This window comes from Vulpes lagopus, chromosome 18, assembly GCF_018345385.1.
Source record: "Vulpes lagopus strain Blue_001 chromosome 18, ASM1834538v1, whole genome shotgun sequence".
NCBI classification, from domain to species: domain Eukaryota; kingdom Metazoa; phylum Chordata; class Mammalia; order Carnivora; family Canidae; genus Vulpes; species Vulpes lagopus.
In genome coordinates, this window is record NC_054841.1 from 31,719,789 (window position 1) to 31,863,967 (window position 144,179).

Consider the following 144,179-nt stretch of genomic DNA (forward strand, 5'->3'; position numbering starts at 1 on the left):
ACCCCTAGGCCTAAAGGGTAATAGGCAGTCGCAGCTATAGTTAAAGAGAGTGGGAGCCTCTTGGGAGAAGCTCTGGCTTTCAGCAGAAAAATTCAGCCAATCCACAGCCATCAGTGTGGAGGACTTCAGGAAAGTAAGTTCTCCAATCTTCCTCTCCCTCGGTCATTACTCTGCTTGGCTGAATCCAAAGGGAAGCCAGAGGAAGGGACCCATTGAAGCAGTCCACAAAGACTTCTAGCAGCTTTCTAGGGCACAGGACAGAGAAGAGAAAGGTAGAGATTGGTTGGAATCAGAGGGACAAATGTAAGATACCCTGTACATCGTTCTGTACATCCAATTGAGGGCAACACTCCTAGGCTGGAACAGAAGGAGGACAGTGAGGACCGTTGGAGGAGAGGTGGCTGGTAAAGTCTAAGCATGGGCTTCCAGTCCTGGCTCTGAACACCCCTTTCCATCTCCCTTCTCCCAGGGGAACCATGTTATCAGATGGAAGCCGGAGGAATCAACTGGGATCATGCAAACAAGATTGGGAAATCCACAACCCAGTAGACTCCCAATAGACTAGGCTATGACAACACTATCTATTTCATATCCTAGAGATTCATTCAGAGTCTCTTAAACTCAGCACTATTGGCATTTTTGGCCAGATAATTATTTGTAGGGGGCTATCACGTGCATTGTAGGATGCTTAGCAGTACCTTTGGCCTCTACCCTCAAGGTCCTAGTAGCAATACTCTATCCAGTTGTAACAACCAAAAGTGTCTCCAGACCTTTCCAATTGTCCTCTTGGGGCAAAATCACCTTTGGGTAAGAATCACTGCATTCATCCATTCAAGAAATATTTGAGGAGATATTCATCATACGGTAGACATCATGCCTCTCCTCCTGGGGTAGGGAGACACTGTGTACCAGTGGATGTGGCCCTTGCTTTCTCAAACTTCGTAGTCTAGTGAGGGAGGCCAACATTAAATACACACAGTTATACAAATGACTCACTTTTGGGGAAAGTTATATTTAATAGAAAATCTGAATGACCTTCAAGCAGGTGCCAGTTCTAGAATAAAATCCATAGACATAGAAATACCATGCTATAGGGGCAATTATTTTTATTGACCTTTAACTTTTTAAAAAGTTTTTCTTATACCTTGAATCTCCAAATACCACACACCTTGAAGCTGAAATTTAAATAACATCTGTTCAAATCCAAAAGTTATTGTGGTAGGTTGAAACGGCTGCAATTTCTTTGCCACTCTTTTTTTATTTTTAAGCAATCTCTATATCCAATGTGGGACTCAAACTTACAATCTGGAGATCAAGAGTTGCATGCTCTACTGATCAAGAGTCACTCCTCTTTTCTCTCATCACCAAGAAGTGAGAATCTAATTTCCTCTCCTGGAAACCAGAATGACTTTGTGCCTGGCTTGACCAATGGAGTGCAGTGGAAGTGATGCTGTGTGGCTTCCAAGCCTGGGTCACAAGAAATTTAATCTTTGAGAAAATTCTTGGGCAGCCCCGAGCCACCATGTAACTAGTCTAGCTATCCTGCTGGAAAGAGAAAACCTGTGGCCAAGCTGTGGATAGTGTGGAGATAGTGTGTAAGTTAGAAGCCGTTTTGGATGTTCCAACTAACGGAGACTTTAGCCTTCAGGTGGCTCTGCCCCAACAACCATCTGACTATAGCCACATGAAAGTCCTCAAATGAAACCAGCAGAAGAACCACCCAGTTGATCCTAGTCAATCAACAGATCCATGAGTGGTGATAAAATCATCATTGTTTTCAGCTGCTAATTTGGGTGTGTCTTGTTATATAGCAGTAGATAACCAAGACATGGGACACCTGGGTGGCTCAGCGGTTGAGCATCTGTCTTTGGCTCAGGGCCTGATCCCAGGGTCCAGGATCAAGTCCCATGTCGGGCTCCTTGCAGGTAACTTGCTTTTCCCTCTGCCTATGTCTCTGCCTCTTTCTGTGTCTGTCATGAATAAACAAATAAAATCTTTAAAAAATAAACTATCACTTCATCCTTTTAAAAAAAGAAAAAAAAGAAACTCAAGAAAGAGTTAACTTATCCAACTGCAGGAGTATTGGGAATGATATTTATTTTTTATTTATATCTTTTTAAAGATTTTATTTATTCATGAGAGACACAGAAAGGCAGAGACATAGGCAGAGGGAGAAGCAGGCTCCCTGTGGAGAGCCCAATGTGGGACTTGATATCAGGACCCCGGGATCATGACCTGAGCCAAAGGCAGACACTCAACAACTGAGCCACCTAGGTGCCCCAGGAATGATGTTTAAGTATGGAAATGCCACCAAGGAATTTTCTCACCATCCCTCATTTCTACTTCTTTCTGTTGGCTTTATTCCTATCTACTGTGGACTAGCATTGTCTACCTAGTAGGAAACAGAGTTATGAACAAATCCCCAGTTTTACATCTTACAAATGACACTCCTGGAAAGAGACTACTTTTTTCATATGTGTTGTTTGAAAAATCTCAGGGATGAAATCCATTTGGCCAAACTTAGGTCCATCACCATTTCTAAGCCAATCAATGGTGGCTTAGTGAAGAAAGGGAGGGAGGAAGGGAGAACCATGAAAGAAAAAGCACGTTCCCACATAGCCATGTGGGAAGGTAAGGATGTGTGTCAGTCAATTTTGTTATAAGCCACTTCCAAACAGCAATCATTTTAGCTGCTCACATTTTTCTAGTAAAATTGACATTTTGCCTGCTGAGCCTGGGCTGGATGGCCTAGGATTGCCTTACTTAATTATCTGGTGGTTGAGAGGCTGTTTGATTTGGGAGTGGGGGAGTAGGGAGAGGCAGTTCACTCACATGTCTGGTACTTGGTTTGAGATCAGCTGGAGTGACAGGATGAACTGGCCACATGTCACTCATCATCTAACAGGCTAACCTGGGCTTGTTCACATGACAGCATAAGAGCCCCCAGCAATGAGTTAAGCCCCAATGTGATGTATTTTTCAAGCCTCTGTTTATATCCCATTTGCCAGCACCTTAATGGCTAAAGCAAGTTACATAGCCAAGTCCAGATTTGAGTCACACAAAACCTCCATCTATCTCTCTTTTTAAAGATTTATTTTTAAGTAATCTCTACACCCAGCCTGGTGCTTGAATTTATAATCCTGAGATCAAGATTTACATGCTCTACTGACTGAGCCAGCCAGGGACCCCTCTCCCACACCTCCCTTCAAGCCCTCTACCCCTTGATGGGAGAAATTGCAAAATATTGAGGCCTTTTCTTCCCCAAATCTATGACATTGTGTGTGTGTGTGTGTGTGTGTGTGTGTGTGTGTGTGTGTGTAGGAGGGAGGAGGGTGGTGAGGGTGAGGTGAAGGTGAAGATTTTCACTGGAAGTGCTATAGACAAGGCAATTAATGTTGACAATATACATGAACTGAATTTACCCTATAATTATCTTGAACCTCCCACTTGGCCTTAGCAATAAATGTACAATCACAAAGATGGTGTTATGTAAATTTGTGAAAAGAGATATGATGGAATGATATAACTGATCAATTAAGCCCTACCAGTTTGCCTCAGATGTTTGTGAGAAGTTAGCCATTTCCTGCCCTCTACATATTTCTGGTATGAACATTGCCCCAGGTTTTGTTTCAGAAGCCTTGGCAGCTTCTGAAAACAGACTGTGTCACTGGAAAATGTTGTGCAAACCAGATCCTGCTGTCTGCTAATCATAAACATGTCCTTTCCAAGAACGGATTCTCCAAAACAATATGTCCTAATGTTCTTTGGGTCAAAATTAACTACAAACGATTAGAATTACTGCTTCTGACTATTGATTAGCACATTAGGTGAGCCTAGAACAAAGACTAATTGATTATGCATCAAGCATCAGCAATTCGGACTCTTAGAATTTTTGTTGTGTAGTTCTTTTTACAATATATATAAATATTTTATTTATTTATTTGAGAAAGCAAGCACAAGCAGGCAGAGGGACAGAGGTACTCCAGCTGAGCAGGGAGCCCAACTCAGGGCTCACTTCTAGGACCCCAGGAGTATGACCTGAGCTGAAGGTAGATACTTAACCAACTAAGCCACCCAGGTGCTCCTTGTTTTTTTTTTTTTAAATAAAGAGGGATACAAACTCTCAATAGCATCACTGTGTAATGGCTAAGAGCGTGGACTCTGGAATCAGAATTCAGCCTTCAAATCCTGCCTTTCCCACTCATGATGACCTTGGGCAAGTTACTCAGCCTATATGTGCCTCAGTTTCTTTGTCTATTAAAATGGGGTGTTGTACTAGTATTGACCCTTAATAATTGTTACAAGGACTAAGTGGATGAATAATTCTGAAGTTCTGATCCCCGCTTGGGGTAGAACGAATGAGATACAATCTTAGAAATGTCAGTGTGTCATGAGGATATTATTCATATCCCTAGTCATCATCAGAAAGGCCATCACCTTTTTCTTGCTAAATTACAGCAGCTGCAGCAGCTCAGGGAGAAGAGGGCAGTCACATAGCAATGAGACTATTTGCAAATTGCATTTGCAGTGCAAGGCTCAGGGAATGAGTGGGTCAATGTCAATACTGAGGTTTAGAGAATGTCAGAAGATTTCAATCATTCGTGCTTTCTTAGCCTCCTCTTTCCATAAGTTGTGTTTTTAAGTGAAGTCAAGTGTTAACAAACTGTTATGAAAATCACAGTCTATATCTGTCAATCCACACATGCCAGCCAGCCTTGGCGTTCTTGAGCTATTCACCACAGAAAGCAGTGACATTCAAAGAATAGCTGATGTTAAAGAATAAGTACCTGATGTAATTATTCAAGAGGCATGAAATAAGCCAATTTTCTCCTTCCCATTCTTTGAAAGAATTTCAAAGTACACAGGATACAGAGGAATAAGCAAATTGTTGTTGGCATTGGAGCACTTAATTAAATTACACGAGCTTTATTTTTAGGTTCATGAAAATATGTGTATGCCCCACCCCAAATGCCCATCTTAACCATCATTTCATCATATTATCCCTCTTATCCACAGAGCCAACACAAATAATTGTTGAGTGAAATAATGAATAGCTTCCTCCTTACAGCTGATCTCACAAAACACTTTATCAGGAAACAATTACTCTCTAAACTCTGGGTCTACAGAAATTTCTGAAGGGTGGGCAGATATTTGAGGGGGACTGACCCTATCAAAAATGACCCTGAAAAAGGCTCCATGTGAGTAGATCTAGGTTTGCTAATATTCTAAGAATGAAGAAACCACAAATAACTAAGAAATCGGATTTTTTTCCTGATTGGATATCATTGTTTGCAACTTCATGCTCACCCTTTGTCATCTGATTCTGCCCTTCTTCCCTTAATCCCATGCCACCTTCACCTCTCAAGAAAAGGGGTTTCCTCCCTGCTTTGTTGCCTTATTGATCATATTTTATAAAAATTAATTTTAAGAACAAGGTCGGTCTATCCTTTCAAATGGAATTTGTTTCTGCCTTCTATGAGGCCTCATGAAATATCTAAAGCACTGAGTTCTGATCACATGAATAGTTTGGAAAAGATGAATTGCATTGGAGGAAGAAAAAAGGCCAGTTCTGGATTAGATTAATGCGGTTGACACATTTGTTTTTCTTCAGAAACAAGCTAGGGAAACATGGTAAGATTCAGGCATCTTATTAAGGTTATAGGGTTTGCTGGCAAGAATGCCTGTGTCCTTTGACATTTGTACCAACCCAAATATTCCAGTTACTCTTGCTGTGACATAGGCTGTGCCAAGCTTGGCATAAAACAACCATTATTTTATCAGGAATCAGAAAGGGCACAGTGAAGACATCTTGTCTCTGCTCCTCGACAACTGAGGCCTCATTTGGGAAATCTCAAATAGCAGGGAGTGACTTGAGACTTGATGCTGACATCATCTGAAGGTCTGCTCACTCACACATCTGGCAGTCCTTGCTGGCTGTTGGCTGGGAACTCAGCTAGGCTGTTGGCTGGAATGTCAAAATTTGGCCTCTCCATGTCTCTGTTTGAGCTTCCTCACAGCAAGGTGGCTGCGTTCTAAGAGTGAGCATCCCAAGACAATGTGGGTGAACCTGTGCCATGATTTATGATCAAGCCTTGGAAGTCACACAGTGTCAATTCCACAATAGTCATAAACCCACCCAGATTAAAGGGGAGGGACTATAGGCTACATCTTTCTATGTCAGTTATACTGAGTATCAGTTAAGAAGAGAGGGAAGGGAAATGTGGCCATCTTTGGTAAATACAAGGTGCCACGCTGGGCATAAAATATATTTTAACTTTTCTTATATTGTAGTGTGGAGGATAAAAATATCTCTAACCCTTGAATCTCTCTTAGCTTGAAAATAATTATTTAGTATCTTTTTTTCTGTAGACCACTGAGGGGGAAAAATAACACAGACCAAGATAGAGAAAGTGGGAATAATTGGTAAATATACAAACTTCGATAATAACAAGTCCTCCTTGAAGTCTGAGAATATGCTAAAACTAAACAAAGAGGGTTAGAGTGAGTGGGAGAAAATGCTCCATCAGATCAACAGCACCCTCTGGGAGAAGCTGGAAAAAAGCCAAACTTGGTAAAGTCAAGTATCAATGAATCAAGACATCTTTCTGGAGAATCAGCCGCAAGCTAATAAACAAAACCTTAGGTTTAATGTGGTGCTTATGCCTAACATCCTTTCTTCTCTTCCAGAACCAAATTTTGTGTTTCGAAGTCTCAAAGCAGACACTCTGCATCTAGGCCAAAGAAGTTTCTCTGCCCCAATTTCTCCTCCATATTTTTCTTCTTCTGCTTTCTCTGGCACCCAGTGTTATCCCAAGTTCAGCTTCAACTCCCCAAAGGCACATACTTCTGGTGAGTTGCTGGGAGAGAATGCTTTTCCACTCCATTGCAGTTCTGTATTATAAATTTCTGCTGTATACTTGAGATTCTCCCCTGAGCACCAGGAGGTTCTTACCATCACTTGAAAATGTGTAAAGTTAAAAAAAAAAAAAGTGTAGAGTGATCCTCCTTCTTAATTAGATTGGGGTATTTATAAATTGTGGTACCAAGGGAATGACCCTAATAGCAGTAGTAAGCAGAATAATGGTTCCTCAAAGATATCTATGTCCTTAACCTTGAGACCTCTGAGTATGTTACCTTACATGGCAAAAGGGACTCTGTAGAAGAGATTAAGTGAAAGATCTGGAAATGGAGAGATTATCCTGGATTACCTGGGTGGGACTGATGTAATCATAAGGGTACTTAGAAGAGTGAGGCAGGAGGGTCAGATTCTGGGGGGATGTGATGATGGATGAAGAAGTCAAAGAGAGAGAGAGAGAGAGACAGAGACAGAGACAGAGAGAAAGACAAGAGACAGAGAGAGACAGAGAGAAGGAGACAGAGAGAGAAAGAGAGAGAAAGTTGAAGATGCTAAACTGCCAGCTTTGAAGATGTAGGAAGGGGTCACAAAGGAATGCAGGCAGCCTCTTGAAACTAAAAAAAGCAAGGAAACTTATTCTTTCCTACAACCTTCAGAAGGAATCCAATCCTGTTGATCCATTTTGGATTTCTGACATCCAAAACTTAAAGACAATAAATATGTTTGTTTTAAACCACTAAATTTTTTTGTAATTTGTTACAGAAGTAGTAGGAAATTAATACAAACAACTTATTTTTCTTGTGGTTGCTTGTTTCAGAAATGACATGAGGCTTTTGGTTAAAGCTGCTTGGTAAAGAAAAGTTTCTACAAATCTGTATGGATTGAGTTTGAATCAATACGAATGAAGTTTAAATGAAGCCCTGGACAGTGACTTCTGAAAGCTATAGATGAAGATGTGGAGAAGAACAAAATCTGATATCACTGTTCTAAAAACAACTAACTTTCCTCTTGCTTAGGACATAACTACTCATGTGGAGCATAACATAAACATTATATTTGACACTTGAACTGATTAAGTTTGTTACAACAGGCCGGGTTCATATTTATGTAAATGAAAATATGTTTGAAATTTGTCCAGAAAATTATTTTTTTCTTTTTTTTTTTCTTTTTTAATTTATGATAGTCACAGAGAGAGAGAGAGAGAGGCAGAGACACCGGCAGAGGGAGAAGCAGGCTCCATGCACCGGGAGCCCGACATGGGATTCGATCCCGGGTCTCCAGGATCGCGCCCTGGGCCAAAGGCAGGCGCTAAACCGCTGCGCCACCCAGGGATCCCTGTCCAGAAAATTATTGACACTTCCAACCCTAGGTTGTATGAAACAATGAGAAATGTCAAGTGTCAACAGACTATTCAAATCTCACAAGTAATACTATGAAATTAGACATGGCTACATGCTGCAGTTACTTATGACTAAAGAATGGAATTTTTTACTTTTTCATATCTGTGTTAGGGTATAGAAATAACACAATTCTTTTGAGAAACATCCAAATCATGTCTCCATTTGCCTCTTCGGATTTAACTTGGTTGCCTTCTCCACCCTGCTCTGTGCCCTGGAAGGCTGGCTTAACATGGTCCAATTCAATAGACTTTCTGGCCTTCCCTGCCTTCTGGCTTGAGACTTTGGCAGAGATTTCCAGCAGGTAGCCGAAGGGAATAAGAAGGGTGAGGTGGAAGTATATGTTCTTCCAATATCCTCCTAAATAGAGTAGTACTCAAATCCTTGATTCAGAGTCTGCTTTTGGAGATACAATCTAAGACAGCATGATATCTGGGAACTACCTCCTCCTTCAGGATGGACCCCTGGCAATCTTGCTTATATTTCCCACAGCTGGAAAGCTGCACCCATCAAATTCTCTCTCCCTGGAATCTTTTTTTTTTTTTTTTTTTTTTTTTTTATTATTTATGATAGTCACAGAGAGAGAGAGAGAGAGAGAGGCAGAGACACAGGCAGAGGGAGAAGCAGGCTCCATGCACCGGGAGCCCGACGTGGGATTCGATCCGGGGTCTCCGGGATCGCGCCCTGGGCCAAAGGCAGGCGCCAAACCGCTGCGCCACCCAGGGATCCCTCTCCCTGGAATCTTATACTAGAATAGAGAGGATATTGGTCAGTGTCTGCAGAGACTGCGGCTCTCACTTATGAACTCAGGAGCCTTTCAAGTGTACCAAAGGGTAAGAGCAGCAGAGAAAGCCAGTCTGCAAGACAGGGCGGGGGGGTGGTACAAGGAGGCATGGGAGACAGAAAGAGAGAGAGAAAGAGAGGGAGAGAGAAGAGGAAAATGGCTCAGAGAAGAGACATGGCTTCTTGTTCCAGGCTCCCTCCTGTCCTAAAGTTCTCCTACACCCAGCTCTTGCTCTGTGAAGTATGCCAAATTAAGTACAATCTAGGTATAAATTCTCCATTGCCTCTCAAATAACTTCTATAACATGCCATCAAAGAATCAATTAACCCAGAAAATCATCTTAAAATTACACTCACACTCTCAGTGAGTCAGAAAGTTCTGCTCCACTACATTCCCTGTGAGAATTTCCTTCTTGAAGGTTTGAAAGCACAATGATTGCTAATTTCCCCACAGGTGAATGAACAATTCTTCTACTACCCTCCGGCATTCACAAATCTGGCCTAAAGACCTGGTTGGCACATACAGGAAAGTGTTTGTGGTCCAAGGCAACCCAGAGTGGAACAATTTATGCCCTAATGACCTAGCTGGAGCAGCACGAGCTCACCAAACCACCCAGATGTAGAGATAGGTGGCAGTAGGAGGAAGTCAGAGAAAGTCAAATAAGCTTGAGCAGGAACAGACCATGTCAAGCTCCCCAGCTCCTCCTTACTGCCTGTCAGAGTTCTGAATCCCCAGCCTCCTGCGTTTACTACTGGGCCACTCGAATGTGTGGGTGGCATAGGCAGCTGCCCCCATAATGCTGCTACTGGGGAGCAGCAGTACCCTGACCAAAAGTATCGTCTTCCTATCCGCCTGGCAAAATTCATAAATTCTCATTATTGAGTTGTTCTTTCGGTTAAGATATTATTTCCAGAATGTCACTGCTACGGCACAGATGTACTATGAAAGTGCAGATAAAAGACTGGAAACATCACCATTACCTTGCTGTTCAGAGATACCAGAAAGGGATTGGAAAAGGAAGCATTAAAGGACCTTAAGCTCTGTTGGAACTAGATTCATTTATTGAACAAATATCTGTTGAGTGGCTATACTATGCATTGGGAATATAAACAAATAGACTCCTGCTTTTATGAAACATAGAGATTGAGGAAAAGGATGGAGATCAAATTGTCACTCCAAGGTAGTGGTTCCCAACTAGGGGCCATCTGAGAATTTCTGGAAACATTTTTTATCACAACTGGAGGAGTTGCTCCGGGCATCTATTGAGTAGAGGCCAGAGATGCTGCTAAACATCTGTGCTAATGCACAGAACGACCTCTCCATGGTAAAGAATTATCTGATCCAAGATGTCAATAGAGCCTTAGTTGATAAACCCTGTACTAAGACAGTGGTTCTCAGAGTATGGTCCCTGAGAGGCAGCATCAATGGCATTAAATGGGAACTCATTATAGATGCAAATTTTTAGGCCCTACCCTAATCCTGATAAATCAGAAACTCTGGTGGTAAAAGGCAGTGTTCTGTGCTTTATTTAACAGGCCCTCCAGGGGACTTTGATGCACACTAATGTTTGAGAACTGCTGAATTAAGGAGTCTATCATTGCAAGTGAAGACAAATACTCTGAAGGAAAAGAACTCTGTACCAATGCTACTCAAAAACTGGTTTACCCACTATTGGGAGCATCATCATAGGAGAGGTTGTTAATACAAATTCCCAGGTCCCACCCTCGACCTGCTGAATCACGGAGAGATGTGTAGGGGCTAAATTGAGAAAAGCACTGGGGGCTATTCTAAGTAATTAAGACTTTCACATGACAGGAAATTGGAAATCTCTTGGTCCTGAGTGAGCCAAGTTGGACAATAAGCAGGATTTGGTTGGAGAAAAGATTAGCGGGAAACCAGAGGGAAGGTTGTCAAGGTAGCTCCACGGGAGTGTGAATGAAGGCAGAGGCAGCAGAGATAGAATGAAGGAAGTACACGTGGGAAAACCTCAGAAGAAAGAGGGTATGGGATGTGATGACTGATTGGATTAGGGGATGAAGGTGTGCCAGGAATTCTTTTGACCAGAAATAACAAAAAAAATGAAATTCCTATTTATTTATGTATTTATTTATTTTAAAATTCTTTTTTAAAATTTAAATTCAAGTAATTAACATATACTGTATTACTAGTTTCAGAGGTAGATATCAGTGATTCATCAGTCTTATATAACACCCAGGGCTCATTACATCATGTGCCCTCCTTAATGTCCATCACCCAGTTACCCTGTTCCCTCACCCTCCTCCCCTCCAGCAACCCTTGGTTATTTCCTATGGTTAAGATTCTCTTATGGCTTGTTTCCCTCTCTGATTTCATCTTGTTTTATTTCTCCCTCTCTTCCCTTATGATCCTCTATTTTGTTTCTTAAATTCCACATACGAGTGAGATCATGTGATAATTGTCTTTCTCTGACTTATTTCACTTAGCATAATATCCTCTAGTTCCATCTACATCATTGCAAATGGCAAGATTTCATTTTTTGATGGCTCAGTAGAATTCCATTGTGCATTGTGTGTGTATGTGTGTGTGTGTGTGTGTGTGTGTATATACATATATATATATATTTATACTCACATCTTCTTTATTCATTCATCTGTTGATGGATAGCTCTTTTCATAGTTTTTTTCTCTTTTCATAGTAGAATTCCATTGTCCATTGTGTGTGTATGTGTGTGTGTGTGTGTATATATATATATATATACATATATATACATACTCACATCTTCTTTATTCATTCATCTGTTGATGGATAGCTCTTTTCATAGTTTTTTTTCTCTTTTCATAGTAGAATTCCATTGTCCATTGTGTGTGTATGTGTGTGTGTGTATATATATATATATTTATACATATATATACATACTCACATCTTCTTTATTCATTCATCTGTTGATGGATAGCTCTTTTCATAGTTTGGCTATTGTGGTCATTGCTGCTATAAACATTGGGGTAATCCCAATTTAGAGTGGCTTGAACAGAGATAAATTTATTTTTCCCCATAGCAAGAAGTCTTAGATGGAGGCAACTGCTGCCTTTGTTTCATGATTAAACAATATCAAGGCTGGTTTCTGATTCTCTTGGCCTTTTCTTAATACTTGTCACCACATGGTCACATGGTAACCACTGCAGCTCCAGATGCCTTGTTTGTGTTCAGTGATGGAAGGACAAAATAAGAAAGAGAGGATCTATTCCTTCCTTCCTTCCTTTTCTCTTTTTTTCTAACTTTTGTTCTTTTTTAAGTAGACTCCACACCCAGCATAAAGCCCAATGTGGGGCTTGAACTCACAACCCTGAGATCAAGACCTGAGCTGAGATCAAGAGTCTGACACTTAACCCACAGAGCTACTCAGGCCCGTAGGGTCTGTTCCTTTCAATAAAAAAGCATTTTTTGTAAAATCACTCACAGACTTCTACTTATTGACCAGAACCACATCACATGACCACTTATAGTTACAAAGTAATGTGAGAAAGTGTTTATCATTGGCATCTCCATGGTGGAGAAATAGATTAGAAATTGGTGTTAAGCCCTCCAATCTATAGCATCCACAGGGGAGGAAGGAGTAAACTAGACTTGCTCCAGCTTGAGCTAATAGGGGAACACTGGCACTATTTCTTAGGATGGGAAAGACACAGGAAGAAACAAGTTTGGAATGGGAAGAACATTATGGTAGATTGTCTACTGCAATAATTTCATCTACTATTGTATACATAACCCTTTGCTGTGAGACTGCTACTTCTACTAACAAGAAGTAGAATTTATTTTTCCACCCTTTGCATTGGGGCTTTGCTGTGTGACTTGCTTTGGCGAATGGGGCATTAGCAAGGGTAATATAAGCAGAGCCCTAAAAAGCCCTTGCACACGGAGGCTTGCTCTCCTTCAGCCAGAGTTGGAACACTGAGACAATGAGGTGGTTACGTAAGCCTGGTGAGCTCGATACGGGAGAACTGAAGTGCCCCAGCCAGGAGCCAGCACCAACCACCAGATACGTGAGTGAGCCCATTTTAGACCATGGAGGCCAAGATGAATTACAAGATGACTGCAGCTGCATGATTGAACTCTACTGAGATCAATTAAACTGCCTAGTTGAGTCCAGCCCAAATGTTCCTCCCAGAAATGTAAGCAAACCAATATGCTTGAAAATGTCCCAGAAGCTGAACTTTTTGATCTGAAGCTGGAGTTAGAGATGTGGGAGTTATCAAGCTCATACGGAGCACATATTTGAAGTGCTGAAAAGGGATGAGGTAGCCTTGGGGCAATCTTAGGAGCACCAGTGAGAGACTGAAAGAAAAATGGAAAAGAAATGGGCATAGAGCTCATAAGAGGCTGTAAGAGGAATTTCTAGAAGAAGTAAAGTATCAACAGTGCCATGGACCAAGGAAGTGTTAGGAAAGATGAAACCTGAAAAGAGAACATTGGATTTGACAATTAGTAGGTCATCAGAGATCTTGACCAGAGCAGTTTCGAGAGACAGTAGGGGCCAGAGGTCAGGCTGCAAGAGGATTACAATGAATTGAAGAGTGTCAGGTGGGAAGTAAACTGTTTATCCTGGGAGTTTGGGCTATGTAGGCAAATAGAGAAGGGGGAGGTAGCTTGATGGAAGCACACAGGCAAAGGAGGCCTGAACCTTGCTTTTGTCTTTTAAGATAGGGGAGGCTTGAAAATGTTTACAAAGTGTTGGGACAGGGAAGATAGAAAGAAAAGCCATAATATCCACTGGGGCTTGTTTCCTGAGAGGAAAGATTTATCTTAATAAGGAGAAAAGGTGCCACAAAACAGAGAATGAAAGAAAACAAACACACAACTAGAAGGTAGGCAATTGTGGTGAATGAGAGAGATAGGTTGTAGATTTGGGGATGGGAAACTAAGTCACATGTTTGACAGCATACATTTCCTCTGGGTTGTCAGAGATCAGAGAGGCTATAGAAGAGTGGGGAAGCTCTGGAACAGCCTCTACTTATGGGGAGGAGGGAGCTGCCAGGCACCAGCACTGGATTCACCCAGATGCCAGATCCACCTGAGGCTTGATCACTCAGCTGGCCACTATTATGCAAAGCATGTAGCCTTGGCAGTCTGTGTGTAGGAACTAGAAATGTAAATACTGGTTCAATCCATGGATTTCCTCCTAACTTCATTCCCTACAACACAAACTCTTCTTTCCATTCTTCTGATTATTAGGTTTTACTGGGCACATGGCTTTTCTCATCAAAGATTACATTTCTGGGGACTTGGCTAGCTCATTCGGTAATGTGGCTCTTAATCTTAGGGTTTTGAGTTTGAGCCCTGCATTGGGTATGGAGATTATTTAAAAATAAAATCTAAAAAAAAGATTGTATTTCCGAGCTTCCCTTGCAGGTAGTTGTGGCCACGTGACTAAATACTGACCAGTGGAATAAGAGTGCCAACAAGGGTCCTTAACTGGCCATCTTTCTCTCTTCCTGTTCCTTCCTGGCTGCAATGCAGATACAATGGCTTGAACCTGAGCAACTATTTTGGATTATGAGAGAGAAGTCACATATTTAAATGGCAAAGCAACAAGGTAGAAGGGATACTGGTACCAATGATCATGGAGCCAATATATCAGCACTGGACCAGCTACCACCGGAAGTCATTTACATGAAGAAAAATATTCTATTATGTTTAAGTCAATTTTCCTTTTTATATAAGTGAAGCTAATTCTAAACTTCCATATTTACTACTCTCTTGGAGACCCTCACCTACATTGATAGTCTGTCAATTCCAGATGCCAATGTATTCCTCAACTTCCTGTTTATGCTTCCTGTAAGATCTTTTTGAACACCTACGTCATGGTTTGACCTGGCATCAGCCCTGCTTATTCAAATCTCTGGCCAAAGGCTTATCATATTTGGGACACTTCTGTTTATATTTTACTTCTGATTAAATTGAAGTGGAAATACCCTCAATTCTTCCTCGGCTATTTTTAGTATTGTATTATTTTCATTGTGCTATTGAAAATCATGCCATCAATAAAGAGGGCAGGTGATGTAATGAACATTGTGTGTAGTATGCAACTGATGAATAACTGAAATCTACATCTGAAACTAATGATATGTTATATGCTAATTAACTAAATTAATTAATTTATTTTTAAATATTTTATTTATCTATTCATGAGAGACACAGAGAGAGAGACAGAGACATAGGCAAAGGGAGAAGCAGACTCCCTGCGGGGAGCCCCATGTAGGACTCGATTCCTGGACCTGGGATCACGCCCTGAGCCAAAGGCAGACACTCAACCACTGAGCCACCCAGGTGTCCCTAATTAATTGAATTTAAATAAAACAATAAAAAAAGAAAAAATCATGCCATCGTATATTACAGATTTGTTAATTCATTTATTCAACTTTGATCACTTTCTGTGTGCTTTGAAGTGATGGACACTGTGGAGACACAAAAATCAGTAAGATATGGGGTATTCCATCAAGAACCTGATAATTCAGTGGAAGAGAAGAATATGAAAGCAACTGACATAATGAAAATAGAAGCGAGGCAGTCATATTCAACATGTTTTGGGGAAGTATGCAATATTTAACTCTTTTGCATTTACTGCTGCAGTTTATAAGACTGAATTAGAACTAGGGTTTCCTGATCCCCACTATTCTGGCCATAGTATCAGACTCCACCCTAAGCCATCAACCCATGTTTCATAAAAACCTCTTCTTGAGGGATGCCTGGGTGGCTCAGCAGTTGAGTATCTGCCTTTGGCTCAGGGCGTGATCCCGGTCCTGGGATTGAGACCCACATCGGGCTCCCTGTGAGGAGCCTGCTTCTCCCTCTGTCTATGTCTCTGCCTCTCTCTCTGTGTCTTTCATGAATAAATAAATAAAATTTTAAAAGGCCCTCTTCTTGAAAAACAAAATCTTATTTATTTAAAAGTTTGAAACAAGGACCATGGAAGAAATAGAGGTTGACTTAAGTTTATTCATCTGTTTACCATTGCCAGCCCCAGAGGTAGATGTTGGGATAAAATTGAAACAAATGATTGATGTGGTCTTGTCCTCATGGATAGTAAAAATAAATCTCCCATGTAAACATTAAATGCTAACTGTGATGACAACATTTCTGAGGGGAGATACATGGGACCCAGAGAAGATATAATGAGAGTGTTGGTCTTTGTTAAAAACAGCATGGCAGGGGCTGGGCTGGGGAGAGGAGGTGGAAGGGGAGCCTAGCAAAGGGAGCACGGTATAGGGAGATGGATGGGAGAGATAAGTAAGTACCAGACTACAGAGGTCTTGAGGAGACATTACAACTTTGGCTTATTTTAAGAGCAACAGGAGGCAAGTGAAGTGATTTCAAATCGATCCCTCTGAATATAGGGATGAGGAAGAATAGGAAGCAGGGAGACCAGTTTGGTGGCCACAGTAGGAATGCAGCTGTGAGTTGAGAATAGCCTGGATGACGTGTGTTGTGGGGAGAAATAGGAGAAGTCATCAGGAGGACTTAGTACTTGTTTGAATCTGGGATGTGGGAGAAGAGGTGGCAAGGAGGACACTTGGGTTCTTGGGTTTCTTCACCTGATGGATGATGATATTATTTAGTGAGATGGGAAGAAGACAAACAAGATTTGGGGATGAGAGTAACATGAAATGGGTCTTTCTTGAGTCCAGTTTTGAACATGCTGACTTTAAGATGCCTTTGAAATATCCAAGTGAAAATGTCATCTAGATTCACTTAGAAGTTGGAACTGGGGGGGGGGGGGTGCAGAGAGGGGTGGGTTTACCTGTGGATTGGTTTGAATGGAAGCTGCAGGCAGGAATGAGACCACTCAGCACCTAGGTGGTGTATGCAGAGGTGGGCGGGGGGCAGTGAGTGGGAGAACCACATGCCTGGGTGGCCAGTAGGGCAGCAGGACCCTGCATAGGAAACAGGGTCAGACTGGCTAAGGAAGAGGGAGGAAAAGCAGGAGATGGTCAAGACTTGCAGGCCAATCAGAATAGCATTGCAAGGAGTGTTCGACAATGTCAAAGGCTGCTAAGGGAACAAAACAGCCATGTGGAAATTCTAAAATTGGATGCAAATAATTCTGGAAGAAAACACATGAATTCCTTGATACCTAGAGGGTGGGGAAAAGTTTTTGTTTTTGGTAGGGTTTTTTTATTTTTATTTTTTTTGTAACCTCTACACCAAATGTGGAGCTTGAACTCACAATCCTGGAATCAAGAGTTGCATGCTCTTCTGACTGAGCCAGCCAGCCAGGCCTTTTATATATGTATGTATGTATGTATGTATGTATGTATGTATGTATGTATGTATTTAAGTAGTTAGTAAGGGAAAGGTATTTTTAACTCAAAATCCAGATGCAGTAAAAGAAAAGATTGACAAATGTTATTATTTAGAAACCTTTGCTTGCCCCCCCCCCCAAAAAAAGCACAATAAGGAAGCAAACAAAAAACCATTATACAAAGTTAAAAGACAAATGACAAACTTAGAGGAAACATTTGTGGCATTTATAATATATATTATGCATGTTACAGGTAAAGGAATGGATATATAGATATAGATATGGAGAACCAGTAGAGAGGGAACAATTGGGTAGAGAAGGGAGGGGAAAGGGAAGGAGGGGGAAGGAAGGAAAGGAGCAGAGATCAATAGTGTAAGTGTCCCGTGAACAGGCCAGGACAGATGATAGGGCATAGAAAAACACCAAGGGACTATCAGCAACTTCTGTGTTAAATGGACAGAAAAAGGGTCTGATTTGGGTTGGGTGTTTAATAGCATTAGGAAGCAAGGTAGCAGCTGAGAGGGAAAGGAAGAAAATGTAAAATAATCTTGGTGGAGGGAAGGAACCAGCACTGACCAGAGACTGTTGAGTGAGTGTAGGTGGTGAGGGCGAACTTACAAAAGACCATTGTGCCCCACGAGGGACTTTTCCCTGGCAGTCCTTGAGAGTGGAGTTATTTGACTCTTTATTGTCCTCTTGGGGGGAAGGAGTTCCTTCTAATTTGACTCTATCATCCTGGGAACTTTTTCCCTACAAATCCAGGAAGTGGGAGGAAATGAAGGGATGGTCAGCAAGAAACAGTTGAATTTATATTAAAAATAGTATGACTGGAACACCTGGGTAGCTCAGTGGTTGTGTGTCTGCCTTTGGCTCAGGTCATGATCCCGGGGTCCTGGGATCGAGTCCCGTATCGGGGTCCCCACAGGAAGCCTGCTTCTCCCTCTGCCTATGTCTCCGCCTCTCTCTCTGTGTCTCTCATGAATAAGTAAATAAAATCTTAAAAAAAAAAAAAACCATTATGACCAACTCATTAAGTTTGTCAGGAAACATAGGTGAACAATGTCAGACATGGAGAGAGCAGAAAAATCCCAAAGGTTCTGAGAGAAACATTAGGGATAGGTACTAGGAGAGGTTTAGGGGTTAAGTTTATCTTACCACCGTAATCCAGAGCTTGCTCTCACTGCATTTTGTTATGTGATTGAATGAGTCAACCCTTGCTCATGGCTCAAAGTCCTAACGCTTCCTAATGTTGTTAATCTTTGAGATGGTTCTCTGAAGGGGTTGGTACAACGGGTGTATCTGTCTCCTGACTGACTGGATGTGCCACAGACATGTCAACATTTGTCTTTTGTTAGTTTCTTCTTCCTTGCCTGCCGCTTCCTCTCCTTCCCTCACTCCAGTTCCATTCAGTCTGCAAATTAAATATACATTAATAGTTTTCAGTCATGAAAACCTCTTCATAGCCAGGGCTGGTGGGACTGACCCTTAGCTTATTTTTATTTTTTTAAAGATTTTATCTATTTATTTATTCATGAGAGACACAGAGAGAGCCAGAGACATAGGCAGAGGGAGAGGCAGATTCCCCACGGGGTGCACGATGTGGGACTCCATCCCAGGACCCTGGGATCACCACCCAAACCTAAGGCAGATGCTCAACCACTAAGCCACCCAGGTGCCCCTGACCCTTAGTTTAGTGTCGCTGGTGCTCAGGGGATGGTAGGTTATACACTAAGAGAAAGAATGTGACTGGAGTGAGTTTCTTTTGCTGAGGGGATGTGGTATTCCTGTTTAGGACCTTGAGATCCTTAATCAGAGCAGAATATGGACTCATTCTCCATGGAAAGGATTAGAAAAATCTGTGATGACAGTATCATTTAAAAGCAAAAACAAACAAGCCAATCTCCTGCGGGTCAGGTGTCCTGCTTGGAAAGACACGTTAGCATCTAGGCACTGCCAGAGTCCAGCTCTGTGTCTGTAGGGCCTCAAAGCAGAAGAGGGAAAGAATACCAGTTTGTCACCAAGCACCAAGTCCAGCTACTTGCTGGAAAATTGCTGTTCCCAGGTGGAGAGGGAGGTGACGTCAGAGGGAACCCAGCCAAAGTTTGACATATTTGTGCAGTTGGAGAGTAGATGACCAGCCAGGCTTTGTTTATGTGGGACATATTGACCTGGGAAAGACTAGAGCTCTTGGAGTCTTGGGGTTCGTCCAAAAGCTGGGAATAGTAACTCTGATTCCTTTTAGAATCATCGAGTTCTTTGCAGTTTATTTATTTTAACATCTTTTTGTGTCTTTCTCCTGGGCAGGCTCCTCATACCTCCTAACTCGAGGACTGATGGGCTTTCCAGGGGTTACTTCCAATGACCCAACTTTGAACTAACTGCCTATGTGGAAAGCTGATGTGAAGATATTTTCATTCTGAAGAACGACTCTAACAATTCAAAGGAATTAATTTGTAACAGTGGGACTTCAAGTACCTAACGTGACCAAAGATGTTTTGGGGACAGGAGGTTCTACCCTGTGCTGTTCAAAGACTAAGTGGCCTCCTACTTTGCCCTCTTGAGACGTTGGCTCTGCCCTTTGGAACTTCAGAAACATCCAACTCATTGTCATTCAGAGGCTAGTGGATTTCAGTCCACTCCACGGACCAACTGATAATGGGTATTTATAACTTGATATTATCAGTAAAAACAGTAGGTAAGTGCTTTTCTCATCACTTTGATAGCAAAGGGAGAGTAGGCTTCACACATTGCCTTCATGTACTGAGGGGAGGTAGATTTTATTGCCTCCTTTTTATAGAACAGGAACATTAGGAACCCCAGGAGCTAAAAGTGCTGACTCTTGGAGTGTCACTACAGACGTGAAGTGAGCACTCAGCCTCTCTCACGAGTCTGTCTGGCTATCCACAACAAAGGAGGTAGCCAATTTAAGATAATAAGCCCATTGAACAGGATGTCTTCACATTTTTATTTTCTACATCAATCAGTTTGGAGCATCTGAGCTTTGTAATTACACATTTCTCCTTGTTTATGCTCTTTTGCTAAGTGCTTTTCCCTCTCTTGGCCATTAAACAAGCCAGTTTAGCAACAAGGCTCTCTGACATGGGGTTTTTATAGTACACACAAGGGATATTTCTAAAGCACACAAAGGACTTATGTCACAGATATCCAGCATGAGGCTATGTCTGCTCTACTGTAATAATGTTTTCTAAAATAATTTATGTGGGGGCACCTGGGTGGCTCAGCCGGTTAATCTGCCTTTGGCTCAGGTCATGATCCTGGGGTCCTGGGATGGAGCCCTACTTTGGGCTCCCTGCTCAGCGGGGAGCCTGCTTCTCCTTCTCCCTCTGCTCCTCCCCCCTGCTTGTGCTCTCTCTCTCAAATAAATAAATGAAGTCTTTAAAGAAGAAGAAGAAGAATCATGAGTTCCATGTGCTCCAATTCACCTTTTAAAATTAAAATTTAAGTCATTTTCTAAATTATAAATTATTTTTAAATTATTTTCGGGAGCTAGGAATAGTGCCACTGATTCCTTTTAGGATAATCATATTCTTTGCAGTTTATATATATTTCAATATCATCTTAGCCAGCCATTTATGAGCTCTGTCACAGGTTACCTGCATTCTGTGTGTCTCTGTTTTCTCATCTGTGAAAAACAGACATAAAAATAGTAACTTACTCACAGCTTTGTTCCAAAGACTATATGAAAAAAATCCATGTCATTAATGCCCTTAGCACAGTCTAGAGTGCTGTACTAAACTTGGCTATTGTTAGCATATTATAACTGTTTTGAATTACAAAAGTAATATGTACTCGCTTTAAAAAAAATCCAAATAATGTAGAGGTTTATAAAGTAAAAAATGATAGTGTCCACTCTTCACTTAGCCCCATCCAGTCCTACTTTCTAGAGATAGCCACTGTATATTGACTGCAATTTCTCTTTTCTTTTTTTTTTTTTTAAAGATTTTATTTATTTATTTGAAAGAGAGAATGAGCATGAGCAAGGGAGAGGGGCAGAGCGAGAAGGAGAAGCAGACTCCCCACTGAGCAGCAAGCCTGATGTGGGGCTTGATCCCAGGATCTTCGATCATGACCTGAGCCCAAGGCAGACCTTTAACCAACTAAGCCATCCAGGTACCCCTTGATTGCGATTTTACTATGCACATTCATGCAACCACCTTAGAACTTTGCTTGTCCCATCTAACAACTGATCATGGACATTCTTCCTGAGTAGGTCCCTGGAGCCCCCTTTTTATGCAGCGTGGGCATTAGCTCCTCGTCTAATTCATCCGTGGCTCCAGTGTGTGTTTAGAGCAGCTTTTCACATTTCTGTGCAGTCAAATCCTTGCTCTTTTCCTTACACCTCTTGGGATATGTACAATGCATAGGAAGACCTTCTCAGGGACCCGCATTTAGAAACACCCTTCCCAGGAATGGGAAATAAAGACTTGCACAATTCAAGGGAAATTTTGGAACATTCGTTAAAATCTGTGATTCATTAGCATGAGTGTATTTTACTTTTTACTGGAGAAGTTCAAAGACTGAAATACTTTTAGGTGTCGAGGGGAATGCTACCTTCAGTTAAAGACAAGAAAAGCAGGAGTGAAGACACCCCACAATCTACATAGGCCTCTTCATGGCACCCACAGACTTTTTATAGGTCATGGTGTGGAGTGAGTGGGGAGTAGAAGTCAATAATCTAGTGCTCAAAGTTGAACCTGCAATTTAACCAGCGTGGAGTCTAAGAAGGTGGCTTTTTTTTTTTTTTTAAGATTTTATTTATTTATTCATGAGAGACACAGAGACAGTGAGGCACAGACATAAGCAGAGGGAGAAGCAGGCTCCATACAGGGAGCCTGATGTGGGACTCCATCCTGGGACTCCAGGATCATGCCCTGAGCTGAAGGCAGGCGCTTAACCACTGAGCCACCCAGGCATCCCAAAGTGGCTTTACCTTATCTAATTTCAGGAGGCCATTGTCAAAGATTGTGACAGCAAAATCATGTAGAGAGATTGAAAAATTACCAACAAAACAAGCTGAAGCCAGTAGTTCTTGACAAGTTCCATCAGGTCCTCTGCATACTTGCTCACACGTGGGCATTGAGACACTATCTTTGAGAATGTCACTCAAAGGTATTTGCCAAAAAGACAAGTAGATATTTAAAAAGAAAAAGATTGAGTGATTTTTATATCCTTGACAGTGAGGTATTTCTATAAACATCTTACTACTTATGCTTTTCCCTATACTTTTCTTTTTTCTCAGTAAACGCATACTATGTCTATATAAAATCAACACAACTGGCTGAAAAATAAATAATTAAAAAATCTTTTATATTTGACTTACAGAATGCCAAATAAGCAGATCAAATAAAAAAAGAAGGCCTATTTTGAGGCTTTATAGACACTACTATATATAGAGTATACTATCTATATATTTATATACACTTTTAAATATAAATATTATATATAACATGCAATATATAATTATAAATTTTAATTATAAGTTTACTTTAAAATTTTAAATGTAATTACAAATTTATATGTACAAAAAAAAAACAAACAAATTATATGTACAATTATAATTATAATTTTATATATATAAATATTTATATCTATTTAATTCAACAAACCTTTACTTAATACCCACTATGTCACAATAATTTTGTTAGGAGTTGTGAGATTTTTGAAGATAAAAAAGATAGTCTCTACTCACAATATAGTTGTTTATATTCTATTTTCTAGACCTTTCAGGGAATAATTTAGAAGAACACCAAGCAATTAGGAGCAGAATATTTTATATTTTATGGCAAGGACAATTCTGTGTGGTCTATCACGTTAATCAATTAGTATGCTCCTCAGACATATTATTTTTAAAGGCATGTGTAGCAGTCAGCCACCAGAATGTCCTCTGATGATCCCTACCTCTGGCTTAGCCCTCAAACCCTTGGGTAGTCCTTTCCTGAAATGAATCATCCCTAACTGACCAGTAGAATACAATGGAGGGGATAGTGCGCCACTTGGCAGGCTAGGACTTTAAAGATATGGCAGCTTCCATCTTGGTCTCTTGGGTTGCTTACTCTAGGAGAAGGACTGGAATTTGGGTTAATGGGCAAAATCCAGCCTGCAGATTATTTTGTCTGTGGGCTAAGGTTGGTTTTCCTATTTTTAAAATATGTTGTTGTTGTTGTCGTTGCTGTTTTTAAAGAAGAAGAATATGTGACAGAGAGACTGGAGGTGGTCCACAAGGCTTAAAATATTTACTATCTAATCCTTTCAGAAAGAGTTTGCCACCCCTGCTCTCAGCAATGCAGGTACCTTGCTGTGAGAACATGTATACGGAGTGTCCTGGGCTTCAGCTGGCCCTGTGGAGAGACTAGTATGGAGAGAAACTGAGGCCTCCCACCCAGAGCCAACATAAACTTGCTAGTCATGAGTGAATCAGCAGGAAAGTGGAGTCTCCAACTCCAGTGAAGCCTTCAGAAGATCGAAGCCTTACCTGCCATCAGCCCAAGTCCTCATGAGAGACACTGAGCCAGAACTATCTAGCCAAAGTAATAACTGAAGCACAGAAACCATAAGAGATAATAAATGATAATTGCTATTTGAAGCCTCAAAGTTTTGGGGTAATTTATTATGCAGCCATTGTAAATGGAATATATTATATATTGTCTAAAGTCCCCAAATATGGATGCCTGGGTGGCTTAGTGGTTGAGCGTCTGCCTTTGGCTCAGGTCATGATCCCGGGGTCCTGGGATAGAATCCTGCACTGGGCTCCCTGTGGGGAGCCTGCTTCTCCCCCGCCTATGTCTCTGCCTCTGTGTGTGTGTGTGTGTGTGTGTGTGTGTGTGTGTGTCTCATGAACGAAGAAATAAAATCTTTTTATTTATTTTTTTTTGAAATAAAATCTGTTTAAAAAGTTCCCAAATAAGGGATCCCTGGGTGGCGCAGCGGTTTGGCGCCTGCCTTTGGCCCGGGGCGCAATCCTGGAGACCCGGGATCGAATCCCACGTCGGGCTCCCGGTGCATGGAGCCTGCTTCTCCCTCTGCCTATGTCTCTGCTTCTCTCTCTCTCACTGTGTGCCTATCATAAATAAATAAAATTAAAAAAAATTTTAAAAAAAAAAAATAAAAAAAAAAAAATAAAAAAAAATAAAAAAAAAAAAGTTCCCAAATAAAATGCTCATTTACTTCCTTTAATAATTCTTGGAGATGGGCAGAACATAAACACAACAATCTTCATCACCATATTGTATCTGATGATTTGCAGGCTTTGCAGTAACTACTAAGACCTCAGACATCACATCCCAATAAATGTGTAAGAATCAAATTATTTTGGGGTACCTGGGTGGGTTAGTCGGCTGAGCATTCTACTCTTGATTTTGGCTCATGTCATGATCTCAGGGTCCTGAGATCAAGCCCCACCTCAGGCTTTGCACTCAGCAGGGAGTCTGCTTGAGGATTCTCTTTCCCTATGTCCCTCTTATTGTGTGTGCTCCCTCTCTTAAATAAATGAATAAATAAATAAATAAATAAATAAATAAATAAATAAATAAATCTTTTAATAAAAGAATCAAATTATTTCTTAAGTATTCATAAGCATCATCAATGTTTAAATCTACAGCCTCTATAAGCCCCATTTGTTTTCTGCTGACACAATACTTTTATTATACCTGGCATTGTTCAAATCATTTATTTGAGAGGAAAGTGAATTTAGAATTGCTGGCCATCAGTCTGTCAATTATTCCATCAAACAGTTGCTTTTAGAATTTTTTATGTTTTTATTTAATTTTTATTTATTTTCAAGTAGGCTGGAAGGCAGTTATTGTTCCCTCTGTACAGATAAGAAAATTAAGGCTTCCAAAGAGTAAATGACTACAGTCACATAATTGGTTAATATGAGGGCTAAGACTAAAGCTCAGCCTCCTGACTCTACACTAAGGGCACTTGTTTCTTCACCTGTGAATGTGGCTAGTCCAGAGTGGCTCTGAATTATAGATTAAGATGTGTCTGTCCCTATCATGAAATGGCATGTCATTTGTTAAGCCCTCACTGGTGTGGGGTGCCAGGAAGTGGATCCTTTTCCCTAGTGTCATGTGATGTCCATCAAGCAATATTTTTTTAAATCTTTACCATTGCACTGATACTGAATTTAGAAACTAAAGTCCAAGCTCATGTTCATTATAAATATACAATGTCCAAATGCTGGGTATCCATTGGCACAGAAAATCCATACCTTCATTTTCATGGATCTTCCAGTCTAGTCTGGGAGCTTATAGTCTATCTGACACTTTTTTCCTTGGTTATCTACTTATTGCTTAATTATGGTTTTATAATATTGTATGAATGAAAAGCAATAAGATGCTTTGAGACTCATCAGCTACTTAACCCTTGAACTTTCGTAAGATTTTCTTTCTTTTTTCTTAAAGCTAAATCCCCAGATGGGTGAGTAATTAGGTCAAGGTTCAGAATGACAAAGACAGATAAGGTAACTGCAAACAACATCATCCCACTTTGAAAGAGCTATTTTGGTCTTTCACCTAAAGTGACTTCTTTCTGCTGAAAGAGATTTGGCAGCAGTAGCAGCTAGCTTAGCTGATGGCAGAAAAATCAACCACGAAATATAAAGGTTTCATAAGATTGTGACATGACCTAGATTTCACAGCCATTATATAATCAATCAAAACAGCAGGGGAACAAAAATAACTTATACCTTACTTTTGGAATGCGATAAAATCTCTATTTTTCTAAAGTCTAAAGTCTCTATTTTGTCTTGATCATGACTTCAATTAGTTTTCATCTCTTATGCACTAACCAATTGAAAGTGGTAAGAAAGGATGGTCAGAGGCATGCTCTGTGGCAAAGAAAAGTCACTTGAGACTTCAGAAAGTTGCTCCAGGAAGCCCATCAGAAAGATAAAACTTCTCAGGGAAAGGCCACAGTATTCTCCTAATAAAAATTAGTTTGTAAGCAAATGGTTTTTCAGGGAAAGGGTGACAATGGCAAAAGGTTTCAAGGTTTGTCTCACTGATTAACAGGTCAGAAGAAGTTATTTTTTTTAAGTTTTTATTTATTTATTTGAGAGAGAGAGCACGCACATGAGCATAAGCTGGAAGAGGGGCACAGGGAGAAGGAGAGAATCTCAAGCAGACTCCCCCTGAGCGCGGAGTCCTTTACCCCAGCTTGATCCCTTGAACCTAAGATCATGGCCTATGCCAAAATCAAGAGTCAGCCACTTAACTGACTGAGCCACACAGGTGCCCCAAGAAGTTATGTTTTTGAGACTTCTTGAATGGACTGAATTGGATAGGAGTGGTGAATGGGGGATACCTGGGAAATAACTTAACCATTCATGCATATAAAAATGCGTCCTGGGGTACCTGGCTGGCTCTGTTGTGATGAAGTTCTGGAATATAAGTGACGTTTGGTGGGGTGAGGTTTGGAGCTGATGGCCAAGAAAGAATTCTTGAGATGTCTTTGGTGCAAAATGGTGGTTTTATTAAAGCACAGGGACAGGACTTGTGGGCAGGAACAACTGCTGCCTGGGGTTTGTGAGGAGTGGCTGATTATATACCTGGGAGTTGGGGGAGGTAAGGAAAAGTGAGATTTCAAAAGGATTTTCACATGCTAAGGAGAACCTACAAGATATTGGAGGCCTTGCCATTGACAAGTTAGATCGTTTTTTCCCTCTAGCAAGGCATTAACAGGAAGACAACTGGAAGCTTCCTGAGGAAAGCCACACATATCCCACTGTGAGCGGGGGGATCATTTTGTGGGATATCAGCCCGTGCTTTGTCCTCAGCTAGACCTCTGTTCCTAATCAGTTGGAAGGGCATGCAACTCTTAATCTTGGGGCCATGAGTACGAGCCCCACATTGGGGGTAGAGATTACTTAATTAAATAAAACTTTTTTGAAAGTAAAAAAAATTTTAAATCCTTTCTGAGCACTTGCTTATGTGTGAGTAACTGGGCTGAGATCTGGACTACAAGTAAGTGTGAGATAGACATGGTCCTTGCCCTCAGAGCAGTTACAGTTAGTGAGAAACAGAAAAGGCAAAGGAATTTTTAAAAAAAATTATTTATTTATTCATGAGAGACACAGAGACAGGCAGAGACATAGGCAGAGGGAGAAGCAGTCTCCGTGCAAGGAGCCCGATGTGGGACTTGACCCCAGGATCCCAGGATCACACCCTGAGCAGAAGGCAGACGCTCAACCACTGAGCCACCCAGGCATCCCAAGGCAAAGGAATTTAATCAGGGTAAATAGAGGAATGCAGGGATTCCTAACTCACATTTGAAAAGTCAAGACACCTCCTGGAAGAATTCCTCAAAGCTGAGATCTGACAGCTAAGAAAGACCAAAGAAGAGTGTCCCTAAGGAAGGAAATTCCTGGTAATTCCAGGTAAAAAGCTCAGAGGCAAAAGAGAGCAAGCACAGAGTATTTAGGGAAAGAAAATCCTGTATAGGTGGAAGGTTGGGGGACAGTGATAAGAGATAAGGCATAGGGGTCCTCTAAGTCTTGTTAAGAAGTTTGAGATTTAGCCTGAAATTCAGGGAGTGGTGTACTTAATCTTCATAACAAACAAACAAACGAACAAATAAAACAAAGCAAAAAACCCCCCCAAAACCCCACCTGGTTGCAAGTGAGTTGGAAAGATGTTGTCATCCGGGTGGCAGGTAATGGTGAGCTATACTCAGAAAGTTGCTGCGAGGATGGAGAGGATGAATAGTTTAGTGGATAGTTCTTTAAGTGAAAGAATCAGCAGGGGAGGATTCGATTATGGATGGATACAGGACATGCTGACAAAAGAAGAGAAAAAGTTCCTGGCTTTGGCAACTAAATAGTCCAACTCAACTGGGACAGGAGACTGTTCCTGGGGTAGGAGCAGGTTGATTGAGACACGGAGGAAGGTTGAGTTAAAGGTGGCTGGAGGATATGTTGATTTGACTCTCGGCAGGACACTAGACTTGGTGGTTTGGGAATCATCTGCATAGATAGGAGAAGAGAAGATTTAAGACAGAATCCTGAGAAAAGGCCCACAATGGAGAGAAAGAAAAGCTTGTAAAGGAAATTTGGATGAATTTTTGAGAGAGGAAAGAGAAAAACCAGAAGGTAATATTAGGGAACACAAGGACAAGAATTTTCCAGAGGGAGAGAGTGACCAACAGTATTCAATGTCATTGAAAACCCAGTAGAAACATCAGACAAATTAAATTTGCATCAGACATTTTAAAATGTCAACAGCAAGAAAAACAGAGAAAAGGTGAGAAATGGAGATTAAAGGAGACCAAAGGAACATGAAAACTGAGAATGCAGTGCAGGATCTAGGATTTTCTTCTGCTGTATCTTCTATCAATTTTAATGATTATATAATAATCCAGATGATTAAGTTCATTCAATTAAATTTGAGTTTATCATGTTATGAAACAAACAGGAAAGTAACTTAGTATTGTTCCAGGCTTTCTCTGCTCACAATCTATGTTAGTTTAGAAGAATGTTTTTGTGAGATACATTACACGAAAAAAGGTGAAAAGTGCATCTATACACTTTAATTACCAATGCTGGAAGACAAACTGAAATTTACAGTTGTTGGGTTAGACTTTTCTGAATATGTTTTTACTTCTGATTGTATCTTTAAATTCGCCTTCAAATTTGGCATATGGTTTGACCAAACCTCAGCTAGCATTATTTAAAATATTCATGTCAAGTGAAGGATTCCCTAAATTTATGGGGTTCTATCCTAAGATAGGCATCCGTAGAAGATGTGAATGTACAGGATTCTTTCAAGATCGTGAAATGGGACAATAACCTTCAATCTCCTTTGTGTGGTCATGCAATTCTGTCAGTTGTGCACAGCTAAACTGCATGCAACCTACTAAAATACTTGCGTTGTCTTTGTTAATTTCTCTCTACTCTTCATGTTTTTTAAAACGTAGACATTTAAAATTTAAATTTTTAAAAATTTAAATGTTTTCCCGTTTCCTTTAGCGTCCACCAAGAGCATTTATCAGTAAGCCTTCAGAAATTGCCCGAACTGTTTGTCAAGGGCGCAAAACTTCACTGGCTGGGCGAATGCCCTCAGTCAAGATGGCCGCGACTACGTTCCATTGCCCTTCCTTGCCCTCAACAAACGTGGCTACAATGACTTCCTTTCAAACTGGCTTTTCCCATAACAAATATGGCGCCTCTGCTTCCGGATTTCGATGCGCTGTTCTTGAGGGTCGGTGAGTGTTAATGGGGACTTTGCAGTTTTTCTCAATTAACTTGTCTCGGTGGGCTGAGGCGTGACCTGGGATCCGGAGTAGGCAGAAGGTCTGGGCCACGCATCAGATCGTTCTCTCATAATTGGGAAGTTATGGCGGCTTCTCTTGGCACGGCTCCAATTTCCTGGTGTCCCACCTCCCTCCTTAACCCAACAACACGTGGCCTCTGCGGCCAGCCCTTTGGGGGACATCACCTAAATTTGCAGGCAGTGTGACCGGATGCCCTTCCGTTCTTATTCTCCCTTTTAAAAAACCAGCTTGTTATTTTTACATATTTATTTATTTTAAAAAACAGCCTTTTAAAGATATAATTCACATTCCATAAAACTCATCTGTTTAAAATGTAAAATTCAGTGGCTTTTCAAATACTCCCAGGATTGTGCGGCCATCGCCACAGCGTAATTTTAGAGAACATTTCCATCACCCCAAGGAAGTATCCTGCCCCCGTTCGTGGGTCCCATTCACCGTGATCTTCCAGTCTTAGACTTACTAAGTAGTAGACTAGTCTACTTTCTATAAATCGGTCAATTTGGAATTTGATATAAATAGACTCATACAACATGTGGTCAACAGATAAACGGAAGCATATTTAAAGTTCTGAGTAAGTAATTCGAGCCAGAAGCGATTCAAATTGGGCCGTAGCCAGTCTAGCAGGTAGGAAGGCCTCTCGGGAGCCGGGAGCCGAGCAAGACCAAGGACTTAGGGCCGCAGGGAGCAGGAACAAGGAAGCTACACTAGGCCAAAAAAGCAAGTTGGTTATCACAAGGTTACTCCTCTGTAGGGGACGGCAAGGATCTATCTGGCAGATTACCTGAGGAGGGCTGATCAGGCGATTCCTGATTGGTTGTGGAGTTTAGCACAAGTGACACCATTTTGGATCTGTTGCCTGTTTTCTAACACTAGCTTCTTATCGCTAAGTATCATGTTTTCAAAGTTTGTCCTTGTGGCATGTTTTAGAACTTAATATTTTTAGAAAGCTGAGAAATATTCTGTGTGGGCATATATCCCATTTTATTCATCTACTCGTGTTGAGGGACATTTGGATCGTTTCTACTTCTTGCCTGTTATGGATAAAGCTGCTCCGAACACTTGTGTAAAGTTTGTGTGGACATGTATTTTTATTTCTCTTGAGCATATGCATAGGAGTGGAATTGCCAGGTTAAAGTGTAACCCCATTTAAGCTTTTGAAGCACTACTGAACTGTTTTTCTAAGTGCCAACGACTTTCTCTGTGTGGATATCCAGTTGTCCCGGTGTTGAAAAGACCGTCCTTTCCTTTTCCTGCATGATTGTTTTGGCACCCTGTGGAAAATCAATTGACCGTAACTGTAAGATTTTACTTCTGGACTCTCAGTTCTAGTCTGTTGGCCTATATGTCCATCCTTATGCCAGGACTGCACAGTCTTGAGTATTGTGACTTTTTAGTAAGTTTTGAAAGAAAAAACTTTGTTCTTTTATCAAGATTGTTTTGGCTATTCTGGATCCCGTGTATTTCTGTATGAATTTTTTAAGCACTTTTGTCAATGTCTGCAAAAAAGAAAAAAAAGCCAACCGGGATGCAGCTAAGAATTACATTGATCTGTAGATCAATTTGAGCCATGTTGACATCTTAAAATATTGTCTTCCGATCCGTAAATGTAGGATATATTTTCATTCGTTTAGATTTTTCATTTCTTTCAACATGTTTAAAAAGATTTTATTTTTAAGTAATCTCTACACCCAACATGGGACTTGGTTTTTTAACCCCAAGATCAAGAGTCATATGCTCTACTGGCTGAACTAGCCAGGCACCTCCTTTCAATATATATATATATTTTTTTTGTTTTGTTTTTTATTGTACATGCCTTACTCATTTTTATTAATTATATTTTAAGTATTTTATTCTTTTTGATGCTATTGTAAATGGAATTATGTTCTCAATTGTAGGATTGTTTATTGCTAGTATATGTAAATATTTACATAATATTTTTACACATTTTTTTGCTAGTGTAAAATCATTTGCATATACTTTTACTATATTGATCTTATATCCAATAGTCTTGTTTTTTTTTTTTTTTAAGATTTTATTTATGTATTCATGAGAGACACAGAGGCAGAGACATAGGCAGAGGGAGTGGGACTTGATCCAGGACCCCAGGATCACAACTTGAGCCAAAGGCAGACACTCAACCACTGAACCACCCAGGTACCTCTCCAACAATCTTGTTTAAGTTGTTTAATGGTTCTACTGGTTTCTAAAGAGGATGCCTTAGAATTTCCTATCCACAAGATCGCATCTTCTGCTAATAGAAATAGTTTTACTTCTCTCTTGTATGAAAATCTTTATGGAAGACTTTTATCTGATTTTCTTGCCTAATTGTGCTGGCTAAAACTGCCAGTATAATGTTGAATAGAAGTGATTAGAGCAGACATCATTATCTTGTTCCTGAACTCAGAGGGAAAACATTTAGTCTTTTACCATGAAGTATGATGCTAGCTCTGCATTTTTTTTTTTTTTTTCAAAAAAATGCTCTTTATCAGATGGAGGAAGTTCCTTTCTATTTCTGGTTTGTTGGGTATTTTGATCATGAAAAAGTATTTGACTTTATCAAATGCTGTGTGTTGTGGTTTTTGTCTTTTATTCTAATATGGTGTATTACATTGATTGACTTTCAGACATTAAATCAACTTGAATTCCTAGGATAAGTTCCACTTGGTTATGGAGTAAAATCCTTTTTATGTTTTGCTGAGTTTGGTTTGCTGTATTCTGTCAAGGATTTTTGTTTCATAATATTGATCTGTAGTTTTTTGTGATATCTTTATCCTGGACTTAAATTGGGACATGTTCCCTCCTCTTCCGTTTTTTAGTAGAGTTATCTAGGCGTGGGAAGGATAAGTGCAGTGGGAGGAAATGGGGCTTGTTGGAGAACCTGAAGGAAAGCCATAATGCTTGAAGCCTGGAAAGCAGTGGAGTATCCGGGCTAGAGAGAAATTTCTGGATGGTGATTAATGTCTTAGAGGAGGAAAGAAGAGAGAGCCTTGGACTAAACATGGAGGAAGTCCAGTTGGGGAAGGAGGATGAGCCACAGAGCAGGCAGGAAGGAAAAAAGGCAAACAGATGGGAGGACAGTCAGGAGAGGGGCTCCCTGAAAAGCAAACAAAGGATGGCAGAGTTTCTAGAAGTTATATGCAAGAGTGATTGAGTTGGTGGAGCTCAGAAAATGAGCCAATTTAGATTCTTGAGAAGTTTGTGGAAGGGAGAGGAGACTTGCTGTGGGGAGGGCAGGTGCCAAAGATTTTCTTTTCACTTTTTTTCTTTCTTAGCAACTTTTAATGTTGATGTGATTTTATACCTTCAAAAAATTGCAAGATTAGTATAGAGAACTCCCAAATAATATTTTCCAGGTCTACCAATTGTCTCTACTTGCCCCATCCATTTATTTTATCATTCTCTTTCTCTTTCACACACAAACTTAGAACTATTTTAGAGTATGTTGCACACATCATGTCCCCCTACCAATGAATATTTGAGTGGCATTTTCAAAGAACAAGGACATTCTCCTATGTACCAGGTTTTGTTGAAAATGGGAGTGATTTGGGCATATTGAAAAATTTAAGTGTAGGTCCAGTGGAGCAGAAGTGGGAGAGGGGGGTCATTACTGAAGGCTTGATGAAGGGTCCAGAGAGTGTGATTTAAGGAGTAGGTGGAAGCATTGGACTCTGCCCCAGGAGGGACAGCTCTCCATGGTGAAGAGAACTGAAGTAGTGGACAAAAGTGGGAGTCTTGGCTGTGTTTGATAGGGGAGTGGAGGAGGTTCCTCTGCAGGATTCTGTTTCCTTTGTCAGGAAGTGAGCAGATCTACTGAAAAGAGCAGAAAGGTATGTGAGAGATGGTAAGGGTCTGACTTGAAGAAGACTGGAGAAAACATGAGAGTCAAGGGTTATGAGATAAATACCTCAAGGTTCATGTGGCCAGACAGCCCATTTCAAGCTGATGCTCATTCATTTTAGGGTGAGCCAGCTTGTTCTATGTAGTGACTCAGGGCTAGCGCCTGAGAGTGGGTAGGTAAGTTGAGTTCATCTAGGCTGGTGTTTTGTCAAAGGAGTGTGATAAAAGGACAGAATGGCTAGGGAAGGGAAGTTTAGGGTACTAACCAGATAATGAACTATAGAATACACTGGATAAGGATGAAAGAAGTAATATGGATGCTGAATGGGAAATAGAAGGGCAAATAGATGGTGAGGGTAGGCTGGGAAGATAGGAGCCTGTAAATTGTTTTTTAATTATTACTATTTCACTTATTGGAGCTAGACATTACTGAGCATGCATTCTGTACTGAGTATTTTACATGCATTAATTTCATATAATTCCTATGACAACTATATGAGGTAAGCATAGTCATCAAGCCATTATTTTAAAAGGTTGTATTTATTTATTTATGTATTTAAAGAGAGGGCACATGCATGAGTGTGAGTGGCAAGGGGAGGGGCAGAGGAGAGGGAGAGAGAGAGAATCTTAAGCAGACTCCACGCTGGTTGGGGCTTGACCTTAGGTCCTTGAGATCATGACTTGAGCTGAAATCAAGAGTCAGGCATCACCCTAGGTCATTGTTATATATGAGGAAACTGAGAGTGACTTGCCCAAGGTGACACAGCTAAAAAGTGACAGCAGGGGTGCAAACCCGAGTCTCTCACTTCAAAGGCACTACGCATCTCTGGACCTTTCTGCAGAGCTCCCCAGTTGTGTTCCCTGCTTCACTTATACCCTCTTCCAACCCATGCTTCATTTAGCTGACAGCGTGAGCATTGGAAACACAGATTGATCATACCACACACTAACTCAGAAGCTTTCAGTACATTTAAACAGAAATATATACACAAAGATGAACTGACAGGTGAATAGAGAGTTGGGTAGATGGATAGTTTTGTGTTAAGGAAAATCATAGTAGTATGATAATAGTATGAATGTTAATTGTAAATTCTAGACAGCAGGTATGGAGATGTTCATTGGATGATTCTTTCCACTTTTCTTCATGTTCGGACATTTTCATGTAAAATGTTGGGAAGGAAGAGCCGTGATTGAGAAAAAAGTTGAAGTTAAATGGTTTTTTAGATGGGACCTTGACTGACTAGGATTTGTATAGGTCTGTAAGGGTCTGTAGTCACGGAAAAATGGCTGTCTTTGCTCAGTAAGCAGCTTGTAACGTACTGAGAGACTTTTTGTGCCTCTACCTCTCCAGTATTGGAAAAGAATGCTTACATTGTGTAATTAAAGTACTTTTAAGAGAGGATAATAAGCTCTTCTGGAGAAGGAAGTAGAACCACCCATTAAAAGTTGTAGCGCAAAGATAATCATTGCATTCTATTTGTCAGCTTAGGTGTTTGCAGACCATTGAAAGGGTCTCATCTGTCCCTAGTACTTGGCTTTCTCCTGTGCAAACTCAGACTTCCAGGTATTTGGCATTCACAGGCTCTGACTTTGTAATAAACAGGATTCTGCCTTTCAGTAGGCTTTCTTTTCTTTTCTTTTCTTTTCTTTTCTTTTCTTTTCTTTTCTTTTCTTTTCTTTTCTTTTCTTTTCTTTTTCTTTCTTTCTTTCATTCTTTTCAAATGCCCAGTTTGGAACATATTTGGCGTTTAATACCAAATGCTTCTAAAAGAAAAGATGGGTGTCACATCACCGTGCTACTTGTTTTCAAGAGGGATTTTTTCCATTTGTATCACTAACAACACTCTTGCTTGAGGGTCAATATCAAAGTCTTCTTTTCAGACAGGCAGGATATACTGCTGTCCTTCACTGACCTGTTTTTTCCCTCCCAGGAGCTTCCAGAGCAGTGTTTGGTCACATGACGGGAGAAGGAAGAGACACCAATGCCTGTGGCAGAGGTGTTTGCTGATACTTCAGGCTTGATTGGCTGATATAACATGTGTGAAGAGACAGGATGTTCTTGCTTCTTTGGGAACCTTGATCCCTCTGCTTCTTTCAGAAGCAATCAGCTGCTATCTTGGCTCACTCTCTGCCTAAGTGAATGTTCACAGCAGCATGTGACCGGGTGTCCTCAAACAAGAAGAATCTTGCCAGGCCTCGCTGTTGATTTGTTTTTATACACCCCTGCCTTTGCCTGATCAGGTGGTACTTTGGGCTGTGCAGACGCAAGAGCCTGGGAGGTCTTGGAGCTGGGTTCATCCTAGGTTGGTACTTCTTAGATGAATTTCCTTTGGGCAAATTACCCTACCTCCCTCTGGGTCTGACTGTCTGCTTGTGGTCATAGGGTAATAGTGGGATGACATGCTTCATAGGGCTCTTAGCACAATGCTTGGCATCCAACAAACACTGGATAAATGTTATCTAGTCTTATTATTATACTATTCATGTTTTCTGAAATTGCTTGTTTCATTCAAACATGTGTCTTTGAGATCTTTCAAGTTCCAGATGTCATTTTTCACAGCTCCTCAGTGTTCCATAGTTTGGATTACTGCCTCCTCCCAAAACCGTTCCTCCTCTAGTTTTCTCTAACTGTAGATAAAACAAACCCAGCTGTCGAAGCTCTCACTCCTTGTTGACTCTCACTTTCTCTTTAGCTCCTTTATCCATTCAGTTATTAAGTTCTATTCTCATTTTAGTTCCTAAATACGTTACTTAATCTGTCCCCTGCTCTTGTGTACCTTGCCCTCGTACACAGGCTCCTCCTCTCTTACCAGGACCATGGCAAGTGAAGGAATTCCTGTTGCTTCTCAGATTGCCTGCCACTGGACTGAAGCCCTGCAAATGCATCTCCTATCCAGCTGCCAGATCTGTAGATCTGACCGTGTAGCTCCTCTGCATGGTGCATGATGGCCCATGGCAGGCAAAATGCATAGTGTTGGCTCTAACATGATTTGTTGATGACAGTAATTTATGAAACAGAGAGTTGCAGAGGGCTTAGGATCTCCCTAGGCCCATAGTTATTTGATAGAGGTGGGCAGGGCTGAGTTCATTGTAAAGAACCCTCCAGCAGAGAAACCAGCATCCACAAGTAAACGTGAACAGGGGAGGGAGGGTCAGGAACACCTAATTTTATTTTATTTTATTCTTTTAGGAGCACCTAATATATTTTTTAAAGATTTTATTTATTTATTTATGAGAGACACAGAGAGAGAGAGAGGCAGAGACACAGGCAGAGGGAGAAGCAGGCTCCCTGTGGGGAACTTGATGTGGGACTCAATCTCAGGACTCCGAGATCATGACCTGAGCCAAAGGCAGATGCTCAACCATTGAGCCACCCAGGTGCCCCGGGGAACACTTAATTTTTTTTAAAAGATTTTATTTATTTATTCATGAGAGACCAGAGAGAGAGAGAGAGAGGCAGAGACACAGGCAGAGGGAGAAGCAGGCCCCATGCAGGGAGCACTACGTGGAACTCGATCCCGGGTTCCCAGGATCATGCCCTGGGCCAAAGGCAGGCACTAGACCGCTGAGCCACCTGGGCTGCCCTACTTAATTTTTAACAAGGAATGTCCAAATGTGAACCCAGTAAGCCACCTTTGTAGTCTCTACAACTCAGCTGGAGAGTGTGTATATGCACGTTGCTGACAGCAGCCAGACCATGCTGCCTTCCCAGAGCTGGGGTAGGAATAGGGGAGGGCCCCATAGTCATCTAGCTGAAACTACAGGGTTGCCCTTCCCCAGTTGCCCACACACAACTGTTCTTTGACTCTCACTTTAAACTCCTGACACCCATGCCACTTGTGGTTGCCCAAGCTGGTTCTACTGGTATTTATGCTGTTTGCTGGTCATGGTCTGGCCTGCCCCTTGCTTGGGGATAACCCCGTCTAGAAAGCTCACCGTCTCTTTCTGGGTTCTTCATTGTCTTGTCCTTCTGTTTACATGGTATGTCTCTGTTTTGGATTGGCCCAAACTGTGAGCAACTTGAAGAAGGGTCTATTATATTCACCTTTGTATATCCAGGACCTGGCATGTTAAATAATTGACTGAATGCATGTTTCAGTAGGCCACAGATAAAAATACAAGTCACCTATAATCTCAGTGTTCAGAAATTAAACCCCTGGGTAGCCTGGGTGGTTCAGTGGTTTAGTGCCGCCTTCGGCCCAGGGTGTGATCCTGGAGACCTGGGATCGAGTCCCACGTCGGGCTACCTGCATGGAGCCTGCTTCTCCCTCTGTCTGTGTCTCTGTCTCTCTCTGTGTGTGTCTCTCATAAATAAATAAATAGAATCTTAAAAAAAAAAAAAAGAAAAGAAAAAATTAAATCCCCGAATTAATTACCATTGAAATTAATTTGGAATATACCCCTCCAGATGCTTTTTTTTAAAGCTATAGATCTGTGGATCTCTCTCTCTCTCTTGCTCTCTCTCTCTCTTTCTCACACATAAACACACACACGATATTGTATTTCATAAAATCTGGATCAAATTCTACCTATTGTTTAGAAATCTTTTTCCACATGATATGTCATAAACAGTTTCTTTTCTCATTAAGTATTCTTGTAGTTCTTGGATTATAGTGCCACACAGTGTTTCATCGTTATCAGACATGGAGCTTATTCTCCAGCTGAAATTATTTTATATATTTTTAAGATTTGTTTATTTTGGAGAGAGAGAGAGTGCATGAGCGGGAGGGGCAGAGGGAGAGGGAGAGAGAATCTGCAAATAGACCTCACAGTCTCAGGACCCTGAGATCATGGCCTGAGCTGAAACTAAGAGTCTGATGCTTAACCCACTGAGCCACCCAGACGCCCCTCCAACTGAAATTATCAATGGTTTCTTTCTGTGCCGAGAGCATTTGTTTTTCCTGATGAAGAAACGTGGTAAGCACATACTAGGTCTGAAGTAGGACAGGGAAGACTATTATTAACAGGAAGTAAAGCCTTCTGGGACTTTAAGTGGCAGAAGCTGGAACTTTTGCCCTTCAAGCTGTGGCCAAAATGGCGGCTCCTCTTGCGCCATATGCCTTTTGTATGAAATTGTTTTTTTCCGTAGCAGGACTATGGCGACCCAGGAAGCCACTCCAGGCAGCCAGTCAGAGGAGAGCAGTGTGTTGGACTTGCCATCGGTTTATGACATAAGAGATTACATTCTGCAGAGACCCCAGCAGGAGGCCGGCAGCGAGGCTTTCAGCTCAGAGGAAGCCCTTTCTATTCCTTGCTCTTCTGATGTGGATTCAGGTAAGAAGCAGAGTTTAAAACAAGCTAACATTGACACACACACACAGAAACACCCTGATAAATACGGGTATGTTGTTCGTTTGTCTCTCTCCCTTCCGACAGCACCTCTCTGAGGAACATTCATTGTCTTGGGTGGAAAACATCTTATCTAGCACAGCTGTGGGGAGAGATTTTGCAGGACAAACTCTCTGGTATAACTAGGACAAGGAACTGTTTTCTGGAGGCCTATTTATTTATTTATTTATGACACACAGAGAGAGGCACAGACATAGGCAGAGGGAGAAGGAGGCTCCATGCAGGAAGCCCGATGCAGAACTTTTTTTTTTTTTTTTTTTTTAATTTTTATTTATTTATGATAGTCACAGAGAGAGAGAGAGAGAGGCAGAGACATAGACAGAGGGAGAAGCAGGCTCCATGCACCGGGAGCCCGACGTGGGATTCGATCCCGGGTCTCCAGAATCGCGCCCTGGGCCAAAGGCAGGCGCTAAACCGCTGCGCCACCCAGGGATCCCTTTTTTTTTTTTTAATTTTTTATTTATTTATGATAGTCACAGAGAGAGACCGATGCAGAACTTAATCCTGGGACCCTGGGATCATGCCTTGAGCTGAAGGCAGATGCCCAACCACTGAGCCACCCACGTGCCCCTCTGGAGGCCTTTTGTGTCTGAGTCCCTTTCTAATCTCTGTCCGGCTGCATTCAGAGACTCAACAGGGAGAAGGTGGAATTGTTTTTTGTTTTGTTCTTTTGAAACTTGAGATCAAGTAGCAATGTGAGCCTGTTACATGTTACAGAGGATGTAATGGGGACTTTAGTCTTCCTTGCATGGAAGTATACTCTGTATTTGGGAACAACTTTTCTACAAATTTCCCTGACTGAATTGCTAAAAAGCCTATTGTTTAAGCTTAATGATGATTTCTTGACATAGTTAGTGACCATCTCTGGTTGCAAAGCCCTTGTCTTCTTCCCCATTCATTGCCCAGCCCAGACCCTGAGGTCCACAGACCTGGACTCAAAGCCCTGCCACTTACTGGCTGTGGGACTTGGGGCACGTTTCCTAACAGCTCTGAGCTCTGTGTATTTGACATCATCTCTTAGATTTCTGTTAGACTTCTTAAGTTTGATATATCCCAAACCAAATTGCTAATTCCTCTACCTGTCCCCAGTTCCTCCCCACCTTGTATATGCACACCTATTCCTCAAGGCTTTCTCATCCCAAAAAGCACTTTTATCCATCTGTTCACTTAGGTCCAAACCTAGGAGTCATTCTCAACCTCTCTCACATCCAGCCCATCACTGTCAGCTCCACTGAATAAATCTAGAACCTAAACAGTTTGTTCGTCTCTATGGCCACCACACTAGTCTGGGCCACTCTTGTGTGTCTTCTGGATTATGGTTACAGTCTCCTAACCAGCTCTTTCCATACCCACCCTTCTCCTTCTACAGTCTCTTCTCAACACAGCCACCAGAAGATCCTTCTAAAATATAAATCAGTTCATGTTAGTCCTTGGTACAGAACTCCCTTGGCTTCTCATCTGTCTCAGAGCAAAAGCTGAAGTCTTTACCTGGCACTCATGCTGTCTGGGCCCTGGGCCTGCTGCCTCTCTAACCTCACCTTCTACCATTCTCCTTGCCTTCATTGTGCTGGGCCTCTGTCATACCAAGTGTGCATTCACCCTTCACAAGGTCCATCCTTACCTCCCAAGTCTAAGAGCCAGCCACCCTCACCCTTACCTTCGAGTCTAAGAGCCAGCCATCCTCCCTCCTGCTGAGGATTTTTGCCATACTCTTCCCAGGCTCTATTCTTCTCCACAGCACGAGTGCCATTGGGCACCAGGTATGACTCTTAATTTGTCTCCCCTCACTGAAACATCAACTCCAAGATAGCAGGTACTCAATAAATACTTGTATGAGGAATGAATGATAAATGTTAATTGCTATTACTATTTCATTATAGATATACCTAGATGGATTTAGGGCTGAACTTGATCCCAACATAAAACATCTCTCTTCCCCCACCCCCTACACCCCCACACGTAGCTTAAGGCTGATGATGAGCAGTTTTGGAAAGTTCCATGTATAAGGAGTGGGAGTCATAGTCATAGTCACTGAATTAAGTGAAGCCTGAATTTAGCCCCATAGCACCATCAGTGTTGGAGGAGATTGTCCAACTGTATGTAACTGATGGAGACGTGGCCAAACTGTCAGCCATTAATGTGTGCGTAGTGAGTTATCAAGTCATGTGCAATGGTATAAATCCTGTGCTGTTTCTGTCAAGATAGAACACAAGAGGTGTGTAATGTGCACCCCACACCCAGGTGAGTCCCTCTAGGTCCGTGCCCTTCAGGGTCCCAGCTCTCATTTCTCCTCCCTGCTTGAGCCTCTGCCCCAACCCTGGGTGCCCAGGGCCCCCACATGTCACCCATCAAAGCCTCCCAAAAAATAGTTTGAAACTTGGACTGAAAGATAAATGACTAATTGTGGCTTCAAGTGTTAGCTTTTCCAAGAGGGTCTTTGTTTAAGAGTACCTAGCCCTAAAAGAAGGGTTTAATTTCAGGAATCAAGGACAGGTAGAAGGGAGATTTGGAGGCTCTGTCTCTCTTATGCTCCTAAAATACATCCTATTCATGTTTTCTTTACCTACACATTCTCACACACACCTCCTCCCCCATGTACCCCAACTTGACCTTTCCAAACGAAACCCTTCCTAGCATCCAGTTTTATCTCCTGTTCTTCCCCAGGGCTATGTCTCATCATCATCTACAGCTTGTGTTTAAAACGCTCACATTGGTTTGCATGTACTACCCCAAGGAAGGTTCTACAATTACTTTTCTCTGTATAGCTAGATGCTGGAATGTCTTAGAATATATGGATAATGATCACTCCCATTTATGGTGAGCTTGCTCCCTGTCAGATTTTGTGTCATTGGGCTCCATGCTAAGTGTTTCACAAAGATTGCTACATTTAATTCTTACCACAAACCTGAGAAGTAGAAAGCAACCCTATTTTATAAATAAGGAAATGTAGGGGTGCCCTGGGTAGCTCAGTTGGTTAAGTGTCTGCCTTCAGCTCAGGTCATGATCCCAGGGTCCTGGGATCAAGTCTCGCATCGGACTTCCTACTCCACGGGGAGCTTGCTTCTACCTCTCCCTCTGCCTGCCCCTCCTCCTGCTTGTGCTCATGTATTCCCCTCTGTCAAATAAATAAATAAAACCTATAAATAAATAAATAAATAAATAAATAAATAAATAAATAAGGAAATGTAGACTTGGAGACTTTAGGAAGCTTGCCAGTGTCACTTAGTAAATGGGGTAGCTGGGCTGAACCCCAAAGGCACTGTTCTAAATCACATTTTTATTAGAAAAAAGTTGCTTTTTTTTTCTTCTTAAAGATTTTATTTATTTATGAGAGAAACAAAGAGAGAGGCAGAGACACGGGTAGAGGGAGAAACAGGATCCCCATAGGGAACCGGATATGGGACTCGATCCTGGGACTTGGGGTTGTGCCCTGAGCCCAAGGCAGATGCTCAACCACTGAGCCACCCAGGTGTCCCAAAAGTTGCTTTTTCTAACAAAAGTAACCAAGTAGAGGATATCACTGCGATAAGGAGCTGCCCAGAAATAAATTTAGGCAAGTTTGTTAGCTTGATATAGCAAACAACTCATTTTGGGAGGGGGTAATTTTAGGGAGGAATGTTAAATTTTTGGTACTATTTTATTCAGACTTAAATATTTATTTATTTTTAAAGATTTTATTTATTTATTTGAAAGAGTAGGGGGAAGAGCAGAGAGGGAGGGAGAGGGAGGGGGAAAGAATCTCAAGCAGACTTAGCACTGACTGAGTGAGCAGCCTAACATGGGGCTCGATCTTATGACCCCAAGATTATGACCTGAGACAAATCAAGAGCACCGACTCTTAACCAACTGAACTTAATGGATTGAGCCAGGTGCTCAGAATTAAATATTTAAAAGTAATTTTTTTTTTGCTATGCAGTCCATCATTCTGCAATACCTTTATATGCTATGCCATCTATTACTCAACAGTACTTCTTATGATTACTTAAAATTGGACCAGATCCACCTAAAGCTTCCTAAGAACTAGTGAAAATTATATCTTTCAGCCATGATAGGAGCGGGGTTTATGCTAGGATCAAATGGAAGGCAGCCACCTTTGTATTTAGTAGCTTCATAGCTGATAGTTTATGGTAAGCGGAAATAAATCCACTCAGCTTTCGCCACCAAAAGGGAACTTCATTCTGATATCACTAGGTAAAGTTTACACAGCTTGGAAGACTGTTTATTTTGTTGTAATATTTTTTGAGTTGTGAGAAAGATTTTTTAAAAAGATTTTATTTATTTGACAGAGAGTGCGAGCACAAGCAGGGGGATCAGCAGGGAGAGGGAGAGGGAGAAGTAGACTCCCCACTGAGCAGGGAGCCTGATGCGGGGCTTGATCCCAGGACCCCAGGATCATGACCGAGCTGAAGGCAGATGCTTAACCAACTGAGCCACCCAGGTGCTCCAGAAAGAGATGTTTTACAAAGTAAATTGAGGAAGGGTTGTCACTGGTAATCTGGCCATTACCAACCAATGAAATGGTTCAGGTGGACAATCCTAAACTCTGGGAGAAGTCACTGCCCTAACTGCCTAAACTGATTTGCTCTGGGCTGATCATCTTCCACCTCCATGTTCTCAAAACTGTCCAGGGTCTTTAGTTTTAATTTTCTGTTTGTAAGTAGGATCCACCTTCCTTCCCTTTATCGTGTTCATGGGTGGTTTTAGTTGTAGGTTCCCTCCCCAACGCCTTTCAGCAGATTTTGCCCACAGTTTGATCTAGTTCTGATAACATTGGATCTATTTGCTCAGAGACAGAGCCTACGTTTACATTAGTCTCTCTTGGTGCTCTGGTGGCTACCATTCTGTCTCAGACTTTTCACATATCTAGCTCCCAAGCCTACTTGCATTTTTGGTTTGCTCGTTTGCTGTTGTGTGTTATTAGGAAGTTGATCTTCTAGAGATTGGTAAATACAGTCAAAGGTTTCCAGCTGATAGTCACCATTGGGCTGTACCCACCCTAGTACTCTCTTGCTGTTGGCTACTCTCATGTAGCTTGTGCTTGGCTCACAATATGATTGACTAAGAACTGGTAGAGTATGGCAGGTTTACTTACAGTGGAATGGAGGTCTGAAGGTGAACCCAGGACCTGGAGCTCTAGCTGCTGGGTGAAATAGGAGCCAGGAGCTGACCACTAAGACTCAGTCAAATTAGCCCAGTTGTCAAAATCTGCGGTCAAAATTCAGACACACAGTTAACAAGGGAGTGGAGCCACTGTGGTAGTATAGGGTACCCACTGGTAGCAGAGCACAGCCCTCCAAGGGGTAATGCAGCAAGAGTACCCAGAAATCCCAGGCAGGTGGCAGGCAGTGTGCAGGTGGCTTATCAATGAGTGGCAAGGTCCCAACTTCAAGGTTGAAGTCAGCATCACAGTTGTAACACCTTGAAGAAGAGCAGGTAAGGGACAAGTGGCCTTAGCTTTGGGAGATGGCAGGGACCACTGGAAAAGCCAGGTTGTAAGGATATGGACCCGAGCTTAAGCCTCACTTTTGTAAAGCATCCCCCATTTCACTGTGCGGCTGCCTCTGGGTTTGGCTTATCACTGACCTGCTCTTCCTGGTGAGGCTTTTTGAAAGGGTTGCCTATATTCCATCCCATGTTCCTCTTAACGATTGTTCCTCACTCCTGAGCACATGTCCTCTACCCCCATAACTCACTAGACCAAACCTGCCCTTGCTCAGATGCCAGTGATCTTCCCTAGGAGTTAAATCTAATGAATACTTCTTTCTCTCTCTCTTTTTTTTTTAATTTAAAGGTTTATTTATTTATTTTAGAGAAAGAGCATGCATGTGCCCGTGAGTGGGTGGGGAGGGGCAGAAGGAGAGAATCTCAAGCAGACTTCCTGATGAGTGTGGAGGCCAAGGAGGGGCTCAGTCCCAGGACCCTGAGATCATGACCTGAGCCATAATCAAGAATCAGACACTTAACTGACTGAGCCACCAAGGCACCTCCCCTTAATGGATATTTCTCTGCTCTTATCTTGTATACCCAACTGCCATATCACTGTTCATGCCCTGGAGGAGGATATTAGTGGCAAGGGACATGAGACTTAAGAGCACTTTCTAGAAAATAATGAGTTGATAGCAATCTGAGATATTAGTCAGAAAAACCTCAAAGCCTTGGTCATTTCAGCCTGGATACCCAAAGGCAGGAGAGGCTGAACTCTGTCCAAATAAACACAGCTCATCTGTCTTGAACTGGTGTCTTGAGCAAGTGTCGTCTAGCCACTCTTTATGAAGTGATGGTAGAACAAGCCACTTGTCACCTAAGCCAGGTACAAGAGTAGGAAACTGCCCCCCTCTGCCCTTCCTGGTGAGATCCAGCAGAAGACCACACTGCTAAAAAGGTCTTCTTGAAACTGCATATCCATCATATTCCTTTGAGTCCCTTTGAGATGTCATTGTATATACTTTCCTTCCAATTCTAATCAAAGCTCCTGTGCCTCATTTTCAGAGCCATGTGTAATCGCATGCCCAGGGCATTTGTTCAAAATATTTAATGACCAATTCAGCAGTATTTTGCAATATTTTAATAACTGGCAAGGTACCAGGCAACATACAGGGGCATGCCAGCTGAATACAGGCTCCTGTTCATGGGTGTCTAACTACTCATTAGCATAGGCCTGCCACTCCTGTTGGGCTTGCTTTTATGCTGAGTCAGGCCGTAGTGTCTCAGCTGCGTTGTTCCCATCCTTGAAATGTGCTTTTTCCTCTCTGGCCAACTCCAGGCCACTTAAGAGACTGCTGAATTAAGTCTGTCAGTTAATCTGTAGTACACATTTATTGATAGGCTTAGACTCCCTGCCTTTTAGATACTTGCTTCCTTTCTCTCGTTTTTAATTGGGCTTAAGAAAAGTGTAGAGTGGGGATCCCTGGGTGGCGCAGCGGTTTGGCGCCTGCCTTTGGCCCAGGGCGCGATCTCTGCCTGTGTCTCTGCCTCTCTCTCTCTCTCTCTGTGTGACTATCATAAATAAATAAAAATTTTTTAAAAAAAGTGTAAACAGAAGTACCAAGTGAGGTGGTTATTGGTCTTGGATAAACCCTTCAATAGCAAAGTCACCAAGGTTTCCTGGCGGTGAAGTCCTGTGTGTACTACTATAGCGTGAGAAAGTCTGCATAGTTTGTGTTGGTGATCTCATCAGGGCTCTCTGCAACCTTTGTTCTGGAGAGCACCCCAGATACATTCCAATACAGGACAAAGAGCTCCTCTGAAGTTTTTGCTTACACATTGCAGTATGGAGGTGGTAAATCTTTCTTTTTGAGCCCTTTCCTTAAACTTTAACTTCTAAGAGCATCTGTTGAGAAATTGGTTGAATGTATACAGCAAATTGAATGCTAAGTGTAATAATTCTTTGATGACTAAAATCCCTAGCTGACAGCCCTAGCTATATGTCTAAAGTTAAATAGTGGTTTAATGTCCTCTTATTTTTCTTTTGGAATCTGTCAACATCCCAATCTTCAAAGGCCATTTTGTAACCTGGAAATTTAGGCATTTCATCCACGGAAGTTGCTATTTAAGAATAGATAAAAATGTCTTTTTTCCTTTCTATGATTCATATACCTATTTGTAAGTCTGGAAAATTTTATTTCCATAAGAAATTTTAAGCTCTTAAACCTAAAATCTCAAAATAGAGTTTATGTAATAATTATAGAATTCCCAATGTGGTGGTGTCATTTTATATAGGAGTCAGGATTTATTTTAGACATGTAAATAATGTTAAAGATGTTTTCCTTATAGTGCATTAAATGATACCCAACCTAGTGGCTAGTGACCCAGCGACCTCTAAACTGGACCTAAGGTATAGGGAGGAAGGGAAAGAAGGAGACTGATGAACTAATTCTCTGAGAAATCTCAGAACAAAATCTTGTGCTTACTATCCCCTGTCCAGTTGATAGGTTTTATTTGGAAAGTTTGAGTGTGCCGTCTGGCAGAGCTCCCTCAGGTGGCATCTGCAGATTTAGCCACTTAGGCTTCATTTTAGGATCCTAAACAGGATTTTGAACTCTTTGCTTGCTACTGTTGGAAGGCGGCAGTGTGTTCTCATTGTTATGACCCAAGTAGTGAAGCATAGTAAGTGCAGAGGACGAAGGCCCACAGAGTAAGAGAAAACCACTGGGACAGTGGTTTTCTTTCTTTCTTGCCTTCTTTATTCCTTCTTCCTTCCTTACTTCCTTCTAAGATTTTATTTATTTATTCATGACAGAGACATGGCAAAGACGTAGGCAGAGGGAGAAGCAGGCTTCCTGTGGGAAGCCTGATGCAGCACTTGATCCCAGGACCCTGGGATCACGACTTGAGCCAAAGGCAGATGCTCAAACACTGAGCCACCCAGGTGCCCCTGGCCAGTGGTTTTCAAACTCAGCTCCAGGCCACCCTTCAGGAGCTGTAAGGTCAGGTTTGAATGTCTGGGGGCCCTGGCCTCTCCACTCTTGCTCCCCATATCAACTTATTTGTGTTATAGGCTTCCAGATGAGTAGTCATTGAAAGAAAGGATGTCAGGGCCAAAAAGAGTTTGAAAACCCCCCAGCTCACCTTGATATGTCATTTTCTGCAAGGGACAGTGGGGTTTGATGATGAAGAAGGTCACCCAAGGTCACATAGCAACCTGGCAACTCTATCTCTTCAGTGACTCTCTGTACAGATTACTTTTAACTGTGACTTTTCCATCCCTTTTCTAAAAAGAGAAGAATACAGCTCTCTATTTTAGACTGCTAAAGTGTAGGTAACACTAAATAGTCATTAGAAGTACTAGTTTAAGAGGAGAATTGTTTTCAAAGGCTCAAGTATGCCAGTTGCCATCTGCAACATCTCTCATTGCTCCTCTCTTTTGAGTTTCAAAGACATCTGCTATGGGAGAAGCTTGTTTGCTTCTGTGTACTTTGCCTGCACTTAAAGTTTTAAAAAGAAATCCCCACTGATTTGAAAAACAGGTTGTGTTCCTGTTGAGAGCCACGCCTACGGGCATTTATCTTTGCAGTTCAGGTGTACAGGGTCTGACCTGAGAGCTCTCTCTCCAGGCTTCTACAAGTAAGCATTCAGTCATGACTTGTCACTCAGCTGTGTCTTCTTAAAATATCAGAAAACAACTTGATTGAAATAGTCAAATGTCACCGTCATCAGTACCATTCACTTTTATGTATTTGTAGGACAAAGGAGACTATATTGAATTGAGAAGACAGAAAGATTAATAGTTTATCCTTTATTGTACACTTACATTCCAGACGCTGTGCTGTGCTATGCATGTTTTATCCACCATTTTTTCTGATTCTCACATCTGCCCCCGAGAAACAAGTACTATCATGATCTCCATGTTTCCCAGGAGGAAATAGTCTTATAGAGGTTCCATATTGATATGTTTCCCAAAGAATAGTGGAAAGCCAAGACTCAAATCTGGGTCAGGCTGACTTCAAAGGCATAACTTTATAAAGAAATGCAAACATTCAGGTATGAGTAAGTGCTAAGTAGTAAGTTTTAAGTATTTCTCCTTCAGTCTCTGCTAGCTTCTTCCTGCTAACCCTGCTAATCCTGAGTATATCTTCAGTATCAGCACCATCCTAGGAGTGACTAGAACTCTGGATCATTTTGACCAGCGTTATGTCCACTGCTCCCTGAGCTTGCCTTTCAACCTCTCCTCTTCCTTCCACTGAAGAAGCTCTAACCATTGGCAGGCTATTCTCAACACGAGGTAGGATCCAACTTCTTATGTTAAACCCGAGGGAAGAAAATGAGTCTTCTCACTTTGCTTGCTGGAGTGAGTACAACCCTTGATAACTTTTCTGTCCAGAAGAAATTTTCTCATCTGGCCCAGGAACTATTCTTAAACTTGGCTCTTTGCCCATTGAAGTTATAAATCATGCTGTTTGCCAAGTGGGTGCCCTTTATTTACCTCCAGGCTCCCTAGAGTTTTTTGTGGAGCTGGGTTTTGCTAACATGCTTGAAGTTACAGAAACCCAGCTTATTGGAACATATCTTTTAAGGGTAAGCACTTTATCCATTTCTGGGTCACCCATGCTAGCCTTTCGAGATTCACATTTTGTTCTCTGATTGTCTCATCACACAGTGTTTGCAGCTACTGCCTTTTAAACCTAGACCCTGACATGTGAGCAGAGAATAAGGGCATATAGTGCCTGGCACATAGTAGGTGCTCAGTAAAGGCTGGTTGAATGAATGCCTGAAAAACATATATGAGTGTAATTTTGATAAGGTATGAAAATGATATAAAGTCTCACAGTCCCTTGATTGCCTCATTAGAGCTTTGTCATCAAATTTAGCTTGTGATTAATCTTATGTGGACTCTAGGATGAGAAAGCTTCTAAGTTGAATAGCATCTACTCTTACCTAATCCCTGCAGATTTGCCTGACTCTCATTTGGGAAGTCTTCAGACTAGCCCATACTGGCCTCTCTAAAGCCCTCGGCTTTTCTCCTGATGAGACTACAGCAGAGAAAAGAACATCTGTGAGGAGATAACGTGCTTCTGAGAGCAGAAAATTATCATTCCATTTCGAAGAAAGTATGTTCCAAGCAGAGTTGTTTCTTTAACTCATTTTTCTAGGGAATATTTCTCTAATTATAGTGCATGTGGCTGTGGCTTTAAGGATATCTCTAACGACTGCTTTTTATTTGATTTTAATTTTTTTGAAGGTTTCACATGTACTTTATTTCTTCAGTCGTGCCATATTTTAATAGGTGCACAGTGCTTTCACTTGGCATCAATCAGGAGTCGTTCCTGAGACAATACAGTATTACACCAGCTGGGACAATTACTGATCTCTCCATTCCTTTGGGGTAACTCTGCCAACAGGGAATAGGTCCCCTTCTATTCCAGTTTGTGTTGCTGTATATGCAACACAGAAAATGGTTTCTTTAGCTAATACAGCATTACCATATGTGTCATGGAAATCAGGTGTCCGTTTCTGGTGCCTCCATCTTGCTATTGTTTGCTGAATCCTTTGAACTTGGAGATGACTTAGAGCATTTTTTGTTTTGTTTTGTTTTGTTTTGGCCATGGGAACATGGGAAGCTGCAGATAGAACAGAAAGGTGGTAACTCCAGCTGCTGTCTTGCTACAACTTCATGCCAAGTTCCTTTGCAAAGCACCCTCTAAAGACTGCGTTTTAAACTGTTTTCTTTTTTTTTTAAGTTTATTTACTTAAGTAATTTGTACACCCAACATGGGACTTGAACTCATGACCTCAAGATCAAGAGCCACACACACTCTTCCTGGCACCCCAAGAAAACTGTATTCTTATTACATCCTATAGCATTGTGAATTTGTTCCTGCTCACAAAATAATGCACTTGAGTGGAAAATTTAAATAAATTCTAAAAACAGACAAACAGGCCAAGAGATTTAGCTCCATTTCTTTACAATATATTCAGTTGATAGATCCAGAATTTTCTTCTATGAAGAACTCTTGGAAAATACGGGGAATATTGAAAATGCTGGGAATATTGGGCACAGTATAAGTAAAAGAATGAGGAAGTTACCCATGAGCCAGTGCCATTTTAGAAGTCAAGTTTGAGGAAGAATGGGTTAAAATAATATTCCATGTTTTTAGCCAGTAAGAACCTAAGCAGCTGCTCTCAGTCTACAATCTGGAGATGGTGCCTGGCAATTGCTTGCTATGGGGCAGTGTTTGAGTCTGCTGCCCTCTAGTGACGACTTTTTACAGATTCCTGAACCTTCCCAAGAACAAGAATTTAAGCCTTTATAATTCATTCTTTGCGGTTTTTGTGCCTACTAGAGATAAAGCTTCCAAATTATTAGAGATTATTTTCTCAGAATCTGAGAAGCTAACTTGTCTTAAGGCTACCAATGTTAATTCTAGTCACCGTACGTGTGTGTGTAATTTGTGGACACGTTTACATTTATCTTGCTTGATTGATAGGAGGCTAGAAAACAAAGGTAGAGAGCAGGACTCATTTCTCCCCAGGACTGACCGGTTGGTCATCCTACATCACCAGGAGAGCCCAGCAACCAACGAGAGGGAATCTGTAGAAAATCTGTAAGAGTAGGTGGACAGAGGAAGCCCTCTCCTCTCAGGCCTCTGCTAAGACAGGCCCAGGTGGCCAGGGCGTGAGCAGCGGGATTCTGTTAACACAGTAAGTGACCTGACTGGAGAAGCCCCTTTGTCTCTGTGGACCTGAGACTCCCCTTGCTCCCTGTCCTCTTACATTCACTGGGCCAGCTGGGCAGCAGCTAGTGGCACTGGAAAAGGGGGCCTGAGATCAGCCACCCCCAAAAGACACCCACAGGCTGGGCTAGTCCCTCGGGCAGCGCTAGCGGGGGCCTGTGGGAGCCTTAACTGTACCCAATAAATCAAGGAGACCAAGGAAACAGCAAAGGCTCTGAAAATTAAACTGTCCTTAGAACCACAACCCATAAAAGCAGCCCGTGACCTGTGTGCTAAACCTAAACAGGATGGCTCTATGCTAAAATAAAGGGTTTAAATAGGACCAAGATCACTCGTCTGACCAAGAGCCAAAAGTCACGAGTTGAATGAGTCAAGTCACTGAGACAAAGTAGGCATTGGAATTAACTGCTAAGAATTTAAAAGCAATCACCATAAAAGCTCTTCAACAATCAATTACAAGTTCTGTTGAAACAAATGAAAAAATAGAAAATTTCAGTGAGGAAATCCAAGTTATAAAAAAAAGCAAATGGAAATGATTGAAATGAAATCTACAATAGCCAAAAATTTGATAAATTGGACCTCCTCAAAATTAAAAACTTTCTCACTCTCTGCAAGCCCACATTAAGAGGTTGAAAGGGCAAGGTACAGACCAGGAGAAAATATTTGCATATCTGCTAACAAAGGACTAGTGTCTCCAGTATATAAAAAACTGTCAAAACCCAACTGTATAGGGGCACCTCGGTGGCTCAGTCGGTGAAGTGTCTGCCTGCAGCTCAGGTCATGATCCCAGGGGTGGGATCAAGGCCCCATAGGAGCTCCCTGCTCAGGAGGAGCCTGCCTCTCCCTCTGCCCCTCCCTCTGCCCCATCCTCTTGCTTGTGCTTTCTTTCTTGCTCTTTCAGATAAATAAATCTTTCTTTTTTTTAATCTGTTGGGCATCAAAAAAAATCCTGGCCCTTTTTTCTTTTCTTTATTTTTTTTTTAAGTTTATTTAGCTTTTGCTTTTTCTTTCTTTTTTTTTTTTTTTTTTAAATAATCTTTACACCCAATGTGGGGCCTGAACTCATGACCCTGAAATCAAGAGTCACACGCTCCTCCAACCCAGCCAGCCAGGCACCCCAGGCCCTTTTTCTTTTAAGTGCTTGTGAGATCACCTTTTCCTTGTTTTCCTCTGCTTCCTTAGGTTTCTCTGAAATAATTGTGTTTTTTTTTTCTCCTGAAACAACTTTAGAAATCATTATACAAATAAACAGTTGCCTATGTTTGATCATTTTCATTGTTTCTGAGGTTTTGCTTTTATAAAGGGCTGTGTTCAACATCCTTCTGGGTAAGCCCTTATATTTATCTTAAATTATTCTTCAAGCTAAATTTCTGTAAGAAAAATTGCTCTAGTTTGTCCTCTAGAAAAGGGATGCAAATCATTTTTTCCAAGACTCTTTTCAACACTAATATTATAATTTCTTGAAACCTTGCTAATTATAGGGGGGAAAAATTTCATGTTTTAATTTGCATTTCTATGATTATAGTGTAAAGAAATACTGTATTTTCTTGGACATTTTATTTTCTATAGAATGCCTGTTTTCTATTGGAATTGTTGTCACCTTACTAATTCATAAGGGTACTTTATACATCAAGAATACTAAATCTTTAGTGTTTTTTGCCATAATTTTCCCAGTTTTGCCTTTTAATTTTTATACAATCTGATTAAAATGTTTTCTCTAAAATGACCAAATTAATGTGTACTTTATTTTTAAAATTTATTATTTATTTATTTATTTATTTATTAAAGATTTTATTTATTTATTCATAAGAGACAGAGAGAGAGAGAGAGAGAGAGAGGCAGAGACACAGGCAGAGGGAGAAGCAGGCTTCATGCAGGGAGCCCAATGTCAGACTTGATCCCGGGTCTCCAGGATCAGGCCCTGGGCTGAAGACAGACGCTAAACCGCTGAGCCACCCGGGCTGCCCTAATGTGTACTTGAAAAAAAAGTAGGGATCCCTGGCTGGCGCAGCGGTTTGCGCCTGCCTTTGGCCCAGGGCGCGATCCTGGAGACCCAGGATCGAATCCCACGTCGGGCTCCCAGTGCATGGAGCCTGCTTCTCCCTCTGCCTGTGTGTCTCTGCCTCTCTCTCTCTCTCTCTCTCTCTGTGACTATCATAAATTAAAAAAATTTAAAAAATTAAAAAAATTTTAAAAAAAAGTAAAATATCAAAAGGAAGCAAAAGAGAATATTTTCTCTTCACACCCTCCCTTTCTCCTTCCTAGTGGTAACCAGTAGTGTTGTGTATATTCTTAGGGGAGTATACTATAAATATATCTATCTCCATGTTGATGAACCATATATGTAAATATATGTATTTTAGTACAGTTGATTATGCATAGCTTTTAACCTGTCAAAAATTCAGAAAAATACAACAAAACAAGTAAAACTAATGAATCCCTGAAGTAGTAATTAGTAAAAGTTTATAGTATGCAGAATAAAAAGACAGTTTGCAAAAACTGAGAGTGCTCAAACCAAAATATGGAATGAGGCTCAGAAGTATATTGTTATAAAGCAGTGTATGTAATGTGGAGACTGGGACTATTCATTGCAATAATTGGTTACAGTGTTAGAATTTTCTTAAATGTAAAGGAATTGGATAGTGGTTACCACCTGTCAGTTGCAGGGAACAATTTAAGTTTTGCTCATGATTTTCAGAGGCATAAGCAAGAAGTGACCCAGGTCACGTTAGCCTTTCTCATCTTGTAAAATAAATTAAGCTTTGCTTGTATGATTAACTGGCTGTGTCAGCTCAGGGAATTTTCAAGTCTGGTCACTGCTTGTGTTTGATTTTAGCAAACCAGAAATCTCCAACAAAAACATATTGTTCTGCAACTTGCTTTTTAAAATTCCACATTCTATCACAACCATTCTTTAGCTGTTAATACCTCAGCCAGTTTAAGGTTTGCGTAGTATTTTGGAGTACAAATACACTACAATCTTTTTAACTTTCTCCCTATTAATGGTCATTAGTCTGTCTCCCATTTTTGGCTACTATAAGTAAATGTGGGTTTTTTTGTTGTTGTACAGAGATTCTAGATTTTTATGTAGTAATTTTATCAATCAATGCCTCTGCTTTGGTGCAATGTTTAGAAAATCATTCTAATTCCCAACATTATATAAATAGGTATCTCCTGGTAATTTTACAGTTAAAAATTTTTTTTAACTTTAAAATTTATATCTTGGTATAAGGTGTGAGGCAGGGTGATAGCTTTATTATTTTCCCAATGGGAGCCAATTATCTTAATGCTATTTATTTATTTATTTTAAAGTTTTATTTACTTGAGGGGGAGAAAGAGAGTGCAAGTATGTGGGGGGGAGGGACAGAGGGAGAGGGTCTCAAACAGACACGCCAAGGAGCAGAAAACCCCACCTGAGACTTGATTCCTATGACCTATGAGATCATGAACCTGAGCTGAAACCAAGAGTCAGAGGCTCAAACAATGCAGCCACCCAGGCATCCTTTAATGCTATTTATTAGCGTAGAAGCACCCCTCTGGTTTTAAGTGTTGCCCTTCTCTCAAAAAACAGAAATCATATTCTGTATTCTTATTTTTGACTTTAGAGCCAGACTAGTTTGGATTTGACCTTGACTGTGACCTTGGGCAAGTTGCTACACATTGCCTTGTTCAATTTCATCATCTGTAGAATGAAAATGATAATACTGCCTGCTTCCTAGGTTGTCATGATGATTGAGGGAGGCAACGGAGCTCAGAACACTTAGTAAAGGCCTGTGGTCATTACTATTGCTGCTGTCACAGCTAGTGGTGCTCCCACAGGTGTTTCTAGACCTCTAGTTATCTGTTGAACTCCTTTCAGGAGGAGACTAGGGCTTCTCATCCTTTATGTTGCTCAGTACTGGGCAAAAAAAGTGATTTGTACTGGCACAGAGCCTTTACAGGGAAGTTATTCTGATTAATAATGACTCAGAGTATCCATAGAATTACTTCCTAGTATTTGCTATTAGTATATATGTTTTCTCCTAACTTTGTGTATAATTTTAGGCAAATAATCTAATCCTGTTCTCTTCATTGAAGGTGCATATGTCAGCAGATGGCTTCTCATTTGCCAAGTGCTTTGATTTGTGTTTGGAGATGCTTCCATGCAGTCTCCACAAATCATCTTATGATGAAGGATCTCAGTTAATCTGAGGTGTCTTTAAGCAAAACCACATTTGTGAGAATTATGTTTGTGAGAATGTATTCTCTGGCATGTAAGATTTAATTTTTAAGTTATCTCTGCACTCAATATGGGGCTTGAACTCATGACCCCAAGATCAAGAGTTGTATGCTCCTCCAATTGAGCTAGCCAGGTGCCCCTTATATGTCATGTTTGTTAGAGGTCCACCTAACCAGTGGAGTGGTTAGGTGGACCTACCTAACCATTCCTAACGCCTGGAATGAAACTTTTTTGTTGTTGTTGTCCTCTTCATATCCAGCACCATGCTCTAGGTTGAGAGTGACATAAAACAGTGGGAACACATGATTTCTGTATGCAAGGAGCTGGAGGTCTAGTTGTGAAAATATGATACATGAACTTAAAATCAGAGTCAAGGTCAAACCCAGACTAGTCTAGCTCTAAAGCCAAAACTAAGAACATACAATATGATTTCTGTTTTTTGAGAGTGAAGGCAACACTTAAAATCAGGCAATGTAGGTTTCATAGATGCATAGAACAAGTAGATGTGCATATACTCATTTAAGAAAAAGACCATCTATTCAGGAAGAGCAAATATCTTTATGTCAGAATCCTCTATAAAAAGAGTAGCTGTTGAAGCTACTACATTCTGAGTGATGCTAGGAAAATACAGCTTAAGGAATAGAAATTGGCATGTTATTTTACACTTACCAATGCTCCAGAGAAGAGCAATAATACAAGATTTAATCAGATCTTGGAGGAAACCTTTTTATAACCGTTTATTACTAGACCTCAAGAGTTTTCTTATTGTGGGTACTTTCAAAATTACCTGTAGAGTTTTAAGTTATTTTTTTAAATTGCCTTATTGGCCATAGTTATTTTATTAATGTTATTGATATATTATTAATGAAGTATGGAGAAATAGTCATAATAAGAAACAGGTGATTGCTCAATTATGATTTAAGGTGGTACAGTAGAATTTTTACTTTCATTGTACATCCGAGAAGTGCCCTGCAGGTTCCCACTGCTTTATGTCTGCTATAAATTTTCAGCTAATTCCATAACTTTGAATTTGAGTTACTTTGTGAAGATGAGAAGATCATTGGTCTTTGTGCCAAGTCTGTGGCTAATCGTGTCTTCTTCCTTCAAAGAATTGAGTTGATTGAAATATTTTGTCTCTCAAATCTGGACCTGATGATTATGGATTATCTGGTAACTTCCAACAGCTCCAAGACAATAGCAGCCTGAGCAAAAATAGGGATAGCAAGATTTAGAAATTGGGAAAAACAAATTTGGAATTATCTACATAATGCTGTAAGGGAGAATTTTAAAAAATGTATTTATTTGATGGAGAAAGAATAAGAAAGAGAGTGGGAAGAGGATCAGAGGGAGAGGGACAAGCAGACTCTGCTGAGCATGAGACATGGGGCTGAGTCCCATGAACCTGAGACCATGGCCTGAGCCAAAATCAAGAGTTGGGCGTTTAACTGCCTGAGCCTCCCAGGTGCCTGTAAATGAGAATTTTCTTTATGTATTCATGTGAATTATGTGGGGTCAGTATGAACCAATAATATCAGATAATCCTACTTTAGTTATTTTAGACAGTGAACACAGTTGCCTCATATTATTTGCACACATTCATATTGCTGTCTATTTAATGCTTTTTATTCATCCAGTAAGCATTGAATAAGTGCATACTCTGTACTGAACACTGTGCTTGCTATTGGCTATCCAGGTACCTTACAGGATGGTTGAAGGGAAATGTCTCTTCTACTGCTAGAGTGTTACCACAATGCTTGCCACTACCTGCAACCTTTACATCAGTCTAGACAGATTCTTCCTACTTGTGATCTATTTCCTGATTTCATCTACTGAGGAGGTGACATGGTGTTTACCCACGTGGTGGGCACTCAGCAAACACAGGCAGGGTGTTAGGACATGGGAGGTGAGCTCAAGGAGACTTGGTCTCTGCCAGTAGTAAACTATAAACCCACATATCACTTTCCAAATATTAACTTAACCTTCAACAGGCATGAGAAGTTGATGTGTGCAACTAACCAGAAAACTAAGAAGGATACTGAATGTCTTTCAGCATATTAAAAACCGAGAAGAAAGAGACACAAAAAAGAATGACATCTTTTCATTTGCCACAACATGGATGGAGCTAGATAGTATAATGCAAGGCAAAATAAGTCAGTCGGAGAAAGACAAATACCACATGATTTCACTCATCTGTGGAATTTAAGAAACAAGACTAATGAATGAAGAAAAAAAGAGATAAACAGACTTTTAATTATGGAGAACAAACATAGCTACCAGAAGGGAAAGGAGAGGGGGAGGGTGAAATAGGTGAAGGGGATCAAGAATGCATGTATCATGATGAGCACTGAGTAATGTAGAGAATTGCTGAACACTATATTGTACACCTAAAACTAATAAAGCACTGTACGTTAATTATACTGGAATTGAAGAAAGAAAGAACTGGGAATTAAAAAACAGCTCTGGATTCTATTTTTTTGCTCAAAGTTATAACAGGAAACTTTCTCGCATCTAACAATGTGTGATGTGATTTAGAAAAACAATTTTTTGTAAAGATTTTATTTATTTATTTATTTATTTATTTATTTATTTATTTATTTATTCCTTCCTTCATTCATTTATTCATTTATTTGATCTAGAGAGAGCACCAGCAGGGTGACAGGCAGAGAGAGAAGCAAACTCTCCACTGAGCCGGGAGCCTGGTGTGGAGCTCCATGTGGGACTGGATCCCAGAACTCTGGGATCATGGCCTGAGCTGAAGGCAGACACCTAACCAACTGAGTCACACAGGCGCCCCTGATTTAGAAAAATTTTAATGTTTAAAATAATATTTAATGTGCTGTAGAAATTACATAAAGTTCTGTGTTCAAAATCATTGTGCCTAGTAGAGTGCCTGGTACACAGTATATGCTCAGCAAATACTAATCAAATTGAATGGCAGCACTAAACTTACCATAGAAAAAAAGCAAACACTATTGTTGATGATGATGGTAGTGATGATAATAATCCTGAATAATCCTAAATCATTATCAGCACTGACATCAACAACATTATCCTGTTGTTCTGTCCAATGGATAAGGTGGGTTTTGGGGACCAGTCAGCATCCTGACTCCTTATGAGGTCACTTTCAGGAATTTCTCTAGCAAGCTGCGAGGATCAAAATAAGACACATGTCCATCATGGGGATTTAGATCTTGACTTCCTTGTTTTCTAGCTGAGTTTTCATTTTCCCTTGCAACTTCCTTGACCCATCCACCATGCCTGCTTTCCTCACCCTCTCAGCTTTGTAAGAGGCCATCCCTGGTCATTCAGCCCTCCCATTGATGGCCTGTCTTCATTGGGTCTCTGAAGACAGGTTAGAAGGGTGTTCTGGGGTCAGACCTCCTGCATCCAAATCTGCCACCCACTCAACTCTATGACTTTGAGCAAGTTACTTAAACTTTCTGGGCCTCCTTTGCAAGACTTGAATACTCATGCTATGTCATAGAGTACTGTGGTGAGTAGTAAATGAGGTGATACTCTTGAGGACGGCTTTCTTTTTTCTTTTTTCTTTTTTATTGGAGTTCAATTTGCCAACATATAGCATAACAGCCAGTGCTCATCCTGTCAAGTGCCCCCCTCAGTGCCCATCACCCAGTCACCCCAACCCCCTGCCCACCTCCCCTACCACTACCCCTTGTTCATTTCCCAGAGTTAGGTGTCTCTCATGTTTTGTCGCCCTCACTGATATTTCCACTCATTTTCTCTCCTTTCCCTTTATTCCCTTTCACTAATTTTTATATTCCCCAAATGAATGAGACCATATAATGTTTGTCCTTTTCCGATTGACTTATTTCACTCAGTATAATACCCTCCAGATCCATCCATGTTGAGGATGGCTTTTGAATGGTACATGGCCCTTCCTAATAATACCTGATCTGTCGTATGGACCATCGTTGCTGTCAAGGGCATCTTTCCCCTAAGCTCTAGCCCATCTAGCTCCCAGGACTTCTCCCAGGAGGAGTCCCCATCTCTCTGACCCACTTTTGCTGAGCTGGATGTGGTCTTTTTGAATTGGTGTGTTTTGTTTTGAGTCAGTTTCCCAATACCTCAGAGTCCCAGGAAATCATTTGTAGGGCTGGCTTCATGTCAGCTTATTTCTTGCTTTTAACCCACATTGTTCAAAAAGCATTATGTGGCTCTGTGCCCTGGTTTCCTTCTCTGTGAAATAGAAATAATGCCTTTTTCTTCTCTTTTCCCAGGGGTTTTGGTTTGCTTTCTTTCTTGTTTTTCTTTAACTCTACCTTTATTTCAGGCCAACTTGTCAACTTCTCTGTGTCCTTAAAGCCACCTTCAGTCCTTGGTGGGATAAGGTACAGGTATAAATAAATAAAGAAGCACATAAATAAAATAAGGAGTAGTTATGAAAGTGCTGGAAGAAGGTCAAAGCATCATAACACACAAGACATTTTTAGCCAGAAAGCATTATCCACGGTGGAGATTGGAAAATCCATTTTGTCATTTTGTTGGCCGAGCTTAGAAATGTTCAAATCATTGTAAATTTGACTTCATGTGATATTTACAGAAAATGGAATATAAGAAAAATGTGGGGACAGCCCAGGTGGCTCAGTGGTTTAGTTCAGCCTTCAGCCCAGGGCCTGATCCTGGAGACCCAGGATCGAGTCCATGTCAGGCTCCCTTCATGGAGCCTGCTTCTCCCTCTCCCTGTGTCTCTGCCTCTCTCTCTTTCTCTGTGTCTCTCATGAGTAAATAAAAAATAATACAATTTAAAAAAAAAACCTTAAAAAACAAGAAAAATGTGGAGGAGGTGCACTTGCTTTGGTCCTTTGAAGATAAAAGTTCTGAAATAGGCAGCAAAGCAAAGGATATGCTTTTAAAACATGTGGCTGCAAGTTCTTAAAGGGAAAACAACATAAAGATAATAATAATAAATCTCATACCCTCAGGAAGTGTTCACTGCAAAGGTCACATAAGAAAATGATTACAAAAGGAGTATAAAGTCTCCTCTAAATAGTAATCATGATCCCTGACATTTATTGAGTGTTTACTTGGCCTTATCCCAATAGGCAAGGGGAAATGTACTATTTATATCCCCATTTGACAGTTGAGAAAACTGTTGCCCAGCTAGGTTCTTTAGCCAAGGCCATATGGAAGTAGGCAGCCATCTCCAGAGCTTGGTTGATCACCGCTTGCAACATTGTCCCCCCCTCCCCCCCCACCTAACCAGGTGGTTCCTTCAGGCCACAGCCTTGTCATGCAACCAAGCTCTGGAGATGATTGCCTACTTCTTGAGGTTATATCATAAAATTCTCTGTCATGCATACTCTGGGCTAGGGCCAATGCAAAGACAAAGTGAAATGGGTTACATTTTGTTCTGGTGCCCATCTGGCCTGATTACCAGCCCTGGCTGTCCCTTCTTACTGTCCTGGGTTTATTCCTGCCCTCAGTACATACTCAGTTAAGCCCATAGCACTTGTAATTCAAGAGGGGCCGTGTCTTAATACAACATTCTTGAAGGCTTGAAGACATTTGTGTTTTACCTTGGTTTGATTGCAGATCGCTTTGAGAATCTGATAGAATAAAAAGCTTTCCCCAGGCAAAAAAAGGAGGGGGGGGGACTTCAAATGTGGCCTGTGGTTTCAGAGGTATTCCCTAGAAGCTGAAGCCTTGGATTTAACATTTAAAGGGATAAAACAAGAATAATAAGAGTAGGTGGTGGTGGGCTTGCTATTAGGGTATTGGGAGCCTGTCTCCTCCCTCTTCAATCAAAAGAGGAAGCTTCTGGCTCCTATGCTAGATCAATAAAATCAATGTGAGGGGCCCCTGGGTGGCTCAATTGGTTAAGCGCATCTGACTCTTGATCTTGGCTCAGATCATGATCTCAGGGTCCTGGGATCGAGCCCCACATCAGGCTCTGTACTCAGTGGGGAGTCTGTTTGAGATTCTCTCTCATCTCCCTTTCTCTCTCAAATAAATAAATAAATATTTATAAAAATAAATATAGGGGCACCTGACTGGCTCAGTTGGTTAAGTGTTTGCCTTCCACTCAGGTCATGATCTCAGGTTCCTGGGATTGAGTCCTGCATCCTCAGCAGGGAGTCTGCTTCTCCCTCTCCCCATGTTTGTTCTTTCTTTCTTTCTTTCTTTCTTTCTTTCTTTCTTTCTTTCTTTTTTCTTTCTTTCTCTCTCAAAATCTTTTTAAAAATGTAAAAAGTTTAAATTAATGCAAAACATTAGGATAGAGCAAGAAAAAAGTAGTCAATAGTGTCTCCTTTGTGTTTTTTTACTCAACGTTAGCAGTTCCTGCAGGCCAGTTTTGTTTGCTCAGGGTCTGTAAATTTTCACTATCTTACCCTTGATCTGTGGCTACACAAGAACATCTCAGTCATGGCCTGGGGCGCCTGGGTGGATTAGTTGGTGCCTAATGCCTGGTTTCAGCCCAGATCATGAACTTGGGCCCCACATTGGGCTTTGTGCTCAGCAGGGAGTCTGCTTAAGATTCTCTCTCTTCCTCTGCCCCTCCCTGCCATGCTCTTTCTCTAATATAAATAAAACCTTACCAAAAAAAAAAAAAAATCCCAATCACGGCCTGACATACGGTATACCCAGGAATTTCATGGCAGAAGTTGCCTGAGAGGAAGGTGTCCGTCTATCAGCCATCCCTGTCACCTGGGCATGTGTCCCAGTGCCGCTTGACACTTTGTGCCTACATGGAAATACATGCTGGTGCATCTACTGGGAATTTGTGAAGAAGCAGGATTTTGTTCACTTTTGCACAAGTTGTTTCCTGTAGACTTTTGGAAAACAAGGTGTTTGAAGGCAGGGGGGAGAACAAGAGCAAACAACCTAAGCGACTCCACATATTCAAAGACTCCCTGGCAGTTTGTTTGCCTGAAAGAGGGCTGTGTGCTGGTAGTGGGATAGAGCCTGAGCTCTACCCTGGTGGTGCAGGGTATCCCGGTGGGGTCCAGGCAGCAGGAACCAGGCAAGGCTCTAGTGATCAGCTGAGAGGAAAATAAAATCTTACAGCACGAAGCCCAATTGCCCTTTTTCCCTCTAAGAAGATAGTATTGTCCCAACCTAGCAGGCTGTACCTTTAGTCCTTCACTTTTGGTCTAAGGGTCATGAAGCTTCAGTGATAGGATGGTGTTTCCCGTTCTTATTCTTTTTTTTTTTTTTTTTAAGACTTTTATTTATTTCTTCATGAGAGACACAGTGAGAGAGGCAGAGACACAGACAGAGGGAGAAGCAGGCTCCATGCAGGGAGCCAGATGTGGGACTCAATCCCAGAACCCTGGGATCACGCCCTGAGTCAAAGGCAGATGCTCAACCACTGAGCCACCCAGGTGTCCCTCCTGTTCTTATTCTTTGTCAATCAGTGCCCCCAGGTTCCCTTTTGGATTCTTTAAGAAATTAGGATTTTCGGTGCCTGGGTGCCTCAGTTGGTTAAAATATCTACCTTCAGCTCAGGTCATGATCCTGGGGTGCTGGATCAAGTTCTACGTCCTCAGCAGGGAGTCTGCTTCTCCTGCTCCCTCTGCCCCTCCGTATCCACTCATGCTTTGTGTGTCTCTCTCAAATAAATAAAATCTTAAAAAAAAAAAAAAAGAAATTAGGCTTTTCTATAGCAGTACATTGTATCACTTGCTTTTTAAATGTAATATCTTTTTAAAAATTGAGATATGATTGATATATAACATTAGTTTCAGATGTATGACATAATTCAGTATTTGAACATGTTACAAAAGGATCACACAAAGTCTAGTTAACATCCATTCAGTTCCTTAAAAAAGAGTGAAAGGTAGATTATTAGGGACAGACAACAAAACAGGAATGTAAGTACTTGAACTCAGCTAAGTGGACTGAGGTGGGCCTAATGTGATAGGACTGATGACTGGGCCTGGTGACTCCCTTTCTCTGTCAAATGGGGAGAAAGTACAGCCTTTGGGGTTTGAAGGGCTTTAACACTTTTTATTTGGTGTCCTTAGGTATGTTAAAGAACTTCCCAGGGATCCCTGGGTGGCTTAGTGATTTAGCGCCTGCCTTCGGCCCAGGGAGTGATCCTGGAGACCTGGGATCCAGTCCCACATCAGGCTCCCTGCAAGGAGCCAGCTTCTCCCTCTGCCTGTGTCTCTGCCTCTCTCTCTCTCTCTCTGTCTCTGATAAATAAATAAAATATTTTTTTAAAAAGAACTTCCCTATAATTCAGTCTTTTCATCTGTTTTATGGGGATAATAATACCTACCCAATAGAGTAGGGCACACAAAGTGTCACAGATGGCAGTCCCGCCTCACACTTTAAAATCTTCAGGTATCAGGCTCAGTGGTCTGTAATGAATGCACTTACAGATTGTATCTTCTTCCACCCCATTGAAAATGAGAACATTTGTCTGTCTCTTTCTTCCAATTCCTATGTGCCATCCCTTGTAATAGTTAGGAAGCACTGATTCTTCCCTGTATTCATGTGAGGAAGCAGATTCTCTGCAGTAAATGTGTCCATTTCCACTCTTACTTGTCAGGCATGCAGTTTTGATAAGCAGTTTCCCAAGTGTTGAAGGAATTAGGTTTAGGCTGAAAAGAAACCAATTACCTTGAAAGAAGTGGCACTGAGGCCTGTGGTGGTATCCCAGGGACTGTTGAGGTTCCTGGCATCTGCTACCAGCCATGGGCAGGGAGATTTCAGCATCAACATGTCACTGTAGAATGATGGGAGAGTTGGTTTTCCTAGCCATCTGGCCTGCCCATGATAAGCGTATGAGGCAAGGTACCAACATTCCTTAGTACATCCTGTGTTTGGGATTTGGTGCGCCTAGGGAGTAAGAACTGAGTGACCTGGGTGGGGAGGTGCAGGAACGGTAGCTGTGTTGGTTGCCACACATTGTATTTTTCTATTGCAACACTTGCTTTTAGTGTCTGAGTGGTCTTGTCACCATTACCCATAATCTTCTGCTTTGAGTTCTCTTTTGCTCCTGGACACACTGGCTTAGGAATCAGTGGGCTGGCAGCTGTGTGTCAGGGCAGTGCCTACTGCTTTCAGCTAGAGCCCCACAGAGAGGTGCATCTCCTCAGCCAGCCTTTGCCTCCTGTCCCTCTCCTCTGTGGGGCTGAGGGCAGCTCTTGGCCACATTTGATTGTGCTTGAACTGTGATTCAGAACTGGCCCAGTGATATCATCAGTTTAAAAGAAGATTACAATCCAGAAATATAACATAAACTCCTAACTTCCGAAAGTATTTCTGAAAATAATATCCATATATATATATATATATAAAACACTGCATTATTCAAAGCAGTTTCATAAGTTAGAGTCCTATTTCTGTGGAATGTTCCACATTTGGCAAGTCAAATGCCCTAGAATTATTTTGACATTGCTGGAAAAGAGGCACCCCTTCAACTTCCTTTTTGAGGATATAGTCTTTCTTTGTCAGGCTTCAGGATTCCTGCTCCCTAGAATCCATCTGGGATTTCAGGCAATGAGCTACAGAGAATAAATCCAAACTGTATCTTTCTTTTTGTTGAATACTTACTACTACTTGTCTTTGGAGGATGGTCCCCATTTTGGTATATGTAGGATGGTTATAATACTTATGATGAAGGCCATAGTCATCCTTTTAAAAGAAAAAGTTAGGGACACCTGGGTGGCTCGGTGGTTGAGCATCTGCCTTTGGCTCAGGTCATGATCCCGGTCCTGGGATCGAGTCCCACACCAGGCTCTCTGCAGGAAGCCTGCTTCTTCCTCTGCCTGTGTCTCTGCCTCTCTCTTTCTCTCTGTGTTTCTCATGAATAAATGAATAAAATCTTTAAAAAAGAAAAAAATTAGGAAAAGAAATAGTACAGAAGGCACAAAATGAAATGTAAAAGTCTGGTGTCTTCTCCCTAGAAGTAATTGTAAATAACTTTTATGTATCTTTCCAGATATTTTCTATGCAATTATAAGCATAAATAGCTATATAGCTATACATACACATACATACATATACATATATACTGCACACATATATATCTTACATACTATTTTATCATACATACTATTTTGCATCTTATTTTATCATACATACTATTTTGCATGTATGGTGGAATTTTATCATACATACTATTTTGCATCTTATTCTTTTCACTTAATGCTATATCAAGGCAGCTTGGTATGTTAGTACAGGTACATCTCATATTTTTGGTGGCTACATACTATCCCGTTGTATGGTCAGACCATAATTTATTTAACGTGATGTCTGTTGATGGATGTTGAGGTTGTTTCTACTCTTTAATGCTCACAAATAATCTCGTAGTGGATTTTCTTATGTATGTCTTACCCAGAGCATTTGGTGAATGTCTATTCTCTTAGTTTAATCCTATCTTGAGAACTACATTGCTGTATTTTAATACAGGTTTTCTGTGCTATCTGTAAGAGCATTCCTCTGAAAGCTTTTGTAGTCCAGAATTGCTGAAGAAGCAATTACCATTAATTTATATGGAAAATTTTTTGAGCATTCCCACACTCCAAAAGTAACCTCTTTTAGGCTCTTTTTTTTTTTTTCTTTTAGGCTTTTCTGACACTGTAGGACATACCTTGTTAACAGATGCACAGAATAAATTGAGATAAAACACAGATGCCCACAAACACAGTTTGAAGCGATGGTGGCTCGATGCAAAGATCCTGAGTAGAGTTCCCAGGAAGGAGCTTGTCAGAACCACTCTTACTCTCAGGTACAAGCTACCTCTATAAGGATTCGCTGCATAACAAACAGTGAATGCTATTTTTGCCTTTTTTGGTCAAAGTGAATATCCTCTTTGGATTTCTTTTGGTTAGTGAAAATAGGTACTAATGAAGGTCTTTTGTAAAAGCAAAGTGGTAACATGAACTTTGGAAAAGTAGGGGATATGTGTTTTTGTAGTGATTTAGTAGATTCTAGCAGAAAACATTTATATATTTAATTTTTTAAAAAAGATTTATTTATTTGAGAGAGAGAGGGAGAGTGGAGGAGAAGGGGCAGAGTGAATCCTCAAGTGTGCTGCTTGCTAAGTGTGGATCCTGATGTGGGGCTCAATCCCAGGACCCTGAGATCATTACCTGAGGACTAAATCAAGAGCTGGCTGCTTAACTGACTGAGCCACCCAGGTGCCCCTAGCAGAGAATATTTATAATGAAGCCTTCAACAGTCACAAAAGACCTCCTTAAAATTGTACATGAAACACATTTACAGATGGTGGATGTGTTCATAGAAGCCAGTTTAGTTAGGTTAATCTTATTTGCTAGGAATTATTTCATGGTAAAATATTTGTATTTGAACATCAGAGTAATACATCTTGGTAATTAAGGGGGTGGCATTTTTTTAACGAGTTGCCATAGTGGCAGATACAGAGCTGTGGCACATAAATCATGAAAACGTACTTCCAGAGGTGGAACTGAAACAGAATAATTTCTCATAAAAGGAGGTGAAAAATGTTGGAGGTGGATTTTTCTTTCTAAAACTGTGTTCATGGGGATCCCTGGGTGGCTCAGCGGTTTAGCGCCCGCCTTTGGCCCAGGGTGCGATCCTGGAGTCCCAGGATCAAGTTCCACATCAGGCTCCCGGCATGGAGCCTGTTTCTCCCTCCTCCTGTGTCTCTGCCTCTCTCTCTGTCTCTCTCTCTCTCTCTATCATGAATAAATAAATAAGTCTTAAAAAAATAAAACTGTGTTCATAAGTAATTAAAATGACAGTTTTTAAAAAAAATGATTGAATCGGGGATGCCTCGGTGGCTCAGTGGTTGAGCGTCAACCTTTGGCTCAGGTTGTGATCCCAGGGTCCTGGGATTGAGTCCCATATGGGACTCCCTGTGTGGAGCCTGCTTCTCCCTCTGCCTGTGTCTTTGCCTCTCTCTTTCTGTGTCACTCATGAATAAATATATAAAATCTTAAAAAAAAAAAAAACATTGAAGAACTAGATGCATGCCTAATAGAAGGGATCTGAATGTTCATGTTTGAACAAGAATAGACAACCCATTTTAATGAATTTAATGAATACTAACCCAGTTTAATGAATATTGACTATTTAGAGTCCATCTTAATGGCATGAACAGATATGTCTCTCCTTAAGTAGATCCTTAGATTCAGTTTCATTCACTCTGAATTTGCAGTTAAGTCCTTATTTCCCTTTATAGGCACATCCATGCGGTCAGGTGTCTGATAAGCAGCATCCATGTAGGAAAAATTGTTTATCTTGTGTGAGGTGGGTCCCCAGTTCCACAGTTCAGCTTGTTCCTGAGTAGAGGGCCATTCTTTCACCAAGAATGACTCTGTGCATTTAGCCTTTAACATCTCCAGCTACAGCCCCCAGACAGGTTTTCTTCTTCTTCTTGCACTATCTTAGGACAAGTGCATCTGTCCTCCCTTGTCTGTGTAGATAAGCCAAGTATTTACTCTGCACCAGTGTTTCTCAACAAGGGGCAGTTTTGCCCTCCTCACCTTTGTCAATGTTTGGATACATTTTTGGTTCTCTGTCTCTTCCTCCTCCTTCTTCTCCTCCTTTCTCTCCTTCTACCCCTTCTTCTTTCTTGAGGACTAACATAGATTGGCCCCACTTTTTATTTTGCCAAGGAAAGACATTAAAAATAGCCTATGCCCTGACTTTGCAAATCTACCTTCATTTCATAAAAGAAAGGCTATTTCTTAAAATTAAAAAAATTTTATTTAAATTCAGTAAGTTAACATATAATGTATTATTGGTTTCAGAGGTAGAGGTTAGTGATTCGTCAGTCTCATATAATACCCAGTGCTCATTACGTCACGTGCCCTCCTTAATGTCCATCACCCAGTTACCCCATCCTCTAACCTTCCTTCCTCCAGCAACCCTCAGTTTGTTTCCTATGATTAAGAGTCTCTTATGGTTTGTCTTCCTCTCTAATTTCATCTTGTTTTATTTTTTCCGCTCTTCCCCTATGATCCTCTGTTTTGTTTCTTAAATTCCACATACGAGTGATATCATATGATAATTGTCTTTCCTTGATTGACTTATTTCACTTAGAATAATGTCCTCTAGTCCCATCCATGTCATTGCAAATGGCAAGAATTCTTTTTTCTTTTTCTTTTTTTGATGGCTGAGTAGTATTCTATTGTATACATACGCCATATCTTCTTTATCCATTCATCTTTTGATGGACATCTGGGCTCTTTCCATGGTTTGGCTATTGTGGACATTGATTTTGTAAGCATTGGGGGTGCAGGTGTCCCTTCAGATCTTTGTATCAAGAAAGGCTATTTTAATTTGCAAAATGGAAGGAAGGCCTAATCCCAAAATAAAGATCAGCCTTCGGTGGTTGCTACTTTTCTCACTTGGCCACGGACTGGTGAGAATTTCATCATGGCCTACCATGAGTCTAGAGGCCAGTGCCTGGGACAATTTGATGGTCATAGGGCATAAAGCACTCCTTGCGCTGCTCTGGTGCTTAATAGGCAACTGGAAGATGGTAGTAGTGTGATTAATAGCTATTGCTTAGAGATTATGCTGAATGAAATTTAAGAGCCCTTCCTTCCAATTCTAAAAATTCTGGTATCACTGAAGAAGTGAATGGGTGGCCTCCTGTAAGATAGCAAGGTTATTCTTTTCTGTGGATTACATTTCCTTTAGTGGAGAGATTTTCGTAAAGTTTGTGGATTATATTTTTAGTAGATTATGCCAAGCTTCCACTCAGTTACATTGTCTGTCTCTCTGCCTTTCAGAGTAAATCGTTATGTTGATGAGAGGCAACGTTGCCATATGCATCACTCTCACAGAGTATCATGCCCCAACAATGTACTGAGTTCTTTTCAGCTTTTTCTGTGCTCTTCTGGGTTGTTTACCTGAACTCTTGATGATTGGATTCTTTAAAAGGTAGTGAATTTTTGTTCATCCTTTCAAGGAATGATTATTGAGCATCTACTATGTGCCAGGCCCTGTGCTTGACAGTGAACAAAATAGGTGAAGATCTTGACTTCAAGGAGCTTTTATTCTGGTTATTGTGGTCATGGCTGGAGGGGGTAGAGAAGGGGTACAGAGACAACAAAACAAAGATAACATATCAGCTGGTACTCTGAGGAATGAGAATGCAACATAAGAGATGGGGATGTGATTTAAATACCATGGCCAGGAAAGGCCTCTCTGAGAGGTGATATGAGTAGAGTCTGGAAGAATTTTCACAGTAATGGAGTAAATTAATATATTTTTCTTTTGCTTATAAACTTTAATCATGTGATAAAGACCTTCTGTACTTTTCTATGGTGGAAGAAAATGCAAATATTATAAAAGAGCAGCTGGAGAAAGAATCATATATTTAAGCACTATTTCCTCAAATTATAAAGGCAAAGAGCAACAAACAAAAAGAACTGAGTTAAGTGGTTGTTTTGGACTTTATATGAAGAAATTAGCCAACTTTTCTCAAAACACATATAATAGCCTCTCTTCGATGGCATCCTGAGTTTGATCCAGAAAAGCAACTTTAAAGGTGTTAAATATTTATAAACACTGGAAAAAGTAAATCTCATCTGTGAAATTGTATGGGACCTGAGAATCTGGAAGAAAAGTACTGAACACTCAGTGGTGGTTTATTTAGGAATATCTGTATATTTTTGTTCCATGTTCCTGAATTTAAAATGCTTCTGAGTTAAGCCCTATGTATTTAATTCCTTAACGTAAATCCAATGTCAAAACAGATTAATGAGTTGTCTACTCTTAGCTACATGTTTAACTTGAGGCTGAATTTGATAACATCTTTATAAATACATTCTGTGTTTCCAGGATTACTTTTTTTAATGGTCCATACCACCAGGGGACTGGAAACAGACATCAAGAACTAGCTCTAATGAGTTGTATGGTAACAGATGGTAGCTACACTTGTAGTGAACATAGCATAAGGTATAGAATTATGGAATCATAATGTTGTACACCTGAAACTAATGTAACATTATGTGTCAACTATACCTCAAAAGAAAAAAAAAAGAATTAGACTTAATGTTCTTTTTCACGCTCCTTGGGATTTTCTGTGATTCTAGAATCTAATGGTCTCTGAGAGCAAGTGGGCCTGGTTGGGGTATTGGGTTGCTTTCTCTGCTAGCAGATGAGCTTGATGGTTGGTTTGACGGTACTAAGTGAGCCTCTTCAGCCTTGATTCTCAGCTGTAGCCGCACATTAATATCACCTGGAGGGAGCTTTAATGATATTGATGCCTGGGATCCACCTCTAAAAGGTGATTTAATGGGTAAGGAAGGCAGCCTAGAAATCAGAATATTTTAAAATTCTGGGTTCTAATATGCAGCCAAGTCTTAAAAACCACTGTCTTAGTGCAGTGCTTTTCAAAATGAAATATGTTTATCAGTCACTCAGGGATCTGGTGAAAGTGTGGATTCTAACACAATAGAGTATGAAGTAGAAAGACCAGTGATGTCTAAGTAAGACTGTAGAGCAGATGTTGGCAGACTAAGGCCGCATGGACCAAATCTGACCCAAGGCCTGATTTTATACAGCTTTCTGGCCCTTTACAGAAAAAGATTGCCAATGCCTGCTCTAGAAGGACTCTTTATAAAGCTCCCTGTAACCATTGAAAATCCCTTAGTATTATCCCACTTTATAGATCCCATGTGCCACTTTTCTTCCTATACTTAGGAATTTGTCTTTATATAAGAGTAATGGTGTAACTGGTAGATTGCTTGCTGGTTAGCTTGATCCTTTCAAGGCTTGTTTCTAAACTCGAGAGGGAGATTTTAGGGCAGCCTTATTAACTCTATAGCTAGCTTGGGTTCCTACCAAGGTGTGATCTTTCTGGGTCTCTACTGAATACACCAGCTGTTCAACAAAGGCTCTCCATTCCAGCTATCAGAGCATGCATGTCTCCCAGCCCTGTGTGAGGTCTGAGATGTGCGTGTCCAGCTCACAGCTCCCCTGGCTTTGCCTGGCTTTATGGACTTTTGCCCTAAATATGCACAGCTTAGTAAGCAGTGAAAGACTCAAAAATAATAAACTCTATGCTGATTTCTGGGGTTTTATCTCTGTGCAACCCCTTTCTCTGCAGGAGTTGACTTCATAAATTTCAGGCATCTCAAATTCTAATCTCTGTGCCCTGCCTGGATCCTCCCTTCTTGTACTGTGGTCCAGAAAGTGCCTCCAGGCAGAAAGTTGGGGCAGCCATAGGCACATCTTACTTGTTTTCCTTCTCCTAAACTTCCTGTGTTCAGTATCTGAAAACAGTTGTTTTGTCCAGCTTTCTCATTTCCAGCAGAAGGGCAGGTCTGATGCCAGTTATTCTGTCATTGCTGGAGGCTATTTACTTGTGTTTTTTTTTTTTCTTTCAATATTTTTCTGTAGTAAGTAAAGGCACCATTTTATAGATTAGATGACACAAAGTTGCCAAGAGTGAGTAAGAGGCTTGAAATCACATATCTGAATTGATAGGATGGCAGAATCCTGATCACATGATCTGACCCACCTCACTAAGCTGGATCCCACCTGCAGACCTAAGCACACCAGTGGGTGTTACTGGCAGAGACAAAAGCTGTGGAGGAAAGAGAAGAAAGGGTAGAACAGGATGGTGATAGAAGAGTGGGGGAGGGGAGAGAGCTCTCTTCAGCTATGTATCAGGAGAGACACAGGAGACCCCAAAAGTTGCATCAGATACCACTCCCTGTCACCCATGGGAATATACAAATAATACCCACCATGACTCCACCCTTACACTGTGCTGAGAGCTTTCAATGTATATTGTCTCATTTAATCTTTATTCTCTACCTAGAAAGACACTATGATCCCTATTTTACAGAGAAGGAAGGGTAGGCTCAAGAAAGGCAAATTACTGGCCCAGAGGCACAGGTGACATTGTAACAGCGCTGAGATCTGAACCCAGATCTGCAGACTCCAAAGCTTGTGCTCTTCATCAGAGGCCATCTTTCCTGCACTTGCTGACTTGCCTGATCATTTCCCCCCTTCTGTCTCATTCTACTTCTTTAAGAGTACTTTTATTTCCTCTGACTTTATTTAAACTCAAATCAGATAAACTGCCCGATGAATGCTTTCAGGTACCGTAGGAACTACGTAGAATATTTAAAATATCATGTAGCTTGCTAAGGAAATCACACCTTTGTGTTTATGTGTAAGAACTACTGAATTCCAGTGGATTCACAAGGAGGGTGTCATAGTCTTTTTTTAAAATCCTTCAGGTATGTATATGCTATGTTAGGTTTCATGGTCCTCACAGCTCCTGGCACTGTACTATGCCCATAGCAACTCAACAGATACCCTTTGATTGATTGATTGATTGATTGATAGGCCTTCAGAGATGAGGAGTAAATTCAAATATTCAGTGAGCACCTACTGTGTGCCAGGCGCTTAGCTAGCTCCTAGGAATAGAGTGTGAGCTAGATATGGTCTCCCCTTTCTTGGAACTTACCCTCTATTGATAGAAAATCCAAGAAATCAGCCTCTGAAATGTTCAGATTAGAAGACATTCTCCCACAGTGGTATTTTTACTAGGCAAACTTGGAGTTGTTTGTCATGGATAGGCTTAAAAAAGAATAGCTGTGAAAGACCAGGCTAAGTTCATAAAATAAAGAATGGAAAATGTTACTTGAGGCTGACATTCAGTGATCGCTTAGCCAGCTGCTGTACTTTCTCGCAGAGGAAAGGTTTTATTTATGTCTCTTTTAGTTTCTTCTTCTTTTCATCTCTAGGTTTGATGTATAAGCTTTAGCTGGGGCCTTTGATTTACAGTGTTCTAGAGAAAGAGACCGGGGATGACAAAGCCAACCAGGCGTACCTAAGAGCCGGTGTGTTGTCCTAGATCCGGAGCAGTCTGAGAGCCACATGGAGGATTTCAGCAGGTGCTCAGGAAAAGCCTGCTGGGAAGGCAGCTCCCCTAAAGCCTCATAAAATAAAGAGCTTTCCAATCCTTCCCTGAGATACACAATTTGCTTGAGTATTGGAGGTTATGGCAGTGATTTGTAGTCCTTTGAAAAATCTTTTACTATCTGAGTTCAGTCAACTGAGAAAAAATTTAAAAATATGGATCCATCAATTATAAATATATTAAAGAGGCAGCTTTAAAAATTATGTGAAAGTCTGTGACCAACATCTTTTAACCTCTAAAATATACTTTAGTAAAACTATAGTTACTGTTATAACATGCTGGATATTGAGAGGTAGGGAGTTTAGTTATCTATTGGGAGTAATAAATTATCCCAAAACTCAGTGGCTTAGAACAACATATGTTTATTATCTGAGTTTCTGGGCCCAGAGGTCTACTGGAGGGTTCTGGTTCTGGGTCTCCCATGAGGTTGCAATCAAGCTAAAGCCTCGACTGGAACCAGAGAATCTGCTTCCAAGAAGATTTACTCACATGGCTCTTGGCTAGAGTTTTTGATTCTCCACATGGGCCTCTCCACGGGGCTGCTGGATGTCCTTGTGACCTGACAGTTGACTTCTCCCCGAGTGAGTAAAGAGAGAGTTGGAGCAGGAGGGAGATTCAAAACAGAAGCCACCGTGCGCTTTGTAACCTAATCTTAGAAGTGACAAGACCATCACTTCTGCCTATTTTTTGGGTCACACAGATCAACCCTGCCACGCATGGAAGGAGACTACACAGGAATGTGAACGTCAAGAGAGAGAGATCCTTGGGGGTCATCATGGAGGCTGTTGGGCTATTGGCCAGACAAAGGTTCATTGAAAAGTCTATGATGTTGGGGCACCTGGGTGGCTCAGTGGTTGAGCATCTGCCTTCGGCTCAGGGCATGATGCTGAAGTCCCAGGATTGAGTCCCACATCGGGCTCCCTCATGGAGCCTACTTCTCCCTCTGCCTATGTCTCTGCCTCTCTCTCTCTCTCATGAATAAATAAATAAAATCTTTTTTAAAAAGTCTATGATGTTGGCTCAGGTGCATTGATATTTACTGATTCCATTGTTTATCTTCTTGAGAGATGTAAATGTGAAAACCCTGGGCAGCCCGGGTGGCTCAGCAGTTTAGTGCCACCTTTGGCCCAGGGCCTGATCCTGGAGTCCCTGGATCGAGTCCCATGTTGGGCTCCCTGCATAGAGCCTGCTTCTCCCTCTGCCTGTGTCTTTGCCTCTCTCTGTGTGTCTCATGAATAAATAAATAAAATCTTTAAAAGAAAAAAAAAAGTGAAAACCCAGAGCTGTGGGCCTGTGTGCGCGTCCCTAAGTCTCAGCAATGAGGCCAATTGTATTGTCATATTATAGGGCCAAAGAGCTGACACCTGAGAGGCAGGGATTGGTTGCCAAGACTTTTGAGTTTGGATGAATAAATCTCAACCTGAGTAAGATTAGGGATACAGTACAAAGGAAAAGCCCCTGTCTGCTTTGTTCACTGAAGGGAGCACTGACCAGGCTTAAGTTGTGGGAAATCTGAGGAGGGAACCTTTTTTCGATGGAACATCTGGGAACATCTTCTTTAAACCACTGTCTGGGCTCCCTTTAGCTCTCATTTTCCAAGAGATGCAAAGAGATCTAATGCTGTCTTGCTAGTGGAACATCTCTTTTATTCTCCCCCCTAGCAGACCTGGGGTCTGGTCTTGAGCAAGTCACATGCTTGCTCTGGACATTAAATTCCTTAACAGTAACAAAGCCGTTGGGACTCGAAGGAAAGGTAATAAATACAGTACCTTCTGGCTAAGTCATGCCACAGCTGGCATTTCACCAGCTATTGTTCAATGAAGAATTACCTGGACATTCAAGCATGAAAGCTACTGGTTCCCAAATGGCATTTTATTTCAACCCTAGGATGAGTCAGTCCTGTGGCACGCAAGGGGAGGTACCTGACAATAGCACTTGCTCCAAAAACAAGTAGTCAGAGGGAATTACCAGAGCCTCCCAGACATACTGAGCAATGTACAAGTGATCTGCCTGTTTGCATCAAGGCTGCTTTTTCCAAAGGCTTATGGTTGTTAAAAGGATAATCGGTTTTCATTGTAAATATAGAAAAGCTTAAAGAAGAAAGCTCAGGAAGAATAAATTCTAGAAGGAAAATGATGGAAAGAAGTTGGGATAGTGCTAAAATACATCTCATGATTTATTGTCTTAGAACTTCACATTAGTACACTCTGGTGGGTACGTGGAGGTTTGCTGTATTCGCTTTTGTATGTTTCCTGCCTATTTGAATATTTCATATATTTTTAAAAAGCAGTGCTGAGAAGAACATAGTCTCCTTTTTAAAACCTGGAGGTAATCATTCATCATTGTTCCCATTTTTGTGATTTACTTGCACTTTTTATTGTTAACCAAAGAAGGATCCCACTCTCTGGTTAATTGTGCATGCTGCCTTTTTTCCCCTATGTAGAATAGGGCCCTAGAAGTGGAATTGCTGCATTGAAGCGCATGCACAGCTCCAAATTTGGTAGATAACTACTGATAACATTCCAAAAGGCTGTGCCAAAAGTGCCCCAAAGTGCCTATTTTCCCACATCCTTGATGACACAGGTGAAAAACAACAGCTCATTTGCATTTCACTTACTTATTAATAAGGTTGAGCATCACCCTATAGAAATTTATTAGACATCTTTATTCTCCTGTAAATGACCTGTTGGTATCATTGGCCCTTTTTTTATTGGGTTATTTGCTTTTCTAATTACACCCTCCATCCAGATTCTCCCATTGTAAACATTTTGCCATATTTGCTTCATCATTCTCTGTATAGTATTATTTTCTTTTAATCAATTTGAGAGTGAGTATATATATATACATGATGCTCCATTACCTGTAAATACTTTAGTGCAGTGTATATTTCCTGAAAAACAGGGATGCTTTCTTATATAAGTACAGTATAATTATCAAAATCAGGAAAACATATTTATGCAGAACTTTGATCTGATCCATAGGCCCAATTCCATTTTTGCTGACTATCTCAATTTTCTGTAAACATACTATGAGCCTTTTAAAAATATTAATTAAATTTTTAAAAATGTATATATTTTAATATATACATGAGTTCAGCACAGGGCTTGAACTCATGATCCTGAGATCAAGACCTAAGCAGAGATCAAGAGTTGGGCGCTTAAGTAACTGAGACATACAAAGCTCCCCCAAAATATAATTTTTAATGACTGAAAAACATTCTATTTTACAGCCATGCCATGATTTCTGAACCTTTTTTTTTTTTTTTACTGGTTGTTACTAATATTTTTACTCTTACAAATAATGCTGCTATGAACATAAATGTCCCCTCTGTTTTGTGTGCACCCTGCTGACACACATACCACAGCTGGCACTTTTGAGAAGATGCATGGTTTTTGGTGTGTATTGGGGGGCACCTGGCTTAACTGTTTTAATCCCCCCTTTTCTTTTTAAAAATATTTTATTTATTTATTCATGAGAGACACACAGAGAGAGGTAGAGACATAGGCAGAGAGAGAAGCAGGCTTACTGCAGGGAGCCTGATGCGGGACTCGATCCCAGGACCCTGGGATCACAACCTGAGTGGAAGGCAGACGCTCAACCGCCGCGTCACCCAGGGGCCCTCTAATCCTTTTAAATGATCTCCAGCCAGACCTCCTCCCTGTCCTTTTCCCCACCCTTTCTCCTTCCAGCCCTGCCTGCTTCTGATTGTAGGGTCATGTCAGATTCCGGCTGGGAAACTCACTTTTTGTGAGCCATCTTCTTTCAGCTGGGTGGGGTGTGGTGCACAGCACCTTTGGGTTTCATGCTCTCTCTCTTGCCCACTGGGCTTTGTAGCCTCCAGACATTGTCCCCTGCAAGTTGTCCACTGGTGGCACCCTCCTGGCCTTCCAGTGTGCGGTGGATTGGTAGGTATGCACGTAGAGATTCTGAGCCAGGCTAATGATTCTTTCTGGAGAATATTCTCCTGACAGATAAGCTATGAGGTTAAAGTATTTGAGTCCCATGGCTCTCTGGGAAAATGACACCTGCTTATCCTTCATGTGGCAGGCTGGGGTGGGCCCCCTCTTCCCACATCCCCATAACATTCACCCCTTCTACAGGTATTGGTGCCTGCTGTGTGTCCTCACTGAGGTTACCCTATGGGTTCAAAATGTCATCTCGTTGTTCGGATTTATTTGCCAATGAAATATAATATTTAAAGAATTGTGGTAAAATACTCGTTATCACATAAAACTCACCATATTAACTGTTTATAAGTGTACAGTTCAATAGCATTTAATTATATTTCCGTTATTGTGTAGGCATTGCCACCATCTATCTCCAGAACTTTTTTTTATCTTCCCACCCCAAAATTCTGTGCCCATCAGACACTAAGCCCCCGTTCCCTTCTTTCCCCAGTCCCTGGCAACCACCATTCTATTTTCTGCTTCTGTGGATGAATTGCAATATTTTCATATTATTGGCCATTCACATTTCTTTACCTGTCAATTCTTTGTAAATGTCCTCAGCCTATATTTTCTGTTGGGACATTAGTATTTTTCTCATGGAGTGGGAAGAGTTTATTAGGAAAATTGAGAGTGAATGGATTAAGGATTTTTCATTTTTTTTAAGTGTTGTTTAAAGATTGGTGGGTTTTCTCTGCCTGTTCTTGATTCCTGAGAGATTTGCCACCTTTTGACCCTGTCTGGTCTCTCAACTGTTTTCTCTCCTTACAAATGGGCTCGGTACTATTTTACAGCTTCTTTGAAGAATAATTGACAAAATTTAAACTGTACATGATGATTTGATTATATATGTTGTGGAATAATTACCAAGATCAAAATAATTTACATTTGTCACTTCACATAGTTAACTCTGTGTGTGCATGGGGGGGTGGGGGTGGGGGTGGTAAGAAGGTTTAAAAATAAGATTTTGGGATTCCTGGGTGGCTCAGTGGTTGAGCTCCTGCCTTTGGCCCAGGACATGATCCTGGAGTCCCAGGATCAAGTCCCACATCGGGCTCCCTGCATAGAGCCTGCTTCTCCCTCTGCCTGTGTCTCTGCCCACCCCCCTCATGAATAAATAAATAAAATCTTTTAAAAAAATCTTTTAAAAAATGCCCTTAGGCTTATGGTGCTTATACAGCTACAAAGCCAAGACAGTAAACAACAAAATAATTAACAGCATTAATTTAATGTTACATATTACATTGTTTTGCTGAAACTAAGTCACATCTCACAACATGAATATGACCCTGCAGTGACAATATGTGGATAAATAAATTTTGAAAAAAACAGAGAAAGAGAGAAGGGAAGAAAAAGAAGTGGCTCAGCAGTCCTGGGCTGGGAGCTGGGCTGCCCGGTGAGCTTTGGCGCCCCCACTGGTCCAGCCTGAGGCGGCTTGTTGCTGGGGTCTAGAGGAAACTGGGTTGTTTCAACCTCTTCTAAGGCTCACCCCCTGAGCTCTCAAACCTTGCTTCTTGCTTCTTCTTCTTTTCCTGAGAAATTCAAACAACAGAAAAAGAACTTTGCCATTGCCCTGCCACCTGCTCCTGTCCCCGCAGGACCCTGTCTGTCGTCTGTTAGAGTGGGAACCTTATCTCTGCTCCTATTTAAAGCCCGTCCCTCCGAAGGTATGCTGTCCGGCCTCCTCTCTCCAGGTCACGGTCACATACATCACACCTCCACTTATCTCCTCTCTCCTGCATTATTGATTTTCCCCTCTTGGCTGGCTTATTCTTAGCAACCTAAAACTTGCTGAAATATCCCTCATCTTAAAAAAAAAGAGAAGTCCTCCCTTGACCCTGTATTGCTCTTCGCCTCCTGCCTCACTTCCCTGTTTCTTTTTACAGCAGAGGGCCCTGAAAGACAGGTCTGATTTGTCTATACTCACTCTCTCCATTCTTCCCTTCTCGATTTCTCTCCAATCCACCCCAGCCAGGCCTGTGCCTCTCCTTTCACCCACCCCTCCACTCACCCCCGCCTCCCCCTGCCACATGCACTTCATCACTGCATTCTGGGCTTAGACCTATGGCCACACTCGGCAGCTAAGGAGGCTGGCAAATGCAGCCTAGCTGTGTGCTCCAATAGGGGGAAATCAGAAGTTGGGGGGCGGGGGCACAGGTAGAGCAATGTGAAGGGGAAAGAGGGACCACTTGCAGTAGAACGGAGTGGGATGTGAATGGGCCCTCTCCTCCATATGAACCTTAACTGAAGAATGTAAAGAACCACAAGCGGCTCTGAACAGTGCAGGCCCTGCCCACGGAAGCAGGGCTGCCCTTTGTAGAGGCGGAGCCCAGAGGAGCCAACCAAAAGCTCTCAGCAGTCAGCTTCCTGATCTTGACTTTAGAAGATGAAGATTGCTTTTTGTTTTTCATGTAAGGAACTGGATTCTTTATTTGTGATATCCATAAATGTTGCTATTCTGTATTTCTGTCTAGGAAGGCAATTTTCTCCTATATCATTTTTTTGTTTCTTATAAACAGCTTGAATCCTATCACGTGGAAGGGCTACAATTATCCATTTGTTAACCAAGCAGAACACACAGATATTTTGCTTTACAACTTGCGCCTAAGATAGCAGTACAGCTGGTTCATTAGCTATCATGAAGGTTGCATTTTTAAGGGAGAAATGTGTCCAGCATCCAGGAGCAATTTTCTGATGAAATCTCCAGTTTTCTTTAATGTGGATGGAAGCTTGTATCTTTTCCAATTTTAATTGAAGATCCTAAAATTTCGATTGTCTTTTCCAAATCCTAATGTTCACATTGCATCTTTCTCTTTTCTTTCTTTCTTTCTTTCTTTCTTTCTTTCTTTCTTTCTTTCTTTCTTTCTTTCTTTCTTTCTTTCTTTCTTTCTTTCTTTCTTTCTTTCTTTCTTTCTTCTTTCTTTCTATTTTTTTATTCATGAGAGACACAGAGAAGGAGGCAGAGACACAGGCAGAGGGAGAAGCAGGCTCCCTGTAAGGAAGCCCAAAGCGGCACTCCATCCCAGGACCCCGGAATCATGACCTGAGCTGAAGGCAGACACTCAACCACTGAGCCACCCAGGTGCCCACCCCCCCAATTGTGTTTTTCAAACCTAAAATTGTGGATCAATTCCTATGGCCTATCTTGATCTTCACGGTCATCAGAGGCCTTAGCTTCCTTTCCAAAACCACTGGATGGCTTAGCCTATTGTAAATGGGGAAGTAAGTCTCCCTTGTGGGGTCTTCAAGGATGATTCCAACACAGCCACAGAGAGACATATGAAATGAAAGGATCTATTATGCTCATGGGGCCTAGAGGAGGGAGGCCACCAGGCGGGGGGGGGGGGAGCACCCAGGGAGCAGACTTAACCTAGCAGGTGGGGAGCCATGGGCAAGTGCCCATTTGGAGGTCAGGGTGGGATAGACAAGTAGAGGTGGGAGGAGATTTTACTGATGTGTTTGCCTGTCACTCAGTCACAGTCGGGGAGGGTAAGAAGAGGAACTGTAGCAAGGACCAGCATTATCATACTGGTGTACCTGGGTGGATGCTCACAGCCTGTTTGTGGGGATGTTGAGGACTCAGAAAAATAGGAAGTTTCAAAAACCAGCCATACACTTAGCTAAACCAATCCCTTTCAAAGTACTTCATCAGATCTCTCCTGCCATACCCAAAAGAGAGGGTGCACTCCTTTACAACAGATCAGTCTGAAGCTGAAAGGATAAATATTTGCGTTAATGCCAGCTTTTCTTGGCTCCCTTTGTTTGAATGTATGGAGCATCACTGATTAACAAATGTCACCTGCCGGCTACTCCCTTTTGCACGGAAAAGCTGAGGGTGTGCATAATCACGGCAACCTGCCCTGGATGTTGAGTGAACGACTGTAGAAATGGACCATTTTCTGCAGCCCTGTCTTTACTGTGCATGGGACCCAGCAAGAGGATGTTCAGGAAGAACAGAATAAGGCAGAGGCTGGTCAGTACGATTGTAGCTATTACTGAACACCCACAGTGGGTAGGCCCCCAGCCGGCCTTTGTGCGAGCTTGTTATTGGATTCCTCATTACAGCCCCGGCTAAGCTGGCATGCTTGGCAGCCCACGGTGCAAATGAAAAATATATGAGTCTGACTCAGGGAGCATTTCCTTTCCTCCCTTTCTCCTGAAGGAAAGGAAAGTGATTGCTGTGGAAGCTATTTCTCATATTAATAGGAACATGATGGTTTGGCTTTGCTGGCCAAAGAAAGACAGTCTGAGTTAAGATGGTGAGGTGCCATTTAACACAAGTAATGAGAGGGACGTGCTGTCGTTACCTGTTCCTGGTGCTCCTCATTTTCCCCGAGCACTGTTGTTTTCATGATCTTATCTGCCAGAGACCTTACGCAAACATAACTGATTGATATTTCCCTTATGGTGTCAGCTTTCATCTCAAGAATGGGTTATTATGCACCTGCCCTTGTGGGAAGCATGGTTTGCATTTTCTGGACTGAGAGGGGTTGTGATTTAAGCTCCATCGGAGGGAGCCCTGGGCTTTTCTTTATTGTCAGTGGGTGTGAACTTGGCAGCAGGTTATTTTCCTGTGCTGTTCCACGTTCTTTTTTGTTTGTCTGTGATCAAGCCATTCATAATTTTCAGATGGCAAAAAATGGAATTAAACTCTACATTATCAAAGCTCCTACAGGAAAAATTATTTAGTTTTATCCATTCTCTGTAACCATAACTCCCCTTCCCCCATATTTGAAATAACTGTTTATATATGTTTTTTGATAATGTGAGGTTTCTTAGGATCATAGTTGTGGTTTATAACTACGATAAGTGACTGTCATTTATTTGGATATGGCCCTTTTTTCCCCTTTAGGATTTCTGCCATTCTGATGTCCAGACAGGATTCTGCATTGTCACTGAGGCAGGGCTTATGTAGGGTAGCAAGAATTTCTTCAAGTAGCTTTATTTCAGCAGTCTACATAGATAGCTGTCCCAAGAATTTTGTCATCAGTGCCTTGCTTCCTGCAAAATCTTGAGCTCTGAAGTCCCCTTCTTTGTCCCAGCCAGAGTGGTCAGTCTGGCACAGAGGTTGAGAACATGACTCTGGGTTTGAATCTAAGCTTCACCGCTTACTAGTTCAGGACCTTGAACAAATCCCTAGGCCTTTCTGTGCCTCAGTTTCCTGATTCATTGGTGGGATGCTATAAGAAAGCTATAGGAGTTCAGTGAATTATGTTCAAGCCTATGGAATAGTGCCTGGCATGCAGTAGGTTTCACATAAGCACAGTAGTCTATGGCTAGCCTGTCAGCCCACCTCTCCCATCATCCCCCCTTCACCATCACCATGACCTTCCATCCCTCAGGCCGCCCCCCTTCTCCCACAGGCACCTCTCTGTCTACATTTGCCTCTTAGGCCTTCACCAGCACCCACTCCCTGAGACCCTTGCTGTGTGACTGCTACAGATAACGCTGTCCAAGCAGGTAATTTGAGGAAAGCTTAGTAAAGGGATTATTTACAAAGCTGTGAGCAGGTGTGAGGAAAGCACAAGGGGAAGCCCAGTACCCAGGCCTAGAAACCCTGAGAGAGCATGCCCACAGGAGTTGTGTGGAGAGGGCTGCCTGATAGGAGCCATGAGCTTGATGGAGGGTTGCCCCAATCCATGGCAGGTGCCCTGGAAGAGAGCCAGGTAAGTAAGGAATCTGAATTCACCTTTCTCCCTCCTTGCATCTCCTGCCAAATGCCACCTCCCTGGTTCCCAACTCCAAGACAGAGAGAGCAAAGGTGCTGATCCATGGTGTAGTCCATGTAAGTCAGCCTTCCAGGGTGGAGCAGGGTAGAGCCAGGTGGAGAGTTGATCTATACCAGAGGTAAGGGGGGGAAATATGCACATAGGGCCCTGAGGACACCTGATCTGCAGCCCCCCCACCCCCCGCCTCAGCTTGAGTTATAGCCCCATGTAGCGCTCTGTGCTTGGTGGAGAGTCTGGGGATTTTCTCCCTTTCCCTCTGCCCTTCCCCCTCCCTCCTCCGCTAGAGCTCTCTATCTCTCTTTCCGTCTCTCAAATAAATAAATAAATCTTTTAAGAAAATTAATTGCATTGAAATGACTAGTGGAAAGATACAATAAATATTACTCTCCTGGCTAAAGATGGCATTAGTTATGAATAATGGATTCAACATAGTTAATACTGGCTAACTAGAGCACATATGGTCTATAACCAAGTCATCCTCTGACCCCCCTATTTCCGCATCCAGATTTTGTTGCTGTCATATTCTCTGGGGGCACCCTATATGTCACTTTTTGGAATTTATCTGTGTAGTCATTTATTCCTTGTTTTACCTCCTCTTCTAGATCTTTAGCTCCATGAGGACAGAGACCGGATCTGTGTTGTGCATCACAGAATCTCCAAACCTTAGAACAGTATATGGGACCCGATAGATCCTTCACAAATATTTGTTGAATGAATAAACATGTTGATCACCATACTCCACGACATGTCATAACCTCAGGAGTCCAGCAGATGGGGATTCTAGGTGCCATGGAAGGGCCAGTGAAGTTTCTTTCCATGCCCTTTAAGTCATTACTGCTGGAAGGGGTTATTTCTTTATGACCCTCCCTCCCTGCCATTATATCAGCCACCCTTTCCACTCATGTGGGAGGAGGTCTTGGACCAAGAACAAATTTCCTTTCCCTGCAATCTTCATAGGGAATATGATATTGTGGGAATTATTTTTCTGAAAGTATTCCATTTCTCATTTCTCCCCCCTGATCATGTTTATTTGTGGTTTATTAATCTGATGATGCCCAGAAAAATATATTTGATTGTTATTGGGACCATTTCAAACCTATTCAACAATCTAGAAAGTGTGTCATGGGGCATTATCAGGTCTTATAATTGAAAATTGGCATCATTTTATGCTATTCCCTACTGTGATAGTCTAACCAAATTTTATTATGAATGAATGACTTCAGGGAGTTCTCTCTAAAGGTCACAAATGATGTTTAATATCCTCAAAAAAGATTACTTTTTGGGAACAGGAAGTAGCAACACAGCCTGGAAGCCTTAATTTATTTAAGCTCTATCATTGCTCAGTAATCTTTTTATCTGCCGTTTTTCTGACATTTAATATTCTGGAGAAAAAAAAGTTCTGGAGAGGAAATTAAATTTGAGGGTTGAGATAACAGGACTCTTATGAAGCTTATATACTGGAGATGTTAGAAAAAGATCCTAATCCAAAAAAAAAAAAAAAAAAAAGCAAAAAGCGATCAGTTTTGAGAGATTAAGTAGGATTGTCAAAAGTGGAAGCCTCAAAAAAACTGGAGAATATTAACTCTCGTGCCATGTTGTAACAGGTTTTTACTGAGGCATCTGTTGCAAACTGATTGCCTTTTTTCTGCCTGATAACCAAAGTTTAAGTTTGGGGCTTTTGCAATAGGAGCAATTAAAAGCTCAATGCTGTTATATTTTTCATTAATTTACCAGTGAGTGACTGGGTTTATGTGATGAATTGATTCATTTTGAAGATAATTATAATTCTAAGTTGTGTTTTACTAGTTGGCTTGTCTTTTGTAATATAATTTGCCCTTCACTACAATATAATTTCTTCTGCCCTTCTGGTTATCAGCCTTTTCTTTGGCGGGGGGAGGAGGCATAGGCAATATCTATGAAGATAATGATCTTAAGATAGATGAAAATAGAATGGTTTGGGACCTCCCAGTCTTGGATGACAGGAGGTCAGATTTGGACCAGGCCTGATATAGGTAGGATGTCCTAGTCAGAGAGCCAAGAACAGGCAAAAGCAGAGATGGGTTCTTAATCCTCACATAAACTACTCCATCTATTTGAAGTACCTCCAAAAGCTGAACATTTCTATCCCCTGCAACCCAGCATTTCTGCTCTCAGATACATACCCAACGGAAATGTATCCTTAAGTTCATGGAAAGACATGTATGGAAATAGAGCAGCACCAGTTATAACAGCCATGACTAGAAACTGCCACATGCCACATGCCCATCATCTGTAGAATGGGTTAAGTGGTTGTATGTTCTTACAACCTGGATGAGTCTCACAACTAAAAGGCTGAGTGGGAAGCCATCTAGGAGTTAGAAGTCAAAATGACAGTAACCCCTTTGAAGGGAAAACTGGAAAAGAACACGAGAAGGGCTCCTGTTCTGTTTCTTAATCTGGGTGCTTGTTATACTGGGTATGTTCAGTTTGTGAAAATTAATAGAGCCATTGTTTAGGCACTTCTATATGTGATGTTATAATTTAGTAAAAAGTTACAGGGGCACCTGGGTAGCTCAGTCAATTAAGCATCCAACTCTTGATCTCAGGGTTGTAGGTTCAAGCCGTGCATTGGACTCTACTCTGGGCATAGAGCCTAATTTAAAAAAAAGTTACAGGCAGCCCTGGTGGCTCAGCGTTTGGCGCCGCCTTCAGACCAGGGCATGATCCTGGAGATCCAAGATTGAGTCCCATGTCAGACTCCCTGCATGGAGCCTGCTTCTCCCTCTACCCGTGTCTCTGCCTCTCTCTCTCTCTCTCTCTCTCTCTCTCTCTCTCTCTCTGTGTGTGTGTGTGTGTCTCATGAATAAATAAAAAAATAAATAAAAATAAATAAATAAAAGTTACAAATATATCGGTTTGCAAATTAGACATAGCTATAATTTTTAAATACTTTATTTAGGGGCAGCCCCGGTGGCTCAACGGTTTAAGCGCCACCTTCAGTCCAGGGCGTGATCCTGCAGACCCGGGATCAAGTCCCACGTCGGACTCCCTACATGGAGCCTGCTTCTCCCTCTGCCTGTGTCTCTGCCTCTCTCTGTGTGTCTCTCATGAATAAATAAAATCTTAAAAAAAAAAAAAAAAACTTTATCTGAGAGAGAGAGATTGAGCACAAGTTATGGATGGGGGGCAGAGGGAGAAGGAGAAGCCGACTCTTTGCTGAGCAGGATGCCCAATAGGGCTGGATGCAGGGATTTGATCCCAGGACCCTGGGATCATGACCTGAGCCAAAGGCACACGCTTAACTGCCTGAGCCACCCAGGCACCCCTGGCCATTGCTATAATGTTCAAGCTGACTCATTGCAAAGTCCAAAGTATATTTATAGTGACACTTTGACAAAGGTTCAAGGGTACACGAGTACTATAGTGCTTTGTCTTTAGGTAGAACCATATTATCTTCCAGATGGAACCACTAGGACACTTCGCCTAGCCGTGATTTTTTTGTGGAGAACCATGGGAGCTTATCCAAACCCCCGTTTCCTTTAGGGGCCCCTCTAGTTTCCCAGCTGAGTGAAATCTTTGTGGCACCTCTGACCTCTGCTCTGTTATGAGCTCCGATGACAGCCATCATCAGAAGAACTGGGCTAGCAGTTAACAGTGCTCTAGTTGTTTGATTTCTTTTGATTCTTTCTTGACTCTGAGTTTGTCCAGGCCAACAGCTCCACCCTTCATTTCTCCATCCAGGGTCAGGCATTGGTGGACATTTGATAAATATTTGACACATGACTGTTGCTCTTAAAGAGGCAGGACAATGAACAGCAGAGCAAGCATTTGCTTTTCAGTGGCAATAGTTGTATTGCTTAAAATTGTCTCAATTTGATTTCTTGAATCCCTCTGATATCTTTCTCTCTCTCTCTAAAATTTTCTTGTTTATGTGTTTATTGTGGAAGATTGGGAATTATACAAAGACACACAGAAGTAAAAGAGAAACACCCATAATCCTTCCACCCAGAGGAAAAACTTACTATTTTGCTGGGATTTTGTTGGTTGGTTGGTTTTTGTTTGTTTGGTTTGGTTTTTTGGCTATAATGTCATTGCTTTTATGCTCTCTGCCCTCCCCTCCACTCTCTTTCCTTTCTGAAGACTAATGGGAATGAGTTGAGGAAAGAGACTGCTCAACTTTTTTTTTTTTTTTTTTTTTTACTGCTCCCCATTTCTAAAGCATTCTTGGATTGGGTAGAAACTGTGCACGTTAGTTACTACCTCTGTTTTTCTTACTCTTCATATGCTAAGGTGTGACTTAGCTTATGAGCTAGGCTTTCATGCCTTACCTTGCCACAGAAGAGTCTTAAGATGGAACTCAGGCTTCTCTTAGCCCCTGCTTAAAATTTTTAGATTAGCTTGGCCAGTGCATACATTATATTCCAAATCACTAAAAAGAATTTAGAGTTCTTCCAAGATAGAACTAATCTGTTTACTAATATTCTGTCCTCAATCTCATCCTGAGAGCAGGATGAGAGCTTTTAAATCTCTTAGACTTCAACATCTTTCAGACCCTGAGAATCTCATTAATCCTAATTCTCTGCCTGAGAATCTAAACAGAAGAGTTGCATCTCTAGGTAGAGATTTCTGGGGTTTTGTCCTAGGCTGTACTGTTCCTTCTGTTTCTGGAACCACAAGGTGATGATCCCCTTCCCTCCACCAGCACTGTGTGGCTGATGCACCTGTCTTCTTTGTCATGACCTGGAGCTCCCCATCTGTCATCTGGAGCACTCATGTACACATGCCAGACAGTGTTTGCACTCTTGCTTTTCCTCCTAAAATAGACTTCTGTGCTTCTCTCCTTGACTTTCTTCCATTTTTTTGCTCTAGACTCCTCAGAGCTTTGTCCCTAGTTTCTATTTAGACTTCTGAAGTATTTCAGTGGTATGCCTTTATTTTTTAAAATATCTTATTTATTTATTAGAGAGAGAAAGAGCACAGAAGGAGAGGAGGAGAGAGAGAAACAGACTCCCTGCTCAGCTGGGAACCCGACACAGAGCTTGATCCCAGGACCCAAGATCATGACTTACACCGAAGGCAGATGCTTACTTAATCTTCTGAGCCATGCAGGTGTCCCTAAATGATACTCATTTAAATGAGATTATTCATTGGTGAGAAGAAAAATCCCTCCTGTAACACTGATAGACTGTTTCTCTTGACCTTTAAAATACTTTAATGGGCACATTATTTTGTTTGCTCAGTTCCGCCCTGGTTGGGGCCTGTGTGACATTTTGCATTATCTCTAAGCCTGTGCTTAACAGTGTTACTGCAAATGATTGTCCTGAACAGAGTCCATCTAAAGTGAGACCCCTGCTGTACGGTGTCTATGTGCAGTGTACAGAGAGACAGAGACAGAGAAACAGAGAGAGAATAATTTTAGAAAATCTAGTTACCAGAGTAGTTACAGAAAAGAGAAAAGAAATATACATAGTTTGAATTTGCACCTTTATCATTTCCTTCTTTTTTTAAAAAAGATTATGTATGCATGTATTTATTTATTTATTTGACACATACACACAGAGAGAGAGAGAGAGCGCACAAGCAGGGGGAAACAGCAGAGGGAGAGGGAGTAAGGCTATCATCCCTATGCCAGGACCCTGAGATCATATCCTGAGCTGAAGGCAGACACTTAACCAACTGAGCCATCCAAGGCGCCCCTATCATTTCCTTTTTGACTAACTCTTGGCCTCTGTTCAGTTACCTGAAGTGGCCCTATAATCCTCATATAAGATGCACCTGCTGTCCTTGGCTTTGAGGAAACAAGAGTTCAGGTACGTTTCTCGTGGATTCCCATCAACTTGGTGACCCTTGGAATGCAGATATATGCTGAGGGCAAATTCATAGCATGATGTTTATGTTATGATGCTCGATATTTGGGAAAGCAAATGGGCAGCTTCCCCTCATGTCTGAGAGGAGGGAGATATATGTATGGTGGAGACTTTCTGCATCAGACTTTGGGTGAGTGGTTCCCCTATCCTGGGAGTCCTTTTCTTCAAACATGACTTTCCAAAGTTAAAAAAAAAATTTTAACTTTGGAAATTAGCAGTGTATAACTTTTATGCAGAGGAAGAACTGGGAACGGGATCATTTCTATCACGATACAGAAAAAAAAATATATTACAAACTTAGCTGGGTTGCATGCTAATGGGACTAGTTCTTTGAGTAAAATAGCTTTCTTGGTATTTTTTGGTTTGTTTGGGTTTTTTTTTTTTTCTTTCTTGTTTTTAAATTAAAAGTAATCTATAGACATTATGAAAAAAATCTGCTGCCTCCAGGTGGATGAGAAAAGTAACAATAATGAAAACAACAGTTGGCATTTGTTGAGCATTCTGTTGTGCTCCCTCATTTTGCTTCATTTCATCCTCCTCCAGTTCTGTGGGTGAAGTACTATGATAAAGCAAGTTAATGTTTTTAACCCTGCCATCTTGAACTTATTGGAAAACCAAGTCCCCTGTTGTCGTGGAACACCTGCTGCCACCTGTCAGGACACAGGTGGTGTTCTGCAGACACGGGTCGGAAAAGGAGAGGTTCAGAGGTCTCACTAGCAAGGGCAGGAGCTGGGACCAGACACAGCCACCTGCCTCTACAGCCACCTCCCTCTTCCACAGCCTGCCTTTAGGTTCTTCCTGCTAGTTGTATTGATGGTGATTTGGGATTGTCCTTCTATATTAAAACCTAGAGCAATATAGTAATTCATTTTTTCTGGTTTGCTAAAACCCATTACCTCAGCCCTGGTGTCCTACTAGAAATAGGACAAGGACCGTCTCTCTAGGAAGTCACAATCCTTTAAGAAACTGGCCACACACAAGCTTTGGGGAGAGGAGGGCAGAGACACTAAATACCATGTATGCTCACTGCAGGCCTAGGGTGGAGGGACCAGCCAGCTCTACCTGAGGAGGCTCCACCTGGGGAAATGGGGAAGCTCCATACAGGAGGGGCCAGGACATAGGGTCCCCCAGGAGAGGCAGAGTCTCCAGGTGGAGAAGGCCGGTGAGGGGAGAGTCAAGACCATATTTGGCAGCATGCAAGTGGCAGGGCTTTGAGCAGGGTGCCCAGCGAGGAGCACAGATGGTGTTTAAAGTCAACTCTGAGTCACTCTTCGAAATTGCAGAAATTCAAGGAGAAGGATTTGGAAGCCCTCCAGCCCTGCTATGTGACCTTCTAGTCTCTCAATAATCATTTGGTGTCTAGCTCATAAATGGGAGTTCTCTGTAAAATTGAGTCCTTTGGGAAAAGTGGCAGAATGATTTCAAGAGACGAAAAGCATTATTGTGACTTTGCCTGAGAACCACTGGATTTACTCTCACTCCCCTAAAGGGTTTTTTCCTGGCAAGTTGCCTGCCGTCCAGCTTTGACCAAGGCACCAGTGGGTTCTCAACTCTTTTCTTTTTTTTAATAAATTTATTTTTTATTGGTGTTCAATTTGCCAACAAATAGAATAACACCCAGTGCTCATCCCATCAAGTGCCCCTCAGTGCCCGTCACCCAGTCACCCCCACCTCCCCTTCCACCACCCCTAGTTCGTTTCCCAGAGTTAGGAGTCTCTCATGTTCTATCTCCCTCCCTGATATTTCCCACTCATTCTTTCTCCTTTCCCCTTTATTCCCTTTCACTATTTTTTATATTCCCCAAATGAATGCGACCATATAATGTGTCCTTCTCCGATTGACTTATTTCACTCAACATAATACCCTCCAGTTCCATCCACGTCGAAGCAAATGGTGGGTATTTGCGTTTCTTTTTTGGGTATTTGCGTTTCTAATGGCTGAGTAATATTCCATTGTATACATAAACCACATCTTCTTTATCCATTCATCTTTCGATGGACACCGAGGCTCCTTCCACAGTTTGGCTATTGTGGACATTGCTGCTAGAAACATTGGGGTGCAGGTGTCCCGGCGTTTCACTGCATCTGTATCTTTGGGATAAATCCCCAGCAGTGCAATTGCTGGGTCGTAGGGCAGATCTATTTGTAACTCTTTGAGGAACCTCCACACAGTTTTCCAGAGTGGCTGCACCAGTTCACATTCCCACCAACACTGCAAGAGGGTTCCCCTTTCTTCACATCCTCTCCAACATTTGTGGTTTCCTGCCTTGTTAATTTTCCCCACTCTCACTGGTGTGAGGTGGTATCTCATGGTGGTTTTGATTTATATTTCCCTGATGGCAAGTGATGCGGAGCATTTTCTCATGTGCATGTTGGCCATGTCTATGTCTTCCTCTGTGAGATTTCTGTTCATCTCTTTTGCCCATTTCATGATTGGATTGTTTGTTTCTTTGCTGTTGAGTTTATTAAGTTCCTTATAGATCTTGGAAACTAGCCCTTTATCTGATACGTCGTCATTTGCAAATATCTTCTCCCAGGGTTCTCAACTCTTAACCTGTCTCCACAAATGACTGGATAAAGGTTACATAAAAATCCCAACGCAGAGCCAGAAGATACTTGGCTTCTCCATGTGAACGTGCTTGAGATGGAAACTATATTTTCTGTCGAATGATTTTCTTGTTGCCTTGGCAACTGGTTGGGTTTTTTTTTTAAGCTTTTGATTTTTCTCCACAATGTGAGCTGCTTCCTTTGATTTAGCTCGAACCTGTGTACAGATTTCCATCTTATTCAGAAAGTCTCTAGTGTGTTTATGAGGTATGGATTTTTAAATTTTTCACCATCTTCACAAGGTTGAACAGTAATAAATAATTTCACATAACTGTTAGCCTACCTGATTAAACCAAAGCTAAATCGGGGTGATTTTTTTGTTTGGTGTCAAATACTGTAACAATGGTTCAGATCGATTTTTATAAGATATCACTAAATATTTTAATGTTACTCTTTTTAATGTCTCTGACAAGGTCTAGGTGGAAATTTTAAAAAATATTTTTATTTATTCATTTACTTAAAGTGATCTCTACACCCAGCATGAGGCTTGAATTCACAACTCTGAGACTAAGAGTCGCACACTCCAACTGAGCCAGCCCAGTGCCCCATAGGAAATTGTTTCCATACGTTATAAATGCATATCGTTCCATTCTGTCTCCACCTTGCTCATTGGGCTCTGCCACAGTGGCCTCCTGACTAGTTCTGAGCCTTGTTTACCTGTTCTCATCTCAGGAACTCGGCATTTTCCATTTTCTTTGTCTGGACCCTGCCACTCAGATGTTTGCATTACTTCCTCCCTCCCTCATTGCATGTATGACTCTGGGTAAATGCCACCTCCTCCAAGAGGGCTTTCTGGACCTTCCTGTCTAAAAACAGCATCTTCATCCATCACTCTGGCCAGTTTGGAGATGAGAGGATCCATTTCTGGAAAACCTGAATGAATTATCAGTCCACTATATGAAGCCCACCAATCTGTAAACTGTACCCATGGCAGGGGCTTCAAATTTGCTTTTTAATGCCACATCATTAAATTATGAACGCACAGCCAAAAATATTTGCAGGAATCTTCCATCATAACATATAGAGACCAAGACTAAGAAGAAATAAAGGAATAAAGCCTTCCTTCTGTGCACATGTCTGACAGAGTTTGATCTACATTTGATTAATATGAGATTTAGTCCAGCATGTGGCCAATATCCTTGGCGGGCAGGGCCATTTGTTTAACCAAATCCATTTTCACTTGCACACAGAATAATTAACTCAGGCTCACTTTGTTGGAAGTCGTGCTAAAGACATTTATCATTTCCTTCGACACTGGAGACTGATCAGACTATGACTTGGGTTGTTGAAGCTGTATGCTCATCAAAAATGGAGTGGATGCACGTGATACTAAATTGAACTTTTTAATTACTGTGATTTAATGACATCTCTCTGCCATGCACTTAATCTTCAGCAAATATTTACCCTTCCCAAACTGACAGATTTGCACGTTATAACTTGTAATGTCAAACGAAGCATTTCTCTTTCCCCTGCCCCTAGAAGGATCTCTTTTCAAAATTATAGTCTTTAAAAAATAGCTGACATATTCTCCTTTATGAGGAACTTTCAACATTTCCATCCTGTGATTTGGAACTGACCCTTCTCTCTCCTCTCAACCTTAGTCTATATTTATTGACATATTTATTTTAGATACAGTTTAATATTTTTATTCTATTATCTGGGTCATTTGCATAGAGAGATGGGTAGGTGGGGGAATGGATGAATGGATGGATGGAGATAGACAGATGGACAGCCTGAACTGTACTAAGGATGTGTGGAAATACAGTTTCAGATAATAGGATACATCACAAGCTTTAGTCTCATGGTTTCCAGTTCATGAGAGCTATGTAATAGCTTTCCAAGCAGAGGCTAAATAACCATCATTCTATTACATCCAACATAGTTTCCCAAACTTTTTGATGAAAGTAGAATTAGCTAGATGTTCCTAAAAGCTAGAAAGTCCTAAAATAACTTCAGGATACTTATAAATGTTCTTTTAATTTGTACCATGGAACTAGTGTGAGGAGCTGGAGTTGGAGGTACTTATTGAAGCCTGGGCATGGATGTTTTGTGGTCACTGTTCGGTGAAAGAACCCTTTCTACAACCCTCTCTGCCAACACCTGAGAACACTTTCCAAACCAAAAATAAAATGGCCAAGTAAATTAATATATTTCTGAATTATGAAGATGAGAAACTGTGAGACTTAAATTCTAGAGGTGATGTCAGGATTAATGAGTACAGTCAACATGAGCATGAAAGTTTGTCAAGACCTAGAGACCTTACACCCATGAGCTTGCCTGTGCACTGTATTATTCTCTTATATGTTTGGGGCTATACTTGAGTTTGAATCCTGACCTTGCCACTTGCTAGCTGTGTATCTTTGACCATTCTTAATCTCTATGCCTCAGGTTCATTGTCTGTGAGTCTATCAATGAGCTCACTCAATGCCTATTCCAACCTCCTCCTCTTACAGAGGATGGAAGTTCCCATTTTCAGAATCTCTTATAGCTACTGTTGTGGATGTGAGTTAGACCTGCTAATCAAATACAGTCCCATAAACATTTGGATTCAGACCTAGATTATGTGGGAAGAGAGATGGGACATGGGACATTCATTTTCAGCTAGAACCAGAAAATAATGGCTTCCTTGATTGAACAGGCAGCTTCCTTTTTGGGAATCTTCCCGATTGTAGCAGAAACTGTTTTAACTTGGAGCAGCATCTATAGCAGCACCTTTCTAATTGTTCAGGTTTCAAATAATGATAGAGCCCCTTTGGCTGATTTGGGGAGTAATTCCTCAAAGCTCAGCCTGGAGTCTGTTTCTGCATCTCTCCCAACAGCATTGTGTACCATGGTATACTTATAACTACCTTTCTTTCTTCTTCAAGTAGCCAAAGTGCTTTATGTTGGCTGCACCTAAAGATCACCTTGTAGAGTTGCTGATAGAGTTAAAAAGATAAAACATTACAGTGCTTAGAACATCTGGCCCTTTTTTTCTTTTTAAAAATATGCTTAGGTCTTTTTCTGGCCCTAGTCAATGGTATACCTACAACCATGAATAACACAGATATTTATTAGTTTGTTGGTTCATTCACTCATTCACTCATCCACTTATTCATTCATTCGTTCTATATTTTTTGAAACAAATACTTGCTGAATGTCTGTTCTAATCAAGAGATGTTCTAATTGCCCTAGGATGATGGTTACAACCTAAGTGAATATTAGAACCATCTGGGAATCTTTTTTAATTTCCGTGCCCCATCTGGGACTTATCAAAGACAGGGAGTGTGTATGTGTGTGTGTGTGTGTGTGTGTGTGTGTGTGTGTAGGCTTTCTTTTCTTTCTTTCTTTCTTTCTTTCTTTCTTTCTTTCTTTCTTTCTTTCTTCTTTCTTTCTTTCTTTCTTTCTTTCTTTCTTTCTTTCTTTCTCCTTTCTTTCTTTCTTTCTTTCTTTCTTTCTTTCTTTCTTTCTTTCTTTCTTTCTTTCTTTCTTTCTTTCTTTCTTTCTTTCTTTCTTTCTTTTTCTCTTTCAGAGAGAGAGAGAGAATATGCCTGCATGCCTGGGGAAGGGGAGGAGGGGCAGAGACAGGGAGAGGAAGAGAATCCTAAGCAGGCTGTGTGCTGGGCATGGAACCTGACATGAGAGTGATCCCACTATCCTGAGATCACGACCTAAGCCAGAATCAAGAGTCAGACACCCAACTGACTGAGCTACCCAAGTGCCCCTGTAGATATTTTCTTAATTGAGATACTATTTCATACACTGAAGTATACAAACTTTATGTGTTGTGGGTTGGTGGATTTTTACATATGTATACACCCAATTAACCACTACCCAGATCAAGATATAGAGAAACAAAAAATGTGCATGAAAGATTTGTTGTGTGTATGGATTTGGGGCGGAAGGCTTTATTTTAGAAGCTTAAGTTTCAAATGCATTTGAGATTTTGCCACTCAGAGGTCAAAAAAGATTTGGTTCTCTGGAATAACCAGTAAAATCAGATCACTTTTTTCTTTTTCATAGTCCCTTACAAATTTGTGTTCCTTTCTATATTTATGGAAGAAAATAATTTCATTTACAGGTGAAATGAATTAGGGAGGACCTTAGATAACAGAAAAATTGTAAAATATCAATAAGGCACTAAATGTTACCAGTAGTAACTTTGTGAGTCAAAATCGCTGTCTCTGTTTATCTTCTTATGATTGGCAGTTTTTTGACTAAAAGAAAATTTAACTGCTTTCTTAAAACGAAGCTATACAGTTTCTTTCATGTGATCTTTTCAAAGAGAGTGAATATCATGAGAGCAAAAATAATTATTTTCCTTTTTTTCAAAAGTGTTTGGAGCCAATGACTGCATAATTGGTATTGCAAGGCTGAGGCCACTAGAGCAGCAGGCATGAGCTGAGTTAAGAAGATAAAGTTGGTAATTATTTGAAAAGCAAATGGAAATAGTTGATTACAGAAAAAGAAAATGTCATCTGCAAAACAAAACATTGAGAGCATCTACATTTTTTTAATAAAACCAACTAGAACACTTTGAAGTTGAATTATTTTGCATAATTGGCTCATTACAGAATGAAACTTTGAGAAACAAAATGGAAGGTGGACATGAATTATACTTTTAAGACAGCCACATGTGATTTGGGATCAAAGTCTAGCATCAGGACCCTGTTTTGAGGATAGCTAGACTGTATTAGTGAATTAAACAAACTCACATCACCAGAGGAATAGAAAACATGAACATTCTCTGTAGCTCATTTCTCTGCCTTCAGATAAAATCTCCATAATTGACCGAGGTGATATGAATATTATCCATTTTGAGCATTCTTAAAGAATGAACTTTGGACAGGAAAGCAATCTGGGTATGACATTTATTATTCTGTTGATCTGGCCAGGTAAGAGAATGATGTCATAATTTCCTCACCATTTCCTGAGTGGTCCTAGGTTGGCAGTTATATTCTGTTAGAGCTTGAAGGTATTATTCCTCTGCCTTCTTCTACTGCTGTTGTGGAGACATCAGCTGTCAACTGAGTTGTCATTCATTTATGGGTAATCAATCTTTTCTTTATTGGGTGGTTTTAGAATTTTTATTTTTGCCTTTGATAATCTGCAGTTTTATCTCATGCATAGCAATAAGGGTTCTTTTTATTTATACTGCTTGCAAAACATTGTGATTGCTAAATTTGAGAATTCATGCTTTGCTCAATTCTAGGAAATTTCCACCCATTCACTCATTGCACATTGCCTTTTCCCCATTGCCTCTATTATCTCTTTCCGAAATTTCAATTAGATGCATGTTGGACCATTTCACTTTGACTTACATATCTCTTAATTTTTTTGTTTTGTTTTCTCCATCTCTTTGTCTTTCTGTGCTAAATTCTGGATAATATCTTCAACTCTTATTTCTATTCCCTAATTCTCTTTCCAGTGGCATTTAATCTTCTGTTTGATCCATCTACAGAGGTATAAATACCTACTACCCTAATTTTCCATTTTTCTAAGTTATTTTTGTTTCTTTTTCTAATTTACCGACATATTATTTGTAAGTCCCTTGTTCCTACCTAACTCAAACTATCTCCTAATTTATTTCTTTAACATCCTCAACATACTTGTTTTATATTCTGCAACAATTAACTAACATCTCAAGTTTTTGTGAGTCTCATTCTGGAACTGGCTCCAGTGTATTTTGTGAGTATTGTTTTTATTGTGAGCTCCTGTTCAATGGAACCTTATATGAAGGGTTTCTTTTGACTTTTGAGTGAAGGTACATTCCTCTGAAGAGGATTTGCATTTGCTTTCTCTAAACATAGAAGGGCACATTATTCTGGAAGCATACTAAAATAAATTCCTGGCTGGGGGTTTTTAGACTACAAAAATAGTATCAGTTCAGGCCACAAACACATGTGAGGTCAGGCTTATAGTTAAATCTCCAGAGGAATTTTCTTCTTCTTCTCTCTACCCAGGGCCAAAGCCAAGACAAACAAGTTTTTTTTACTGGGACCCTTTGCAAGGCATTTTTTTCCCTAGTTCATCTTTTCTCCAAGGGTGTTACTTCAGGGCTCTCAGCTTCACGCAGTGACCTCCTTCCAAACACCCCATCTTGCCCGTGACCCTAGACTTGGTGTCCTGAAACCTGAGTGCCATTTAAGTTGATTTGCTAGATCAGGACACCAGCTCAGGGTTCATTCACCTCTCAGAATGTCCTCTGGGATTTTGCTTTTGGACTCTGAGGACTTCCCTTCCTTAATTACAGCTTCCTTTATTCAGTCATGCATCTTAAAAGACTAAGAAAAAAATTTTACCCAGAATTTTTAGATATTTGGTAACAAAAAGGATTTTCGGGTGCCTGGGTGCCTCAATGTTAAGCATCTGCCTTCAGCTCAAGCCGTAATCCCAGGGTCCTAGGCTTGAGCCCCCATGTCAGGTTCCCTGCTTCGTGGGGGGTTCCTGTTCTCCTCTCCCTCTACCCCTTTCCCCTGCTTGTGCCCTCTCAAATAAATAAATAAAATCTTTTTTAAAAAAGGATTTTCATAATATCTGTGCATCACTTTTTTTTTGTCGAAAATACAGTACTATCTCTGCAATCCTACCAGAGGCGTCCTTGTAAAGCTAGAAATTCAATTCCATGTTTGCCCCCACGACTAGCCCTTAATAATCCACGTTGGACTCATTTCAACACAAATACATCCTAAACCTCTCATGTCTCATATTTTCTGCCACTCAGCCAGCTCCAACTTTTATTTCTCCATGGTCTCCAAGGCCTTTTCTGAATAGGTTGTATTATATTATGCTGTTTTTTAAATGTTTATGGCTTTTCCCCAGTTTCTGAGCTTTTTATGTTTTCTGATGTTGTTTGCTCTGAGAGAGAAGGCTCACAGCTTTGCCCTTCTTCAGATTCACCTGTAAATGGGGGAAGCAGGGGCAGGGTGGGTGTGTGAGGAAGGATTAACTCCTAGGACCATTCTCATTGCCTTTCTCAGTCTTGTCTTGCCTTTTAAAATTTAACTCAGCACTACAATTCTGACTCCACCAGCAGCCATTCTATGAACAGAGATCTTTTCTGCCCAGTTTCCCAATCTCTTTTTTGTTGTTGTTTGATGCAATCTGTCTCCTTCTTCAGTGTATTTACTAACCTTGACTTTTCCCTGAAACTCTTCCCTTGATTCATAGTTTCCATCAACTATGAAACCATCACCACCATGAGGCTCCTGGAGGTTAGTCACTGCAGTCCCACCCACAACTCTGGTACTGGTCCCCCTCCCCCGCACCCCCTGGGAGATGTTTGGGGGACAGCTGGAGGGCCCCACAAGCCTGGGCTTCTGTGTTTGACACTCCCACATGCTGAGGAACCTGCTGTTTCCACCCACACTGGGATCATGTTTGTTCTGCAGAGCATGCACTGGGGACCTCTCTGTAGTCAGTCCTAATGGTGAGATGGGTGATGTTTGCCTTGATTTATCCCATCAACACTGAGGCCAGGGTGGGGCACTAGCTGTTGGTAAAGGCGACATTTCTTCCAGTTGGGAGAATGAACACTTGTTCATCTGGACTTCCTTTGTGATATGTGTCTATCACTGCATGTAGATATACAAGAGCATTTACAATTCACTTTTAAAATCTCTGGTGTTAAATGACCAATACCTTAATATTTATATCACTGCTGCTGGTGTTGCTCTTGTCACCGTGATAGTAATTACAGAGTAGCTTTTATTTATTGGGTGTGAACTGTGTGCTAGGCTTTATGCTAATAAATCATTTCATTCTTACAACTGTCCTTTGGGGTATGGATCATTATTATTATCATCCTCATTTTATAGATGAGAACGTGAAGATTCAGAGATGCCAAGTAACTTGCCCAAGGTCACATAGCCAATAAGTGGCCGTGCTGGCACTCAAAACTCAAGCCTTCTAAACCCAGTCCATGCTCACAAGCCTTTCATCTATCAGGATAGAAATATTCAGATTTCTGACCTATGACTATGAGCTGTTTTACAGAAGCTAGAACTTAAATTCACATTCGTTCTGCCCTTTAAAGTAACACATCTGAAAGTATATAATACCGTGCTACCTGCCATCATGCAGAAATGGTTTTGGAATTCCTTTGTAAGAACTGCTTTCAGAACCAGTGTATGTAATGTAAGAAAAGCAATTTATTTTTGCTTGATCACCTACATTATTTCTCAGATTTTATTCTTAATGCCTTTTGACAATTTCCAAAATGGTAATTCTGTCCTCTGAGGATGGAGATTTGCCACCATTCAGAAGAAGCTTCCAGGGGGAGTGGAGACACTTCCTAAGAGGCTCCAGCATGTTCTCAGCAATGTCAGCATTTTGAAAATAAGAGCTTGGCCTCCCAGGGTGATCACTTTGCAGGGGAAGCACTCAGCTATACATTTGCATTCTGGTGTATTTGTTTACAATTCAACCTGTTACTTCACAGACATACTTAAAGTTGATTTGATGTGGAATGAAGTCTGTTTACACAAATATGCATCTAACAAAAATCCTTTTGCCTACTGCATAGAGGAAAACATCAGATTTTCCTTGTCTGCTGGTCTCAGAAAGTCTGCTGATGTCAACAGTGAAATTGGCTCTGTTTTGATAAGAATTCTGTTCTGTTCCTCTTTTTATCTTAAAATTAGGAAATATTGACTTGTGGAATTGGACAGATGGTGAGTAGGCCCCCATTCCTCTTCAAGGAAAAAATAATCAGTTTTCTGCTTCCCCAGCAAAGGGTGATGATCCCTCTGCTAAATACATCTACAGCAACACTTCAAGCATCATTTTTAAAATGCTTATTCTTTTTTCTTTTCTTACAGTGAAGGTTAAGGTTAAAGCTTCAAGCCTCATCTTAATTAGCTGCTCACACTGAACTTAATTCTGCTGAAGTAAACAATCGTATTCAAAATAGCAGTGTCGCCATAGCAACCTAGATCCGGAATCATTTGATTTTCTTTTCTGCTCATGATTGTGCCTTACTATCTAGGCCATGATATGAAATAAATCTGCTGAAACATCCCATGTAAAATGAGATTGGAAAAAAAACATTTGTCAGCGGAGGGGGACTTTTTAAAAAAATATTTTATTTATTTATTCATGAGAGACGGGGGGGGGGGGGGGGGGGGGGCAGAGACACAGGCAGAGGGAGAAGCAGGCTCCATGCAGGGAGCCCTACATGGGATTCGATCCCGGAGACGCCTGGAGGGGGACATTTTTAAATGATTGCTTTAAGTGTTGCAGGAAAGCTCCTCATTCCCAATGGCTCCTGAGGGAGATACTGTCTCCGGTACCCTGGTCTGACAGCCTTGCCTCTTAGTACCGTCTCAGGGCTCGAGGTGCCAAAGCACCCATGAGCTGTGCCCCAAAACCTGGACAGGGTCAGGGGATCCAAGGTCTTGGTCCAGCTCTAGCTAGTCTGATCCTGAAAGTGCAATAGAGTTGAATCAGATCATTCCCCCTGGCTTTTCTAGCTGTAAAGGGGTCAGGTTCTGATCCTTTAATTTGGCTTTTACTTAACAAAATGCAAAACGAAGCTGTTTTAAATCGAGCCTCAGGCAAAACCTTCGTTTCCTACTAAAGAAGAGAATTGTTAAGCATTTTTAGGATCTGGGCCTGTGATTCCTAAACTTGTATTACCAGAATCATCTAGGGAGAACCCCCCTGCCTGGCTTTTCCACAGCCAATGTGGAAAGCTATCATTGGTCCTAATTATGGCATATGTTAGATGTTAGCCATAGGAAGATCACTTTAGTTAAGAAAGTTAATAAGCAGATTAGACTTTTCTGTGGTCTCTTCACCAACCCTCTCGTGAGGGGATTCTGGAGACTCGGTCTTTGTCTCAATTTTCTTGCCTGGAAAATGTGGCTCTGGTAAGCCGGCTGGTTTCCTTGCCCCTGGATCTGGCTTAGTGCGTGACTTTTTTACTAAATGGAGCAGAGACACAGCGTCACTTTTTGGAAGCCATAAACTGACACTGTGAAGGTTGTCTTCCTTGAGAAGATTTGCCATTAAAACAAAAACAAACCCGGAGCTCTTTTGCCCAGCCTCAGACTGGGATATTCTAGTCATGAGATCAAGTGGAGAAAAGTCACAAAGATACTGTTTTTCTCTGTGATTCATCTTGCATGCTATTAAAAAGAAGATAGAAAAGAGACAAAGCCCAGTAGAAGAATGGTAAAGAATGTGAATTTTTCACAGTACAGGAAATCCATGTGGCCACTAAGTATCAGAAGAGCAGCAGTTCACCCATTTTGAGTGTGGAGGGAAATGTGACCCCGAGTAAGGAGATAGGATTGGAAATGCCCGACGAGATCAGAGTTTAGCAAAGTTACAGAGAAATAGGGAAACCGAGGTCCAGCTGGTGGGAGTGCCATGGCCACTTTGGAGAGTGATTTGGCAGGTTCCAGTGAAATCGAAAACGCACATTCCTTTCGACTCAGCCCTTCTGCTACTGGTCCAGAGAAAGTCTGCATGTCCACCAGGAAGTGGGTACTGGGGCTTCACTGAGGCCTTGTTTGTGATGGGAAGAATTAGATACAACCTCCATGTCCATCAGCAAGAGAATGAAATGGATGAAAAATAATGCCGTATGTTCTTATATTAGAATACTATAAAGCAGATTCACATGTATTATCAACAATGGCTGGAAGTAAAACTTCATAAAGTGGAGGGGAAAAAAGCAAAACTTTGTATATGGAAAATAAAATGACCATCACACAAAGCAACACTATAATATATGCAAAGTATAAAAATGAGCTGGAAAGTGTGCTTGGCTGGCTCCGTAAGTAGAGCCTGTGACACTTAGATCTCTGAGTTGTGAGTTCCAGTCCCATGCTGGGTGTAGAAATTACTTAAAAATAAAATCTTTAAAAACAAATAGTAAAAAATAAATAAAAATGACCTGGAAGGAATGAATTTCCATATGGAAGTGGGCAACTTTGATTAAAATATTTCCTTTTTTGTTGTTTTATTTTTATTTTAATTTCAGTGTAGTTAACACAGTGTTATATTAATTTCAGGTGTATAATATAGTGATTCAACACTTTAACAACACCCGGTGCTCATCAAGACAAGTGCACTGCTTAATCCCCATCACCTGTTTCACCCATCCCTAAAATGTTTACTTCTTTAATAAGAAAAAAGTCTTGAAGCAAATATGACAGTATGGCAGTTGTCATTTTGGAGTGGTGTGAACTTGGATATTCTAGTTCTCTGTAATTTTCAGAATACTTTAATTGCTTAAGAAAATATAAAATGCCAAGGTAAAAGTGAGATCGTTTACAAATCAGATGGCAGAGATGAGCCTTATTAATTTCCCTGGGCACTTAATTTTAGGGCTCTTCACTCATCACACATATTTTTGGGTTTTTCCAGCCCTCATTTTCTTTCTTAGCAGTTGCCTTTTAGAGGACCCTAGCTTCTGCCCCTTGCTTATGTTCACAATTAGGATGAAGGGTGACAGCATATGCCACCTCTCCTCTGGGTGATTCATCAGGATTAGCTTTCAGATGTAAACAAGTACAGGCTCCGACTGAGGTTTCAAAAGCACCTGACCAGACCATCCATCCTTTGAAGTGTTAATTTGGATTAAATATCTTGCTATCCACATCCTGCCACCACCCCTCTGTCAGTCTGTGGGTTTTGTCCTTTAAAGGAATAGTTGCAAATTCTAAAATGTACAAGTTGCAGATGGCAGGGTTGCTATCAGGCAAAAGAAGGCAGTAAGCTTATCGATTTTTTTTGTCATTAATTTTATGTTATTAAAGAGACAGAAAGTAATGTATCTTAGAACGCTAATGCTGGTGTTATTTTTTTTTCTTTTTTGAAGATTTTATTTATTTATTCATGAGAGACAGAAAGAGAGAGAGGCAGAGACACAGGCAGCGGGAGAAGCAGGCTCCACGCAGGGAAGCCCGATGTGGGACTCGATCCTAGGACTCCAGGATTGCGCCCTGGGCCGAAGGCAGGCGCTAAACCACTGAGCCACCCAGGTGCCCCCAATGTGGGGGTTATTACACAGTGGTGGAAAACCACATGAAACCAGAAAGAGGAATCAGAGTAAGTTGGTATAGTGAATTGAGGCCCTTTCCTTGCAGAGCAGAAACCAAATAGTTCTTGGACAGCTGGCAGATAGGAGAAAAGACTGCTGTGAGCACAAAGAGTAAGGAAAGGAGGATTGTCTTGGAGGACAGTAGGAAATTTAGGGGGGGAAAAAAGTGTGTACACACCAAATTATTTAGCCCACAGCCTGGAATTATCTCTGGCACCAAAACTTGCCCCTCCCCCCCACAAGACATAGGGATGTAGGACAGGGGCTTAAATGTGATGGCTGTGTCATGAGACATGTATACATGTAATGAGTCGTGTGATCCAGGGCCCTTTTGAGAGTGAAAGAAGGTGCTATTAACAATTAATTGAGACAACAGGCATAAACTGGGATTGTCCTGGGTAAACCTAGTCACCGTAGTGAGTACTGCTCACCCTAGTAATCATGTGGGTTTACATCTTTATTTGAGAATGAAATTCATCAAGTAAATCAAAACATGAAACGTTTTAAATATCTACCTTGTGCTAGCCCTGCTCTAGGCCATGGGGGTGCGGCAGGTATCAAGAGAAACAAATTCCATGAGCAAACAAATCATACATTATTAGATGCTACTATGTTTATATAGAAATATATGGCAGATAAGGGATATGGGGACAGCCAGGGCCTGGAGGAGTGAGGGCAATGTGATTTTATTTATTTATTTATTTTTTTTGCAATGTGATTTTAAATAGCGAGCTCCCGTAAGGTATGGAAGACTGAATTGTTGGTCACCAGTGCTCTCTACCTCCCCCTACAGGAGAAGTGTTCATCCACGTTCCTTTGAAATCAGGCTTGGTGCTAGGAATGAACATTGGCCAATGACATGTGAACAGAAGTGACAGGGCTTTCCCGGTCACTGCCTGCTCCCCCATGCTCTTTGCCCTCTGCCCTGTCACGAAGCAGTGTGGAGGTAGTGGCTGCCCCATTGGGACCTGAGGAGGTGACCAAAACGATTGCACAGATGTGTGGAGAAAGCATGTTCCACGCAGAGGAACAGCAGGTGCAGAGGTTCTGAAGAGGGAGCTTGCAGGGATCAGAAAAGAAGCCGGATTTCTGGAGGCAATGATGCAGGGGTGTTGCTCCAGTCAGACTTTCATGCGGCCCGTGGGGCTGGAGTTAGGACTTCATCCTGTTCATCCAGTGAACCTGATCACTCCTCTTTTCCTCTGCAGGGTATGGAGTGGGATGGCAGGAGTGAGAGGAACAGAAGAGGGTAGGAAGGAAAAGCAGATCTGGACAGGGAGGTGCAGACTGCAGATCAGGGCTCCAGATCCATGGGCAATAGACCCTACTGTAAAAAAAAAAAAAAAAAAAAAAAGATAATGTCACCATGTAGAGATCATGTGGGGCCTTTGAAGTCTGATAGCTGTCATAAAGGAGAGGAGTCAGTGCATCCAAAGTATGCTCCTCAGGGACTGTTGATCAGGACATGCCCCCCCCCACTTTGTTCTTTTACACCCATGACGTTCTTAGAGGCACACAGAACCCAAGGGGCCCCCAACAGATAAACCAAGGCAGCAGGGCCACACTTAGGAATGTACCGGGCACTGGCCTGCAAAAGGGGTAACGTTCCCTTTGAGCACCATAAAAGATGACCGTATCAGCCACAAGTTCTTTCTCTCCTTAAATCTGATAATTCTCTATTCTTATTAAGTCTTTGATTTCTTTCAGCTCTATGCAGCCTGGAAACCACAGATCCTCCCAACTAGCAGTTGCCAGTAAAACAGAGTCTGAACAACTAAAGCAGAGTAGGCAGCTATTGAGACTGATGCAGGAGGGAGACGGGATTCTAAATATCAAATCCTTTTAGGAAAAACGTGGTAAAAGTTGAAAGCTAAAATGTTCCATGGTGATAAAATCCTACTACGCGTTCATCAACCCCAGAAGTGGCCATGAAAGATTCTTTAGAGGAAACTCCCATTAAACATTTGGGTTTCTAAAGGCTAATGGCCTCTTTCGGAATGCAACTATTAATCTCAAATCCTCCATGCAAATTGATTGCCTGGATTACTGAACAAACTACCATCTATCACTCCTAAAAATAGAAAAATACTTTCAGATTTGTAAGAATCTCAAACATCTGTATGTTAGCTGTTTTCTCTCTGGTTAAAAGAAAATTTAACAAACAATTGCTCTGGTAGATAGGTGACCCTGAAACAATGCATGCAAAAGCATGGCCGTCCTCCTCACTTCTTGTCAATTCCTAAAGAAATTCTATTCATGATGGAAGCAAATTGGAATAAAAAGGGAAATTCCCCTCAATTTAGATATTGCCAAAATCATTGGGACTGGGGCCCTTGCTGAGAACAATGAAATGGTCTCAAGGTCTGAGAAGGGAGGAATGCATGGTATCAATAGGTGCCAGTAAGAAAGGCATTGTGGGGGTGTCTGGGTAGCTCAGTTGGTTGAGTGGCTGCCTTTGGCTCAGATCATGAACCCGGGGTACAGGGATCGAGCCCCACATTGGGCTACCTGCTCAGCTGGGAGCCTGTTTCTCCCTCTTTCTGCTTGTCTTCTTTATCTCTGTCAAATGAATAAATAAAATCTTAAAAAAAAAAAAAAAGAAAGAAGGAAGGAAGGAAGGAAGGCAGGCATTGTGCAGGGATCAATAGCAAAGGTGTCTTGGAAGTCCAAGGCAACTCAATATATTACAATGCAGTGGGACTCAGCATTTACCTCCTACTCTTTCCAGAATCCACCCTTTGAGCCACTGTTCCTCCCAGGGGTAAGAGGCATCATTGGCATTTGGGGGAGGATGATTCTTTGTTGTATGGGATTGTCCTATGCATTATAGGATGTTTACGCCCTTGACCTCACTCACTAAATACAAGTAGCACTTTCCAATCACTGACACAGAAACATCCCCAGACTCTCCCTAGAGTAGACATTACTGTCCCAAGTGAGAGCCCTATGAGTCTGGACTATATTAATACAAGAATAAGGTGCCATTTGAACATAGCTGTGAGGATGTACCCCTGCAGGAGCTGACTGAATCATCAAAGATGGCCATTCTGTCCACATGTAGGACAGGAAAAGGAAAGCAATTAGCTCTATTTGCTGGCAAAGAAATCCCAGATAATCAGAAAGGCTGCAACAGCCATACGATCAGAGGGATGGCTTTGTTGTTGGTAATAAAGTGAGTTTTAAAAGAAAATCAAAGACTGAAATGAGCTGGAGACAGTGTTCAAAAGAACTGATCTGTAGTAAATAACCCATGTTGTCATTGCTCTTCTGGAAAGGGGCAGGAGTGTTTCTTTGAAGATGAGTTGCAATCTGCCTGATATTTTCATGAAAAACAGAGGAGACATGCTCAGGTTTTAGGCTCATTAGGTTCAAATCAAAGTTATTGACCAGTTCCTTACTAAGTACATGCTGTGCTACTTAGAGGGTTCTGTGTGGATGGCTGCCTCGGGTGGCAGTTTCAGGAACTCCCCAGCGTTCTCTGTTACTGCTGAGGATCTTTCTCTCTTCCACTCTTCCCATTGACCCTTCTCAGCCCCTGACTTCCTGCCTTATGTCTCTGGGGCCAGATCATCTTTGGGGAGGGTGGGAAGCGACATCTCATCCTGCCATTGTGGGACCCCTTGCCTGCCCCTTTTTCCCTTGGCTCTATTATAGCCACAAAGACTGTTTGCCAAGCCCTGGGCTAGGGCTTTCTTTGTTTCTGTTAATATTAAAGTAGGTCACCAAAGGAAGTTTTAACAATTATTCCTCCAGAAGTTTGTTTTAATTATTTTTTTGAAAGAATCTCAAACTCATAGAAAACTTACAAGTACAATACAAAGAACTTCTTTCTCCATGATTATTTGAGAGTAAGCTGCCAGCCTGATGCCCACCACTTCTGATTTTCCTATAAACGAGGACATTCGGCTACACAACCCAATGGAACTCTCAAAATCCGAACATTTAAATGGGTACATTATTACCATCTAATCTCCAGACCCCATTCAGGCAATCCCAGGAATGCCCCTTTTTTTTTTTTTAAGACTAATTTATTCATGAGAGACAGGAAGAGGCAGAGACATAGGCAGAGGGAGAAGCAGGCTTTCTGCAGGGAGCCTGGGGTCTCGACCTGAGCCAAAGGCAGATGGTCAACCACTGAGCCACCCAGGTGCCCCCCAGGAATGTTCTTTATAGCAAAAAGATCCAGTTGAAAATCATGTGCTGTGTTTAGTTCTGTCTCTTTAGTGTTCTTCAGCGTAGAGCAGTCTTGTTCACTCTTACCTTGGTTCTCATGATCTTGGTACTTCTGAAGAGGACAGGCTAGTCATTTTGCAAAATGTCCCTCAATTTGGTTTTGTCTGCTGCTTCCTCATAATCAGGGTCGGGTGATGTACCTTTGGCAGGACTACCAGAGAATTTGTGCAGGGTCTTGTTGCATCTGGTCAGGTGGCAACAGGATTTCAATTAGTCCCATCACTTAGGTCACTTGATTAAGGTGACATGTGCCAGATTTCTCCACCATGAAGCTATTCTTTTTCCATTTGTAACTAATAAGTATTTTATGGGGAAGTACTCTGAGACTATAAATAGCCTGTTCCTCAGCCAATTTTCAATTATTTTATGGATTTGTTGTTTTATATTTTCATAAATGGGCTATCATCAGTTACTATCATTATTTATTTTGATGCTCTATTTGTTCCAGATGTGGCCAGATCATCCGTTTCCAGCTGGCCTCTATTCCCCCTTGACAAGCCCCTATCACAATTTGAGCATTCTAGAACAGTAAGATATACCAGTCCCATCATGTACTTTCCTATAACCACCCTGGAATCAGCCATTCTTCAAGGTGGCTAAGTGCTCTGGGTTGTTGGGCTACTTGAATGGTGGACCAGTGGATGTCTGTCCATGTGTGGGGCTACCTGTGTCTCATACTACATGTGTCCACATCCTTCTTGGATGCTTTGGATTATCGACTTCTCTGTTCCTTGTTTTACCAGAGAAATTCTAGAAGACAGACCATTTACTAAAACTCTTGTAGATGGGGAAACTAAAAGCTCAGCAATGTAGTATGATATCTAGCTGGTAGCAAAATTAGAGTCAAAACTCCAGATCCCTTCTCCTTTTCTAAAACCACCCACCGTATCATACAACTTTCTTCATCATTAGCAAGTACAAATATTTTTTATTATAGCTACTAATTGAGTTAGTGGAGGGTGTGTGTGTGGAATTAAAGCTAGTAATTTATTAAAGCTTACATCAGAGCAGAAGAGGAAAATATATTTTGATTTAAAGCATAAAATTTTAAAGAATAAAACTGGTTGGTGTCTAGGGAATTCTTTAGATTCTTGGTGTGGAATCTTTTCTAGAACACATTGATAGGAAAGTCCTTTGTTTCAGAAGAGCTAAGAGATTCCTGTATTAAGAATTAGAGTTCCCAGAGAGGTACAGAAGTGAGATCAATTCTGGCTTCATATTGTCTATTATTAAATCGCTCAGTTTATTTGCTACTCCTTTAAAAACACAAAGGTGGAGATTTTAATTAGAGATAAATAGTCTATAGGATTACTATAGGGAATAGAGAAAGACAGTGTCTGAACGGTGTAAATGCCCAGCACTGTCTACATTAAGGGGTCTTTACTACACTTGTGCCATGGATCCTGTTAGTATATGCTGAAGCCTACCAACCTTTTCTCAGAATAATGTTTTTAAATGCAAAAATGAAAATATGTAGGATTGCCAAGGAAAAAAGTACTGAAATGTAGTTATTAAAATAGTTAAAGAACAAATGCATGATATTATAATGAATATATTCTTTTAAACTTTACTTTTTTTAAGATTTTATTTAAATTCAAGTTGGTTAATATATATTATTAGTTGCAGGGGTAGAATTTAGTGATTCATCACTTGTATTTAACACCCAGTGCTCATTCCATCAAGTGCCCTCCTTAAATGCCCGTCACCCAGTTACCCCATCACCCCACCACCTCCCCTCCAGCAACCCTTAGTTTGTTCCCTATGGTTAAGAGTCTCTAAAATATGTTTTGTAAATTAATACTTAAATAATAAGATCTAGTATCAGAACTAATAACTGTGGTAATTTCAAAGCGCTGTGTATTAGTCTCCTTGGGTCGCCATAACAAAATACCGTAGACTGGGTGGCCTACACAACAGAAATGTATTTTCTCAGCATTCTGGAGACCAGAAGTCTGAGATCACAGTGCCTGTATGGTTGGGCTCTGGGGAGGGCTGACTTAGAGAAGGCCACCTTCTCATTGTGTCCTCTCGTGGCCCTTCCCCAGTTCCTGCACATGGACAGACAGAGAGAAAGAAAGATCTTGTCCTCTTTTTATAAAGCCACCACTCCTATCAGAATGGCTCCCACTCTTACAACCCTAATAACCTCCTAAAAACCCTATTTCCAAATACAGTCATGTTAGGGATTGGGGCTATCACTTGTGAATTTTGGAGGGCCACACTTTAGTCCATAGCATAGTGATAAGCATAAATGATATTTTAAAACATCTTTTGCAGACTATCATGTGATATGAAAATAGCTGTGAGCTATTGGTAACAAAGTCATAGGTACCACTACTAATAGGTTTGTTGATTAAATTTATTATGAAAGAAAATGCTTAATTTCCAGTTGAGGTTAGAGAAAATAAATATGATTTTTTCCCCCATCCAGATACACAGCTACCCTGAACTTTTATGCAAAGACCATAGATGAAGAACTCCTGAAACTTACAAATAAGATGTTTTTGTTTTGAGCTAACAAGTCGCATAACCCCAGCATGGTGGGAATCAGTTCTGAAATCAGCTAATTCTGACCATTACCAGTCACCTAAGAACAGTCAGTGTGGTGAATAGAAGAGACATCACCTGCTTTTGGCTTTTTTGAATATGTGTCCAAGTACTGGAATGTGTTTTGTCTTACAGACACCAGTAACCTCAATACTGAACAGCATGATTCCGGGACCTCTGAGAACTTCTGGCTTAACCCTTCTGTGCAGGGCCAAACGGAGACCAAGGCAGAGGATGACGGGCTTCGGAAATCCCTGGATAGATTCTATGAAATGTTTGACGATCTACACCCAGCTGCTAGAAACCCACTCTCCACATCGGTCTGCCAGTGCCTGTCTCAGAAAATCAACGAACTGAAGGGCCAGGAGAGCCAAAAGTATGCCCTTCGCAGTTTTCAGATGGCCAGGGTCATCTTCAGCCAGGATGGCTGCTCAGTCTTACAGAGGCATTCCAAGGACGCCCACTTCTACCCAGTGGGAGAAGGAAGTGTGCTTGTGGAGGACGAAAAGCCCACCCCGGGACTTTCAAAAGACATCATTCATTTCCTCTTGCAGCAGAACGTGATGAAAGACCTCTAAGTAGCCCCCCCCCCCCCCCCCCCCCCCCCCCCCGTGGTAAGAGCAGGAAGTGTGGAGGATGCCCTGTGGCCGATGCTATGGGTGCACCACTCATATCCCCTAGGGCCTCTCCAGCCAGCCCTGTGTGTCCAGCCCCCTGGGAGCCAGTTGGGCCAGTAGCGTTTGTGGACTTTATAGATCCTATGTCCACACTACCTCCCACCCCACCCTACCCGTCCCTTTGACTTCAGGCCACTGACTGGCTGGGGAGCCCAAAAGCACAGCTTCCTTGCCCCAAGGAAGGAAGGAGGTGCTCTGAGGCATAATTTATTCTCCAGAGCTCCCCTCTGGATCAGGCCAAGACTGAGACTTCCCACGATATCACACCTGGCTCAGCCTCATCTGTCTCCCTGTCCTCCTTCTTCTGCTCACCTACTGGTGTCTCCTGGAAGCCTTTCCTTAATAAAGTTCTTGTACCTGAATCCTTGACTCAGAGTCTACTTCTTGGGACAACCCAACCTATGAGAACAGGCTTTCTCATTAGATGAGCTTTTTGAAGGATTTAAAGCTCTGTGCCAAACCAAGTAGAAGAGTCATACCAAGTTGTAAAACTGAGACCATGTGATTGGGAATGTATTTCCCAAAATAATCTAAAGATTTAAATACGGTTTAAAATGCATCACATGTTAATCATACCCTTGCCTCTCCAAAGCCAGAATTCCCTGTTTTATAATCACAGCAGGGTGTGGAAGGAACATTTGGACCCTTTAAAATAAAAGCTAAAATTTGCAAATTATAAAAAAAAAAAAAGAAAAAGAAAGAAAGCCTCTTTGTCTCCACCAGATTGCAAATGTGAAAGGTGTGAAGAAAACAAATATGCGCCACCGCCTAAAGTCTGTAGGCTCAATCATGCAATGCTAGGCTGAGGAGACACAGCCTTGGCAGGCATGGAGGAAGAGAAAGAGGATCCTTTGCCCAAGTGGGCTCCTTCCTATCATTTTTGCCTTCTTCCTGCCTGCTGCCAGCACCCTCTGTCACCCTCTGAACAGGTGGCCCCTCACCCCTGTCCTGTCCTTGCTTGGCCGGGCAGTGGCTTTAAATAGCTGGGAACCGAACAAGGGGTGGTGGAAAGGGAGGTGGGCGGGGGGTGAGGGTGACTGGGTGACGGGCACTGAGGGGGGCACTTGATGGGATGAGCACTGGGTGTTATGCTATATGTTGGCAAATTGAACTCCAATAAAAAAATTTTTTAAAATAAATAAATAAATAGCTGGCACTGGCTTGCCCTGGCAGATGCTTTGCTCCACGGCCGTGTCCTGAACCCCAGTTTGAGACTCAGGTGGTAGAATGACATCACCTGGCACCAAGCTCTCTGAAGCTGTAATAGGAGGGCTCCTACTAATCCTAGCCTTGACAGCCCTGGGACTAAATTACACTGATGGAAAGAGTTATATCATTTGGGGGAACAAGAGAAGTTGGCAACCCTGTGCAGTTAGATTTTGAGAAACTTTAGGTGAAATTTGATTGGCCTAAGGCTCCATAAGTTTGCCAGAAAGCAGATTTTGCACTAGATCATCCTCAGAGTGTACATTAAGAGTGAGTGAGCCCTCTCAGGCAGGGCTCTTGGGGACTCTCGGGTGGAGAGAGGAGACTTTTAAAAATCAGGAATTACATAGTAAGTAAGGCTTCCAGTTCTGAGACTATCAGAGAAAGAACAGTATTTCACACTGAAGTGCAGAAGCACCGCTGGAAGGCAGTGCTTTTTTTCCTATATGGTAGGAAATAGGAAATGAGTAAGTCTTTGAGAGATACTTGAGGAAACAAGCCTCCAGGTTTTTCTCTGATGAACAATCTTGTGACTCTCTCCCCAGGGGCTTCTCCTAGTCCTCTGGCCCCCAAATACTCGAAACCCGCAGGACTTGTTGAAAACGTGCAGGTTGAATTTTAAGGTCGGTAGTTTTATTGTTTTTTAGCATGAAACAAATTAATGGATGCCTCTGAAGGATGCTGTACTTTTTGCTATTATTCAGGCACTGAAAGAAATATTGGAGGTTAGTTTCCATGGCCACCAACAGAGGGAAACTGGGTTATTTTCTTCTGTTCTTACAGGACAGAAGATGGAAGCCACTTGAATCTCCATGCAGGAAAACAGCAGCTTTGGTTTGGCAGTGAGATTTTAGTATCAGTAATTTTTGTGACCTTTATTATTATGGGTGCTGAGGGTGCTCAGCAAGAGGTAGATTCTGAAGTGGGAGAATTCAGAAATCTAAAAGCCAGAATCACCTTAGGGTATAAAAAAAAAAAAAGGAAAAAGAAAAAAGAGTGTGCTGTGTGTTTGCTGTATCTGAGTAAGTGCTTGTGACAGGTCAGTACAAGATATTTGATTCCCTGCAATCTCACTCTCTAATTTGATCTTCGTGAGGGTAGGATGGCATTTTTCCATTTATCTCTGTTTACCTTTAATAAAGACTAAGAGATAAGGATATTAAGACTCTGGCCTTTGGCATTGTCATCTATTTCTGCTCTACAGATCGCTTCACCGAGGTCTTATCATCCCGTGAACATTCTGATTGGCCTACAATATCCTCTGTGGCCCTTTCCAGAGATCTGTGTGAGGGTATATTTGCTTGCAGGAACATCAGAACTCTGAAGAGAAACTGCTACCAATGTTTTACATTTGTGTGACTGCTACTCACTTCATTAGTCATTTCTTTGCATGACCTGTGTAAGAGTACATGCCATAGACCTTATTACCAGTAATTAGCACAAACAATATGGAGATACTTTTCAAACCTTTTGCTGAATTATCCTAATCACACAGAAAAGAGTTTCTAAGTGAACATCTTAATGATTTTCACAAACTGAACCCACTTGTGCACCCAGCATCCAGCTCAAGCAACAGAGATCACCAGCTAACCCAGGTGGCTCGCTTCTGAGTGAGGATTTTCATCTGGAGAACAGATGAGAATTGTTTGCTCAGACCATTTGTTTCTCAAACTGCTGGCAGTATGCTGTAGGTACTACGTGGACGATGTTTATTTTCATTGTTAGCTATAATATTTAATATGTTAGAAATATATATAACTACTGCATTGAATCTGTGCTTTTACAGATAGCATGTAGGATAAGACCAATATAAATACTTAAAATTTAAAAGCGAATTGAATTAGGGGCGCCTGAGTGGCTCAGTTGCTTAATCTGACTCTTGATTTTGGCTCAGGTCATCATTTCACAGGGGTTGGGAGATCAAGCACTGTGTAAGGCTCTGGGCTCAGCAGAATCTGCTTGAGATTCTCTCTTCCTTACCTTCTCCCCCACCACCCCCCACCCCCACTCGCACTCTCTCTCTAAAAAAAAAATAAATACCCTTTTTAAAAAAAAGTAAATTGAATTTGCAAAAAAGTAATAGTGCAGACAACATATAGATATGTTAAAAATTATACAGGCATTATACCAGAAAATGATGGAAATTTGGAAGACAATCAGATAGATTATCCTACATTATAGTATCCCACCATCTCTCTCCTGGAACACTGCAAGAAACTTCCATCAGGTCAAGCTACATCTTCCTTTGCCTGTCTTTATCTGCAGACATGTTGCAAATCCTTTTAGAAAGCAAAACATATGTGAATCACCAGCAAATTAAAGAGAAGGGACTAGCCTTGTCGAATATGAAAACATTTTTAACTCTACAGTAACTAAAGCAACAACAAAAGTAGACCAAAGAAAAAGAGTTCAGCATATTTATAGAGTTCATATTTATAGATATAAATGCACATGTAAGTTGAGAGTTTGATGAAGGTAGCATTTCAGATTTGTAAGAAGGTAGAATTTTTAGCAGATGGTTTTAGAATAATTGGCTCCCCAACTAGGGGACGAGAGTAAGAAAGGCTAAATTCTTCACCTCAGTCTTGATATCAAAATGAATTTGAGATGGATTAAAAATGAAAAGTAAAAAAGATAAAATAATAAAAATGCTAGAATAAAAAATGCATGATATACATACATCTGCACTAGCAGTGCCAGCAGGCCCAGTGTCTCCCAGCCCATGCAATGGCCAATGGTGACCTAGGGCATTCCCCTACATCTGCCCGATGATATCCATGTAGGCACATCACATGCAGGGATCCAGTGGGAGCTTACGCAAAACCAGAACAAAGTAGACCAGAACAGCATTGCAAGGGCTCAAAAAACTGTCATTGAAACTATAGACTACAAAAGTAAACCTTAAAAAACAACCCCAAAACTTAAACAGAGTGGCTGCCTACTAAAATAGAAGATTTATATAAGATTAAGAGTATCCTAACATAATTTGCAAAATGTCCAGGATACAGTGAAAAAAAAAAAAAGTAACTTGTCATACCAAGAACCTGGAAAATCACAACATGAGTGAGAAAAGATAGTCAACTGACACCAATAGTGAGATGAATCAGATGTTAGAACTATCTGGCAGAGATTTTAAAGCAGTTACCATAAAATGGTTTCAGCAAGTAATTATGAAATCCCTTGAAACATATGAAAAAATATAAAACCTCATCAAAGAAATAGCAGTTACAAAAAAGAACCAAGTGGAAATTATAGAACTGAAAAGCACAACAACCAAAATTTAAAAAAAAAAAAAAAAACCTCATTGGATGGGCTCAATGGTAGAGTACAGATGACAAAAGATGGCATCACTGAATTGAGAACAGTTCAATCAAATTTATTCAATCTAACAAACAAGAGAAAAGAGACTGGGGGAAGAAAAGGAATCTGTGGAACAGTAACAAAAGATATTAACATGGATATCAGAATCCCAGAAGGAGATGAGAAGGATTGTGGTGCTAAACAAATACTCAAGGAAATAATGACTGAAAACTTTCATTTGGTGAAAGACAAAACCTACAGTTTCAAGAGCTATGTGAACCTGAACTAGGATAAATTTAAAGAAATCCTCATCAAAACACAGCATAATTAAACTTCTGGAAACTTAAGGAAAAAAAAAAACTTTTTTTTTTTTAAGATTTTATTTATTTATTTATTTATGAGAGACACAGAAAGAGAGGCAGAGGGAGAAGCAGGCTCCATACAGGGAGCCCAATGCGGGACTCGATTCTGGGACTCCAGGATCATGCCCTGGGCCAAAGGCAGGCGCCAAACCGCTGAGCCACCCAGGGATCCCAGAAAAAAAAAAAATCTTAAGAGCAACCAGAGGAAATGATGCATGCCTTAGTTCTACACAAGTACCAATTCAAATGACAGCAAATTTCTCATTCAAAATCATAGAGGCCAGAGGAAAATGGCACAACATTTTTCAAGGGTTGAAAAAAAAATTGGCAACCATGTCTTTACCAGGCTCGTCCTGTAGTTTTAATTTTCCATGGGACATTCTACTCAGATGTGTCCTTGTCACCTTAAACAAAATGTATAAGAAGTCAAATGTATCCTCTTTCCCACAGGCTAATAATACCCCCATTTGATGTATGTCATTCATCAATGGCATTAACATTTGCTAAGTCACCCAGGCTTGAAGAAATTTGGACTCATCATGACTTTTACTTCTAAACAGTCCACAATAGCCCGTAGTGGTCATTAAGAGCTGAGACCTAGGAGCCCCCCTGCCTGGATATGAATCTTGACTCTATCATTTATTAGCATGCGTCCTTGGGCATGTTACTTGAACTTACTATGCCTCAGTTTCCTCATCTGTAAAACAAATAGCAATTGTACCTAATTCAGGATGCTCAAATGAGTTCGGATTTGTATGGTATTTAGAATAGCACTTGGTAGGCAGTGTTGGTTTTCGAAGTTTTTTTGGTAGGTGTGTGTGTGGTTGCTTAAAAATTGAAATTCTTAACTTCTGCTTCTTCTTTCTCTTCCTACTGCTATCACCTGCTCCAAGCTTTTATCTCCTTAAGGCCCTCTCAAGGTTCCTGTTTCCAGCTATTCCCACACACTATTGCTGCCATATTGGTCTTCCTAAATCTAGTCAGTACTGGATCCCACCCCACCCCCCACAGAAACTCCCCAAGATCCTTAACACTGCAAGGTGAAGCACAGACCCAGGCCCACTCTAACCTGAGTGTTCTTCCCTCTTCTCAGTCCTCAGACCTTATGCCCAAGCTCCATGGCCTCCAAACCATTCCATTCCTTCTCTAGCCCCCGTGACTCTCCCCATCACTCATGCTGTAATCTTAGGGCCTCCCTGTAGCTATTAACATGTGTAAATCTTCTTTCCCCAAAGAGATGGAAAGTTCCCAAAGGCTAGGGAGCTTATCTTAGCCAGGGTGGGCACAGACCAGTCCTGGGTAAATACTGATCATGACATGAGCTTGTTCTGTAGCCCCATCTTCTGTTCAGTCTCCTGGTAGAGCCAGCCTGACAACTCTTTCCTCTTCCTGCAACTGAAACCATATAATTTTAAACCAGGAGTAAGGAGTAGGGGGAAGTAGGTGGCTTTGTCCCTTCTGAGAAACATCATGGCAGAAGGAGTCCAACTGTAGGCGGCAGAGGCAACAATGCTGCCATTAACGAGCAGGATGTCCAGTGAGGCTCATCGAACTCCTCCAGGCCTCGTTTCCATCTGCAAAATGAGGCCATTAGCAAAGCTCCAAGTCCCCCTCAGGCTCAGACATTCTGTGACAAACCTCCACGAGGGTGGATTCGGGAAACTGATTTTGAAATTGATTGAGCGGTGTGGTGTTACTGCATGGAGAATTAAACTACGGTTCAGAGCAATTCATTTCCTGAGTTTCGCCTATCAGCCAGTATTTATTAGGCACCATTTACTCTGCGGTACCCAGCGTTGGGTCCTGTGGAGACATAGAAGTGGTACCTCATAGGAGCCGTGGCTTCAAGGAGCTTATTACATAATAGGAATTTATTATATAATAAAAGCTCACCAAGCTCGTGATCCGGCAAATTACTTTCTGTTTGTTTACCCACAACTTCTTCTGGAAAATAAAGTTTTATCTGAACCATCACATATAATCCCTATGTGCGCCATGTGTGATTCAGTCATTTCTACACTGGTTTATTTGAAACACGCACATATTACATATATGCTCTATGTGTAGACATAAGTAGATGAAATATATTGAAAACCTACGTATTTAAAATGTCTCCCTTGACAGACTAGATTTTCTTCTTAACTTTTTAGTAAACCAAATGATGTAGATTTTCAAACTGTCACGAGCGTACAGAGAACTGTGCTATGTGTCCATCACCTGCCTTCAACAGCGGCCAGCTTCCTGCCCTTTTTTATCCGCCTCCCCCACCCCCTCTGTGTGTGTGCTAGAGTGTTCTTAGGTTATCAACGGGGAAGGCCCTTTTTGTTTCATGTCCAGTTTGCCACGGCCCACTCCGGGACAGAGCTCACGCTCATGGCACGGGCAGCTCACTGTGCAATTCGACGACACCCAGACTGGGCTCTACCCTGGCCAGTGGGACACTAATCCCTCCTTGGATGCCATGACAGAGCAGTTTCTAAACACTTACTGTCAATACCTGCACTTAGCACAGACCAACAGCTCACAATTTGTAACCTGGCACAGACCACACTTGGAGGATTGCTATGCCAGAGTATTTTAAAGCAAATTAAGCATTCTTTAATCTCACCTGTGAATTGAGTATCTATCGCTGATGGATTAAGGACTCAGCAAAACAAAGCAAATGACCCTGACCATTAATACCTGAAGATAATTGTCAGTAATTCCTTAATGTTATCTAATACTTAGCCCATGTTTAATTTTTCCCAATTGTCTCAAAAACAACTTCTTACAGTTGTTTTGTTTGAATTAGGATTTAAACAAGGATCTACCATTGCATTTGTAGCTCTTAAACCTCTTTCAATCTGCACTAGCCTCCCTCTCCTGTAAAAACTACTCTTCAAATAAATTGGTTTATCATTAAACTGCAAAAGTTTTCCTGACTCATTGTGTTTCCAATGGGTTTTTTCCTGCATCTGTTATAGTGTGACAATGGGAAGCGCTTCATGACAAATGGCCTTTACTCTCCCCCTAAAAATCCATGACCTATGCATGTTACGACCACATTTCCCATTCCCCAGACTTGTTTTCATGGCTACAAAATTATTTATATTACACATACATAAAAGTGCCAGTCACTCTGTCTGATCTCTGATTGTCTTTGTCTCCAATGGGACCACTCATATAGCAGACACTTGTGGACACTATTAAATGAACCATAGATGTTCTTGGCTGTAACATGCCCAAAGCAGTGTTTATCACGTACATTCACCCCTTTGGGGACCTATGCACACATAAAGTGGCTTGAGACATTCTTTGATTTTTTTTAAAGATTTTATTTATTTATTCATGAGATACACACAGAGAGATGCAGAGATACAGGCAGAGGGAGAAGCAGGCTCCATGCAGGAAACATGATGTGGGACTCAATCCCGGGACTCTAGGATCACACCCTGAGCCAAAGGCAGATGCTCAACTCCTGAGCCACCCAGGTGTCCCTGATTATTTGATTTAGACCAGATCTATCTGTGGGCTTCACACAATGACATCTTTTTCCAGACACTCCTTCCCTATCACTAAGGATGCAGAAACCCAAGTAGCTTTGGGTCTTCACTGACCAGCACTTCATGTAGAATCATAGACTTTGAACAGTAAGGGAAACTTAGCAATTATGCAGTCAAGCCCTCTGTGGGGAAGGAGATAAAGACCCCTTTGTCTAGTTATCTAGATGCTCCCTGGACAAGATCCCAGGTCTCTGACTTCCAGGGTGATTCTGGTGTATACTAGGGGATGTCACTTTCTGTGCCAGAGTTCTGAATTGTACACAACAGAAGTGGACTCTAGCTTTTAGTAGAAGGCTAATGGGTGGCAAACAGAATTGACCAGAAGTCTGGATAATCAGGTTTTGAAAACAGGCAGGATCTGAAGGAGGCTGGACAGCAGGAACACAGCTGAGGTCATGCTGCAGGGATAGTCTGGTTGGAATGTTCCTAACTCTGGCCCTGCTGCACTCTGGCTGTTGAACACCACTGCAGCAATGGCCAGGAGCCTAGGTGCCACTGCTGCACTAAATTCTAAACTATCCCTGTGTCTAAATTAAGTCCTATGTGGGGATGTCTGATTTGCTGAGGCTAGATCATGTGACTGTCCTCTAGCAGCCAGGGGTCAGGGAAAGATCCATCTGGTTTGGCTTCCTTCTATAGTAAAAGGTGAATCCTGCTTCTCACCATTTCCCACTTTCCCATAGAGGAAAAGGAATTAGGATGCTAAGCATTCCCCATAACAGCAAAAGACCTGCCCATCTCCCCACTTGAACTTCTGTTACTGTATAGAGACATAGACAACAGTAGTTATTTTATTTCAACAACAAAATATAGAGTTATTTCCTACCCCCCCAAAATGAATTTCATCAACAGAAAAGCACTATAATTTTTTAAAGATTTATTTATTTATTTTAGAGAGAGAGCAGGGGGAAAGAGAGAGCAGGGGAATGGGCAAAGGGAGAGGGACAGAGTCCTCAAGCAGACTCCCCGCTGAACATGGAGCCCAGCACAGGACTCAGTCCCAGGACTCTGAGATCATGACCTCAGCCGAAACCACAGGTCCACCACTTAACCAACTGAGCCACCCAGGTGCCCCTAAACAGCTTTTAAACAAGAAGTGTACAAAGGCTTTAATCTCATTGAAGAGGTAACAGTTTCTTCTGTGTCTTAGTGTTTCAGTGATTGTTTCCTGGCCTAATCTCTGGGGAGAAAAACCAAAGATCAATCTGTCTACTTGACTTTTACTCAGATGCTCAGTGTAAGCACAATGGCTTCCAGGGCCATTAAAACTTCTTCTCCAAGGGTTCCATTAGTGATTGGACTTGCACTTGAAAGTCTTCCATTGCTGCTGTGTATCAGGCTGGGGCAGAGATGAACCGAGACCTAGGAGATTTGTTGAGGCAACAGCCTCTGTTCCCTCGGTGTATTTCTGATGGCTCTCAAATTCCAAAATGGGAGGTGGTGGTGCGTGGTTAAGTAATATGAAGCCAGAGCTGACACTGTGACAGCTGTTCCCAAAGGCACAGAATTTCTTTGTTACTAGGAAAAGATGCCCTTGAGTTTTCTGGGCTGAGGTAAGAGTGTTTGGCAGGCCCTGTCTTCTCTGCTTTCTGATTGCCTTCATGGATTACAAGATGGAAAATAATGAGCCAGAGGGATCTTCAGAGCATTTGTCCACTGCCTGTGTTTAGGCACAGGCTGAGTTTAGGTTCCCTCAGCAACAGACCCTGGGGCACATAATTCAAGTGCAAGTAGTTTATTTGAGTGGGGGAGTGAGATGGAGTGAGAAAAGGAGGCCAGTAGGGGTGCATCATCAAGCAAGCTGCTACTGTGGAAACTGGAACTCAGCCCCACTGCAGAACTTGGGGGCCGGGGCAGAACATAAGCCTCAGAGTTGTCCTGCACAAAAAGTGAGAGAGCGAGGGTAATGCGAGTACCAGTTCCCATCAGTCTTTTGTCAAAGGCTGCAACCTGGGAAGGCACTAATACTGTAGCATGTCTGGCCTGCTGTGTGTATGGGCAGAGCGGACCCCAGCCACCACACAGAGCCCTCAGGTAGGCCAGGCTACATCTATATTTATGTCAATATCAGCTACATCTGCATTTACATCTATGTCATTGACAGCCTCATCACAGCATATACAATATCTATATCAACATCACTGACTTCACCATATACAACATCTATATCTATATAATGTGCATCTTTTACTTCTACATCTACCTGTATATCTAATTAGCAGCTCAGAGCCTATTTATTGTATCAGAGTGAGAATTTTAATTCCCCCCCGCCCCCAGCCACATAAAAAATGTGAGTGGGGCAGAGGTCAACCATGGTCAATCACATTCCTTCAAGTGTAAAAGGCATGAACTCTGCTGGCTTTGTCCTGGCTTCAAAGGACAACTGGTTCCTGCTAGTGGAAGCCAAAGAGGCTTCCATTTTGAGTTGGATTGAATTGAGAAGTGAAGCATGTGCTTGCTGAATTTCATTCATGCCCTCTCTTTGGTTGCCAGTCTCCCAGGACTAGAGGGCATCTGGTTCAAGCACCATTGTATCTAATAGGGTGATACAGAATAATTTCTTCTCAAAAGAACAATTAAGCTGAGGACTTGACATGGTTTGATCACATCTAGTTCCACCTGAACTCATCTGGGCTGGAACACATGCAGTTGGCATAAGGGAAACTGCAGATCCTGCTATCTGACTGAGTGTTTCGGGCCACAGAGTAGTTAAAAGACCTCAGTTTCTGGACCAAACAGCATCTCAGTTACCACATTCATTTAAGCCTCCTTAGGCATATAAGCTGACTTGTCAGCCAAGACAAAAGTGAAATGATGTTTCTAGGTGAAATTGAGAACATGACAGATAAGACAAATAAGAGCAAATCCCTGTGGCTTCTGTAGCCTATGACATTTACCAAATAGCTTTGCTTCCCTGCAGAAAACTGTGCCTCCTAGAGACCATTATTTTTCCTCCAGGAATAAGATTGGCCCTAGGCAAAATTTCAAAACAAATTCCCACCACCCTTTTAAATCCTTATCCATTCTCAAACACATATTAATCATTGAGATTTGGTATTAAAATATCAGGAATTCTTTATTTATTATTGTGGATTTATGTTTTTTAAAGATTGATTGAGGGATCCCTGGGTGGTGCAGCGGTTTGGCGCCTGCCTTTGGCCCAGGGCGCGATCCTGGAGACCCGGGATCGAATCCCACATCAGGCTCCCGGTGCATGGAGCCTGCTTCTCCCTCTGCCTGTGTCTCTGCCTCTCTCTCTCTCTCTCTGTATGACTATCATAAATAAGTAAAAATTAAAAAAAAAATAAAAGTGCTATTAAAAAAAAAGATTGATTGATTGATTTAAAAGAGATTTTGTGTGTGTGTGTGTGTGTGTGTGTGTGTGTGTGTGTACAAGTGAGGAAGAGGCAGAGGGAGAAGGAGAGGGAGAGAGAATCTTGTGAAGACTCCAAGTTGAGCACAGAACATGATAGGAGTGAGGAGTCTTGATCCCAGGACCCAGAGATCAAGATCTGAGTTGAAACCAAGAATTGGATGCTCAACCAACTGAGCCACCCAGGCATACCCCTATGGATTTTTAAAAAAATATATTGTTTAAGTAAGCTCTATGCCCAACATAGGGCTCGAACTCGTGGCCTTGAGATCAAGAGTCACATGCTTTACTGACTGAGCCAGCCAGCCTCTATTTCTTAAAGTATTTTCACTAAATGAGAAATACACAAAAACATTGTAGCTTATAGCAAATATCCAAACATTATAAAAGTATAAAGGTATTCATATTTATTTTGTTTGCAAGTGTCTCTAGGTTAGCGGCCAGTAGGACCACATGTATGTAGGAACACAACACAGTAACAGCTACACACAAGCAGGCAGATCAAACCATGACAACTCTGAAATGCTCTAGAAATATTTACCTGAATCTTCAATGCCAAACCTAGTGCTTTCTGTTCTTTCAGTGGATACCCTCAATAGGTCCCTTCAAACCAGTATCTCTCTGCTTATGGTTAAGCTTTAATTCTCACAGGAGAATTGTAATACCTTCTCCTGTTTTCCCAATTTCTCAATTTGTTTCAGAATTTGATATCTAGAAAGTACATAAATTGTAAGAAGGGATGCCTGGGTGGCTCAGTGGTTGAGCATCTGCTTTCAGCTCAAATCATGATCCTGGGATTCTGGGATTGAGTCCTGCATCAGGCTCCCCACGGGGAGCGTGCTTCTCCTTCTGCCTATGTCTCTGCCTCTCTCTCTCTCTCTCTCTCTCTCTGTGTGTGTGTGTCTTTCATGAACAAATAAATAAAACCTTAAAAAAATTGTCTAAGAGATGCTGGGAAGGAATTCCCTCATGCAAACACTCCACAGCAGCTCCTTAGTGTATACCAGCTCTTATGCCCTCAGACTGCCCAAAGTCCCTTTCTATCTGGTCCCACTAAACCTGCCCTTTCAAGCTTTAGAGAGACACACTCCCTACTAGCAAAACTCCACTTCTCTCTGAGTTGACTTTAGGCTTCAGGATGGAAGCAATCGGATTGAAGGATTTCATCCTGAGATGTGAAGAACTATTATGACTCCCGTGGGGAACAGAAGCATAATTAAGAGAGTGGAGGCATTTCTACAAGTGTGGGAAAAATTGTCCAAGACATCCCTTCCAAGTATGGTAGAGGCAAATGTTTCCAAGGGCCACATACATGACAAATGGTGGGAATTGGGTGAAATGTAAAGATTACAAAAGTGGTAGAGACTGAATGTGGCCAAACAGGAGAGTGCAAACCTCAGTGAAAACTATTCAAATTCAAATATTTAAAACAACCAACCAGTAGAAGCCAAACCACCACTGAGGGCCATGGTGGGCCAGGTTGGGATCTCTGCACTGAATGCTGTGGTGAGGCCTAGACTGCTTGGGGTAGGTGCACCCTGCACTTGCAGTCACACCTCAAAAGAAAATTGAGGATTTTCTCAAAGACTAGAATATAGTCAGTGAAATATAGGCATAGCCTTTTATTAGATATACCTAATGGAAACCAATTCCAGTTGCTAGGCCAAATTCGACTCCTAACAGTTAAAATCACAGATTAAAAGATTCTAACCAACCACAATTTAGAAGAAATAATAATAATTTTTAAAAACGAAGAATGCAGGAGCATTTGGGTGCCTAAGTTGGTTAAGTGTCCTACTCTTTATTTTGGCTTGGGTAGTGATCTCAGGGTCGTGACACTGAGCCCCAAATCAGACTTTGCCCTGAGAATGGAGCCCTGCTTAAGATTCTCTCTTTCCCTCTGTCCACCCCCCATGGGTGCTTTGTTGTATAGGACTCATTATATTCCCTACCATTCAATTATTGCACTTATGTTAGGAATAACATCTTTTTATTAGATAATTGGTTGATTATCCTTATCAGTATAAAAATTCAAACACAATCCTATTATTTCAACTTCAGGCTAGGATGCCAAATAAAAGGCAGGTGTGTGTGTGTGGGGGGAGGGGTAAGAGATTCTAACCACCATGGATCTCTTCTGATTGTGATGGTGGTTTCCTTCCATATAAAGCGTCTCAGTGCTTTATAGCATTTTTCTTAGTATGTCTGTGGGTATTTAAAATTCTATTTTTAAAAAAGATTTTATGTATTTATTCATGAGAGACACACGCAGAGAGAGGCAGAGACACAGGCAGAGGGAGAAGCAGGCTCCGCGTGGGGAGCCCAACTCAGGACTTGATCCCAGGACCTAGGGATCACCACTTGAGCCCAAGGCTGATGCTCAACCACTGAGCCACTGAGGCATTCTAAAATTCTATTTTTTAATGACATCTGAATCTTTCTACCAAATCGAGGTGATCTTTGCAGTGCAAAAGGTATTGAACTCTACTTGGACCCTAAAATATCCTTGCCCTGCTTCCTTGATATAAATATTGAGGATTTTAATCACTATCTCTATCATTTGAGATGTTGAGATGGCTCTTGCCCACCTGAGAGAGAACGTCAAAGAGGTAGAGTGTCACAGGGGAAGGGAGATGAGTGTTAAAAGCCAGACAAGTTTGTTTTTTAAGTTATTAATAGCTATGTGTCCTTGAGTAAGTCACTTAACTTCTCTGAACTTTGATGTTCTTATCTTCAAAATGAGGATAATGAACCAAAAATGATCCCTACCTCATAGGATTGTTTTAAGGATGAACAGAAATGAGGATGCCTGGGTGGCTCAGTTAAGTAAGCATCTTCCTTTGGCTCAGGTCATAATCCCAGGGTCCTGGAATCGAGCCCTGCAGCTGGCTTCCTGCTCAGATGGGTGCCTGCTTCTCCTTCTGCCTCTGCCCCTTTCCTTGCTCCCCCCTCTCTCAAATAAATAAATAAAATCTTTTTTTAAAAAAGGATGAACAGAAATGATGCTGACCATGCAGCAAGCACATGATAGGAATGGAGGAGGCCTATAAAGGTCCTCAATAAGTGAATGACAATAGTTCCTATTTTTCCTCTCCTTCAGTAATCTTATGCACAGCCCTGCCTTATTCTCTTTGTTCATGTAGTTCTGTATTAGTTTCCCAATATGGTAAACTAGCTCCTAATATGGTAACAAATTACCATAACCTGGGGGGCTTAAAACAGCAGACATTTATTGTCTCACAGTTCTGGAACTAGAAATCCAAAGTTAAGATGTCAGTAGGGCCATGCTCCCTCTGAATCCTATTGGGAAGAATTTTTCCTTGCCTCTTCCTACCTTCCGGTGGCTGACAACAGTCCTTGGCATTCCTCGGCATTCCTATGTGCACCACTTCAATCTCTGTGTCTCTCATCACATGCCTTCTTCCTAGGTCTCCTTTGTCTCTGTATCCAAATCTCCCTCTCCTTTTTCTTTTTTTAAAATTAAAAAAAATTTTTTTAAAGATTTTATTTATTTATTCATGAAAGACACACAGAGAGAAGCAAAGACATAGGCAGAGAGAGAAGCAGGCTCCACGCAGGGAGCCCGATGTGGAACTTAATCCAGGGACTCCAGGGTCATGCCCTGGGCCTAAGGCAGATGCTCAACCTCTGAGCCACCCAGGTGTCCCTCCCTCTCCTTTCTCTTATAAAGAAACCAGTTGGGGATCAAGTCCCACGTCAGGCTTCCTGCATGGAGCCTGCTTCTCCCTCTGCCTGTGTCTCTGCCTCTCTCTATCTCTCTCTCTCCTCTCTGTGTATTCTCATGAATAAATAAATAAATAAAATCTTAAAAAAAAAAAAAAAGGAATAGAGTATAGAATTAAAAAGGCAAATAAGCCCCTGCTCTCATGGAGCTTGCACTCTAGTAGAAGAGGTAGGCAACAAACAAATAAGTAAAATACACATGTTGTTTTACTAGTGGTGATAGGTGCTTTGGAGAACAATAATACAGGAGGAAGAATAAGGGAATGTCTGCAACAGGGGAGGGAGAAGGTTTGGGAAGCCCTCACTGAGAAGGTGGCATTGAAGCAAAGCTCTCAAGGAAGGAGGGGATGTGTGGATCTCTGGCTCTGTATATAGACACAGCAAGTGCAAGGGACCTACGGCAGAAGGATGCTTGGCATGTTTTAGAAACAGCACAGAAACTAGCATGGCTGGAGCACAGTGTGCAGGGGAGTGTGGCAGGAGAAGTGAGAGAGGTAAAGGGAGCCAAATCCTAAATGGCTGGTATTCAGTGTAAGGATTCTGGTTTTGTGCATGAGATGGGAGACATTGGAGCACTTTGAACAGAGTAATAGCATGGGCTGAATAGACATTGTAGTGTGCTCTGTGTGGCTGCACTATGTAGGATGGATTATCAAGAGACAAGGGGAGAAGCAGGGAGACCAGTGAGGAAGCCATTCATTTATATAGCTGAGAGAAGATGGTGACTTGCAGCAGTGGCAGTAGGAGTTAGAGTTGGAAGTGAGCAGCCAGATTCTGGACATATTTTAATGCCTGAGTCTTCAGGATTTGCCAAATCCCGATCAAATGTTGGATGTGAGAGGATAGAGGAGTTAAGGGTGACTCTGAGGTTTGTGGCCGAGCACCCAAAAGTACAAAGAGACATCCTATACTGGGATGAGGTCTCAAATTCTTATCACACATTATGTAACCTTGGGCTATAGTAGAGGTGGCTCAGGAAGGTCAGAGATGGATCAGAAACAAGACTAGTCACAGGAAGTCAGATTCCAGATTGGGCCTGACCAGTAAGAAATATGTGGTCTAATGCTGAACTCTGTGTATCTCTCCTCACAGAGGTTGAGTGAGACCCAAAGACTCAGGCAAGGTTGATTCCACAGGCACAGGGTAAAGAGTGTGAGTTGTGGACAGAGGAGAAGGACAGAAGCAGTCAAAAGACACCTTCCAGATCCCACCTCAGTGGAGCGTGGGCCAGATGCTATCAGGGTTACCAGAGATTAAAACAAACAAAAAAGACTTGTACCCTCTTTCCAGGAGTTCTGGAAGGTCTTCCAAACCATCATCCACTCTGCAGTGTTCACATAAATGTCCACTTCAGCAGCAGTCCCCAACTCCAAAAATGTTACCATGGGAGCTATTGCTTTTATGTGCACCGAGCAGAGTTGGTTCACTGAGTGGGCCATGGCTCTCAGGTAATGTGTGAGCTGAGAGATCCTGAGAAGGTTCTTAACTGAAGTGGGTTTCCGGGGGACCTCTGCACTGCGCTGAAATTCTACTTATAGATTTCCACTCCTCAGAAGTCTTCAGGGACAAGTTATTCTGAAATGGTTCCAGGAGTAATATTGGTTTGGAGTCCCCCACCATTCATTAGCACCTTGTAACAGTATATTTTGTATAAGTTACCTCTTCACTCTTAGATCTGGCATGGTGGGATGTTAATCATCCTGGAAAGAGAAGTAGATGATGGAAGCTGGCACATTTGGTTGCTTACTTTAGAGGGGAATAACAGGAAGACAGAGCATGGTGCCTTATCTCCCCAAGTTCTTTTGATTTCTCTCTTTTATCTGGAGGGACAAGGATAAATGGAAAAGGGTATGGGAAGGGGAGGATTGGGACCATTGACTGACTTGACATTTTGATGCCTGCTCTGAGGCTTCTGTTACCTCCTTTCCCCCAAATCAAGAAGTAGCAGCACCCAAGAATACCAATGTGGGCTTACCCAGAGAGCAGAGAATAGGAACTTGTGTGTATGATACTCTGTTTCTTATATCCTCTTCCTGGTTTTTTTCTCCCTCCACATTCTTATTTTCAAAACAGTGTCCAGAGTATCATAATAAAACTGAATCATTATGCAAATAAATCATTGCTCTAGATTTTGAGGAATGTTGTCTATCCATTTCATTCAGTCCCTGGGTGAATTCAGGAATTGAAGGATTCAGGTTCACTTTTCAGTGACTAAACCATCTCCCTTGAGGTAATTCCTATGCTGCTCTTACCTATATCCAACATTTCCTTTGACTATAGATTCAGTGAAGTCTTTTGGATGCCCTTTTGCTTCCTCTTCCAACTCTGGGCTGGAAATTGGCCCGTGTTCCAGAAGATTCAGGCTCAATGAACCCTGAGGCTTCTGCTTTAGTCTGCAGGACGTAGGGTACCACTTTGCCTCTTGGGTCATATTCCAGCAAAGGTTCTTTCTCTTTTCTTAAGTTAGCTATGAGGTGTGCCTCCATTATACTCCTAGGGGGAAAGGACCAAATTAGGTAAGTGTTCCAATGCTTATTTTCATCCTGATTGGATCATATGCCTTCCAAAAGACAAAAATATTGAGTTGAGAATAGTTCATGCATTGGTAATTTATAGTTTCAGAGAGTACCATGTTTATATGGCAGTATAATATCTTTTGGTGTTCTTACCTCAACCTTGTGAGTACAAAAGAGAGAAAAGGTGCCTAGAAGAGAGTAATACAGAGATGGAGAGCAATCTTTTAATAAAACTTATGAGAAGTAGCCCCCCTATATATATATATATTTGTTACCTAGTACAAAAATATGGGCAATTACATCTTAGGAGGTTTGGGACTATATGTATTTACTTAGTAGTAATGGCTCCTCAAGGACCATTATGAATGATTGGGAAATAAAATATTCATAGGTGTAAAACCAAAATTAGCCTACATGGAGTTTTCCCAGAGTTTACATCCACAGAATACATTTTTGTAGAGAAGAAGCCTGCCTGGGAGCTGATATGCTCTAATATTCACCATAAATAATTAAAAATTCAGCATCAGCAGAATGCCTCCTCCCAGAGCAAAAACAGTTTTAAGTTTGCCAGATCTCTCAGAATCACAGAGGCAGAAACAACTTACCTTTCATACTCCTGAGGATGAGTGCAGAGAGGAGAACCAGGGGAATTCAGCAGACAGCACAAGAGGGAGATCTCAGAATGCCCTGCAGAGGACTGGTCCTGTAACAGCCATGCTGGCCTGAAGGTGGTGTGACTTCAAGGTTATGACCACCGTTCCTAGCTTGGTGCTGGAAATTCCACAAATTGAGCTACATATTTTGGAATGAGACCAAATTTCAAAAAATCTCTATGAAGAGTGCCATAAAGAGAAGGCTTTTTAATGGGAAAAAGAAAAAGAATCTGCAGGAATCAAGGTATCAGAGGTGGAGGGAAGTTGCTACTAAGAGATGAGAAGAACCCAACAGCACAGGGCGCAGGTCTGGGCATCTCTGCTACCTACTGCTTGGCCCAAGTGCTGGAGGAAGGGAAGGCCATATATCCCAAGCGCTTCCACCAGATACCCCATACCCCTCAACAGTTGCCCACAGATTCCCTCCTGCTTCTGGGCTTGGAGGAACTCCAAAATTCATCTGACCTTTTGCATTAGTTCTATCTTATTAAAGGCTGTGAATTTTCTCTTTCACTCTGAAACCATCTGCTTTTATCTTTTGGGGACTCCTCAGGATTTCTGGTCCAATTGGAGCATTCCCTCTTATTACTATAACACTCATGTATGTAAACAATGTGGAAGCATTTTTCAATCTTATATTACACATATATCATTTTGAACATACTGAAGTTGGAAGGTACACTCAGGAAAACAGCTTCAATCTTCTCCTACAACTGCCTCTGTCAAATCTCCTTTCCTGATCCTTGAACAATATCTCAGGCAGTAACGACAGCTTTTCATTAACTCTGGACCCTTACAACAGTCCAGACTTCTATTTTTCACCCACTTCAAAGCTCCTCCAGCGCCCAGCTGCTGCCTGACTCAGAACCAATCATGGAAAAGAGGGTAAGGCTGGCTCATTCTTTTGTTCTCCTTGTTTCTTTCTTTCCTATCATAACCACCCCCTCCCCCAGTCCCCTCCACCCAGCTCCTTCTGGTTTGGAACAAGGCAGAAGATCAAAGAAGACTGAGAAGGGATCAGAGGTCACCAGTGTCCTCTGTAGTTCCCCCAGGGAACCTCTAGATGCTGGCTTGCCCTTTCATAAGAGACCTTTCTCGATTCTTTAGAGTCCTCTATGGTAATCCTCAACCCCCCAACCCCTGACAGGGGTGATGCTCCCTGTCTGATCTTTTACAACACCTCTAAGCTACTATCATCAATACATCCCTGGGTCCCCTTGCTTCATCAAGCAGGGGACTTTTTTTGGGTGGCTTATGACCAATAACAATCCATGCAGTCCATTTGGCCCAGGGAAAAACTCCAGATGCACAGATGCTCCAGCCACTGTCCTCCCCAGTTTGCAAGCTGCTCCAGCTGACCTCCCACTGCCTCCATCTTCACTTAGCTCTTGAACTCTCAAATAAAATTGCCCTATGGTCTCCTTCCCACTTTCCTCTTCTCCTCTAGTAGCATTATAGGAAATCTTTGGGAGCCTGCAGCTCAGCAAGCATCCAGCTGGGAAATGAGATGTCAGTCTTCCTTCCTGCAAGCAGCCCCACTTTTTGTGAACTGTTCTCTAGGGGCCTCTCACTTGGCTGAGGTAGGAAGAAGAATCATGAAATAGTACAGGGCTCACTATCAAACCTATTCTTTCTCCAATCAGTCCCCTTTGCATTTTTAGTTCTCCCTCACAGATGTTGTGACAGTCACTGTGCCAGTTCACTGTGCCTGTTAGTGAGTCCCGAAGAGATGTACCTGACTCCTTCTTGGAAGAGGTGGACACTTAAAGCCCATGTTCCCTAGTTATGAGGCTTCAACCAAAAGTCAGACATAATAAGAAAAATTATATTTAATGGTCTGTAATAGGTTTGTGAATATATGTGTCATCATTCAATTTCCTCCAGAAGTTGACCCTGAGATAAAGAATTTGACTGGAAAGAATTTATTTTGGAGATATTTCTAAGAAACGGAGTCAAGCAGTGGAGAAGCAAAATAGGGAAACGAAAGGCAGCCCCAAAGAGCTTGCTATCAGGAAAGTTCCATTGTGGATAACTAAAGCTTAGTCCCACTGAGAAACTCTTAGAGCCTACATGAAATACACACCTCAAAGGGATCTGGGAATCTGGGGGAAATCTCAGCATTCTGTAGATGTACATTTGCAGGGCAGCAGTTTCCATGGTACTGCCATTTTCCTGACATGCCTTGCTTTCTCACCCTCCTCTGCAGACCTGGAGTCTACCCTTCACCACTCCCACCTCTTCTCCCTGACTGGCTGATGAACTCTGCTAGAGTAGATGGGGCATATTTCCTTTTGCCACTAATGTTGGGATTAACCATGTAATTTGTTGTAGGCAAATATGCATGTACTACACAGAGTGCTTGACACGTAGTAAATATTTATATATGCTAATGAAATTAATTAATGAGTTTGGAGAGAAAACCAAAATTTAGTACCTGTATTGCTAGGTGATTCTGACCTATATGCCATTCACTTGTTTGTTTGTTTTCTGGTTCCTTGCACTATTCTGTATCATTGGAGGAATTGTTCCTTGCAAACTACATTGCTCAGGCTTCCCTGTCAGTCTTACCCAGTTATGTCAGCCAATAAGAGGCACGGGTGCTGAAAGAAAAGGGAAGCCAAGATAATTCTCCCCCTTTCTCTTCTTGGGAAGAGGATAATGCATTGGTAGCAGTGGCTGCTTCTCTTCTGTGTTTCCAGCTCCTACCAGACAATCTTTCCTCCATGGCCCCAGAATCTGCCTTCCTAGCCTGCAGATTTTCCCACTTTTTACCAAATGGCCCATGTTTCTGGGCTCCAGTGAGGACACAGCATTTCTTTATCCTTCCATTCCCTAGGGATGTAGCAGCTGCCTGCATTTACTAATCTCTGGGATTCCTCTTGTTCCCCTATTTGCTCTTTCAGCTTTCTTAATCTCTATGTATTTTTTCCTTATTAAATTCCTTCTAAGGGTTTCCATTTTCCTGGCCAGACCCTCATGGATAACCTATTTCAGGAGCCATGTACAAAACAATGGTTTATTCTAGACCCTGGTTCCTAAGGGAGATATGTTTTCCTCCTTAATTTTTCTTTGAAAGCATTCCTGACAAATGGCTTCTTTTCTTCTCCTGTGGTAATAGTATTTCATGCTACTTAAGATAAGATTATATCCAAAATATTATCAGTAATGAAAAAGCTAAGCCTGCCCAATATTGTGAAGATATCAGCTGCTTCCAGATTGATCCATAGATTTGATTCAACTCTTATCAAAATCCTAACATATTTTTCACATGGCAATTGGCAACTGATTCTAAAATTTGTATGAAAATGTAAAGGCCAAGACTAATCAATGCCCTCCAGAAGAAAAACAGGGTGGGAAGACCTTTTACACCAAATAGCAAGACTTATTAAAAAGCTGTGGTGGGGACGACTGGGTTGTTTAGTCGGTGAAGTGTCTGCTTTTGGCTCAGGTCATGATCCCAGGGTTCTGGGATGGAGTCCCACATCAGGCTCCCTGCTCAGCAGGGAGTCTGATCCTCCCTCTCCCTCTGCCTGCCACTCCCCCTGCTTGTGCTCACTCTCTTGCTCTCTCTCTCTGTCAAATAAATAAATAAAATCTTTTAAAAAAAAAAGAAAGCTATGGTGATAGAGAAAGTGTGATACTGCTTCAAGGATAAATAGAAAAATGAGACAGAATGGATCAGTATTCTGGAAGAGTCTAGAAACATACCTATGCACATATGAACTCTAGGCTTTGTTTCTTGTTTTGTTTTTGTTGTTGTTGTTGTTTTCAGTGACACTACACAGAAGGTGAGAAAGGATGGTAATTTCAATAAAAAATTCTCAGGACAATAAGAATTAAGTGCACGTTATGTGGCAACGTGGTAAAAAGTGTGACTATATCTCTAACTCATGCCAGGTTTATTCTAAGCTCTGGTTCCCGAGGAAAATATTGGTTTTCCCCTGTCATTCCGCTTTGAAAGAATTCCTTGGAAATGCTCCTTCCAAAAGCTTTTCTTCCCCCCTAGTACGTGGTGATCTAAATGCAAAAGGCAAAATAATAAAAAGTTTGTAAAATAATGAGGATGAAAAAAAGTAAGCCTGAATATAGGAACTGGCTGTGGGCCAATTCACAATAATGAAAAGACTGTTCTTGATGGGTAATAAACTCAGCCCAAGCCCTGTCTGAGAAGCTACAGAATGACGTTAACGTTTTTAACCCTGTGTTTTACAAGAGAGCAAGTCAAAAGGGAAATTGCTGAAACACTGGAATGTAGATGCTCCTGGAAGGTGCCAATTTCTAGGTACTATTGGCAATTGGTGCCTTTTGAACAGCAGTTGGAATCCTTATATAATTTTAATAATAGCCAAAGAATTTCCCTTAGATCAGCACCCAAGGAGGGGCCTTCCCTCATTTTTTTTTGTATCCACTTCTTTCCAGAGGTTTTATACAGACTCTCTTGTGCCAAGAATATTATTTTCTGTTTGTTTTAAAACAATATCAGATTTCAGAAAAATGAGAAATAGTATTAAAAATTCCTATATACCTTTCACCCCAATTTCCCAAATGTTGCCCTTAGTGTTCCCTCTTTTCCTCTCCCTATATTTTTCTAAAACATTTAGGGGTAAGTTGTACATATGACATCCCTTTATCTCTAGCTATTTAAACATGCATTTCCTAAAAAACAAAGACATTCTCTTACATATCCATAGTACAATTCTCAAGATCAAGAAACTAATATTGATACAATATTTATCATGCAATCTACAGATCTTATTCAAATTCTACCAGTTGTCCCACTAATATCCTTTTCAGGACTATTCTTTTAAATATTCTGTGGCCATGGTCTCAGGGAAATCATTCCCAGCTTTTCAAGAAGATGTAGTGCATGCATAAAGAATTTGAGCGTCATTGATTTTCAGGAAAAAAGACACTGAAACTTCCGTTAGCTGTGCATGCAGACATCTGCCTTCCCTAAAAAAAGCCTCAAATGAAGGTTCACTCTATTGCCCAAAGCCTGTGTTATCAGAGAAGATCCTGGATTGTTTCATTTGGTGTTTCATTTGCCTGCTTCTTTTTCCTGATTCCTCATTAGGCCGAAGGAACTCATTTAAAAAATATCCTGGAAGATGTTTTCACCTTCTTCTCGCACATAAATAATGAAATACCTTCCTATTTTGTTTTTAAAGCGAGAGAGGATGCACAGTGCTTATGGGATGTACTAGAGTCTACAAGCAGATTATTTCATTACCCACTCCTGTCCCTAGGCCTCTGTTATAAAGGAGTAATTAAAGGCCAAAGGGTGACTACTTAAATAAATGTCCATCAGAAAGGGGACTAGTTAAATAAATTCTAGCTAATACAGTCAATGTAATATAATGCAGCCATTCAAAAAAAAAAAAGATATAGCTGTGTATGTTTCAAAATAAATTAATGCTAAACAACAGAAAGTGGTTAAGTAGTATAGACTCTGCAGAGGATAATTAGGGAACCTGGGGAAATAGAGGTAGAAGGGAGACATTTATATTAAACCCTATGTTATGTGTTCAGAGGGAGAGAAAGACAGAGAATCACGAATAGTACATAGGTAGGTAGGTAGACACAGAATAATGGGTAGGTAGACAGATTTAAAACTAAAAATTTGAAGGAACAGCAGGCTTCATATTTTCCAGCTGCATCTTTTGCTTTTAAAGCCCTTATTTCTTTTGCCACGTCCCCCCACCATTTAGTCCTCTTCAGTTAGCAGGAGTCTTATCCTCCCAGACTTAGCCCTAGACACATTCTCAACAAAACCGCATACCATACACAACCTCAAACACACGTTTTCAGGTTTGGAGGTGGGATGGACCAAGATGACCAAGCTTGGGCAATCTAAGAGGGACCTCCGCCTCTCCTCTCGCGTCAGATTTGCCCTCTCTCCTCACCCTCTCATTCCTACGCCCGCCTTACTCCCCAGCCCCGCTCCAGACCCCAAGCACCCAGGACACTGAACTGGCGTAAATTTCCTTCTACTTGCGCCGAGGCCCGCGGGGGGGTGGGGGGTGGGGGTGGGGGTCGTGACGTCAGTGCTGAGCGAGGGGGCGCCGCCTCCTGGGTGGGTTCCCACCCCTCCTGGCCCTGCGGGCCCGGCTCGGCTTGCCCTTTAAAAGAGCGGGTCCTGCGCCAACCGCGCCACACCGCGGGGACCTGGACACACAGCTGCTTTCCCGGAGCATCTCTATCTTGCCTTCTGCCCGCATCTCACTCACGGGTCCAGCCGCCATCCTCTTCGTGCAGACTCGGGCAAGCGGAGCCATGCAGCCAGCAGGGTTTCTCTGCCTCCTGGGAGCTGCAGTGGTGGCCGGTGAGTGGGCTCCGCTGGCTGATCAGCACCGCGGACAGCGCTGCCGCGTTCTCTGGCCGCCGGGAACGGCTTGTAGATAGATAGGGGGAGAGGAAGGGTTGAGTGGAAGAGTTCTCCTTCTTGCTTGAGATGATTAATTCCTGAAACTCTCTGCTTCATCGTCTGACTTGGAAAAAGCCAGAGGGCTTCCTAGCCCAACCAGAAGAGTCTCAGTCTTTTTCATATTTGAGTTTTTCTGTAGATAGAAACGTGCCTGTGCCTCCAAGGAAACCCCACATTTTGTGCTTACTTCTAAAATGTCACGCTCTCTGCCTTCTCTACCTGTCTGAAGAGATGCTTCCAAAACCTTAATATGTAACTGGAATTAAGTATCTGTTCGGTTTTTTTAAAGCCAGGGAACTACGGAGACACAGGAGTACTTGTATTAGTTGGCACCTGGGATATAATTTCCCTTATTATTATTATTTAAACATGAGGAGATGAAAGTAAGTCTCGTATGTATATAAGATATCATATCTTTTTCTTAACATATTCATCTATGTGTGTGTGTTCATGTATATGTATGTACAAGTTTACTGTAATTTTGGGGGGTATTTTACAGTTCCGTTTCTGAGAAGAGGTAATCTCATACCCAAATCCATCCATTTTTTAAGTTATTAATGGAAATTGCAGTAGATATTTTGACTTTTGTACTTCAAGAAAATAACAAGGATAAAATAACCACAAAGATATCCTTGAAGAAGTAAAAAAAAAAAATCCTTTTAGTCAATTGGGAGAAAGAAATTTTAAGTAGTAGATATTTGACAGTATCTCTTTATGTATGGAAGATTGTAGGACTAATATTTCAAACTACTCTGAATCCTGAAGAAATTATCTCTGGAGATTTGAAAAAATGTGTGTGTGTGTGTGTGTGTGTGTGTGTGCATTGAAGTAAAATCACTAGACCACTGGGAAGTATGTATGCTATCACCAGATTAAACTGGAGATTTTCGGTGGCTGTTTTAATAACCTCATAGGATATTGTTCTTATCTGAGATTGGGACTCCTAACTGGAACTGAAGTATTGCCATCCATGAATATGAAGCTTTCATTGACAGCAATTGCTAGATTCCCAAATGTAAAGACACAAAATGAAAGCCAGTGGTAATTTATTTTCTTGCAAGCCACGCACATTCAGAAATTTCTAACATTCTTGTAACTTATAAATTGCCTATAAGTGTTCTTAAAGAAAACTAAATGAATATTTAGAGTCCTTTCCGGTCAAAAATATTTTCAGAAAGAAATCACTTAAAATGCTACAGCTATACATTGTGCTTTAGACTGCAAGACAGTGTCATTTGTGAGACTTACTTAATATAGTGGCAGAACATTTAGAGATCCCTTATGCAAGAGAATATTTTAAGAAGGGCTCATATTTTAATATCGGCTAAAATAGACATTATATTCTTTAAAAAATTATTGAACTGTAATTCACACACCATAAAACTTTTAAAGTGCATAATTTAGATTCACAGATTCTGTAATCACTATCAAATGTCAGAAGTTTTTCATTAGCCCAGAAAGAAACGCCTATGCCCATTAGCAGTCATTCCCCATTTCTGTCTTCACAAATGCCTGTAAATGAAACATGGTAGCCATCAAGCAAAGTTTATTATCTAGCAAAATCACAAGACTGAAGAAAACCTCAGGAAACCATCTGGCTCATTTCCTACCCTGAAGAGCTTCTGAAGGGAAATCCATACCTTTCTATAATAACTACTGGGCACTCTAAAAATTTAATATGAGTGAAGTAGTTATGTACACCCATATTGTACAGGGTAAAGTAGTTTCTGCCCAGATGAGGTTGCTTAATTTTTTAAATTATAGCTATATTTTTATTCTGGAATCAAACCTTAGTTTGATAGTCTTGTGGTATATAATACTTCGGAAATTATTTTCAGGTTTATCATACAATATAATTTGAAGATTTTCTACCGCCTGACTATTTCACTTTTAGAATCCTTGGGTTTTCTTTGGTGCCTCCTGAATCTTACTTTATATGAAAATAAGTTAAACTACTTTTGGGGATTTAATGTGTCTTTGGCTAGTACTTTGCTGTCACAGATTCAGTTGGAAGAAATACAGAACTTAGATGTCTCACTGAGATGCAAAATGCACTTTTATAAGGAGACCTTAGTTCCTTTCCATCAAAAACAGGTCTGAAAAAATCTCAGTCAGAGAAACAGGACTGTCCTGCAATAACAAACATGAGCTATAAATTGTTTAGAGTGATAAAAATATTTCTGTCTGCCCAAATCTGATGACTGTTAATACTTTGGCAATGTTAGTAGTTAATAAAAACACTGATTTCACATTTAAAAAAATTGTTCAATTATTTTTTAAGGATTTTATTTATTTATTCATGAGAGATACACAGAGAGAGGCAGAGACAGGCAGAGGGAGAAGCAGGCCCTTCACAGGGAGCGCAATGCAGGACTCGATCCCCAAATGGGGGATCACGCCCTGAGCCAAAGGCAGACTCTCAACCACTGAGCCACCTAGGTGTCCTCTGATTTCACATTTGAGGGGAAAAAAGTTGTTAGAAAGAAACTGTATAAAAAAAAAAGAAAGAAAGAAACTGTATTACCAAAGAAGGTTTAATAAAGCTAGATTTTAAAAAGGCACCTTCTAGTTTATGAGAGGAGTAATTCTCTGTTATTTCTTTCTAGAGAATTTTACAGATTCAGGTGAAAAGAAAAAGTGCCACAGTGGGAATGTTCCCAAATAACAGCCATTTGGGGGATAAATAATGGCCCAGCATACTGAAGCCTGGGTGCCAAAGGGAGGCCATCTGGATCTTGTCTGAAGTACCTTTTAGAAAGATTTTGGGGGTCTTCTTACCTGTTCACCACTTCTTAAATGGTTTACAAATGATTTTAACATGCTGGATAGCTTTGGACTTCTTGAAACAATTGAAGTAGATCCCTGGCCATGCTTTAAAAAAGGAAAATTCAGTAAGGTGAGTACATGAAATAGGTGCTTTATTTCTAGATTGAGCCCTATGATCTGTAACTGATTAGAGGCAGGCAGTTAAAGAGACTTGGAGAGCAAACATTTTGTGAGGAGAGGTCAGGTTGCTGGTTAAAAATAAACTACATTTGAGTAGCTTTCATCTCTGATGTCTGAGAGTTTTGCTCTTGCTCCAGCTAGCTCTTCTCTTGCTCATGGACCTAGAATTTCCTGCACTGAGCTTCTTCAGCCAAAATAGCAGTTGTCTACTCCAGGGCATACCAGGAGAACTGTGGAGATGGGCTTACATGTAAATGCTTTAGCTTCTCCAATGGAAAGGGCTTAGACAAGAACAAAGTCAAAGTGAAAGATGAAAGAAATCAAAGCAGCTTGGAAAAAAAAGGAGGGGGGGGCTTTGTAAAATTAAAAGCATCTAAAACATCTCCTAAGAGGATAAAGTATTTGAATTGCTGGTTTAAAACAAGCAGAGCTTCATGAAATTTAATTTGAATAAATTAAAATTTATTCTTTTAAAATATCCTCATAAGCCAGTTGTTAAAAACCTATTTGTACATGGTATTATGGACTTGATGCTGTAGTAGTAGAATGAGATCCCTTCCCTGCTCTTTACACATGGCTGCAGACAACATGGGGAAAAGGAAACACAACACTGATATAAGCAAGCTTGTTCAGGCAAAGGAGTGGGGGTAAAAATTAGGTAGTGATATAAGATAATCGCAACCATGTTTCCAAAAATAAAGTGAGTTTTGGGAGGGGATAATTTCTTGGAGACAGGAATAGGTAGAGGATAGGCAGAAGAGCTGAGGAGGGTACTCTAGTTTCATTTAAACTAGGTTTTAAAAACTTTTTACTTATGTATAATATACATTTAGAAAGCTGCACAGATAAGTATACAGCTTAATGAAGTTTTCAGTGAGTGAGCACATTTGTATAATCAGTGCCCTCATCAAGAAACAGAATGTTGCCAGGGCACCTGGTTAGCTCAGTTGGTTGAGCATCTAACTCTTGGTTTTGACTCAGGTCATGATCTCAGGGTCATAGTATCCAGCCATGCTTTGGGCCCTGTGCTCAGCAGGGAGTCTGCTTGAGTTTCTCTCCCTCTCCTTCTGCCCTTTCCCCCCACTCATTTTCTTGTTCTCTCTCTCTCAAATAAATGAATAAATCTTAAACAAACAAAAAGAAATAAAACGTTGCCAGCATCTCAGAAGCTCTCTTTGTCTGTGGTTTGGATTTGAATTATACTGCATATAAGATAGTATTCATTTCCAAATCATGTTTAAGACACTGCTAGGGAAAACATGTGTGTGTGTGTGTGTGTGTGTGTGTGTGTGTGTGTGTGTGTGAGCAACTGGGGCAATTATGGCTCCTGAACTAATTTTCTTCAACAATCTCCATTCTGCTCAGCTGTGATTCTGCTCCTCTCTCCAAATAATGTACGGAACGTAGGGGTAATTTTGTGAGTGTGGGGTCACACAACTTCCAAAAATCAACTCAGGTCTTCCCATTTCTTTTTCTCCTTCAAAGCAGTCAGTTCTGTGCCAGTGGATAACAGGAACCACAATGAAGAAATGGTAAGTTGAATTGGAAGTCTAGAATCTCCCACTACTTACCATACCAAACCAAAGCAAAACAAAACAAAAACAAATGACAGCCACAAGAAACCTACAAACACAGTCTTACAAAGCCAGGTTTTTATCCCTGAGGGAATGGGGCAGAGAATGTCCTTTCTGCCCTGGGCTCTCACTTCCTTCCTGGATGTGTTTAGTGCCCCCTGAGGGTAGCTGTCATCACCATTTTCCTTCCAACCTGCGAGAAATGGATGTTTTTTAAGATTTTATTTATTTATTTATTTATTTATTTATTTATTTATTTATTTATTTATGAGACAGAGATAGAGACAGAGAAAGAGAGCAGAAGCAGGATGAGGGGCACAGGGGGAGGGCCTCCCCCGCTGAGCAGGGAGCCTGATGTGGGGCTTGATCCTGGGACTCCAGGATCATGACTTGAGCCAAAGGCAGATGGTTAACCAACTGAGCCACTCAGATGCCCCAAGAAATGGGTGTTTATTTCTCTTCTCTTGTGAAATCTTGACCCAATGCTGTTTTGCATTGTTCTGTGGAGAAGACTGGGAGATTTCACTGTGGTCCTATAACTCCACATTTCTGCCCCAAGGATTCCACACCAGTCTAGGCCACAGAGCCAAGCCTCTTGCTACAGCAGCTCTAGGTTGAGTTAGTGTGTCATCCTAGTGGCACCAGCTTTTGCCAACATGCTTTTGGGTCTCCCCCCAGGTGACTCGCTGCATCATTGAGGTCCTCTCAAATGCCTTGTCGAAGTCAGGTGCTCCACCCATCACCCCTGAGTGTCGCCAAGTCCTGAAAAAGAGTAAGTGTCCTACACTGCAGGAGATTTTTGTCTCTCACATGGTTCTTCCTCCTGCTCCCTCTACTTCACCTACTACTTTACCTCCAAATGAAAGGGGGCAGGGGAGGGCATAATGAAATGGAAAGAATATAGGCTAGACTAGGATCTGGGGAGACAGAAGATATGACTTCTAGTCCCACTCTGCCTCTTCATAGCTGTATGGCCATGGGGAAAGATCTCTTGACTTTCTGGGCTTATTTTCTCAAAGTAAAGTGAGGGAGTTGAACTCAATGATAGCCTTTGAGATATCTATCAGTTCTTAAATTCCTGGGTTCCAGAGTTTGGATTTTTAGAACAGGTTTTCATTTGGGTGGAGAGAAGTGTGGGGAGTGCTGGTTTGTGATTAGGTAGCAGGAGTTAAGTATTCTGGAAATGTTGGGAGATGAAAGGATAGAAGGAGAACTTAAAATTATTTGCCTTCTGCTCTTCTGACAGTGAGAAGTTAGAAGCTTGAAGGATGACTTGGAAACTTCTGTCCTCTTTACATGACAGATTGCTCAAGCCATTTTAATGTCGAGCTGATTAGAATGGGAGGTACCGCCAAATGGTGGAGAACTAGAGGAGGAAAGGAGAAGTGTAACATCCAGTGAGTCAGAGCTATGACCTTCTGAATCTAGAGTGGGATTTTCTATACAAATTTCAACAGTAATGCAAGCGGTATCCACTGGGAGTTGACATTAAAAGACCAGTTTTACAAAACTATGCCGTCTCTTTTATGCATGAAGTCAAACTGATTCAAACAAATCCAAAAACCACTGTTCTCTCCAACAGTCTCTGCTTTTAAATTTTTAGTTAGGTTGGCAAGACTAGATTTTTGTTTTCTTGTCACCTCCAAAATCTCTTATTGCAAGATAATACTCTCTTGCTATTGCTGCACATGAGCCCTCATGCATAAAATGGTAAAAACAAATATTGACAACTGACCAAAAGACTGACCTGGCAGGACTCAATCCACCATTGGGGGCTTCAAGGTAATCACAGATGTGGGGACCTGAGCCTCCACGAGCCCCATGAACAGTGGGAGGAAGCTTCCCTACCAATCCCAGTTTACACATGTTTTTCTGAATTTCTCCCCAACTTTCTTTTCCAGCCATTACAGGGAATGAATACAAACAGAATGAGTCTTCAGGCAGAAACTAGAGGCAGCTCCTCTGGGCAAACCTGTGTCACTATCTCCCTTCACCTTCCTTCATTTACCAGATAGATGCAAAAGTGTGGGGCCTGCCATACTAGGTCATCAAAGAACTGTGACTGCTTAGGAAGAGCTGTTGAATGCAGGGCCCTGCTTAACTGTCAAGATCAGACTCAACCTTTATATTGTGGCCATAGCAATTCTAGTTTCTGTTTATCACTGACTGTGCCCTGGGGCCATTTGGTGTCTGTTAAGAGAGGCCCAGGGAAACTGGTTAAAATCAAGTGACTCATGTCTATCAGACCCTGGTGACACTACCCAGAGAACTATACATAATGCTGAGATCAAGAGGGTTTAAGAGCTCCTCTGGGCTGCAGACTCAGGCAGCAGCCAGGGCCTGACAGATAGCATAAGGAGTAAAGCAGAATAGGAAGTGACTCAAAAACTAGAGGATACATGTCCTTCTGGGTGGGAGTGGGGCGGGGGGGAGGTGGAGGGCAGATGTTTTGCAGCTCCCACCCTACTCTGGAGAAATACAGACTTTGTTATCAGATTTGGGATTTTTTAAAAGAAGTTAAAATTTGGATTTGTAAGCAATATCTCCTGGTACTTAAGTATTTACCTCTGAATTTGAAATGAGGTAAAATGAGATTTAGGGCAACCAGAACTCACCTCTGGGTTACCAGTTTGTGGCTTCTTCCTGATTCTAGTTTTCTCTCCTGCTAATACATCTTAAACAGAATGAGTCTTTCTCTCTTGCTGATATGTCTTAAACAGAAGATCAGTTGGAGCTTTTCAGCCAGCTGGATGGATGGATTGATTCTCTCTCCTACCCCTTGCCCATCTCCATCCCCATTCCCCATTCTCTCCAGGGTGTCTGTGGAGCAAGCAGACACTTATTGGGTGAATGAGCACTTGGGGGAATAGAGGAGAATCATTGTTTTATGGCGTGAAGAGACCTTAGGGAATATATAGCCCAATTTTTTAATAGGCATAAGCCTCTCTTTGTCCAGGTTAATCTTGTCATCCTTGCAACAGAGTTAAGGATGGAAGGTACATTTCCTCCTTTTTCACTTGAAAGTAAGAATGAGCTTCATACCTTGGTTTTACAGATTGACAATGACTATGTGCTGCTAATCACAGTCCTCCTCTGATCGCACCTGCAGGGACTTAGAGCTAAATTTAGGAGGAAGTGCTAAGACTCAGGTACAAGCTGCTACAGAGAGCACAGAATTAGCTGGGAAAAAATAAAAATACTCTGTTACTGACCGGTAAGCAGTAGGAAAGGGGTGGCACAGCGCCTGCCCTGGAAAGCTGAGATCCTGTCTGATTAGGGCTATGTCAGCTTACCTGTGCCTGCCTGGATGACCTCACTTGCTTCAATGCTGCACTGGCTCTTCAAAGACAAAATCCCTGGGGAGGGACCAGCTCTCTGGATGTGAAAGGTCAGAGACATTTCAGTTGATTCACAAAACATGAGAATGTTATCAAGCCAGGCTAGGATTTAAGGAGAAAGGTACAGACCATCCACTATTTCTTGAATATTTTTCCAATGACCATTTTTTTCCATTTTGCAAATTCAGTTCAAAATGACTCATCAGTGCCATTTCGTAGAAATATAACATGAACACAAGTATAATTTCATATTTCTTTCTTTTTTTTAAAGATTTTAATTACTTATTCATGAGAGACATAGAGAGGCAGAGACACAGGCAGAAGGAGAAGCAGGCTCCCTGAGAGGTGCCCAAGGTGGGACTCAATCCCAGGACCCTGGGATCACATCCTGATTCAAAGGCAGACATTCAACCACTGACCCACCCATGCATCCCTAATTTCACATTTCTTAGTGGCCATGTTAAAAAAGTAAAAAGAGATAGGAGAAATTAATTTTAATAATGTATTTTATTTTTATCCAATATATTTTATTTAGTAAGTAAGTTTTACCCATCTAATAGATTTATTTGTG

The 144,179-nt window shown here is 41.5% G+C and overlaps 3 protein-coding genes across 10 annotated transcripts in view; 2 read left to right on the forward strand and 1 right to left on the reverse strand.

Annotated features, from left to right (window-relative positions):
* The first annotated feature begins 29,452 nt into the window (after positions 1 to 29,452).
* SHLD1 (shieldin complex subunit 1) lies at positions 29,453 to 110,992 on the forward strand. Of its 7 annotated transcripts, none has more exons than XM_041733485.1 (3): positions 29,453 to 29,527; positions 38,527 to 38,711; positions 110,089 to 110,992. In XM_041733485.1, the coding sequence occupies exons 2-3, from the start codon at positions 38,534 to 38,536 to the stop codon at positions 110,529 to 110,531; spliced, it is 621 nt and encodes a 206-aa protein (XP_041589419.1). In that variant the 5' UTR covers positions 29,453 to 29,527; positions 38,527 to 38,533; the 3' UTR covers positions 110,532 to 110,992. The 7 variants fall into 7 exon arrangements, with proteins under 7 accessions (XP_041589419.1, XP_041589421.1, XP_041589422.1 ...); XM_041733487.1 differs by having other exon boundaries at positions 29,483 to 29,527; positions 38,530 to 38,711; XM_041733488.1 differs by having other exon boundaries at positions 29,487 to 29,531; positions 38,530 to 38,711.
* Positions 48,026 to 50,259, reverse strand: LOC121478414 (cytochrome c oxidase subunit 7B, mitochondrial-like). Its single transcript, XM_041733490.1, has one exon. It carries the CDS (start codon positions 49,827 to 49,829, stop codon positions 49,584 to 49,586), a length of 246 nt encoding a protein of 81 aa, XP_041589424.1. The 5' UTR covers positions 49,830 to 50,259; the 3' UTR covers positions 48,026 to 49,583.
* Positions 110,993 to 135,415: 24,423 nt separating the features above from the next.
* Positions 135,416 to 144,179, forward strand: part of CHGB (chromogranin B) — a 13,051-nt gene continuing 4,287 nt past the window's right edge. Inside the window, exons 1-3 of one of the 2 annotated variants that reach the window (XM_041732172.1) lie at positions 135,416 to 135,648; positions 140,182 to 140,228; positions 140,949 to 141,042. In XM_041732172.1, coding sequence (XP_041588106.1) covers positions 135,600 to 135,648; positions 140,182 to 140,228; positions 140,949 to 141,042 — 190 coding nt within the window. In that variant the 5' untranslated portion in view covers positions 135,416 to 135,599. The remainder of the gene's footprint in view (positions 135,649 to 140,181; positions 140,229 to 140,948; positions 141,043 to 144,179) is intronic. The other variant, XM_041732171.1, reaches the window with a different exon arrangement.

Excerpts from the sequence above, each read along its gene's own strand:
- SHLD1 (XM_041733485.1), top strand. The coding sequence starts at position 38,534 with ATGGCGACCCAGGAAGCCACTCCAGGCAGCCAGTCAGAGGAGAGCAGT. Across the intron at positions 38,712-110,088 it reads CTCTTCTGATGTGGATTCAG|ACACCAGTAACCTCAATACT; the intron begins GTAAGAAGCAGA and ends TTTGTCTTACAG.
- LOC121478414 (XM_041733490.1), bottom strand. The coding sequence starts at position 49,829 with ATGGCCAAAACAAAACAAAACAAAACAAAAAATGCTCTAAGTCATCTC.